The 143,485-nt window shown below is 47.1% G+C and overlaps 2 protein-coding genes across 6 annotated transcripts; one reads left to right on the top strand and one right to left on the bottom strand.

Annotated features, from left to right (window-relative positions):
- Positions 1–52,273: 52,273 nt before the first annotated feature.
- MRPS18A (mitochondrial ribosomal protein S18A) lies at positions 52,274–79,504 on the top strand. 2 transcript variants are annotated; one of them, XM_075925027.2, is made up of 6 exons: positions 52,275–52,432; positions 54,076–54,107; positions 57,217–57,321; positions 65,248–65,371; positions 68,264–68,330; positions 78,763–79,504. In XM_075925027.2, exons 1-6 carry the CDS (start codon positions 52,327–52,329, stop codon positions 78,905–78,907), a joined length of 579 nt encoding a protein of 192 aa, XP_075781142.2. In that variant the 5' UTR covers positions 52,275–52,326; the 3' UTR covers positions 78,908–79,504. The 2 variants fall into 2 exon arrangements, with proteins under 2 accessions (XP_075781143.2, XP_075781142.2); XM_075925028.2 differs by lacking the exon at positions 68,264–68,330 and having other exon boundaries at positions 52,274–52,432.
- A 2,167-nt stretch (positions 79,505–81,671) lies between these two features.
- On the bottom strand, positions 81,672–113,219 carry RSPH9 (radial spoke head component 9). Of its 4 annotated transcripts, XM_075925025.2 has the most exons (6): positions 112,935–113,219; positions 111,209–111,368; positions 109,753–109,882; positions 107,830–107,976; positions 96,446–96,580; positions 81,735–81,921 (listed from the first exon to the last, which is right to left on the bottom strand). In XM_075925025.2, exons 1-5 carry the CDS (start codon positions 113,159–113,161, stop codon positions 96,486–96,488), a joined length of 759 nt encoding a protein of 252 aa, XP_075781140.2. In that variant the 5' UTR covers positions 113,162–113,219; the 3' UTR covers positions 81,735–81,921; positions 96,446–96,485. The 4 variants fall into 4 exon arrangements, with proteins under 4 accessions (XP_075781138.1, XP_075781140.2, XP_075781141.1 ...); XM_075925023.1 differs by lacking the exon at positions 96,446–96,580 and having other exon boundaries at positions 81,672–81,921; XM_075925026.1 differs by lacking the exon at positions 96,446–96,580 and having other exon boundaries at positions 81,735–81,960.
- Between the last annotated feature and the right edge of the window lie 30,266 nt (positions 113,220–143,485).

The raw sequence follows: 143,485 nt of genomic DNA, 5'->3' as shown, positions 1-143,485 counted from the left end.
ACTTTCATGCCATGACAGGGGCCTGTGTGAGTTGCTCCAGCCCCTCTAGGAGAGCCCAGATAAGGATTTATGTGGGGAACAGAGAGATTGATGCCCTCTCCCCTCCAGACTGGGTCACCTTGCGGCAGGTGGGGGATGCTCAGGAGTGAGCAGACATGGAGATTACATCCCCCTTTCCCTCAGCTTTGCTGCGGGTCAGGTCATAAAGGAGAGGTTAATCCTATAGACCAGTGGTTCCCAAGCTCTGGTCCATGGCTCCCTGGTGGTCCGTGATGGTACTGTAGGGGGTCTGCAGAAAGTTTAAAAGTAAGAATCGGGCCCACTGTGGGACTGAGACTTTCCGCCAGGGAGTTCTCACCTGGGGCTCGCTGTTCGCAACCATCTGTCCTCCCACCACCAGCAGCTGTGCTGCTGTTTACACTCCAGCCCCCTCCCAATCCCACGGTGGGCCCGATCCTTACTTTTCTTTTCCTTTTCTTGTTTTTTTCTCCCCCAAGGCTCCATGCCCAGTTAAGGACAGAGTGCTGGGGCAGGAACTGCCTTTGGCCACAAGATCCCCCTCGCCATATCCTCTGGGGATGGGCAGGGGACAGAGAGGGTGGGAGCTGAGAAAGCAGCATGGGCCAAGGGCTGTGCTGGCTGCCTCTTCCCGCTGCTCCTCTTGACCCAAAACAGCAAAAGGCAGGGACTGGGAGCTGACAGGCTCTGTGCCTGCAGACACTCCACGTGGATAAAAAGTCCCAGTGCACCAGCGATTTGCCCTGCTGGGCTGGGAAGTGACCCTGGGAAGTGCTGCAGACTTTGCTGTACTCTACTGAGACATTTCTTTGCTTGCAGAGTCTTAGTTTGTTTGCTTGCAGGCACAGAGCCTCTCAGCGAACAGCAGCGAATGGGAGCCGAGAAGCTCCGTGCCCTGCAGTCTGTTCGTCCCTCAGCCCGCACTGACACTGACAAGCTACAACTGTGCTCTGGAGTCGGCTTACAAACGGGTCAGTCACTTTTTACCATTTTTTCTCCTTTTTGAAACGATCATGTTACATGAATATGTCCCCCGCGCTAACCGTACAAAAGCCATTGGAGTGTGGGAAGGGTTTAGATGGGCCGCTAGCAAGAATGCATTGGTGGATCCAATGAAATTTTATGCAATAAAAATATATGGCACCTGAAAGTTGCTATACTTCAATGTGGACACCCTGTATTATCTCTCAATACTACTATATTTGTTTAGATAACATGAACTATCCTACATTTCAAATGATTATCAAGTAATGCAATGTTTGAAAACAGCTCTATTGTTTGGGCGGTCTGTAAAATTGTAATAGATTGAAAAGGGTCTGCATGCTGGAAAAGGTTGAGAAACACTGCTATAGGCATCAGCATCAGCCTTAACCTGAAGGCTAAGCAGAGATTTGCAGCTGCCAGTAAGCATGTGAGCAAAGTTGCCATCCCCCTCCCCCCCCCCCCCCGCCCCGCTCTGTAAAAGGCACATGTTAAACTTTCATTTTGCCCATGCACTATGTGGGGACAGTGGCAGAGGCTGCCAGAGTATCTCTGGGCACAAGAGGCCATGAGGGCTGCCTCCCTGGGACAGCCTGATGGTCTGCTATTCTCTCTGTGCTCTGGGAGATGATTATCAGGAACATAGGACTCCAGGATTAACCCTCTGGTTACTCGTATCAGAGGGATAGCCATGTTAGTCGGAATCTGCAAAAACAACAAGAAGTCCTGTGGCACCGTATAGACTAACAGATTTATTGGAGCATAAACGTTCATGGGCAAAGACACACTTTGTCTGGTTACTGCTACCCAGCCGGGGCTCTCTCCGATTCCTGCTGAACCATCCCCTATCCACTACAAACCTCCTGCCTCATCTGGTGGGACACGCCTTTCCAGACTCTCCAACGAGTTTGTCAGGGGTTCTGGGATAGAATAGGGGGTGGTGAGAAATGTCTGATCCAAGGATTAGCCATGTCACAGGCAAAGAGTTCAGTGTTAACAGCTCCAGAAGGCTGATACAAAAGGTGTGTGGGAAGGAGCAGATAGGATGGGAACTACAGAAATACCCCAAATTACTCACTCTTCTACCAGGCAAGCTCAGCTCCAGGGTGGCCATGTTTCATAAAGCAGGTATCGTCCAGCAGCTAGGGCACTAACCTGGGAGGTGAGAGCCCCAATATTCAATTCCTTGCCCTTCCACAGACTTCCTGTGTGACCTTGGGAAAGTCACTTGTTTTCTCTGTGCATCAATTCCGTATCTGTAAAAACCGGGCTAGTAGCACTCCCCTCCTCACAGGGAAGTAGTGACAGTAGATACTTTGATGAGTCCAAGATGGTCAGATATTATAGCAATAGAAGCTAGATAAGTATTGATAAGTACAGGGGGATGCATTGGGCAGATGCAGATGGTTTGAGAATTGATGAAGACTTAGGGAGAGGAAGATCCCCCAACAGTTCCACTCAGATCATAAGCAGTCAAGTGCTGGGCTGTATCTGAACCTCTTTGGTCCCAAAAAGTAGCTTGAAATTCCAAGTACAAATTGTAGCCTGCTCTTTACAGTTCTGCAGGGAAATTCTGGGGTAGGTTTCCATCTCCAGTCCAGCGCACACAAATTTTACTTGAACTTGTTCAGACCTTCCTGGGGCTTCTGTCAGATTTGGACAAACGTGTCTGAGGGGAGGCTCAGGACCTTTTATTTGTGATGGTTACACATTCACTCATGCTTGCTCCCTCTCTCTGCGAGGGTCAGGATCAGACCCTCCAAGATCAGCCTCTGGCCTTAAAAGGGCTACAGGGGACACATGGAGATCCTGCCACCATCTGAGCATTCGCTGGGTTGCCAACAGCCTCAGGGCAGTGGATGTCAACTGCCCTTTCCAGATCACCCTCCCCCTTCCCTGTACCTAGAGATTTCCTCAGCGATGTCGTTAATTAGAATCTGCAACATGTGACTCCACATCTGGAGTGAGTTAATGGCGAGAGCCTTGCCAGCTGTGCTCTGCTAGGTTTATTCATTCTTGAAAGGGCCGTGTAGAATAAGCTGTAAAATAAAAAGTACCGTTGATTGACGTTTCCCTCTGGGATTTTCCCTACCCCCACAGTCTACAGCTAGGCAGTCAGCACTCCTACCCACTACCGTCTGATAATGCCAGGTAGTGGCTGTGTATGGCTGAGGATGCTGTGGAGAAAATTACTGGGCAGGAGTTAATGATCAACTTTCTTCCTGCTAGAACACAGCAAATTGGGATGGAATCATGTGGGGGGAAGTGAATTAATAAGAGGATTTAAGGAGCGAGAACAAGCAGCCCTGGAGACTGGCCTCCATTATTTATCCTCAGAGGAAGTACAGCGATGGCTTGCTACACGAGACCAGGGATGCTTCTCAGCGCTGATATAGAGGAGTTCTGGCTCCATGGTTCATTCTGTCCTCAGCCTGTGCTTATCTTGACCCCCCGGGGGCCAAACCCAAACATATGGGAACAACCTTTGCTCATACAGAAGTAAATGATGAGGGCAGATGAGAGGCCTGGGGGGCTCCAGACAAATAATCATTCTCTGATTCCTTCTCCTCCCTCGTCCCAGATCCCAACAGCTGCCCCACTGACCCATTTAGTCTGGCACCCAATTCCTGGTGGTACATCAGAGGAAGATGTCAAACTTCCCCCTCACACACACACACACAATTCCTGCGTGTTGAGTAGCCCTGAGCTACCGTGTCCAGGTCAAGAGAATGCATCTTTCATCCTTAAAGGGTGCTGCTCTCCTTTGTTTTCTAGCGCATGGATGCTTCAAATGTCTCTCCCCCCCATTACACAGAGTTTATTGTCTCTGTTTCCGGAGCCAAGAAGGCATCCTAGGGTACAGACTCCATCCCTTGATGTGACGTTAAACAGTCATCTCCCTCTCCTTGTTAGCCTGTTGCCTTTGTTTCCTCTTATCCATCAGTGTGCTTGTTGCCGTAAGCTGGTCAGACATGTAAATAAGCTTACCGCTTTCTAGGGCAGGCTGTGCATGATGCTCTGCCTGCCGCCCACATTTGTAACTGTTTGGACACACCCTGTACAGACACCAAGTGATGATTATCGGGACCAGCCTGTTACCAGTTTGCACAGGAGATTTTACCCAACACCTTTGAGATATAGATTGTGAAAGCAGTGAGCTGGGGCAATGAGTGTGTCAGGCTTCATGTGAGTAATGCTGCCAGTGGGTGTTAGGGGGCTTCCAAGATCACACCACCTCAGGCAGCGCATGTAAAGAGACAGAGAAGCACTGACGGGTGCTACCATCAGTCAGCCAGAGCGCCCAGGAGACCAGGGATTATAATGCTCACCTGAGATTTCACACAGGTGGGTAGCAGCCTTCCCGGTACACCAGCTCTAGCACTTGTCACAGCGCTCAGCTTTCCCGTCAGGTCCGTGACCCGCAGAGAACGGGCTCAGGGAGAGTGTCACTGGTACCTTGCCCGGGTTATAATGTGAGCTGTGGGACAAGTGATCTCCCAGCCAGGCCCGGGAGTGGGGCTCACGTTCACACAGACACGTGTTCTGCTAAAGCCCTTCGCCCAGGGTATTTTATTCTTACTTTTCTGGTTTGCTTGAACCCAGGGTGGAGCCATTTGTAAACAGACATGCCACAGGCACAGGAAACATTGGCCTTCTATGTGTTGCTCCGGCCAAAGTACTCCTTCCTCCACCCTCCTTCCATGGGGTTTGGTCCCTGCAGAGGGAAGGGAACCCATGTGAGGCTCACTGAGGTCAGCAGCTTACCTAGGACATGGCATCCTCATGGGACTGGGACCTGAGCTCAGGCAGATGTTCACAGTCTCCAGGTCTGGGCAGCACGAAGAAGCAGTACCCAGGCCACCTGTACACTGGGAGCTGCAGAGGCCAGAACACACTGAGAAGGGGATGAGTTCTTTCTGTGCATTTCCAGGAGGTGGTCCAGGGCTGGGCAGGATCCATGCAGGGGGAGGCCAGCTGTCACCCTCTGTGGGTGATGCAGCAGAGGCTGTCAGGAACTGCAGAGCTGAGGAGCGGACCCATGAACCTGTATCATACGCAGAGGGTAGATGATGTCCAGGAACACATTACCACAGCTACCACTAAAGCCAGCTGCTTCCCTTCCACAGTCATCTGCAGCACCAAGCAAAAGGGAAACTGAGGCTGGCTAGCACCACGCACAGCCTGTGTATGTGCTGTGCAAGCTTCTCCCACCCATCCTGCTTCACCCCATTCCTAGCCAGGGCTGGTCCTAAGTAGCATCCTCCTAGCATGGTGGTGTGTTGTGAGGGAGAAATGGAGCTCACTCCTCTCACTTACCACCTAGGCTAGGTCTGTGGCATGGATGCTGGAAGTCAGAGAGCTTCTGGGCCTGTGAGCCTGAGGCAAACACTCCCAGAGAGTAACTTTCTCGATGTCGCTCCCTGCATCCCTTGCTGCTGTCTCGGCAACAGGGCACAAAGCTCCATGAGCTCCTTCAGGGGGCAGTGCCCCCTCAGCACCCTACCAGGCCCCAGCAGAAGCTAGCAAACCCCTAAGGAACCAGGAAACCCAAGACCATCTGAGAAGCTGAGCTGAGGTTGCTAATTTGGGTTGGACGTATTCCTGGAGGGTCTGTCACATGACATAATCTTTCATTCAAGAGCAGTCTTTAATTCCTGGAGACGCCTTGCCATTCCTTCACGATTCGGGCAGTGGAGACGCTGCCTGCAGGGCTGAGTGAGCTGCACAACCTCCAGGAGGGATGCGACACTGAGATGGCTTTGCGCTGCACTTTGATTAAACCTTCCTATTGAAATCACATCCCCTCCCGCCCCGTCCCCAAAAGGGATGAGCCGGCAGCTGGGTCATGGTGTGATTCATTGGCAGGGACCCAGCTGAACCCCACACTGCTGGCTGCTGCGCCTAGTGAGCTCAGCGACACAGAGGAACAGAAAGGCAGAGAAAAGTGAGAGCGTGGAGGTCGCAGCTGCTCCCTCCCCACTGCCCAGAGGACGACTTGTTGCCTGTAGTTCACTCTCTAGTAGTGAGCCCAGGCCAGTTTGAAATGACTCATGCATGGGGCTTCCACCAGTCCCTTTGGAGGAGAGGGGCTTTTTCCCTGCCTCATAAGCCCCTCGTTACTGGAAAGTTCTAGACTATGTCTGATCTCAACCAGCACAGAGCGAGGACTCAAGGGAAGTGGTTCAAGTCAGTGCCTCATCCCAGCTGGCAGAGCAGGAAATGGAAAGATCTTTCCCAGAAGTCAAAGCACCATCCTCTGTCTGATCTCTCTCTCCATGTCTTTCCCACTGTCTATCTCTCTCTCAGGATTAGTACCCATCCCTCTGCATGGCTACACCGCGTGCGCATGGCGTACCCATCTCCTGCCCGGCGCTGGTTGCTGCGATGTCCAGGACTGATGTATGGGGCAGATCACATCCCATGGGGATTGGCACTGGTGTGCGCTAACAGGCCCTGTCTCACTACAGAGCCAGATTCCCCATGCCCATTATTTCTAGGGCCCAGCAACGTGCCAAGCGACTGAACTCCAGCAGAATCCTATGGGACAAGCAGCTTTTTTCTGGAGGCAACTGAAATCCGCTCCACTTCCAACAGACCCAACCCAGACAAGCCCCAGCCCTTCACCTCCTAGAGGCCCCACCTGAGCTGAGCCAGCAGAGTGGAAATCTGACAAGACGTTTGGAGCAGTTCCCAGAGGAGCATAGCCTTGGTGGCAGGCAGGGTGACGCCTTGCTCCCTGCTGTTGCCACACACCTCTAGGGCATGAATTTAACCCTGCGGCAGGAAACCAACTCCCCTCAAAGGCAGGCCATCTGGGGAGGGGGTGGGGGGCAATGCTGGGCACCTGCTGAGGAGCAGCAGCGGGGGAGGACTCAGATTTTCCATGTGTGACCATTTCACTGGCACAGAGACATTGACGTGTGAGGAGGAGAGGGATCCAGCTCAGCCATCCTTGGCCAATAGGTTGGCAGGTCGGGCTGAGATTTAATAGTCTCAGAGGAAAGTATTGAGGAGGGGAAATTAAATCAAGGGGGGATCCCCGAGCCTCCTCTCCTATCCCCGTCTCTCTCTTCCAAAACTGGATTTAGGCCAGCGGGGTCCCTAGACACCCCATGACACAGGGCCCCTCTCACTCCACTCTCCCTCCCCATTTGGAGGAGAGTTGACAGAGGCCCAGAAAGGCAGGGACGGCAGCATGAGTTACCCATCTCCCTCCAGGAGCAGCAGCTGAGCTCCAGAGGCAGCAGTGACAGTGGTACTCTTCTCTCTGCCGAGGATTGTACTCTTCTCTCTCTGCCACACACAGAGTCCCCTGTGGGAGAGGTGTTGGCAGCCCCTTCCCATCCCTCAGGGGGCTCTGGGGGTTAAATGCCCCATTGCAATGCACAGGGTAGTTCATCGCTCTGCTAGCTCATACTCCAGGCTTTCTGCCCACTCAGGCAAGCATCTCTGCATCCCCCAGGCCATCATATTTACAAACTGTTCTTCATAACCCAGGGCTAAGGGCTCCTGCTCCTGAAAGCTGAGATTCTGATTCAGTCCCGTGACTCCAGGAGCCGGAGCTCAAGGCTTCTATGCCTGTACCTTAATCCTTCTCTCCCTGGGGGTTACTTGCCAGGGTCTCCCAATAATGGTATTATTATCATGGCAGAGCTGCCAACTCCCCCATTTGGTGTGGGACTGCCCCAGATTTTGCACACCATGCCGGAGCTCACAGCCACTGGGACTGCAGTAGCAGTAACCTGAGGACTGTAGATTTGCAAAAGAGGGAGGTTCCTACAAAGATGACCTCCCTCTATAATGGCGGTTGTGCTGATAGATAAGCTGGGGGGTGCTTCCTCCTCCCTGTACCTCAGCAGCTGGTCTCCACACAGCAGGCAACAGCTGCCTCCTCTTCTTGCAGCTGCAGCACCCAGAATGAAGGGGGAGTGTGTTTATTTCTCTCCCTTGGTCCCTCCAGAATGTGTGTGGCAGACCGAATCTCCTGGGTAGATAGAAGCGGGTAAGCAAGGTAGAATCCAGACCAGCGTAATAGGGACCCTGCCAAGGGAAGAGAGAAAGTGGGGGAGATGCCCCCTGAAATTATCATGAGAGAAGGAAAGAAACCTGCTGTCTTCTAGATGCTAGAGAGGGATTGGGGGACAGACCAACTTAGGGTACAGAGGGAGAGCAGACCACTGGGCCCCCATTCGCCCAAGCAGACAAATACTGGGGTAGAGCCATGTTGGGAGACGCACAGGGGGACCTCCACTGGCTCACAACAGCACCCAGATGCTGTGGGTCCCCCCACCAATTAGCTTATAAATATGTTTACAGTATTGTCCAGAGGCGAGCTTGTGGAGGAAGGGAGCCGGCATCAAGGCCCTGATCATTTAAGCTTATTATTAAAAATACCTTACAATTCCCCTGGCTGCTGCCATCTCCCCACCTCCCATCCCAGGGGCTCCCAGGCCCCCTGCTTAGTGGGAGATGTACCCCATGGAATCACGCTCAACCTTTGGGAGCCAGGCTATTAATAGGTGCCGGGACGCATGGTGCTGCTCAGAGCAGAGAGGAAGTCACAGCCTCCACTCTCCCCTACGGCTCAACCTCTGTGATTCAGCCACAGAAGGCAGCAGGTAGGTGGCCAGCCAGCTGTTTTCCGTGTTGAGCTGGACGGAGGTTTCCCAGACTCGCCAGGAGCTCTGAGGAGAACTATACACATACCGTTTGAAATCGCCTGGCTGGAGGTTTCTGGACATTCCTGCCCTGACTCAGCCCAGCCTCACCAGTGAAAGCAACGTCAGGGCTGCTGCAGCAGCCGATGAGCGAGTGAGCCTATGTCACAGCAGCTGGAGTCAATCTCAGGGTGATTGGCCAAGTCTGACCTGGGGACCCCAAAGAACCATGAGCCCCATAGACACCCCCTGGAAAAAGGTTCCCTTGTGGCATTAGTTTAGTGCAGCCCCTTCTGGGGCACTGTAGAATTCAAAGAGCAAATATTACGAATTCCATCAAGCTGGAAAAGCAGCATCAGCAACACATTCATCCAAGCCCAGCAGTGTGGTCTAGAGATGAAAGGGTCTATTCCCAACTCCCCACTTCCTGAAGCTCGGTTAACTCAGAGTGGGGGGGTAGAAACGTCATTTCTCATTCCATCCATATGGGTCACTGTTCTCCAGAATTGCTTGGAGTAAATCCCTGCTATTATTCGCGGTGCTTTGTTTGACTAGGGTGGGTGTCAGTGTGAGCAAACTAAGTTTTGGGAAATCCAAGAGCTTCACCATGTCATTTTTTTCCATACAACTCGCAAAGGGTATGTCTACACTACAGTGTTATTTCAAAATATCTGATTTTGAAATAGTTATTTCGAAATAGCTTATTTCAAAATAACACGTCTACACACAAAATGCATTTCGAAATAGCATTTTGCTATTTCAAAATAGTGCATCCACACTGAGTGGACTCTGAATTGCATTTAAGGCTGGTCGGAACCAGTTCCGGCAGAGCACCAGGTCAGGACTTACTGTGTGGGGCTGCTGCCTGAGGCTATCTAAGGTCTGTGCTTAAAGGGACCCCCTGGACAGCCAGTTCTCAGGTTTTCCTGCTTGCTTGTCTACATCAATGAGGAACAGCAAAGCATTTTGTCTCTGTGTGCTCTGATTGCCCTCAGTTGGGACACCACAGCACTCTGCAACATGTAGCCAGAGCTGCCCCTGGGCACTCTGATGCTTCTCTTGGATGCGTTGCTGTGAGCCTGGCTGCACTTTCTGCAGGCTGCCATCCGGGAGGTCCATTGGGGGGCTGTCAGGATCCAGGAGGCCCTGCAGGGAGAGCTTCCACCCTGAGGAGCACTAAGAACCTCCCTGGTCTGTCCCAATGGGGGCTTGTGCCTCATTCCTCCCTCACGTCCTTCCACTTACCACTGAGTGGAGAAGGGATGCACCCAAGATCACAGAGTTAGACTTAGTGGTCTATTCATTTCTTATTCCCATGTCCATCATGATGGTATCTGAGCCACAGGAGACCCTGGTTTCCAGACATGCTCAGTCCGTATTGCAGAGTTATCCACCTTCACCTGGAAGCCTCTTTCCTAGAGGCCCCTCTTTACCCTCCAACTACTGCACACGGCTTCCGACAGAGCCAGTGGAGCAGGGTGTGAGTCACTGTGCAGCTCAGGAGGAGGGCAGGGGGACCTTGTGGAGAAACAGGGGAGGGGTAACAGGAGGCGGGTGGGTGAAGACAAGGGGTTGGCACTGGTTGAAGACTGAGGACTGGGCCTGACCCTGCATGCAGAGAGCCAGGAGCAGTGTTAACATGGTACGTCTCAGACAGAGCACTGCATTGCACCAGACTGCCTAGGAGGACAGCAAGCCACCCACTCGCACGCGAGGATTTGAATGGTTGCCACCCTGGCTGGGCTGGTAGGTATATTATTAAACAGGGCCTGGCAGCTGGGATGCAGGTGCAGCTGGGCTATTTAATAGGACTGGCTGGGAACCCTGCATACATCCCAGCTGGGCCATGGCTCAAGCTGCAGCTGTCAAGCTGTCCAGTGTGGGGGTGAAGGAGACAGGGAGGAACATACGTGCGAACTGGGCTCAGTTCTGGACAGAGAGGTCTCCAGCCAGCAGCTAGCGAGACAGCCTCTAGCTCCCATAGGATGGAGGAGTCAGTGAGGACTCATCCCTGCATCAGGCAGCTCAGACTGCTTCCCCCTGAGATGATGGCCCAACCACAGAGCCCTGGTGAAAGGCAAAAGGGATTGGTCAGGGAGAAGAGAGTGCTGTAATGGCACCGTCTAGAATACATCCCCATGACCACCTGAAAGTACTCCAGGACCTCACTGATCCCCTCCTTGAAACATTGCTCCTTCCTACTTCTGCATCACATCTTCTCCTGTGAAAGGGAGCAGATGGGATCCCCCTTGGACACGCCACTGATGCTTGTTCACCTCTGCAGCACTCCCTGCCCCTTGCAGCAATAGTTAAGAGGCCAAACTCTCCCTCTCTGTTAGGGGAACTGGGCTAATTGTGCCCTTCGTTGAATTGCACACCAGAACTTAAATGCCACAAAACAGCCAATTTCTTCTCGGTGCTGTGGATTCTCTCGGGACCCTTTCTCTGTCCAGCTAGAAAAGAAAGGCGAATGCAGGATATGGACACAGCTGTGGATAGCGCAGAAAGAATCACGGCTCTTTCTAAATGCTCCACATAGATATGCCTCTCCCCCCGCCGTGCGCTCCACCCACCTTCCACTCTGCATTAGTATCTGATTCTCGCCCATGCCTTTGGGGCAGAAGATGGGTGATCTTCTATGCTGGAAGCCCCATGCCTTTATACAAGCTCTTTGTTTCTGTGTGGCTCCACTCCATGACTAGGACTCCCTGTAGTGTGTTTAGTGTAGCAGAGGGAGGAAGACAGAGGCAGGGCCTTGCTGGTTGCCCAATCACACCACAATGTGGCTGTGTGGTATGAGACCATAGTGGCAGTGGTCAGAGCAGAGACAGAGGAAGGAGAGCGGCACAATGATGTGTCCCTCTAAGGATGTGTCACTGACGACACTCTGGAACCCCGGGAGCCTGTAGGAATGAGATTCAGTGAAGAATTCATGGTAGCAGGACCTGCAGCGAAGCAAGTGGAAGCAGGCCCGGTAGGTGAAGGAACATGGGAGTGAGCTTCATACACGGAGCCATGGGTCTGCACCTGACTGGAGGGCCCACAGGAAGGGACTTCACATGCAAAGCCCATGTGACTGGACTGCATCTGTGGAGCAAACACCACAGGCAGAATCTGTGGGACTGAGCCTCACTCAGGAGCCTAGAGGAATGGTCCTGAGATATGGCACCCGTGGCAGCAGGCCCTGTAGCTAGAGCCCAGGTGAACAGCCCCACAGACAAAGCCCAAGGGAGCAGCAGCATGACCTGTCCTAGAACGTCAGCTCTTTGGGGCAGTGTCCATACTGCATCTCGTACAGTGGGGTCCAGGACCAGGGTTGGGGCTCCTAGGCCAGGCCAAAATACAAACACCGATCACGAGTGATAGTGACGGCAGGGCACACGAGAACGGGCCCTGAACAGGGCAAGGTGAAACATGAGGTTGATAGCAGTCTGCCACTGTAGCAACATCCTTCTTGCAAGAGCCACCACTGTCATGATGCTCCGCCCACAGAAAGATGCCTCGAGTGACAATACGGGGCTCAGTGGGAGGCCCCAGCAGCCTTGCCTGAAAGTCTAAGTGCAGCCTGCTAAAAAAAAAATTAAGCTCCCCCACAGCAACATTAAAACAAAATGCTTGTCACGGTTACAAGGCCATCTCCTGCACAGGCCCCTTCCTGGACTCTGAGAGTACCCACTCACACCTCGGGCCTTCTGCCTTTCCTTCTCCTAAAGCACAATCATGCAACTCTCCCACTGTTCAGTTGGGCCTGGGGCTATCGTACCCAGTGCCTCAACTGTGCTTGCCCAGCAGGTCCAGCTGAGGTCCTCCCTGTAGAGGTCTGCAAGCCGTGATGAATAGAGACCAGACAGCTTTCCTGAAACCAAAGTGTTGTTCAGTCTTAGCCGTAGGAACAACATGTAAGAGAAAAAGACGTTAAAACTGCAGAGTCTCCATGGGTATGTCTACACTACCCCGCTAGTACGAACTAGCGGGGTAATGTATGCATACCGAACGTGCAAATGAAGCCCGGGATTTGAATTTCCCGGGCTTTATTTGCATAAGCCGGCCGGCGCCATTTTTAAATGCCGGCTTGTTCGAACCCCGTGCCGCGCGGCTACACGCGGCACGGGGTTCGAACAAGCCGGCATTTAAAAATGGCGCCGGCCAGCTTATGCAAATAAAGCCCGGGAAATTCAAATCCCGGGCTTCATTTGCACGTTCGGTATGCATACATTACCCCGCTAGTTCGCACTAGCGGGGTAGTGTAGACATACCCTATGTGCATGGCTCTTACCGATAGCCCGACCACCCTGTGAGAGCAACCCAGTGAGCCCCAACCACCAGCCCCAACAATCCAGTGATCCCAACAGTAACTGCCGCTTCAATGGACCCAGCTAGAGTTCTTTCTTGTCACACTTCCCTGGCTGGCCCCGCTGTCCAAAACTAGTTTGGTGGGCTCAGAGGGAGATCAGGCCAGTCTCCGCGAGGCCAGCGGCGGCTCTACCATCGGGCTGCTGTGATAACTCTCGACTGTTCGCTGAGGAGCATCTGCTCTCGAGGAGCTGTTTCACCTTCCTGCTCATTTTGCAAGCACCCTGCTGATTTCGCCCGGCAGAGTCATGCCGTGAACTTTCCAAGCACGGGGTCACACATGGCACTCACAGATCATTCAGAGCAGCCCACGTCCCCCACTCTTCCAGAAGGGGATTGTTATTTTCCACTATCCTGTGAGTCACTGGTGAGTAAAACATGTGGCCTCTCTTTGGTGACTACATGTCTGTGCATATACATGTCCGTGGAGAGATTAGACAGAGGCTCAAGCTGTAACCTCAGACCCCCTTGTCTTGATTGGCTCACCAGTTCATCCTCACTACAACTAGGAGCTCAGCCCCCACGTGGCAGAGTGTGGGCTCACTGGACTCATGTGCCGGATAGGCTCCAGACTGGGAACATAGAGGAACACTGGTGTCAGCTAGGCCACTAAGGCTTCATCTACACTGCAGGGTTTTTGCAGAAGAAGCCTTTTGCGCAAAAGGTTTTGCGCAAAAACTTCTTCTGCAAAAACGCGTCCACACCTCAAAGCACATCGCTTTTGCTCAAGAGAGTGTCCACACTGCATGGACACTCTTGTGCAAGAAAGCTCTGAATGGCCATCAGAGCACCTGTGCTTTTCCCAATAGGGTTTCTTGCACAAGAAACCCCTGCGGAGCATCCATACTTGCCTTTTTGCACAAGAGCTGTAGCGCAAAAAGGAATTATTCCTTGTGGGGAGAGGAATAACTCTACTGGCAAAAGCCCTCTCTTCTGCTGATTTACTTGCGCAAAAGCTTGAGGTGCAGACACTCCGCCGGTTTTTGCGCAAAAACCTTATAGTGTAGACGTAGCCTAATTGTGTGCTGTCCTATGGATGGAACTAACAACGGAAGAGAGATTAGATGGAGGAAAGAATTTGGGACGGCACTATTGAGGCTCTGTGTCTACACTGTGCTGCTCAGAATTCCAGATCATGAACAACCAGCAACAACTCCAGGAGACCTGGCTATCCCAGCTACCTGACCCCAAGTCATTCCCACCTGGCCATCTGTAATCTCAGGCCAGTCTCCTGGAGACTTTGGTATCAAGGGTCTCTGAAACCCAAAGCAACCAACAAGCGCCATGGGCATCTTCACTTATTGGAAACCAAGTCTGATCCGCAGGAGTCCAGGAAGACAGTGCCAGCAAAACAGTGTAGGAATGACGCAGCAATAGACACAAAAAGCTATTGTCCTTCATTCTTCAGAATCTATCTTCCCTTTACTTTTCCATGCCATCCTCCTCCGCTATCTCGCCTCACCCAAAAACCCTCCTGTCTGACACTCCTTGCCCCATACCAGTGGGAAGGAGAATACAAAATTGATAACCAAAGAACTGGATGAGATCACTTGTCCGACGCTCAGGAGATCTTGGATACATTTCCTAAGAGCTGTCTCCAAGGTAAACAGAAGCAGCAGCAGTGACCAGGAGCCCTTAAGCCCCTTAGAATTGCCAGACGCCGGGGCAATTGCCCTCTTTGCCTACCCCTGCTCCCCCACCCCTCCGTTGGTGGGCCTGCCTGGCCTGCGAATGAACTGTATTGGTGAGACTGGGCTTTGCTCTGCGGTGAACTGGTGTGCGGAGTGCTGGGGAGGGGATTGTAAGGGGAATCTTCCCCAAAGAAGAAATGTGTCTTTTGAAAGGCCTCCACTTACAGCTGAATGTCTGGAGATGGAGTCCTCCCAGCTTTGACTGGACCTGCATGTTCTACCCCGCCTCAGCAGTGATGCTATTTCAGGTCTCTTGGAACACCGTCCCCAGTTCTTTCCCCCCATCTATTCGCTCTTCCGCTATTAGTTCCATTTATAGGACAGCACTTTACAAGATCCTGACATGGCTAGCCCAGGGAGATTCTGGCTGTGGGTCCATGTCCAGTCACAGACTCTCTCCAGGAGAAACTGTTGTTTGGGGCCAAAGAATGGCAGGCAGCGAATCTTACGATTGCTGCCGTCTTCTCAGAGGAAGGCAAGACGGGCACTGTCGGCTCCAACAGGCAGCTCAGACAAAGCTAAGGGCCACAACAAAATCTTCCCCACCCCCACTCTTTTCTAATGTTCCTGCCTGAGTGACACAGAGTACTGAGGAAGGTCTGCTGGCAGTAAGGATGTGCTGCCTGCTTCTGGCTGGGGCTGAGGGCCTTTGACAGGGGCTGCCACTGCCAAGCTGACCCTGGTCTGGGAATAACTAACGCCCTACAGTCAGCCAATACCTTTTACCAGCACTGAACACGCCTCGGGAAACAGAAAGCAAAAAAGAAATCCCACACCTTATTCCCCTATTCCCAGGAAACGGGAACAAGTTTTTGCAGGCTGCTTTCAGCAGCCAGCCCTTCGTGATCCTGTCCTTGTCCTTTCTCTGCAGTCATAGCCACGGAGATAGTCCTCGGAGCCAGCTGTTCCCTGCACCAACCACCTGGCCAAATGCAGAACATTAACAAGGACAAGCACAGATTAGGGCTGGGCTACACATAGTCCATATCCCGTTAACAATATCTGTTCAGAAGCCCCTACAGCTAAATCAGTGTCCCCCCTTCCCACCTCCAAAAAATTACAGGATACTTGTATGGGTACAGCTGCTCCTTTATATGCATAATTTGATAATGCAATCAATGCAAACACTGCGTGTAGAGCAAGCCTTAGTCATGTTTGTCTAAGTAGTAACACATCTGCTCCCTTGTTCCAGTGCCAGAAAGCAGGGCCTCTTCCCCTTCACACACGCACACACTTGGGCCTTCGTGCCCTCCCTGCTTTGCTCAGCCCTGACGCCGCCTGCCTGGATTCTGTGGAGAGAGTAAACTGAAGGGTTCCCTCTGTTCATTGGTAGACTCCCTGAGCCCTCTGGGTCCTGGGAACTCAGACACTGATGCACGTCCGGCACTGAGTTGGTTTTCTTTGCTCCATTATCTGGACTTTTCTCCATACTTTCTCTTTCCATTTTTCCTTTCTCTCTTTGTTTAGCTTGGAGCATGACTTCTGAAAAATCACTTTCTGATTCACCGGCCACAGGCCCTGACCAATACCGGGGATGAAGCGAGATCCGTTTACTCAAGCAGGCAATGAGGCCATTTCTTCCCCTGCTATCAGTAATAGGAAATGATTTCAAATGGGGGGGAAGAATGGGTACAAAAATTGTCTCGGGCTAAGAGCAGACTGAGTTCAATCAGGTCAAGTCAGGGCTTCTCCTTGATAACGGCGCCTTCGCAGCACGGTATCTCTCTTTCCAGCAGTCCTGAGTCCTAGTGCTCTTTTCTAGCCATTAACCCCCACTCAGTGCAAGAGATGGAACGGGGCTGTCCTGAGGGAGGTGCGGAGCCTGGGACAACCCCCCCACCTATACCACAGGAGTTGGGTCCAGGGCAACCCCCCCGCTACAGGCCCTGCCCTGTCCCTTCCCCCAGCCCTCTCCTGCTCTGCCGCCACCCTTCCTCTCCTGAGCAACGCAGTCCAGGGGATTACAGAGGGCCTGGCGAGGTGGCAACAGCAGGGGTTGCTTCCCTCACCATATGGGTGGCAAGAGCCGGAGCAGCCCGGCAACCTGCTCCACCCCTCTCCTGGCCCACTGTGCCCTGCTTCTCCATAGCTACAGGAAGTGGAGCACCCTGGGGCTGGAGCGCTCTGCTTCCTGCTACTGCTGAGAAGCTGCGTTCAGTGTCCCGGCAGTGGGCAGCACCCTAGCCGGGCAGCTGCCTGGGGTGCCAACCTATGGAGGGTGCCTGATGGCAGCTGTAAGGGGCGCACAGCACCTCTTATAGCTGCTATCACGTGCCGCGCGCCCAGCTCCCAGATTATGGGCTGCAGCAGCTCCCAGCGGCCACCCTGCAGCGGCCGCCCGGAGCAGGGGCCACGTTAACCCCCGCAGTGCCAGCCAGCAGCGCCCTTCCCCCTGCGGCCCTTCACAGCCAGGCTCTGCCCGCCCCGGGCAGCCTCGGGTTGCGCACCAGCAGCGGTAGCCGGGCCAGGCCATGCACATGCATCCTGCTGCTACCAGCTCCGCTCACCCTCCCCCACGCACTGGGCGGGGGCGGAGCCATGCATGCACACTCCCTCACATGCCATCGCAGGGGCGAGGCCATGCATGCGCCCTCCCCCAACCCCGAACGCAATTAAATTGTCTGCCCGGAGCGCCGGAATGGCTTGTGCCGTCCCTGGGCAGCATGACAGGGTTGGTGGAGTAGAGCAGGCTGTCAGACTGCTCCAGCTCCTGCCACCCAGGTGATGAGTGGGGAGAGGCCCTGCTGCCTCCACGCCAGGCCCCCTGTAATCTCTCAGGGTATGTCTACACTACCCTACTAATTCGAACTAGGAGGGTAATGTAGGCATACCGCACTTGCAAATGAAGCCCGGGATTTGAATTTCCCGGGCTTCATTTGCATAAGACGGGCGCTGCCAATTTTAAATCCCAGCTAGTTCGAACCCCGTGCCGCGTGGCTACACGCGGCATGGGGTTCGAACTAGCTGGGATTTAAAAATGGCGGTGCCCGGCTTATGCAAATGAAGCCCGGGAAATTCAAATCCCGGGCTTCATTTGCAAGTGCGGTATGCCTACATTACCCCGCTAGTTCGAACTAGCGGGGTAGTGTAGACATACCCTCAGGGCCCTCCCTGAGCTGGAAACAGAACACAGAAGTCTTGCTCTAGCTATTAGGCAACACTACTTGGAGATGCAAGAGCTCTTGCTCCACTGTTTGAAATAAAGGGAGTTGCCAAGGTTTTTGAGGGACCCAGCAAGATACAGAGCTAGTCTCGTGCATACATTGCCATAAAGCATATGGGACTCGGGGACTTCCCAGACCATGTGCATGCCCAGTTCAACACCGGTCTGGCTTTGTATGTGGTTCCTCCTCGATGGAAGTATGGAGGAGCAGTGCTGAAAAAAGGGCTTTCAGGTAAACTGGATCCACTCCAATATCTTTGCCCTCCAGTGGTTTTCCCCTATTACTGGTATTCTCCAGTGTCCCTCTGTCATTAGTGTGCTCCAGCACCCTGTTCTGTGTCTGTCCTTGTACAGCCAGGCCTAGGCAGAAGTCTGCTCTTTTGGCTTCTGTCCCATCACAGCCTGCTCTCAACTGCCCTCTACAACCCCAGCCCTCAAACAGCCAGAGCCCATCTGGAGGCAGGGGAATCTGGATGCATGGAGCTGAGGGTCACCAGGCCCAAAGGCCCTGAGAAGTGCCTTTGCTAGTGTCACACATTCAATAAACCCTTCTGTTTTACTCTGACTGAGAATCACTCTGGCCTAGAAATCACAACTGCATTCTTCCCTCTGGGTGTGGAGGCCCCGGGGTCAACAGCAAGTGGAGTCCCTGAGAGGGCCTCAAGGAGAGACAGGTCTGCAGAAAGCAATGTGGTGCAGTCCTAGGAGGTGGCACGGCTAGAGACCCTAACCCTGGCAAGAAAATATAACGTTCACAGGAGGCTGTCACGCTAAAGGGCGTCTCCTTTGCATGCCGTGAGGACAGGGGACTGGATTCGATACCCTCTCAAGGTCTCTTCCAGTTCTAGTGTTCTATGATTCTACCAGGGCACGTCCCAAACACAAAACAAACTGCAGCATCACTCTCCCCTTTTGCTGTCTGCAGGAACAGTTGAAAAGGAGGAAGGTTTCATGCTTGCGCATGCGTGAGCATTGGGGGATGAGCTTACAAAGAGTCACAGAAATGAGCTCAGTCCGGATCATGCGTGGTCTCTTCTCTCTGTTGTGAGGGAATTCCATTTTCCAGAGCCAAAGCTGCCTCCTGCACTATTGAGTGGCAGCTTCCTTGTGCCAGTGGGACGGAGCTATCAGAGTCACAGAGGGAGATACGGTTCGCAGGTATCTTGGTCCTTTCTCAAGGATGGATTGGAACACAACGTCAGAGACCCCACACAGACCACTGTATTCAGTAAAGGAGACAACAGAAAGTAAAACATGAGGATGATGTATTCCCAGCAACCTGTGTTGCTAAGCAAAACAGGCAGACACCATTATTTGATGTGATTTCTCAATTCTTTGGCATCATTCCCAGCTCTAATGAGTGGTAATAATCCAGCCCGGAGGTCAGGATTGCATGGATCACTGTTGCCAGATCTACGTCGGACCCCAGTCATGGGGCGATCTTTGATATGTCAGCTCCAGGCAGGTCCGAAAACGTCATCACTGATTTTATCTGTGTGTGTGTGTGTCACTGCTCTCCAAAATCTCCTGACTGCATCTTCTCTGCCGGACTTGGCAGAGGCCTGGAGCAGCTGGTAAGCCGTGGACAGTCTGAATTTAGAAAACTCAAGGGTTTCCATATGTTGTTTGCTCACTGGACTCCATTGCCACTGTGCAAAAAGCCTCAACTGCACCAGTTTGCTTACCGGAGTAATAGCTGTCCTAGCCGTCCCACGTGCTCCACAAAATGTAACATGTTCTGAAGCACTCTGGGATGACCAACTCAAAATTCGTTGGCAGCTTCAGCTCTGTGAAAAGGAGGTGATGTGTACTGAATGAAACAAGCAATATCCTCAGTCCCGTGTGCCTGTGCTGTTCTTCAGTGGGACATTAGAGTCCATGTGTTTTTGCGGCCGTGACACTTTCAATGTGCTGCAGGATGTTGACTTGAAAATACAACATTGCTTCACTAACGGGACCAGGAAAGAGAGGAAGCTGGTGGTCTGGGCCACTGGTGGGGAACATTGGCAGGGAGAGAGGTTGGCACCTGTGGAGGCTGGTTGGGATTGTGGGAGAAGCACCAATTCCATTCCAGCAACTCTGAGCCACATGGAGCTGACAGTGACTGCAGGGCTCAGAGCAGGACTTTTTAGCAGCAAAACCTCAACTTCTCCCAACAATAAGTCAGCCCAGCCCAGATTTTACCATCACTGGAGTGAAACACAAACCCACCTCTGGGCAAGAGTCTGCCATCGAAACAGCCCAAAAGAAAGGATCAGCACCTCAGCCCTGCAGAGACAGAAATGCACTGATGCTACAACTAGCCTCAAAAGCATCTACTCCTGGTTCACTCTAATGGTAGAGAGAGAATGCCCTCCTTGAGAAAATCAGTGGACACATGGACATTTTGTATGTGCTTAGGTACCGCAGAGAGGGATGCACCTGAAGTTACATAAATAGACCAGTTTGGGGAAAGACGTGAAGAAGAAGCCCCACTGCTCAGTTGAAACTGCAGGGAACAGCACCATGGAAGACGGAATTTGATCCGAACCCTGCAGATATTTCTTCAGCTCCCATGAATAATTCTCCAAGATCTTTAACAGCCCATGATCAGGCCCATGGATATATATCTCATGCGAAAGATGATGCCTTCTTGCCCCCTGCTTAGTGGCCTGGGATTCATTATAGGAAAGTGTCAGTTACTGAACAATCAGTGTCCTGTAAAACATTTCCTAGCTCAGTAGTTACTCAAAAGGAAAATGTATTTCCTATGAAAAAACACCTATGCCACTTCTTGCAACATTGGGCTTTCCCCTGGACCAAGTCCAGCCATACTTGTTTTATAGGCTTTGATGGGATCAGGTATACTCCCTGGCTTATTTACTGCTCACTCATTTGCATAGATCCAGCAAGGGGGAACCCTTAATGCCCCTCCTCGGTGACACATTTACTCCAAGAGACTCAGCTGCTGCTGGGGGATTTGCTGCCCGAGGGGAGAAAACTGACAGGTCTGCTCCCCATCAGCTACACCAAAAGAGACCGAACAAGGGGTAGCTGTGAAAGCTCGTGGAGAGCTCACTGCACGACTGAGTAGCTTCCACAGCCTGCTGAGGGGATGGACAGCCCAAGGCCTCATGACAGAACTACTGGGGGAGGGGATAATTCATCACTGGGCTGTGGTCACTTTATGTCGACTCCACCAGCAAAGGTAGCTGCAAAACAGCCCCAGGTGCCCCCTTGTGAATTGCCCCAGCACAGGTCAGGTGCAGAGACAACTATTCTAGCTCTGTCCCCACTGTCCGGGGATGTGTCAAGACACACCGGAGCTGGGCAAGAGGAGACCTGATTGGGGCTTCTCTATGTCCCAGTGATTCCCTGCTGCCACAGTGCTTCTCGGGATTATGGTGTGAGGAGACACAAGGCAGCCCTTAGTCTTCCCTAAGCTGCCCCATGAGCCAGGGGGTGCCCACTAGCGCCAGCCCATCAGAGGAGCCCCCCCTTTGTTCGCGCTGGGCACCAATGCAAAGGTGCCTCCCCCCTTGATACACACACATGACCCATGGGCCAGGTTTAGACATGCCAGGGTGCTCTGTGCTGCATCACCTACCATGCTTTGGGCTTGCCACTCTGTCCCAAACTAATGTCACTATGCTGCACTGGCAGCCCTTGCGGCTCGAACTCCAGAATGCTAAGGGATGAGCAACCAGGTTTGGGTGAGATAAGAGCTCTTGCCCCACCCCAAGATGAAAACCCTGAGCCAATAGGTTTGAAACAACGGGTTAAGGACCCAGGGCTGGCCTTACCATGAGGTGAACTGAGGCAGCCGCCTCAGGTGCCAAATGGTGGGGGGGCGCCACGAGGACCCAGAGTGTAGAAAATTGTGTATCTAGTGTATATGTGTTCTCTCTGCTCTAGATGCCCAGAGACGGTGGAGGGCTGTGCTGGAGGAAGGAGGACACAAGAGACATAACAGGCAGGCAAGAGAAAAGGTGGCATGGGGGCATCATTTGAGCTCCCTGCCCCAGGTGCCAAAATGTTGTGGGCCGGCCCTGTAAGGATCCCAGCAAAGAGCTGCCAGGTCTCCAGTGGAGGGTTGCTGATTCCCAGTACACAAGGCCAGAGGGAAGGGCAACAGGCAGGCTAGCTGGCTGGTTCTCTCTAGAGGAGCCTGGCCGCAAAGAACCAGGAGGAGACTGAGGTGCCCACATCCAAAGGAGAGAGGGGAGCTGGGCACTGTGACAGGAAGGGAGAGAGCCAGGCCTCACAAGGAACACTTTTTGAGTTCCCATCTGCGCCAAGCCATCCCTGCAAAGCTCTCCGAACAGCTTCTCCCGCCAGCTGCTAAGTTGGCCGCTTGTGCTTCCTCACTCGTCTCCAACCAAGCACACGAAAGACCAGGCTGTTCTGCATCATTAGGGCAATTCTGCTGGACCTGTCCTATCCGTCTCCATACCCAGAACAGTGCCTGTATGGAGCTCATGGTATCACGCCCCTCTCCTTCGTGGCGTGTTGCTTTCCAGCCCCTAAACAGCCCATGTTAGTAGTGCCCAGGCAGGCTGAGGCAGTGGGCTCACACACGAATCCCTCTTCTCTGCACCACTCTGCTCCTGTTGGGCCTGGTCAGACAGGGTTGCATTTGGAGAGTTATTATTGCCTACTGGACTGACTGAGGTGTAAAACTTGCTCCGTATGTGTGTGTCGATACACCCAGACCTGTGTCCAACCTGCTACCCCCAGGCAACCGGGAAACAAGGCTGAATGAATCAAAGAAGAGTCACGTGCCAGGAGCTTTCGTTGGGAAGAAGCACATGGAGTTGTTCCACAAGCCACATCCTGGTATTTCACTCCTTGCCGTCTAAACACTCCTCATCAGGAGGCTGGTTGCTGTGCTGTTTGCATTCCAAACCACGCTCTGTGGTAATGCTGCGAGCACAGCCATGACTCTCCGCCAGCCACAGCAGCACAACTAGCCACAAGCTGAATAATCCTCTGGGACTATTTGAACGGGTGGGTGGATACACCCATGGCAAGATAAAACCGTAACCGCTGGTAATTTACACTAGGGCAAAGTGGGTGTGGAAGAGGCTAATTGTCTGATCTGGGATAATTTGACATCCACTTCACGATGGTGAGAATCAAGGCCTTAGTACTCTCACCTCAGTGGAGCCAATGTTGTGAGACACTCTGCTGGTCTGGGAGCTCCCAACTGGCCCCTGGAAAGCAGTGTTCAAAGGAGGAAGGAACACTAAATCTCCACCTTGCGGTTCAATTCTCAGGGGGTGCATATGCACTGGGAATTTCCAGCACGTCTCACTACTGCTCTACAGTCTATGCCAGCAAAAGTGTAAGTGACAGTGTACACTGGGCGATGATCAAGCCACGAGTGGAATTAGACATTCTCACATCCTAACCTGTGCACTTGGCCCTGAGCTGCAGGGCTGGCTGTGTCACCGTGCCCTAGCCGGATGGTCATTCTGCGCCAAGACAATCTGGCCCTTCTGACTACAGAGACAGAAGGAAAGCAGAAGACAGTCAAGCAAGGATTCAAGGGAGGCAGCTCTCCCCTATCTGACCTTCTTAGCCAGCTTGGATCCAGTTCTAAACACTCCTCCGGCAAAGTGCCTCTTGGCTCTTGAGAAACTCTCCTCTTCAGGGCTGTCCCTCATCGGTGTTTTCCTCCCCTCATCATTACATTTCTTCGTCTTTTTCCCTGGTTCCTGGTTTACAAGCCTGGTTTTAATGACCCCTGTGGCTGCCAGCCCTGCCCATATCTTCCAAGCGCCCATGGTGTGGAAAGGAATATTTACCCTGTGACCCGGGCTTGGCAGCAGCTCAGTGGCTGGAATCAGGCCCTCTGGACAGGAAGCAGTGTCCAGATTCCAGGCACTCAAATAACAGGGAGGTGTAAGGGTGTTCAGCTACCATAGTGGTGAGTTGGGTTGCCAGCAGTCCTTTATTAGGAGGGATGGCCATTATATTTTTCATCTCTGTACAGCTAAATTTGTAGTTGCTGAGTGCTGCAAAAAGCAGTAAGAAATATCACTGGCAAATGTGAGTGCAGATTATTAATTATTATTATAAATAATAATAATAATAATAATGATAATAATAATAGGAAGTGGGTGGGGTGCTAATAAAACAGACCCTTATTTTTGAATTAGGATGTTGACAGGTTCAGTACAGGATGTAAGCAAAAAGGGTGGTGGATGGGTGGATGTTTTAGCTCTCTCCCTCACCTCCCACCCCTGGATTTTAACCCAAAGGAGGTAGCTCAGGAGATTACTTCCAGCTATCCTTCTACAAGAGCTGTGGCATAATGTATGTGATACAAAGGTGTGTCTGTTGTAGTCTGTGACCATCAACAGCATGAATGACCCTTTCCTTCCCATCTCCTTTGCTTCCCTTCTTTGAGCTGAGAGCGCCAAGTGTTCAGGGCACAGGTGGGGCAGTGATGGGAACTGGGATGACAGAAGAACCTGAAAATAACAATGCTCAAAACACTTAAGCACCACAGTCTGACACAGGAACCTAGGGGCTTGTGGGCATAGCGAGTTCCAGTCTTGCATCCTTGGCTGTTTTTCTGTCCTGTCCATGCCCTAAGAACCTGTCTATCCTTTCGGTGAAAGCCCTGATAATGTTCTTGCTAAGACATCCTTGCTTCTCTCACATGGTCAACAGGAGCTTTGGGGGAGATTTCAGACAGCAGAGCTGGCAAATCCAGCTCAATTCCATACCACACTGGCATGAATCTAGCCCCCAGTGTCATGCGTTTGCCTTCTCTCTGAGGCTCCTGGTTTGCCCAGGACAGTCACTGCTGTGGGTGCCTCAGGACTGACACTCCAGGTGAGCTTCAGTGGATCTGACATGGCCAAACCCCACACGCGGAAGGCAGGGATCCAGGCAGATGGCGGCTGTGGCAGCTGATCTGGATTCCTGGTTAACCAAAGCCACAGAGCACTTCTGTTAGAAGAAGCACTGAATTAGCTTTGCGGAGGAGGCTGCCCTCTCAGTCGCTAGCAAGATGTGGTGAGACAGAAGCTGCAGTCCGACACAGACTGATATGTAAGGCCTTTCTGGGGCCTCCACCCTTCCACAGGTCCTACTTCATTACCAGTTGCTCACCTCTGAGTCCTCACCATCACCTGCAGCTAGGCGAGTCATTAGAGCCACCCTTCTTTTTGTTTGGGGAGCACACCCGTAAACAGATCCTGGAGCCCCCCCCCCCCACCCTCACTTGAAATGCTTCTTGGCTGTGAGAAGCCCCCCTGCAGTTTGAATATTGTCCCAGGTGTTGCATCTGCACCCACTGGAGGATCAGCAGACGTGTCCCACACTATGTGAATTGGGGGTATCAAACATCACAAGCAACCTTCCATCTGGAAGGTCAATTCAATGGGGCGTTATGGGCACGACAGACTACAGCAAGTGCTTCCAAAGTGTAAAAAGAGAGAGCCTCGCGGGTGCCTGAGGAGGGGCCCTCCACAGGCTACAATTACCTAGGCAGGCGGTTGTTGGGGTTGGATCCCGAGTTCATGTGTCCACTCCTGAGCTGGTGGCAGGTTGCTCTTTAGTGCACAGCCTGGTGGGGATACTCAGGCTTTCTAGTTTGGATTTTTGATCCTTTTATCCTATTTGGCTGCAATTGCCCCTAGCAATCAGGAACAAATGAGGGAAACAGAGGCAGGAATGATTCCGGGGAGAGTGGTTTGCACTACCTTTCCCCAGGATGAACCAGGAGCTGTAGGTCTCTTCTGAGTCACTGGACCCTTGTGTCTGGGGCCAAGCTGCCTGGAAAGGATTGTTAACTCAAAGCCTGAAGCACCCTGTGAGAGCGACTCTGTTAGCTGCATCTTGGGGGGCGGGGTTCTGTAAGTGTCATTATTATGTTTCACTGTTTGTAGAACAGTAGCATCAAAGTTCCGGCCCACAAAACCTACAGACAAAAGGGATAAAGGCAGAGAATTGAGTTGCTGAAGATCACACGGCAGATCAGTGGCAGAGTTGGGAGCAGAGCCCACGTCTGAACCCCTCTAGGGCCCTTGCCTCTATACCCCACAGCCACTCAAATAGACATTCCACAGAGAGGAAAAGAAAGGAGTTGGGAAAGAAACTAGCTGAGTCAGGCAATCGACTATTCCGGTGGGAATTTCATGAAAGCCCAATAAATTCACAACCACTTAGGGCAGGTTGACACTTAAATGCTGCAGCTGCAATGCTGTTGCGCCTCAGTGAAGACGCTGCCTACAACAGGCAGATTTCTCCCAGTGGGAGAGGTAGCAGTTACGGAAGAAGTCTCCCATTGACTTACTACTATCTGCACTGGGGTGTAGATTGGTTTAACTGTGTTACTCAAGGGCATGTGTTTTTTACATCCCTGGGCAACAGTTATACCAACCTGGCCTTACAAAGGAGACAAACCAGAGGGGGGTTGATAAAGGTATATAATCAAATAGCATGAATGGTCTAGAGAAGGAAGATTGAGAGCTTCTGTTCTCCTTATCTCAGAATAAAAGAGCAAAGGAAAATTAAAAGATGACCCAATCAAAACTGATGCAAGTAAATGCTTTTTCATACAGTGCATCCTGCAGGATGTCAACTGGGGCTAATAACTTGGCAAGATTTAAAAAGGGACTGCACGTTTACATGGATGAGAAGAAAGGCCAGATTTGCAATAGCCAGTGCTAACAAACATTTGGGAAAGGATAGTACACATGGGCTGTGTCTAGACTGGCCAGTTTTTCCGGAAAAGAGGCCGCTTTGCCAGAAAAACTTGCCAGCTGTCTACACTGGCCGCTTGAATTTCCGCAAAAGCACTGACGATCTCATGTAAGATTGTCAGTGCTTTTGCGGAAATACTGTGCTGCTCCCGTTCGGGCAAAAATCTTTTTCCGAAAAACTTTTGCGCAAAAGGGCCAGTGTAGACAGCAGAGATTTGTTTTCCGCAAAAAAGCCCCGATCGCGAAAATGGTGATCAGGGCTTTTTTGTGGAAAAGCGCGTCTAGATTGGCCACGGATGCTTTTCTGCAAAAAGTGCTTTTGCGGAAAAGCGTCCGTGCCAATCTAGACGAGCTTTTCGGAAAATGCTTTTAACGGAAAACTTTTCCGTTAAAAGCATTTCCGGAAAATCATGCCAGTGCAGACATAGCCACAGTGATTTGGGGCTTAAGACAACGAGTAGTGATGGAAGAGCAGGATGAGGCCCGTGGAGTAGGTGATCCTATATCTACCTGCTGTCAGGTTCCTCCACCTTCATTTGAAGCACCTGGTGCTGGCCACGGTGCCTAGATTCCCAAGGTGCCAGGGGCAGGGAGAGATTTTGTTTGTTCGTTTGCATTTACAGTCCCTGCCAGCTCCAAAGAAGCGAAGCTCTGATGAGTGCTTTGGCTAACTCTTGTGACTCACAATTGGTGGTGTTTTTCTGAAAGCCCCAGGTCTTGAAGGGAAGCAAGTAGATGAGAACTTCATTCCCCATTTTTAAAGGGAGTCAGTGGTTAGTCCTTGTGAGAACAGCTAGAAAATATGACCCAAACAATAGCCTATCAGCTCGCAGAGCAGTCAGCAAAGAAGGAGAACTCAAACATGTATTATGATGTAAAGCTTTGTGATTTTTAAACCAATCTTGCAATTTACTTGAGGCTTGATTCACCATGTTTGAACTCCTGGAGGTGCCAAGTGTCCTCTCTCTGGTCCAGCTTTGAATCCCCCCCCCTCCCCTACACACACACACACACACACACACACACAGGGCTCACCGAACTGCAGCGAGCCCCGCTCACCAGCTCTTCCGGGTTGCAATCTACTTGCCACGGGCAAGTAGATTGTGTTATTTGTTGAGCCCTCCACATACTGCTCCCACTCCCTCAAGGCCCTGCTTCCTGGCGCTCTTTCTGCTCTCTGGAGAAGACTGAACTGGAGTCCCCACAAGTGTTGCTCCTGCTTCCGCTAGACCAGCAGATGCAGAGCCCACCTGGGGCTGTGGCTGGCACTCCACAGGGCTCCTGCCTGGTAGGGAGTGTGGAGTTTCTCACTGACAGCTAGTCCCTGGGCCCAGCAGACCCAGTGCAGAATATAAGAAGTGTGTCTTTGTCCTTGCAGTCAGGCAAGACTCTCAGCAGCCAGACCCAGTCTTAGGGGCGGGCGAGCCGGGGGGTTGCCCAGGGCCGCCATTTTCAAGGGCTGCCGACAGAGCCAGTCTTGGCGGGGTCTGTGACCGCATTTCAGCCTAACCTCCCGAATCCTCCCCCCAGGTTTCCTTGGTTACTTCCCAACCCCTCCCCCTATTTTTTTATTCTTTTTAAATTTTTGCTTGAAAAAATTTTGGTTTTTTTGCTCAACAAATTTTTGTCCGGTATTAAACCATCTGGTAACCCTACGGGTGAGCTGGGCAGTCGCCCAGGGCCGTCAATTGGTTAGGACTGGCCCTGTCCATAGCAGAGGGTTAGGTTTCCTCTCATGAGCGGCAGCTCAGCATGGTCCTAGGGCCAACTGCAATAACAGCCCCTGGGAAGTGGGAGCGCACATCCACTCTGAGGCAAATGTCATCTTACCTCGGCTGTCTTGTCTAGGGATCGCTAATGTGCCCCTCCCCACAGTATGGCGACTGTAAGGCTGCCATGGCTGCAAAGATGTACTGACTCTGTGAAGAACGGGCCTTTCCAACCTTTTCCTAGTGCAGCATTATCTCCAGCTGAAGTGTTGCTGGTGGCCGAGATGTACTCAGGGCTCATGCCAGTCCCTGCATCCCAACCCCTCTGCCTTTTTCCTCAGCTTAGAAGCCCACTCACCTCGTTCTGCTGAATCTGGAAGAAGAGCCAGGGCATGACTCCTGACAGTGAACCTCCAGGCTGCCAGCCAGCTGCTGTGGGTTACACTGTCACACATGTGAATAGTTACAGACCTGGCTCTTAGAAGGCCTGAATCTTACACCAATGATGTTATGGGGGTCTGCAGATATGTGGGCAAAAGGACATCCGCCCTCTCAGTACACACACAGGGATAGGAGCTGTCACCTGTGCTATGCTCTGAATGATACTGCACCTTGTGGGCTGGGGGCTCCAACGCTGCTTGATTTAGAGTGATTATATGCAGTCATGTGTTTGTGCACAAAGGGATCCACTGGGCGTGTGAGCCAGCAGACAGGAGGGACATGGGTGTGTATTATGATGATGGGTGGGAGTGGTCAGGGAAGAGTGAAAAAGAGCTTTCATGGTTCAGGTGTGTTTTCATATTCTCCCTGCATGTGTAAATGCAATGGGGGAGAAACAGAGGGCATGTGAGTTGCCATGTGTCTAATCAGACCTTTGTTTAACCAGAGGAGAAGCAAGAGGAAATCAGCTGCATGTTTGGAATCCATTTACGGGATGGAGTTCCCAGGAGAGGGGCAGGAGAGCAGGATTTATGGAAAGCACCAGGCTACTGCGAGGAGGGGGACACCAGTCTGGTTTTGATTTTCACTCTGAAGTGGAGGCAACCACACAAGCCAAGGCCTTATAAATACCCCGCCGAGGAAAGTGGCCTATTGGGGTAGGGCTGTCAGGCTCTGTCCTGGCCATTATGTATTGAGCAGCCCCAATTCTCTAAGTCCAGCCCTGCTGTACAGTCTTCCTGCACTGTTTCCCCAAGAAGCAGCGATTCAAAGGGGCCTCGCCTGCCAGTGAGTCTGAGAAGCTTCAAGGGGAGTGGGGAGAGGAGAACAGAGAAGCTAAGCTGCAGTAGGCTGGGGACTGAAGCCCTTTAAGGGTGTGTTTAAACTACGCCCCTCTGCCGACAGAGGGATGTAGATTAGGCATATCGCTATTGCAAATGAAGCGGGGACTTAAATATCCCATGCTTCATTAGAATAGAAATGGCCGCCGCTTTTTGCCGACACAGCGCTTTGCTGGCAAAAAGCGGCAGTCTAGACGGGGATTGATTGACAAGGAAAGCCTTTTCCAACTGATCCATTATGCCTTGTGCAATGAGGTTTACAGAATCAGTCGGAAAAGGCTTTCCTTTTTGACCGATTCGCGGCTAGACTGCCGCTTTTTGCCAGCAAAGTGCCGTGGAAGCAAAAAGCGGCGTCCATTTCTATTCAAATGAAGTGCAGGATATTTAAATCCCTGCTTCATTTGCAATAGCGATGTGCCTAATCTACATCCCTCTGTCGGCAGAGGGGTGTATTTAGACACATCCTAACTGACGGGCCACGTGCTGCCGATGGAGGATGAGCAGTGTGCAGTGAACGATGGGGTTGTAGCTTCGCTTTGTGCACGTCTGCCTGACGGATCTTGCTTCATCTGGGCCACGAAAGCATGGCTGATTCACACGGAAGCTTCAATGCTTTCTCCTTAAAGCCCATTTGTGAGACTTTATGGCCCTGCCCATCCCTCTACTCTTCAGCCTTTGGAGTGGGAAGCTCTTTCTAAGGGAATGTCTCCTCAGCCGGTATCAGTGAGTCTCAGAGCCTGGGTCAACAGACTCAAGCTCACAGAGCTCCTGCAATGGTGCTGAAAGGAACTGTGTAGACAGCCTGAGTCCCTGCCGCTGCACAGTAATTCTGAGTGCTGCAGGGCAAGCCCCAGGAGCTCAAATCTGTAGGTCCAGGCTCTGAGACTTGCTGCCATGAGATGCTGCTTGCTGGGGAGATGTACCCCAAGGCTCCTCTAGAAGAAGCTGTGCTAGAGAGGTGAAGGACTAGTTGACTATCCGAAAAGCAAATGCCTATTGGACAGTCAACAGGATAGTCGACTAGTCACTCCCCCCCCTTTGCTGCCTCTATTAGATAGAGGCAGCAAGTGGGGGGAAGATGAGGTGGGTACTTCAAAGCAGCAGCACTGCTTGAAGCCTGGGACCAAACTCTGGGTTGCACGTAGCACTGCCACTTTGAAAAGTCGCATGCAGCCTGGGGCCAGCTAGCGTGTCCCCAGGCTCCTCGCGATGTTTCAAAGTGTCAGCGCCGCACAGAGCCCAGGGTCAGCGGGGGAGTCCCCAGCTGAACCTGGGATCCATGCCGCACTTTTGCCTTTGAAGTGTAGCAACAGCCCTAGGGCCCTATCGACTAATTGAATAGTCGATGCAAAATCCATCAACTATTTGACTAGTCAATTACCTGAGACTTAACATCCTTAAGCTGTGCCTCTTGCTAGAGGCCTGCAAGCTTAATCCAGAATATGCTGGTTCAGCAGCATGTACTGCCACATTCTGCCTCATGAGGAATGGGCCATAGTGTCCTCCCACTAGCATCAGGGATGCCTGGTAGCACACGCCCGATCCCCAGATTTCATATATTTCTGGCCTGGGGCTTTCAGTTCAGCCGTTTTCTTGTTCCAGCAATTCAGAACAAAGTGGTGCAGGCCTCCTTGGAGTCAGGGCCCTGCTGCCCTCTGAACTCTGGTTGCAAAAGACGCCATTAGAAAGCTGTGAAGAAATGGCTAACAAAGGTGGCATTTGGACAGAGGCCATTTCTCTGCTGCAACCAAAACACTGAACCAGCTAAGCAAAGAAGACCTGCCTGGATGAAAGTGCTCAGCATGACCCAATGACTTCCCCTCACTGCCCTGCCAATAAACCCTCCTCTGACCCTGTGAGAACCTTGCTCCACACTCCTGCACTCCTGAGCCAATGAAAAGCGGTAGCCTACCTGGGGGCAAGAAACTCAGTCAGGAAATGACTCTCCAATCTGTGGGAGGGGAAATTAGAAAATCCAGAATGGGGCCTGTCAAATTCCACTATGATATCTGAGCCCCTCAGGGATAATGCCCCTGAATCCTCTCTTGGGTGTTTAAGGCATTGCACGTCTGTGAGGTGAGAGACAAGTGCAGTGCTCTGGGGCAGAGTTCTGCCTCACTTCAGAACAGCCTGCACCTGCTCTCATGCCCTCCTGCTTGGAAGGCAATGTAACCATGCTATCCTGCTTGTCCCAGAACACCTTCCTCACGCTCCTGACATCACACTGTGTGTGGAAGGGCCAGGGGGAGATAAGACCTGAGGGGATTTTCCATCCCCTTTTGCACAAATGTGACAAGGGGCAGGAGAGACTTTGGTCCCTTGTGTTGGCTGCTGTGGTTTTAGGTCTCACCTGAACGATGTGTTGTGGACTTTAAAGAACCAGACCCCACCTAACGTCTCCCCCTGCATCCCAGCTGCCAGGCCCTGTTTAATAATTTACCTACCAACCCAGCCAGGGTGGCAGCCGTTCAAATCCTCCCGTGCAAGTGGGCGGCTTGCTGTCCCCCTAGGCAATTTGATTCGATGCAGTGCTGACTGAGATATACCATGTTAACCCTGCTCCTGGCTTTCTCTGCTCAGGCTCAGTCCCAGCCATCAGTCTTCAACCAGTGCCAACCCCCTGTCTTCACCCACCCCCCTCCTGCCACCTCTCTCCTGTTTCTCCACATGGTCTCCTTGATCTCCTCTTGACCTGCACAATGACTCACATCCTGCTGCCTGCCCCACCGGCTTAGTCTTGGAACTGTCCGCAGCTGTGTGCAGCGGTTGGAAAGTGAAGAGGCACCCCTAGGAAAGAGGCTTTCAGATGAAGGTGGATGACTGGGTCTCCTGAGCTGTCCAGGAATGACACTTTGATACCCACAGCTGTTGGCTTGTGCCAGAATATCCTGGCATCCACAGGTGTACTGGGGGGAGTGAGTGGGAGGTAAGAAGTCCATGCACCTTGGACTTGGCCATGACAGGATTTCTCCGACAGGGAACACAAAACAGGCACCAACAAAGCCAGTGTGAATTTCTGTAAAAATTCAATAGAATAGTCACAGAAAACTTCCTCTTCCCTCCCGCCCCTCCGCCACTTCCCCCCCACCCCCCACCCAGCACAAACATCAGCCACCTGGCTTGGGCTACCAGCCAAGAGCAAGTTGACTGACTTCCCAGGCCTCACAGACACATGCTTCCACAACTTCTCAGCCACTCATCCTCCCCAGAATATCGACTGCCCCTTGCCTGCCCTGAGCCCAGCTATCAGCGCCCTGTGGTGCTGGAGACACTTGGAGAGAGAGAGAGAGAGAGAGAGAGAGAGAGAGAGAATCCCTTCTTCAAGAGGTTTTTGTCACTTCACCGCTCAGTCACACTCCCAGAGAGGGACACTTAAGAGTGCCCTGTATCCTAGAGATGAGCCCAGTCCTCCAGCACCTCTCTCAAACTCAGCAGGCACTTTCCTTGCTCCCTTGACAGAACTGGGAATCAAAAGCATTGCTCTGATTAGACACTTAACTGGCACTTGATCGTTAGACTTGCATCCATGGCCTGTACCGCAAACGCTACTACACTGCCCCCTAACATAGACCAGTCACCTACCACTAACTGACTGTGTGGGCTGCTTTGCCTCAGGACCAAGGAGCCTGCTGCATTCCCCACCAGCTGCGTCTGTCGTCAGCATCATGCTGGCAGATTCAAGTTATGAAGAAAGGGGTTATTTATCTAACCTATCCTCCTTTTAGAAAACTTTCCCATGCTTGTTCTTCTCCACTACAGTCAGGATCATCCGCTGCTCCCAGATTTCAGATCTTGAAAGGAAAATTTCTGAACACAGAAAGGGTTTTCAAATCTCTGCATCTAAAAAAGAAAGAGGAAAAAAATCACCTCAGCACTAACCTGAAGCAACCCTTGCTACTTCAAGTCCTAAGCTCCAGTCTCCCTAAACAACTCTATTGATACACCTCACTTTGACCCACAACCCTACCCTCTGCTATTCCAGCCTTGGGCTCCCCACATACAGCTCTGCCAGTGCCCCTCCCCCTGCCCTGCAGCCCCCCGCTATCCCAGCCCTTGGCTCCCCACACACAGCTCTGCCGATGCTCCTCAGTCCTGACCTGCAGCCCCGCCATGCTGTTCTACTCATGAACCCCAATTCAACTCTAGCAATACATCTCAGACTTGATTGATGACATCCTCTGCTACTGCAGTCCTGGGTCTCATACCACAAGCCTTCCAATGCACCTCAGTCCTGACTTGTATCACCTCCTACTCCATATTATGTCTTCCTAAACAAAACTGTCAGCTGTGGAACACAGGAACTGCTTCACCGGTTTAGACCTGAGGTCCCTCCAGCCCAGTTTCTGTCTCTGACACTAGCCAGCACCAAGCACTTCAGAGGAAGATGTAAGAACCCTGCAATTGGACAAATATGGGCTAATATAGCTAACACAATTCTAACCTCTACTAGGCTATGTCTACACAACAGTGTTATTTTGGAATAACTGATGTTATTCCAAAATAACATAGTCCACATCCACACAGCAAGCAGTTATTTTGACATAATGTTGAAATAATGTCGAGCTGGAGGATTTCTTACTCTGATTCCTGTAACTCTCATTTTATGAGGAGTAAGGGAAGTCGGAGGAAGAGTGCTCTAACTCGGATTTCCTGCTGTGCAGACAACCTCAAAGCCAAAGTAAGCTATTTTGACTTAAGCTACACATAGAGATAGCGTTCCAACCCTAATTCATGAAGTTTAACATCCCTTCCAACATTTTTATGAGCAGTAACTATTATAACTCTAAATATTGGTCATCCATATAAATGTCCAAGGCCTTTCTGAATCTTGCTGAATTCTCAATCTCAACAAATTCCTGTGCCTCGAGTTCCACAATCTAATCCATATTGTGTGAAAACGGATTTCCTTTAATCAGCTTTGAATTTGACACTTTTTAATATCCTTGAATGTCCCCTTATTCTTGTGTTATGAAGCAAGGAGAACAGAAGCTTCCAATTTCTCTTCTCTAGACCACTCATCGTTTCCTTATCACTTTTCAAAAACAATCTCAGTCTTTTCAATCTCCCAGCAATGAGAGTTTTTTTCCATTATCATTTGTGTGTCTCTTCTCTAATTTTGCAGTATCTTTTTTGAGAGAGTTGACCAGAAATACACCTACTATTCCAGAAGATACTGCACCTTTGATTTATATGATGGCATTATATTTTCTATTTTATTGTTCATTTCATTCCTCATGCCTTCAAATATCTTGTTTGCTTTTTTTATTGCATTATATTGAGCAAAGGTTTTCCTTGAGGTGTTCTGCTCCCTTTCATGCTTTTCTACAGTTAATTTAGGACTCTGTAAGGTGTATAAGTAGTTTTTTTCCTCCAGTGTGCACTGCTTTACCTTCGCCAACACTGAACATTATTTGCTATTGGGTTGCCCATTCACCTCATTTGGTTAGATTCCTATGAACTTCCTCAAAAGACCTTCTTGGTCCTGACTTAACCCACATTTGGTTAGTTTCAGCATGAGGTATCAAAAGCTCCTCCACTGTGAGTTAAAAAATGTGCCATTATATAATACCAAGCATCACCATTTGTTGTGTTTGGAAATTATTTTTGTTGAACTGCAGGCTGTTAAATTCACAGCCCTGGAAAAGGAAGGCCTCTCTTTTCACAGAAGGAACAGCGCCAGCTTCCCCAGTCAGAGATCCTACCTCTAGGTTCCCTAAGGAGTTAAAGCTCTGTGGTAAGTTCAATCCCTGATCTCTCTGATGAAACTGTCAAGGAGAACAGTGACAGCCAATTGCTAGGTTGCTTTGGTGATGCATACACGTGCCTGCTAGGAATTCAACTAACTAACTAACACACACACACACACACACATACACACACACAAATCATTTCACATGTAGGCTTCCAAATAGCCATCAGATGGAAATGGGTTGTTGTGCAATGGGTCTGTCATGAGACTGAATATCTACTTAAGAATAATCCACAACCATCAAGCCCCTCTTCTCAGGAAAATTCCTTCTAGCTGAGACATTCCACAGCATTCTCTCCCCACCATGTGGTTTTCAATTCTGGGGATGTGCAGAGTTCAGGAACTACTGCCTAGGAGTGCAGGGGATGAGGTCCTACCCAGGTGTGGACCAGGTATGACAAGCAGGAGGTTAACATGCCCCATCCATCACTGGTCAACAAGTCTGCAAAAAAAAAAAATAAATAAATATGAACGCGAGTCAAAATCTTATATGAAGATGAGTGGACATCTCCCCAATAGCAACCAAAAATATGATGGGCGTAGGGAGTTGCAGCTGAGCTGATCTAGTGCTGACTTGTGCTTGCTTGTGATTCTTCAAAATAGACGTATTCCCTCTCCCCTGCATCTCCTCTGCTCTGTCTCTGAGACACGGAGTTGGAGGACTGCTCAGAATATCATCCTGATTCTTCTTCCCATCGCAAAGTTTTAAAGCTTTGTTGTCTTGCCAGACTTATAAAAAGAGGCCATCTCAGTCTGGCCAAAATGAAAAGAACTGTGTTTTAGGAAAACCCAATTAAATGCTCTCATCCACAGAATCTTGCTTTCATCTCTGCTGAGTATCAGCTTTCTCCTCTCCTAGTAGCCTCATCACCCTCTCTCATTCACTCAGTAAGATTATAACCCAGCGCTCCCTAGCTCAGAGTACCTGACTTGCCGTGAATACCTGCAGAGCATTATGCACAAGAGTGTCTCCTATATAAATAATGATAGTGCATCCCTATCTTGATGTCTCATGCACAAGGCCATATCCTCAAACTCTTGTAAACTGCCCTCTCCAACACACAGATCGATATATACTTCATCCTACTGTCATCACTGGTGCTTTGGCAGTCATGCCTGGTGGTCATAACAGAGGCCAGGAACAGTGCAAAGGTCAGAGCTGGAGTCAGGAACCAGGAGTCAGGACTAGGAGTCAAAGTCAGGATCAGGAAAGAGGAGTCAGAGTTGGGAGCCCAAGAGCAAGCCAAGAGGCAAGGCTTTCACCATGACTGGCAGTAGAGTCCATTTCCTTGCCCTGACACTTCTTGGAGCAACTTGTGGGCTTACATAGGTCAGCCTTCCAAAATGGCGCTTCCTGGAGTGTGTATTTCCATGGGGTGTGTGTGATCATGCATATGGCCCTATTGTGGAAGCTGGGTCGTGGCACTGAGGTGTTGGACAGCAATGTGGGTTTGAGTCCCCAGAAAACCTCACTGCTATTCTCAGAGAGAAGTGAGAGAAAGGCCAGGGGGAGAAAAGGCCAGGCTGAAATCCAATGCACTCTAGTGAGCCTGGCCAGTGGAGTTGCCCCTGAAGGGCCACACAGCTGCTCTACATTGTGTCAGAGGCCAGCATAATCCCCAGCATCAATAGAGAAGTGTCATAAAGCCACCCATGGTCCCTCCTCCCCAGGTACACCAAGTGCATCCCAGTCCTTCTCTTGTGACTCCCCCACACAGAAGGAATCCACCCACCTGGTATACACCCATTCCCTCAGGAGCTGCACATTAACGTATAGGTTCAGATAAACATGCTTTGTCCATTCCAGACTTGTCTCAGGATTCAGCTTGGTGCATAACAGCATCAAGCCCACGTGGCACTGACAGCGCCCGGGTCCTAGACACCTAATCATCAGGAAAACAGTTACAAAAAGAAACAACCTCTGGGCCAGTGTTTCTCAAACTGTGCTCCGCCAGAGCCCCAGGGCTCCGCGAGACATCTCCAGGCGCTCTGCAATGCTGACAAACTGGAAACATCGATAGGTACAACACATACAATCAGTGGACTGCTGGGGCTCCGCATAAATTTTTACGCATGTAAAGGGCTCCGGAGCCCAAAAAGTTTGAGAACTGCTGCTCTGGGCAGTTACAACATCCATCAGGTGACTGATCCGAAGCATGCATTGCTCTAAGAAACACTATCAGGGCTTTGACGCCTGAGCTCTCCAGAACTGAAGAGCTTTGGGATAGACATGATGGGGATAAACCTGTTATAAGGCATCAGCATAATGTTTCAAAGTTCCTAAAAAGGAGGGAGAAGCATGCAAAGGGTCAGTGTATTTGGGGAGCAGAGAACAGGGAAGCTGTGTTTAAGCCAATTGAGAGCCCAAAGAAGCAGCTGCCTATGGTGCATGGTGTCTTTTCAAGCATATTTTTCAGTTGAAAACATGGCCAGTGACTCACTGTTCCTCCTGGTTCCCCTTAGTTACAAAACCTGGCTCTGCTGCTGGGGCAAGATGAAGGGAAAAGGCAAGACAAGCTGAGAACAAACTCCATGTAAGTTGCATACAGACCTCACACAAAGCTCAGAGAATTGGTCAGTCGATTGAAGCCATCTGGCTGAAGCAGCCGTAAGAGGAAAATCTTGCAGGAGGTCTCTCCATCATACCCCATGCTCCAATATCAGAGCACAATATACACTTCCTCCATCCCAAAGAAGTGCAACTAAAGGGTGAGAGGACAGAAAATAAGGCTCTCTATAGTTTGTCTTTCTGATGTCCTCCCGGTGTGTGAGTGCTGACATGTTCCTACGCCTAGTTATGCAGACCCTGCTGCACTTAGAGGCTGAGTCTGTGATGCACTCAGAAAATGGAGCGCAAACCTGAGCACTAGTGCAGCGTGTGGTGTCCTGCTGTGTTCAATGGAGGAGAGAGATGGAACTTTTTGTCCTCGGAACCTGGGCCTGTAGAAACTCTTGTGCTCAGAGGGTGGGAATATGGAGCCTAGAGGTGTCCAAATTAAATACTCAATGCAGCAGTTTCTGCACTGGTAAAAGGAGCCTGCCAAAAGAAAGCTTAGGTTAGGGGATGATTGGCTTTGCTCACATTGCCCTGGCATATTATATATTTGATCATAGCAGGAGAGAAGAATAATCTACAGTCAATTCACTCCAGCCGATAGCATCAGAGCAATAAGGGAGTCTACGGGCGTCGCCACAATAAAAGACACCCCTTCATCTCTATCCATCTGGAATCACTGATGAAATTCACTGATGAGCAGAGGTGGAAGGCTGAGGGATTCCTGCTTATTTCCTGAGTTCATCCCTACAAATCACAAGCCCACCCATTGCTGAGCTTCAGCTGGACATTCATCACAACCCAGCTCTCTTAGGTTCAGGCCTTCCCTGAAATAGTCATCAGCAAACATTTTGAAGACGTTACAGATGCGTCATGGTGAAAAGGACAAGGGACTTGTAAATGTCCTACATTACGAAGTGATGTAGTACAGGCCTTGTTTTAGATCCCAAGTAATCTTTATGTTTGCACTAGAAGATTTACCCAGGATTGCTTGGGTGCTTAACTCAAATAAGTTTTGTTTTCATTCATTTAAATCATTGTTCTGTGGTGGGGCTGGGGCTGAGGGGTGAGGATGAGTTTGGGGCCAGGTGAGAAGTGCCCATCTATGGCTGCTGTAGCTACAGCAGGCATATCTGAGGGAGGGGTGCATGTCCCCAGCTGGGGGACAGACAAAGACATATACAAGCTGTCCCTTTCTCCACCCATCCCCTTCTGGTACAATGGGGTTATAGCTGACTCAGTCCCCAACTTTGGTCCTTTGCTGCCCCCTGTGGTTATTCTACAGTATAACTGTCCCTCCTACTAGACCCCTCTCTTTCTATTTTATAAGAAACAATCTAATTTAAAAAAAAAAACCCTAATCTACCTGAAAATACCATCCTGGCCACCATGGACGTAGAAGCTCTTTACACCAACATTCTACATGAAGACAGATTACAGGCTATCAGGAACACCATCCCCAATGACAGCACTGCACATGTGATTACAGAGCTCTGCAACTTTATCCTCACCCACAACTACTTCCAATTCAGAGACAATTTGTATCTTCAAGTCAGCGGCACAGCCATGGGCATCCACACAGCACCACAATATGCCAACGTCTTTATGGCTGACCGTGAACATTTCCTCAGCTCTCACCCCCTAACACCTTTACTCTACTTACGCTACATCGATGACATCTTCATCATAGGGACCCATGAGAAAGAGACCCTTGAAGAATTTCACAGGGATTTCAACAACTTCCACCCCACCATCAACCTCAGCCTGGATCAGTCCACATGAGAAATCTACTTCCTGGACACTGCAGTACAATTAAATGATGGACAAATTTCCACCATCCTATACCAGAAACCTATCGAGCTCTACACTTACCTTCATGCCTCTAGCTTCCATCCCAGACACATTTTTCAATCTATTGTTTACAGCCAAGCCCTAAGATACAACTGGATTTACTTCACGGACAGAGACATGAGATTTACAGGATCTTTCGAAAAAGGCTTCTATTTTCAAAAGAACTGCATCTAGACTGAAGTTTCACTTTCAAAATAGCGCTTTTTTGAAAGAGCGCCATGATGCAATTATGCAAATGAAGCATGAGAAATTCAAATCCCAGCTTCATTTGCAATTTCGAAGTGTCTAATTTACATCCCTCTCTCGAAAGAGGGATGTAGTCTAGACACACCCCTACAGTCTACAACTTAAACCCCTCCATCGCATTATCAACAATCTACAACCTATCCTGGAAAATGACCCTTCACTCTCACAGGGAAAGACCAATTTTCACCTACAGACAATCCCCTAACTTCAAACAAATTCTTTCCAGTAATCACACAACACACCTCCATCAGCCCTGGTGCCAACTCTGCCCACACATCTACACCAGAGATTTCATCGCTGGACCCAATCACATCAGCCATCAAATCAGAGGCTCATTTAACTGCACTTCCACTAATGCAGTGGTCTCCAACCTTTTTACACCCAAGATCACTTTTTAAATGACAAAACAAGCCAAGTTCTACCGCCCCTTCCTTGAAGCCCCGCCCCTTCCTTGAAGCCCCGCCCCTTCCTCTCTATTCTCCTCCTCTCCATCACTTGCTATCCCCAACCCGTTTACTGCTGCTTTTTTTCCCATTTTTTCTGTAGGAAGAGGTTTTTCCAACATTTGGCTTTCTAGACGGGACCAAATGTCAGAAAAAACCCTTCTTTTGGAAGCCCCCTTATTCCTCGTGGAAAGAGGAATATAGGGGTGACTGAAAGAGTATGTTTACTCTTCCATTAAAAAAAGTTGAAGAACAAACGCATCCCTGGATGCAGAAGAGTTTTTCTGGGATATCTCCAGAATCCTGAAAAACTCCTGGGCTACGTCTACATTGGCCCCTTTTCCGGAAGGGGCATGGTAATTTTTGAAATCGCAATAGGGAAATGCGCGGGGGATTTAAATATCCCCCGCGGCATTTAAATAAAAATGTCCGCCGCTTTTTTCCGGCTTTTAGAAAAGCCAGAAAAGAGCGTCTACACTGGCCCCGATCCTCCGGAAAAAGCGCCCTTTTCCGGAGGATCTTATTCCTACTTCAAAGTACTTCAAAGTAGGAATAAGATCCTCCGGAAAAGGGCGCTTTTTCCGGAGGATCGGGGCCAGTGTAGACGCTCTTTTCCGGCTTTTCTAAAAGCCGGAAAAAAGCGGCGGACATTTTTATTTAAATGCCGCGGGGGATATTTAAATCCCCCGCGCATTTCCCTATTGCGATTTCAAAAATTACCATGCCCCTTCCGGAAAAGGGGCCAATGTAGACGTAGCCCCTGCAGTCTAGCAGTACCCTCGCTGGGTTGAGACAGGATGTGTAGGCTCTAAGGTGGGAATGAGGGATTTGGATGTGGGAAGGGGTAAGAGGTGCAAGATCTGGGAGGAAATCTGGATGCAGGAGGAGGTGGAGAAGGGGATGCTGGCTGGGGAAGGGGGCTGTAGGCCGGGCAGTGTTGGGGTCAGATGTAGGGTTGGGATACTAAACAAGCCACAGGCTTGTGGATATGAGGGTGCAGGAATTTGGGTTGGGGTATGTGAGGGGCTTCCAGTGTATGATAGGCTCAGATCTGGGGTCTGTGGGAAGGGGGAGTGCAGGAATGTTCTGATGCTGTGGCCAGATGGGGGCTTGGCCCCAATTGGGGATGTGTTGGCCAGGCTTCATTTTTAAATAAAATACTATGTCAAACACAAAAAGTTTCTGCATTGTCTTTATTTCTGAGAAGGGCAGGGAACCTGTTTTGAGTCAGGGGTCATTAACCCACAGAAAAGTCAGTTGGGGCCACACAAGTGAGATGAAAAAAAAACCTCCTCCAAACCCCCTCCCCCCCAAGCCTCATTAATGTGGCCCCAACTGTGCTGGTGGGAGCAGGGGACATGGTACTGGGGAAGGGTGCTAGTGGGTGCTGGGGCAGGGGACAGGGTGCCAGTGTGAGCAGGGTTCTGCAGCTGGGGGTGCCAGGGTGCCAGGAGGGCAGGGGACAGGTTTCTGCAACAGGGGACAGGGTGCCAGTGGGGGCAGAGAGTCCCCTGCACCAGCCTCCTCCCAGGATTCTCCCCTCCCCCCCAGAGGAGGGAAGCCCTGTCGCATGCCTCCTCCAGGCCCGACTCCCCCTCCCACGGAGCAGGGAAGCCCGCCCATGCACCCGACCCACCCTCCCACAGAGGAAGGAAGCCCCATCGCATACCTCCCCCCGGGACTCCTCTCTGCCCCCCCCCCCCAGAGAAGGGAAACCCCAGTGTGCGCCTCTCACTGGGACTCCTCCTCCCTCCCCCGCACGCCCCAGCGCGGGTCTTCCCCCGGGACTCCTACCTCCTCCCCCCGTGCAGCAAGTCCCCGGTGTGCCACAGACCTGGAGGAGGGGAGCAGGCAGCACACTTCTGGAAACCCTGGAAGTGGCATGCAGCTGCCAGACTTCCCTCCACCCCGCGGGAAGCTGGCACTACCTCCATTGTCGCTGGAGGTAGGTAGAGGGGCTTCTTGGGAGTAGGGAGAATAGGAGGGGCCCTGAACGCCTTGCGATCGACTGGTCGAGCCCTCCCGATCGACCAGTCAATCAGGATCGACAGGTTGGTGACCACAGCACTAATGTGATCTATGCCATCAAATGCCAACAATGCCTCACTGCCATGTATATTGGCCAAACTGGACAGTCTCCACGAGAAAGAATTAATGGACACAAATCAGATATACAAAAAGGCAATACAAAAAAACCTGTTGGAAAACAATTTAATCTGCCTGGACACTCATTAATGGATCTCCAAGTCACCATTTTGTTTCAGACCAATTCCACAATCTAAATACAGAGAGAAGGGTTGGAACGTAACTACATTCACAAGTTTAATTCTTATGCAAATTGTATGAACTGGATATCAATTGGCTAGCACACTATCTTCCACCTTTTAATGACTTAAACAACCAAACAAACAATGAAGGTGCTAATGGTTCTTATCAGCCTCTTGTAAATATTTAGTCTTTAAGGTGCTACTCGACTATTTGTTGTTTTTTAAGTTTTTCCTGTTACAGACTAACTCGGCCACCCCTCTGAAGCTTATCTACTCACTGTCCCTCTTTTTTTTTTTCTTCCTCCTATCCTTTTTTTCTCTCTCTCTTTTTCCTCCTCCTCCCCTTCCCTGCACCCTCCTTCCCTTATTTATTCTTGGATCTGGACTTCTAACACTCCTGTCATCTGAAGAAGTGGGTTGTGCCCACGAAAGCACATGATACCATCTACATGTTTTGTTAGTCTTTAAAATGCTACTAGACTATTTGTTGTTTTTTAAGTTTTTCCTGTTACAGACTAACTTGGCTACCCCTCTGAAGCTTTTGAATACAATTCCAGGAGCATTCCATAATCCTGGGAAAACCAAACACTTACCTTGTTTTAAGTTATGATTTGAGGAAACTGCATGCCAAATTTGGTGATCCTAGTTCTTACAGTTTAGGAGGCTCTCTTGAACAGACTCATAGATGGACAAAGCTTCTAAAATATATAGTAGGATATTTATCTTTTGGTAACAGTGAACAAAGCTGAACATACTCCAGAATAGCAGCTGATGTTCTCAAGCAGGCCTTTATTCAAAAACTTTCTTCATTGTTTGTTTAAATTCCTTCATCTAGGTTGGAGAAGGGTGAAACTTCATCAATTCGGGTGATATTAAAGAGCCTGCTGTGAGTTCCTTGGCCTGATTGCTGCGGAGTTGTTGCTAAGTTTCTGTTGTCTCCGATCCTCCCATGCAGCCAACAGGCTTGTCTGCACAGAGACATCCAGGACAACTCACATGGATTAATTAAAGATGTGATTTTAAAGCAGATTAGCTAAACCACATTAAACCTGTGTATGAAAACCAGTACTCAGAATTAAAGTGCCCTTACTTCTATTTATCTTAATTCACCTCCGAAGTTAAACTAACCCAAAGTAAAACCACTTTAATTCTGAATAGCAGTGTCCACACATTAAATCAATGTGGTTTAACTAATCCACTTTAAAAAGTTATTTTGGATTCATTTTCCTGAATGCCCCTTTGTAGACAAGCCGTAGGCTTTAACTTGGCAGAACACAAGATTTTCAGTGTAAGAGGTTCAATTGTAACTGTCATGTCCACTTGCCATACATAAAAGTCCTAAAATGTCAAAAGCCAGGATGTATACATAGCAATTTTAAAAAATCCACCTGAACAATATTTCTCTGAGACATTTCAGCTGGTGACAGCAGTGCCACCAATAGTAAGGCTAGGGACAGCAGCTGCTGGAATATATAGTAGGGGGAAAAAGCTTATGAGGCTAAAGTCCTATTGCAAAAAGAAGTTGGATTGATTTCCACTCTGGATTTTATTTGTTTACACTTTGCCTGAAATCTTGGAAGGCAATGTAATTAAATTATTACTTTGTTGTTTTAGTTTGAAAAATAACCAAATCCACTGGGAAAAGCAGGAAACTTTGGAAATATAAACAAGTTGTTTTCAAGTGAGTTGTTCAGTTTTCTATCACAGTGCCGCCTTCTACTGCCTTTCCCCTACTCTTTCCCCAGCATGCCCCTTCTTGTCTTTTTCTTCACCTTTTCTTCCCTCCATAATGTCCTTATTTCTGTCTTAGAAATCTTCTCCTCTAGTCTCTTAGCTCCATTTCATAAAAGACAAGTTAGTTGCCAGTTGTGCACAAGTCTGGACATACAGGGAGGTTGGCAGTTCATGGAGTAGACCAGACTCACCTGCTAAGATGCACCCTTCTAACTATATCTGAGGTGAGATGAGGTATGAGTGTGGTTGCTTGTTGTTGCTTTCAGTGAAAATGTTTCACATATATGGGTATATCTACACTACAGAGGGTTTTTTTTTCCGGAAAACAGCCATTTTTCCGGAAAAAAAAACCTTCAACTATGTCCACCCTGCAATTGCGTTGTTCCAAAAGAAAAGAAAAAAAAAACAGACATTGGTAATCCTCATTCTACGAGAAAGAAGCCTTTTTCTGAAAGAACTCTTTCTGAAAAAGCTGTATGTGGATGGGGAAGAGGGAGTTCTTTCAGAAGAAGAGGAAAGAGGAAAAAGCACAGGTGCCCTGGTAGCCATTCCATCCATAGTAATCACAGCTGGAATGCGAGATAGCATTCACACCATTCAGTGTGGACGCTATCTTTTGAAAAAGCAGATCGCTTTTTCGATGCGCTTTTGCAGTGTGGACGCTCTCTTTCGGAAGTTTTTCCAGAAGATGTCTTCCGGAAAAGCTTCTTCCAAAAGAAGCCTGCAGTCTATACATAGCCATAGTGTCCCACCTGCAGGGCATGACAACCAAATAAAAACCTTTCTTGTGTACCTAACTGTGGATGAGCAGTAGTTTGTTGTGAGCTCAGAAGCAATCCTATCATGGCTTCTCTTAAGGGATTGTGACCTTAATAGTCATAAGAACCTTGTATTTTGTTAACATATTACTTCAACAGACTTAGTTTCCTAGTTTTAAAACCTAGAAAATCAGATGTCAAACTTAATCACATTTCTTCTGACCCTAAGTATCCCTCACTGTAGCATCACATTATTAGTCATGATAAACATTGTTAACAGTAGAAACACAAGTTGAGTGAATTAATATCTTTCATTGGACCAACTTCTACACAGAGCTCTTCTGCAGGTCCTGATCTTTCTAATAGCAAAGGGCGGACACAGCTATCATAACACTTTTAATTCTTCACAGTAGTATTTTGGAACTAATTTGTTGCTGAGTTCTAACGGTTTCCTGACTTTTGCAGGAGCTTTCTGGATACAAACTATGAATACTGACCTGCAGTGACCTCTTATGGAAAGCAACAGAAAATGTCCCACAGGGAACAAACCTACACTGGCCATGGTAGCATGTGGGAACTACATGGCCTTGTAAGTTTTTCCAGCTTAACTTATATATTTCATTGATCAAGGTTAGTTGGAAGTGCCTCAACCTTCCTAGCAATAGGTCCTGCCATTTACATGGAGGTATTGCTGCAGGGGAGACACATGCCATCCATTAGCAATGGCAGTCCAGGGGACCAGAACAGATTATCTTTTACTGGAAGCAGAAAGCAGTAATATAGTACAATCAACACAAAAATATTAAAATAGATTAAATACCCCAGATGGAGAAAAATAATGGAACAGAAGCCAATTAAGAACAGGTATACAAAGCCTCGCATATTTTATTTTTGCAAAATATAATATTTCCCCCATGAAGTACAATGCAAAGAGAAATATCTTTCCTTGAGAAAGTGTGATGAAATCTTTAATGATTATACTCGGGAACTTGGTTTTATGTTTCCTACAAAAAATGCCACCTCTCTGCCTCTATTCCTGATCTGCCCTTCCAAAAACAGAATAGGCTACATCTAAACTGGCATGATTTTCTGCATCTGCTTTTGCGGAAAAACTTGCCAGTCTAGACGCAGCCTAAATAGTGTACAGGCAGTCCCCGGGTTACGTACAAGATAGGGACTGTAGGTTTGTTCTTAAGTTGAATTTGTATGTAAGTCGGAACTGGTACATATTTTGGGGGGGGGACGGGGAGCTGGAGTTAGGTGGAAAAGACCCTGATTCTCATACAACTTCCTTATTCTAAGAAAAACACATACTGTTTTGATATGAAGGTTTTTTTGGTTGATATTTTAATTAAAAATTGATCATAAGTTTCAGTGTTTCATGCTATATCCAAATCTTCCTTTTGGGGTACCTGAAAGATCCCAGTTATTCATTTAATAGTCAGAATCTTTGTTTTTTATAACTAAAAAAAGTTTATTCAATGCATATTACTGTTCCAAATAGAATTTGCTACGGATGGTTCAGTGAAATGGGTATTAAGTGTAATTAATAGTCATTGGAGAGCACAGTGAAATATTGATACAATCAAAGCTGTTGTTGTATTCTGCTGAGCAGAAAATTGAAATCCCTTCCTGTGAAGTGTGTGTGTGAATTTATCCACAGGATTAATTTTAAAGAAAAATTCTGTGTTGGGAACAGGAGTTTAGCCACAGGTGGGTCCTCATTGTCCACTCACTCACTTTGCAACCAGACCCATCCCCTCAGGGCTTACCCTGCCCCGCTCCAGCCAGGGTGCGGGGTTGGGGCTTATCCCCTCTTCCGTTCTGCCCTGCTCCTCCCCATTCTTGCCCACCCACACCACTGGGTAATTTTTCAGCTTCATCTCTGCCAGGCTGGAAGGAACTTGTTAATTTCACATGACACTAACAAGATACTTGCAGCTCTAGTGCTGAAGAGGAAAAGAGCTGTTGCTCCCAAGGTGGGGACAGTAACACAATGGGTCTCACTGCCTGCTGCTCCTGCTGTTCCCTAGGAAATTAATTTTTCCGCTCTGGGGTGCCCCCTTTTGGCTGGTGTCTTGTTCCCCCCAGCAGACCCGCATCCTCCGTGGCGAGAAAAGCCGCTCCGCGTCTCCCTGGTCTGCTGGGGGGGAGGCACTAGCTCTGCGTCTCCCTGGTCTGCTGGGGGGAAGCGCCCCCTGCGCCACCGGAGGCGGGCGACAGTGGGGGAGGCACTCCGCACTAGCTGTGCCCCCCACCCCCCACCCCGTTTGTAACTAGGGATCCGTCGTAAGTTGGATTGATGTAACCCGGGGACTGCCTGTATTGATTCAGTCTTAAGTAAGAAAGAGGGACATTCTCTATTGAATTATCCCTGTCATCTGCAACATCCTAAATTTTCCTCAGAGGTCTCTCATCCAAGTACTGATCTGACCTAACTCTACTTAGTGATGATAAGATCATAGTCCAAGAGTATATAGCTGTTGGCTTTAAGAGAAGTATGTTAGGAGAACTTCTTTCAATTCTCCTTTTGTGACACATAAACATTATTTCTCTATCCAACATTATTTCTCTTTTCCCCTGAGTACCAGGGCTTGATGAAACAAATTTGGTAACTGCTTCAAATTCAAAATTAACACTGTGAAATCAGAAATATGACAAACTTCCAAACTCAGAGAGATAAAATAGGCTTCTACCCAAATTGGCAGGCACTTTGTATCCTTGGGACTGTATGATCTATACTGTTAACAGTTATTGTCAAAAATGCTCTCTGATCAGCTAGAGTAAACATAAGTAGACTGCCCAAAAGTTTCTCTTTGTTATGAAGATGGATAATCTTCTTTCTTGCATAGAATTCTGTGCCAGTTAAATTTCTCTTTTTTAAAGGTGGAGCTGGATGAACAGTCAAGTAAAACAAACGGAGTATTGGGTCTAAATCACCATGTTAGCCTCATTCTGTAAGACCAACCACTTCTACATCGTGCTGTAACATCCCTATCCCAGGTCAAAAGATACTGCAAAGCTCCTGAAAAGCTGATTTGCCTCCTTGTCTTCATTATTCATTAACTATTGTCGTGCTTCCCAACTGTAGTTTCCATCCTATTTGAAACCTAAGTCTGCCTTCTCCACCATCTTTGGCAATCCAGCTAGAAGGAAAGTTGAAAGTACTGGATTTAATTGAGGAGAGTTTATTCAATAACCTATTAGGTGCCTACAGCTAAACTACTTTCACCAGCATAAAGTTCACTTTACAAAGTAAAAAAACCAAACCCACAAAAGTGTGACATCACTGTGTCCAATACTGATGAAAATATCCCTGGAATGGAAATCAGGCTGTGTCTACACAGCAACATTATTTCAAAATAACTTAGTCCACATCTACACAGCAGGCAGTTATTTTGAAATAATGTCAAAGTACTGTCAAGCTAGAGAACTTCTTACTCCGACTCCTGGAACCCTCATTGTACGAGTAAGGGAAGTCAGAGGAAGAGTGCTCTATTTCAAAATAAGTGCTGTGTAGACGCTCCCAATTTTGCAATAAGCTACACAATTGACAAAGCTCAATTTGCGTAGCTTATTTTGAGTTAAGCCCTGCTGCGTAGACGCACCCTCAGTGTCTCTTATGCTCTTAGGTATAAACTTAGAGCAGTTAAAGATTACTGCTTCTAGAGATGGCCATATTGCATAGCAAAACAAAAGAGAACAATTTAAAGCTATAAGCAGGGCTCCAAGAATCACATTAAAAAGTGGGGATGGAAGAATATTTAGAAGAGGCCTCCCCAGGGGAGGGGTATATTGTTGTTCTCATGTCCTTCCACCACAGTCATAGGGGAGGTTTTAGGGGGAGGGGGTTTCAGTATTAGGCCCACATGCTAAATCTGTAGCACTGGCATGATCTTCCATGATGCATGGTTCTGAGTCTAGGAGGTGGGAGACCAACACATGTTCCATGGTTTGTGTTTCACTGCAGCCAAGTGGGTCTGAATTGTTGGAATAGGTCCACTTTTACACATTGACTTTTGACCTACCTACTCTTGTACAGAAATTATTGCAACCTCTCCAGATTGAGTAATCCCTCCCTGCACCCATGGAAAAACATTCAGCAATGTCAATGTGCATTTTCATGTCCTAATGGAATATTTCAAACTGTCTGTGCCACGTCACCAGTCATGCAGCTATCACTCATTCAAGGTTCCACCTAGGAAGTTTTTCCGTGATTTCAGATGGTTGACTGCTGCAATATTGCCATGGAGCATATGTCTAGTATCTTGAGGCATACTGGGGAGAGTTTATCAGAGGTAGGAGAAATAGCATGGACGGAGTGTCCTATGGCTAGTGTTCTCTCTGGTCCATTTTGTATGTAACATAAAGGACCTGGATACTATCACTGCCTTAGTTTCTTGTTCTCTGGAAAGAGTCGTCACGACTTATACAAAATATCACCTATGTTGGGTATAACGTATGTCACTCAGAGGTTTAAATAAGCCACCTCCCTGAGTGACGTAAGTTACACCATACCCAGCACCAGTTTTGACGGTGTTATGACAGTGGGAGAGCTTTCTTGTGTCAACACAGAGCACTTATAGTGTAGACTAGCTACACCTACCATACGTCACAGATTTTCCAGGACAGTACCAATTTCAAATATTCTGTGCTGTTGTCCCCATAAACCATCAAAATGTCCCAGAAATTCCAATAGTTCAGCAAATATTTTTTGGGGGGATGAGAAAAAGCCCCAAGGATCCCTACCAAATCCAGCATGTGGGGAAGAAGCACAGCTAGAAGCGGCTGCGCATGCTGCCACTCCCACTCTGCTTTCCCCTGGGGGAACAGCAGCACAGGGATGCACTTCCTGGAGGCATTTACTGCTGCTCCTGAATCCAGCTAATCAGTGCAGCAGGAGGCGGTGCCTGGGGCACGGTGTTGGGAGCCACACAAAAGCAAGTAAGTGCCCCCCCCTTTCCTTCACATCCAGACCCTGCACCCCCAGCCCACTCACTCACCACCTCTACCAAGACCCCGCACTCTCAGCCTGCTCACTCACCACCCTGCCTACTCCACTCACTCACTGCCCTGTTATTTAATTATTATACTTTTGTGAGATTTTTCATATAAGTATATTCGCAAATAAAAAATATCCTTTGTCGGTTGATGTGTCCCAATTTTGGGTGCGGAAAATAAGGTCACCGTAAGACTAGCCCGGAGCTAGTGCTCTGTATCACCATGGGAACCAGGTTCAGTTCCTGGTCTGCTCTCTTATAATCCAATTTAACATAAGGTGCTACAGATGAACAAATAATAAGGGTGGGAATGCAATAATAAGAATAGAGTTGTAGTTTAGCTAGAAATAAGTTATCTTGCACGTGCTTATGGACTCCTGATGCTCAATGTAACTGAATAGCTGGACATTAGGAAAAACTTCTTAACTGTCAGGGTAGGAAAGCATTGGAACAAATCGCTTAGGCATCTCAATCACTGATGGTTTTTCAGAACAGCTTAGCCAAACACCTGTCATGGACTGTCTAGGTTTACCTTCTCCTGCCCTGAGGGCAGAGGTCTTCTGTAGCCCAGCCAATCCTACATGACTCTGCCAGTGCACTCCATACAGTGCAACTGTAACAAAAAAGCCTCTACTATTATTGATACTAGCATTACCCATCCGCTTGTGAAGGTTGGCCTCGGCAGGCGGGAAGAGCCTCGCGCAGCTTGCGACACCACCATCTTGGAGTGAGGCCTGGGCACCTCATCCCGGGTGTGGGGACGGCCCCAGAGTCACCAGGGGTGCCTCAGTCTCAATCCCCTGTGGGGCCCTGCCAGGGCTGGGTTTCCAGCTACTTGCACCTGCCCAGTGCCCTCTTCTTGCCAGCAGCTGCACCTGCCAGCCGGCCCGTACGGCCAGGGTGTGCCTCCCTCCCCGCTGTTCCCACTGGCAAGGAGGCTTGGGATGGCTTAGCCATGTGGCCACCCTCCCCCCCCCATGCTGCTCAGGGGCCAGGGAGACTGGAGCCATGTGGCCTCCCTCCTTGCTGCTCCTGGGGCGGGGAGGCTCAGGCCTTGTGGCCTCTTCCCTTGGCACTGCTCCCCCGGGGGTGGGCTTGGGGCCAAGTGTTCTCTTCCCTCCCCTCTGCTCCCAGTATACTGGGATGCGTGTGTGCTCTTCCCCTCCCACTAGTGGTGCAGTGGGTGAGGGGCACCTCTGCCTCCCTGCTGCCCTCCCCCCCAGGGCCAGGAACACTTGGGCCTGCTCTAGCCACAGGGCCTCCTCCCTCCCCACTGCTCCCAGGGGCAGGAAGGCTCAGACGATGCACCCTCTTCCCTCCCCGCTGCTACAGGGATGATGGGGCGCATGCTCTTCCCTAACCCGTGAGGGCGTCAGCAGAGGGGATAGAGCTGTAAGTGGGGCTGGGGGCATGCCTCCCCCTAGAAACTTCTCAAGTGTTCTCTGTGACGGATGGACAGACACCTCTCCTTTTATAACAGTACATATATAGATCATCACAGCTTCTGGGGAGCCCCAATGAAGCACCCAGACTCAGTGGGGCCAGGCACTCAGCAGAGAGGGGAGCCAAGCTCCGTGACCACAGCCAGGGCTCCTTGCAGCAGGCGAGAGCCCCATGTCAGCAGCCAGCCGAGACAGGCTGTGGCTAACCCCCTGCAAGATAAGGATGTTAAATATCAACTAATTGACCAATCGAATAGTTGATGCATTTTGTATGGAGCTTTCAATTAGCTGAGATAGGGCGATGCCACCTTCAAAGTGTAGCAACAGCCCCAGGGGCCTCCAGTTGATTCTGGGATCCAGGGACTTGCCACTCTGAAGCACAACCCCTCCCCCGCCTCTTTCTGGTAGAGGCAGCAAGTGGGGGGTCGGGAGCGACTAGTCGCTTATGGGACAGTCGACTCGTCCTTCACCCCCCGGCAGGCGCAGCTGCTGGCAAGAGGAGGGCACTGGGCAGGTGCAAGGAGCTGGGGACCCAGCCCTGGCGGGGCCCCACGAGAGGGGGTTGAGCTAGAGGCGCCCTTGGCGACTCTGGGGCCGTCCCCACACCGGAAACGAGGCACCCAGGCCTCGCTCCAAGATGGCGGCGTCGCAAGCTGCGCGAGGCTCTTCCCGCCTGCCGAGGCCAAGCGCCCCGGAAGCGGAAGTGGCGCGCGGGTCGAGGTCTATTCTCAAGATGGCGGCCCCCGGCCTGCTGCGCGGCGGCTGGAGCCGGCTGGTCTCTGGCTTCCTGGGGCTGGGCGGCGGCTGGGCCCGACCTCCGGCCCGCGCGCTACGGCAGGGTGAGTGTGGGGGGCGGCGCGAGCCGGGGGCTCCCCTGGCTGCCCGGCGGGGTAACATCTACTCGTGCGGCTGGCACCGCCTCTGGGCGCCCTTCGGCCCGCGGCGCCGGCCCGCGCTGGGATCCTTGGCCCCGGAGGCTGCTGCCCCTAGTGCCCCGCTGCCTGGCACAGCTCGGCGGGGCGCGGGTAGCGCCGGGGCTGCTTTGACATCCGCTTCCTGCCTGGCGTTGGGCTAGGAGCTTTCTCCCTTGCCTGTCAAAGGGGGGTCGTGCTCCCTTTCCCCAACGGGGGGCCGGGCGCGCATGCTCCGTGGCCGTTGTCCCCACTTCTCCTGCCCCCCCCCCCCCCCCCGAGTTGCTGCAATGAGAGAGACGCGTCAGTAGCTTAAAATAAATAGAAATAATTGTGGTGTTAGAGTTGCACTAATTAGGATTCAGGTTTAATTTCCCATGGTTATGAATGAGCGAACTTCCCAAATCCCAGTTCTTTCATAGATAATAATTAGGGTTGCCAGGTGTCCAGTTTTGAACTGGACAGTCCAGTATTTGAGTTTTCTGTTGGGAAACAAATTGAGAAAATGTCCAGTATTTTCTAAGTAAGATATAATGTATATTGTGATGTCATGTCAAGTGTGTCCAGTATTTTTGTTGAAACCATCTGGTAACCCTAAGATTCAAAGCAAGTATTTGTTCTCTGACTGGAATAGGGATGTAACTGGCTAGTAGACTATCCAGTAAGCATATATTTATCAAATACTTGACTAGTGATTCAAATAGTCACTTCCCCTGGCCCCTTGCTGCCTTTATAAGAGAGAGGCAGTGAGGGGGGGCACAAGCCAGTGCTGGGGGGGAGCTAGCAAAAGCCAGTTCCCCCAGCACCATCTCCACAGGGAGCAGGGGAGGCAGCTGATTCCTGTTTGGCATCCAGTCCTCCCTCCTTTCCCCTCCCTCCAGCTGTGCTTGTGCTTTTTAATATATTAAGAGCCAACATGTTCTTAATACATTTAAAAGGCTAAAAGTGCAGCAATGGGGACCAGGAGCAAGCCAAGACAACTGATTCCTAGCTCATACTGGTCCCCCCCCCCTCCATTAATACATTTAAAAGGCAGAGCTGCATTTCCCCCTCTCGACTAGTTGATGGAAATTCCATCGACTAGTTGATTACCGATTAAACGCCATTTATCATCCCTAGTCTGAAGATTGTCACAAGGACAAGGAAGTTTCTTTCCTCCCTAAACGGGATTTAACCATGGAGGAACTAGAAACTGTGGAGGCAGTCTAATTTCTTTAATCAGAATTAGCCAGAAATAAGGAAATAATAATAATAAAAAGCCTTTAACACCATACAGATATACTCAAAATGACAGTTAATCAATGAGAGGTCCCCAGTTTGAAAGGCCTGCCCTTTGCCCATTGCTCTCCTGTTGGTTACTGTGCCTGCAACAGTCCACAAGGAAAGCATTACTTTTGACAGTCTTCTTACCTCATGTTTGTTTTCTTGGGGAGTCATACTTTTCTCTTGCATCTCTGACTTCTGTCCCCTACATGTCTTTTTGTACAGAATCTCAGTTTATTGGTTAAAAGAAAATCACTTGTTCTAGGCTGAATATGTCTGACCTTGTTTTTCATCTTTTATTTCTGCAGTTGTGGAAGTTACTGAAGGAAGTACAACTATTGTAAGTTACTACTTTTTTCCCAACTCACACTACATACTACTTCTGAAGCCACAGCTTTTTCTTATGTAGGGAGAAATACATTTTCTTCAGAAACTTCAGGGATGGAGTTGTTTGGAGCATTTTGGCCACACTGACTTATTTTGTCTGGAGGTGTAACATATGTATATTTCCTTTCTGCTTAGTTCAGTTCACTCTCTTAGTAAATGTTCTGTGGCTTGACTACAAAGCTAATGTAATCGTGTTAGGAATTCAGGCAACCTAAGTGAGTAATTAAGTTGTCAAACTTTTGGGGCTTCCCTTCTTGCTTGGATGAAAGCAGCATGAGATCTTAAACTCTGATAGTCAGAATCAAATGTACTGCAAAAGCTCCCATATTATGTTCCATCAGTGCAACCAGTAAAATTGGCTCGAGGGAGATGGGTAGAGGGCAGGTTTGTAGATGGAAGGGGGTTAGAATCCTTCATATTCAATATTTTCAAAATTGAGAGACACGTGATATCACCTGTAGGCCCCTCAGCAAGAATGCCTCTCTAGGCTTTTGGTTCCCAGTCCCCTTCTTTTGAGTGTAGACCTGCATCTCTCTCCTTTACGACTAAGGTATTTCCAAGCTGGACAAGTTTACACACTAATATCTCCAGCAGAAATCAAGCTTTTGTATTTCTCTTCAGAGATGGTTGTTCATATCATTACTACAGTTAATATACTACGCAGCTCTTTCTAAGCAACCACATTTTATTCTTAAGGTAAAAGCAATGCAGTAAAAACATTTAAAATGTCCCACCCCAGGAGTACTATTTTAAACAAAAACAGTAGCAGAACCTACACGCGTGGTATGAAGCTTACCCGAAATTGTCCGAATTCCAAAATAGACTCAGGCAAATGATCAGCCCCACACAGTGATTTTTTCATTAGTTTCAAATTAATAAGATCCTTTTCTCAGAACAAGAACACAGACTTATGGGGTTTTCAAAGGTCCAAGTCATTCCAGCCCTTCCTTAAAGTTCTGGGCCTTCAATGGATCAGAGATCCTGTCCATTTCCTAGATCAGGAGGAAGGCAAATGCCAAAGTAATCTGGGGTACTACCAGCAGGTATAATTAGGTGTGACAGGAGGAAATTGAAAGTGGCCTACAAGTGTCCCTTTTTACTTGCTGGTAATGTAGAGACAAGATTTGGCAAGGCCGCACTTACCAAAACATGTGTTCCCTAAAAAACTTGGGTATTTTTTTTCAGCTACATTAAATATCATGTCTTGACTGAAATCTGAGCATCTTGATGGGAGCAGAAGTTGGTGTTTTTTTATTTTAGATTGATTTCATTATATAACCTAAAAGAGCTATCCAGGTCTCTGTCTCCTTGATTAAGAAACTTAATTGTATTTTTAACATACTTTTGCCAACAAAACTAAAACCAACCAGCAGCCCTGGGAATTGGGAGAGGGATGACAATATCTCTCTTTCCTATCCTCAAGTCCATATGCACTAGCTATCAGCATGCCTTTCTAAAGGAAAATATAAACTAGTACCATGCCCAGAGGATCAAAATATTGATATTTCAGCCTAAATGAAGAAATGAATTCTAATGTTGGAAGCACTTCAGGGAGAACACCCTGCTTAAAACATTTCCTTTCAAAACAAGGGACTTAAATGAAAGTCGATTACTGAAATCAGCTCAGTCTTCAACTTCCAAGCTCCATCCAGAGCACTTCTCAATAAATTAGACTTGAGGTAATAAAAGCATAGCTTGCAGTAGCAAGGTCCTTATTTGAAATAAATGGCCATAAACTCCTGGCCAGATGTAGATGGGGGTTAGGGGGAAGAGATGCTGATAATATCTGTTACATAATCTGAACAGCAACTAGAGATCCATCAATATCCACAGAGAAGAAACTGAATAAATGGTGGTCAAACAGCATCAATTAAGGGGCCAGACATAGACTTCATTGTATCTTGTACTTGCTCCACTCATCCTACCAACCTCAGTCACGTCTACATTTTGCCTCGGACAACTAGCCCGTATTGTATTGCAATCTTTATCAAATATTGAGGAAGGTATTTACCGTGTATCAGTTGAGAGAGAGCTGTGTCTCATCAGCCCATGAAAAGATGAAGTCCTGCCTCCTCATTAGCTTTTCTGCAGGACCAGTATACATAGTGGCTGTGTCTGGACTGGCCAGTTTTTCCGGAAAATCAGCTGCTTTTCCAGAAAAACTTGCCAGCTGTCTACACTGGCCACTTGAATTTCCGCAAAAGCACTGACTTCCTACTGTAAGAAATCAGTGCTTTTTGCGGAAATACTATGCTGCTCCCGTTCGGGCAAAAGTCCCTTTTGCGCAAAAGTTTTGCGCAAAAGGGACAGTGTTGACAGCTGAGATTTGTTTTGCGCAAAAAAGCCCCAATAGTGAAAATGGCGATCGGGGCTTTTTTGCGCAAAAGTGCGTCTAGAATGGCCACGGACTCTTTTCCGCAAAAAGTGCTTTTGCGGAAAAGCATCCGTGCCAATCTAGATGCTCTTTTCCAAAAATGCTTTTAACTGAAAACTTTTCTGTTAAAAGCATTTCCGGAAAATCATGCCAGTGTAGACGTAGCCAGTGAGTACATGAGATGACAACACACAACCCACATGGGAGTAATCGGGTGTAGAGGAGCACTTGCCAAAAAATACATCCTGAAATTTCTCCAAGAGATGAGACTGAAGCCACTGAAGGGCATGTGGCTCTTTGTCTAGGGTTCGAAGACAATTCACCTTCACCTTGTCAGCCATATCAAAAGCAGCTGATAGATGAAATATTATCAGCCTGGATGCTGGATTTTTATCTAGTGCCAGAGTGGAATCATTTATCAGAGCAGCTTTTATTATCATCAGGTCTGTAGCTAGACTGACAAAGAATGGAATACTAGCTGCTGACTTATATTTGGCTAGATTGTTAATCTCAAACCATTATTTTTGGGAGAGAGCTATACAGCAGTTTCCTTAATTAAAGTTGAGGGTACTGTTTATATAGTGCTGAGTAAGCTGTTGGAACTTGAGTGATAAGCCTTCAGACCCCTGAATGTGTACATAGACCTAAAATATGGGCTTTTCACCTGATCGTCTCACTTGTTTCCCAGATTGAGGGCAAAGTTATAGAAGATGACAAAGCCCCAACTCCTCCTAACCCTGCTGGTCAGTGTCCCATTTGTCGCTGGAACCTGAAGTACAAATACAATTATGAGGTAAGTGTCAGGATACCTAGCTAGCTGAGTGTTATTTTCAAAGCTGTGCCTATTGTGCTGCTACTAAACTGCATTGCCTGACGTTCGTTTAGCTTCCTGAGCGCAATAAAGATTCACCGCTCGATCTGCCCTTCCTTGAGATTTAATGAGACCCTCCCATGGGAGAGCAGTTCCAATGAAGCCACAGTTAACCTTGATGAACAGCATCTAAGCACAGCAGGCTAGTTCTGTGCAAACTACTCTCCTATTACCAATGTGCCCTCTAAATTTTCATTGTACTGAGCAACTTATGTACTTCACAGAGTTCCTCATGGTGAGCCTGCCTCTTCGGGGAAACAGATTGGAGGCAGAAACCAGGAGCAGCTGGACTAAGGATGTTAAATCAAGTTGATGGAATTTCCACTGACTACTCGATTAGTCAATAAGGGAGGAAACTGGCCCTGGGAGAGAACCCCTGCTGCTGCTCTGCCTTTTAAATGTAGTAAGAGCCCCCTGCTGTGTCTCTGCCTCCTCTTTCCCCTCTGCCTTCCCCCGTGGAGATTGTGCTGTGGGGAACTGGCTTTTAAGCCAGCTCCTCCAGCACTGCCTCCTGCTCTCTCCTTCCCCCCCCCCCATCTCTGATAGAGGCAGCTGGGGGGGAGGAAGAAATGACTAGTTGAGTAGTGACTTGACCACCCAATGAGCCTAGGCTTTTAGGGTAGTCGACTATTCCACTAGTCACTTACATCCCTAAGCTGGACCCTATGGCATAAAGTCTCAACACCATTCAGATTTGGCAGGCTGCTCCTCCATTATGCCAACAGTGAAGGGGCTCAACCATTACACTCTCCAGCTCTGTTAACTGCTTCCCCATTGGGAGGGGCGTGACCTGACCTGTAGGCCAGGGGTTAACTGCAGTCAGATAAGCTCCAAGGTGACACAGCCAATGGTAAAGCAGTAATCAGAGCCAGGTGGCATAGGACATAGCCCATGACCTGCATGAGTGACAGAGCAATGTTGCACCAGATAGTGGTGGTGTGTCCTGTGGAGCTCCAGATCCCAGTCATAGGCTTTGTTCCAATCCCGTCGACACAGGCTCTGGCTCCATCGTATACCACTCAGCTCTATTTCCTTCTTTCCTCCCCATTGGTGGAGGTGTGTCCTTCCCGCTACTGGGGTGCTTTGGCCAGACCCTGATGGCTGTCAGCTCCCAAACAATCAGCCAATGGGAGGCAGTAACTGGACTGGATGGCAGAGGGCAGAGTTAAAGCTGTGAGTTGCATGGTTTGAGATACATGGTACCTGCAGGATTGCTATGTGACTATGCACGTGCACAGTTTAGAGGGAACATTGTCTCCTTCACAACCCTCCTTTGGATTGTTCATATCTGGTCTGGAGTAGTTTGAATGTAATGCAAAGAAAGGAATAGGACATATTAGAACTTTGGAAGCGTGTACATCCCTTGCCACCCAGCATATGAGCTGGGCTGGATTTATCTGTCTAATGAGCCCCAGTATCTAACATTGAATCAGTCCTCCTAGTGCTCCTGCCGTTTAGTCAGCTTGTTCAAGCCTATTCCTGACTCCAGATAGCTCAGAAAACTTGTGTCTTTGTTTCCAAGGAGGAATTAGATATGATGTATCCAAACACCGCAAGCTTCTCATTACCATCAGTTACCATCATAACTGGATGACAGAGAATGGGAACAGGGTGGGGAAGATGTTTGGAAACTTGAGAAAATGGCCAATAAATGTTTTATGGAAATGGCCACAAAAAGAGGTTTTCTGTGCTTGAAACCCCTTTGCAGTCAGTAAAAGGAGATGGATTTCTGGCAAGTATTTTTCAGTGGGGAGGAGGAAATCCAATGAGAGTGAGTTAGAACTTTGTAAAATGCACTGGGGCAAGGTCATAGAGAATCCTATAATAAAGTCCTAAAAGCACCTTTGAAAAGGCAGAATATGGAAAATAAGACTTGGAGAACAGAGTATTGACTGTTCAAAAACTGCATTTAAAAAGCCAAAAAACACACAACCAAACAAAAAAATGTTACTGGAAATGAGGAGGAAGGGAACCAGACAAGAATGCACAGCTAAAAGATAAGGCAACCAAAAATGCAGAATAAGTTAATGCCAGTGGGATTAGGGGGATATAGTACAAATACATCTGGAGGAAAATAAAGACTTGTGAGAAAGTAAGCCCACTGATGATGAGGGAGTTGAAAGCCAGGATGATTCTAAAATGGCCAAGCTACTCACGTGTATCCATAACAAGAAAAATAAGGAAAAGAAGTTTGAATAATTGAGCAGTGATGACAATCCTGGGAATAAGCTATTGCAAAAAATCAGGTAAAGCAACTCTTGGAGACATTGACCTGTACGTACATCAGCAGGTCAGGATCACATGCAGCTTTCCAGGCCCTTGAGGGAATTAGCTAACAAACCAACTGTTCCATTAGCAATTATTTGAGAAGGCATAGAAAACTGGGGATGTACCAAAGGATTTGAAAATAGTAAATGAGATACTAAACATCTGAGAGAGGGAAGTATGATCCCGGCAATTGCTCTTTGGGAAATCTAACTTCTCTTCTTAATTATATAACACACACAAGAGGAGAACCTCATTAAGCACTCGTAGGATAATGGAACTAAGAGCAAAGAGTAATGTTGATAACTTATGAAGAATCATGCCGAACAAAAACAATCCATGCAGATGACATGTGAGGGATGTAGCCTTCAGTGAAATATTGTAGAAATTAAATTGGCTAGGATGTGAGTTTGAACACAGACTGTCAAGTGTTATCTAAAAGCAGAGTGCAATAATAAATGATTGGGGGAACTGTCAAATTGCTGGTCTGGTCTTCGTAATTATCCAGAAGAGTCCAGAAATAGAATGATAAATTTGCAGATGATGCTTACAGGAGGCCCCCAACTTGCGATGCAATTGGTTCCTGGGGAAGCATCGCAAGTCGGGGGCGCCGTAACTCAAACCCTCATTTACAATAGGCACCGTGTGCCTGTCATAAATGCGAGCCAAGGACACAAGTCGGGTTTTCAGCCCCTTCCGCACTTACAACAATGGTTATAAACGGGGAGGGAGGTCGGAACTCGGGCGGTCGCAAGTTGGAGGCTTCCTGTATTTGAGAGGAGTTGCAAACACTGAGGGATATACAAATACTCTAAAACCAGAGATCAGATTTTTTTCATAGTGCTGCCCACACTTTAATGCGAAGATTGTCTTGCGGGAATATCTTTTCCAGCTAATTTGTGCAGAGTATATTTGTGGTAACGAAAGCAGTTGCTTACACAGAAAAGTAATATCAGGAAAGAATGTGGTTTTAGGTTTGTTTAGTTTTTATGTGATTCTGAGCAACTGGAAACAGAGCCATCACCATCTACCTTTCATTAGATCATCAGCAAGTATTTCATGGATCAAAGTATAAGAGTTTCTGAAAAATAAATTCTTGTCTCCTATGCAGCCCAGGCCATCCTTACCCCTAGCACCCACGCACTAACCAAAGCCTGAGTAGGTAGTAATCCAAAACACTCAGATCACCAAAGGCAGGGGGACAAACCTTTGTATTGTCAACAGTGGGTAGAACAAGGAGCTTAGAGACCTCATTAAGCAGAGGGAAATTGCAAGTGAATCACTTTCTAGAGCTCTCTGTGGTAGAAGGTTCTGCCACTCATAAGGCTAAGAGTGCTGCTTGAAAGCACAGAGGTAGTTGTAAGTCAGTCCCTTGTTCTGTTTGGCTTTAGAGCCTGAGAACAGAATTCTAATATCAAAGTTGACTGTAGGTCCCTTGACTGGATGAAAGGTATGGTCATCTTTTAAGATTAGAGCTGCTATTCAGCTAGGCTGGTCAGCATGGTTGTAGTTAGGGATGTTGAGAGGCGGGTTTGCTAATCATGTAGTCAGTAGAATTTGTATCGACTACAAGAGCTAACCCCCACTGCCGCTTTGCAGTTTAAACGTAGTAAGGGGCGGGCGGGTAGCCCAGCTCCTACTACATTTAAACTGCAGAGCTGCAGCGGGAGTAGGTCCCAGACCCGGTGCAATTTGGGACTGAGCCGGGATAGCCCAGTTCTGGCTTGCACTGGGTCCAGCAGCCCATGTCTGCTGGGGTTCCCAGTGGGGAGCAGCCTCTGTTGGCTGGGACTCTCTGCGGGCTGCAAAGCAGACTCTTCTCCTCCCTGCCTCCCCCTCCATTCTGCTGTCTCTGATAGAGGCAGCAGCAGGGGGAGGAAAAAGGGGGTCAGGTGGCACTGTGGACATGGTGCTGGGGGGAACTGTCTTTTAAGATGGCTCCTGTTCCCCTAGGGCTGTGGTTCTCAACTGGTAGTCCATGGACCACTGGGGGTCCATGGTGACTTATTCAGTGGTCCACAGGAACATTGTCCAAAGTCAATTTGGCGTGGGCAGGCACCAAAAATCTGTTAGTAAGAAATAAATTTCAAACCAAAATGTTTGTTGTCTGCTCTTTTTTATTGTGCCTCAAAAAGAAGGTGGTCCACGAAAATTTTTGATTGGTCTGGTGGTCCGTGGACTGAAATGAGTTGAGAACCACTGCCCTAGGGGTCACCAAATGAAATTAATAGGCAGCAGGTTTAAAACAAACAAAGGAACTTTTTCTTCACTCAGTGGACAGTCAGCCTATGGAACTCCCTGCCAGAGGATGTTGTGATGACTAGGACTTTAACAGGGTTCAAAAAAGAGCTAGATAGATTAATGGAGGTTAGGTCCATCAATGACTGTTAGCCAAGATGGGAAAGAATGGTGTCCCTAGCTTCTGTTTGTCTGGAAATGACTGACAGGAGAGGGATCACGTGATGATTCCCTATTGTGTTCCCTCCCTCTGGTGCATTTGTATTGGCCACCATTGGCAGACGGGATACTGGGCTAGATGGACCTTTGGTCTGACCCAATATGGCCGTTCTTATGTTCCCCCCGCCCCTTGCTGCCTCTGTTATAAGAGGGGAAATGCGAGTAGTCAACTCAACTAAGTATGCTTATCTGTTAGTCGACTACTCGCTTACCTCCCTAGTTGTAGTTGGACTATGCCAATACTCAGGGCTCTCCGAGTGGTGGCAAGCCCTGCTCGCCAACCGCGCGGTTCTGCGCATGTGCAGATCGTTCTGCGCTGGCTTTTCCGGGGGTGTAATCTACCTGCCACAGGTGAGTAGATTACATTGTTTGTCGAGCCCTGCCAATACTGATAGCGGCAGCAAGTGGGGGGGAGCAAGAGCCAGTGCTGAGGGAGCCGGCTTAAAAGCCAGTTTTCCTCAGCACTGTCTGTGCCGGGGGGCAGGGGAGGCAGAGGTGTAGAAGGAAAACAGGCATGACCTGGGAATCAGCTGATTCCTGGCTAGCACCTGGTCCCAGGCACTGTCTCTCTGTTTTTTAAATATATTAACAGCCAGCAGTCTCTTAATACATTTAAAAGGCTGAAGCACAGTGGGGGGGGAGAACCAGACTGAGCTGGGAATCAGCTGTCCCAGCTCGTGCCTGTTTCTCCCCCTCCCCCCCACCCCACTGTGCTTCATACTGTTCAGACTTGGTTTTATATTTATCCAGTTTATCCACTCTTTGTAGGGAAGGGTAAACTTATTTTTTCCTTTTCCCCTTCTCAGCTTTGAACATCATTAGTCTAAGCAGGCAGGAAATATGTCATTGTACTTTGGCAGCACACAGGGGAGAGCAAACTGCAGCCTTTGCCTATTAGCCCCAGATTAGTGCAGTCCAAATTGTTTTCATCAGATGCTACAGATTACAGGGGTGGGAATCTGGGTCCAACCTCTCCCGGGAGCTGTCCAGTGATTAAAGCAAATCTGTGGTTATAGTCTTGGCTGCCCACTAGCACAGAAAGTTAATTTCATGGAACATGACGGCAACATGTAACTTTGCCAGACTTCTTTTCTTCTTTAACCCCTTTGCATTTTTGTTCAGTTTTCCTCCCCCTCCTCTCAAAGTTGGCTGTCACTGTCTACCCTCTCCCTAGGGGTGAGACGCATCTGAGTAAGGATTCTGGCAGAGGCACCTCGCATGCTACACTTGGGACCCTCCTGAACTGATTGTACAATTCTCACCCATGTGCAGCACTTCAAGCCAAATGACCTTGAGCATAATTTGTAAGGCAGAAATTGGTGGGATGTAGGTGATTTTAGTGATGAAATAATCATCACAAGTGAGAAGCTGATTGTTACTGACAGAATTGGGCAGGATTAACACTGGAGCATGAGCTCTCCTGATTGGCAGCACAAATAGATACAGAGCATCCAGTCTTCCCCCTCCTTTTTTTTTTCTATCTTTGCATGGAAACATTTGGTATCAACCCTGTGACACCACAGGGTGTGGCAGTAAGATGAGAACTCTTGGACCAAACATACCCTAGGTACAGCGCTGTCTTGTACTTATACCATGCCACGTAGGTATGTAGGGCTGTGGCCTACTTAGGGTATTCACTGCTGCAAATGCTGCAACAACCTATAAATTACCATTAACTTCCTTCCCTCTCCTTGGCCCTTCCCCCTACCTCTTTGTTGTGCATGCACCAAGGAACAAGAAAACAGACTACTTAAAGCAGTTAGGAAAGTTTTTGCACCTTGGGCATTTGGAGCTGAATCCCCTTTAGGGAAATTAACTCTATCAGCTGGCTTTTGCATTGGCTCAGCCCATAACTGAGGTCTAGTTTGTCTGCATCAGCAGGTATGGGGATGTGTTTTTCTTCCACCTGACCCTGATTTTTCTCATGCTTAGCATGGGGAATGCCTGCTGACAGGTCTCTTCCAGAGTGTGAGCCATATGCCATGCTTCTTCCACCCAAAATATGGAAATGTTTACAGCAGCAACAGAGAAATAAACTCCCAGCTAACTTGGTGAGTCTGACATTGGGGAAACTGTCAGCAGATTAGGAAAAACAAGCCCATCATCCCTAGTGGACCCAGGGGATAACATATGATATCAGCATGTCACGGGGGTGTGTTGGTCTGAGGGGCGTGCTGGCATTTGTTGTTCTGTGTGTGGAAATGGAAAGCATATATGTGAATGCTAGGCCATGCCCTTTGCACACATTAAGGACCCCAGTGCGGCAGCTGCTGCTGTGTCTAAAACTCCGTCATCCCTGTTATGTGGTGTCTTCTGATCTTGGCAATATTATAAATAATGCGATGTACTTCAATCTGAAAGGTCAACTGCAGGGAAATCTACAAAAATCTCTGAACCCTGACTGAACACACAATCTGCTCTCGGGACTCCCCAGAAATAAGACTTCCCTTGTCACTATTCTGACAAGCCCTTCTAATTCGTGTGCAGCCAAAGGGCTGAAAGTTTGTTCTATTAGGTCTTCCACAATTACAGTACAGTTCTCTTACTGTTGACAAGATTTTGGGCTAATCCTCCTTTGCTTCCCCCAAAGGGTCATGACAGAATCTCCATCTTGGGAAGTTGGATAAAAACTTGAGGAATAGACAGTAAAGGACAATCCTGCACTCAGTTTACAGGAGACAACCCAGATGTGGCCTAATATGTGAACCCTGACATCTGTGATCTGTAAGAACACAGCTCTGGATGAGCTAAAAATCAGCTCTCCGCTCAATCAAAAACATTGTGTAAAATATCATCTTCCTGCATGTTTTGTAAAGGTGTGTGTGTATATATAGGTGTTCTACAGATTGTATTCAGTACTTAGTCGGAAAACAGCAACAAATAGATGGCAAAAATGGAAGATGATATAATGGTTTACACCTATAAAAGTTTCTGAACTTCATGGACCTAACAAAACAAAGCCAACAGGCAACACAATGGCAAGTGAAGTTCACTGTTGATTAAAAAAAAAAAAGCAAGGTAGCACTGGAAGGCATCATTTTGAACCTTGCACAAGAGCAGCGTTAGCATTTAAGAATAGTAGCCACTGGCACTGATCATTCTGCCCTTCTCTCCTTTCATCTTTAGGATGTCTTATTGCTGAGTCAGTTCATCCGTTCTGATGGAGGGATGCTGTCCCGTAAGATCACAGGTCTTTGTCTGGAGGAGCATAAGAAGGTTGCGGTGTGTGTACAAATGGCTCACCGAGCAGGTAACAAGTCCTGTCTGGGAACAAACCTAGACCAGTTTATTTAGTAGTAACCACTTTGGGGAGAGAATACACCTTCCTCCTTCTCCAATACCACAGTCATCAGATCAGTTGAGCTGCCATTGAGATCTTCTACTTTTGGGAACCTTTACCAACAAATGCCCACAGTCCTTTGGTAATAGCTGGTCACCATTCAGCCACCCTCCAAAAGGGTGATGAAACATCCACCTAAACTGTGACTCACAACTGTATCTGAAAATTCCAGGTCAGTGAGAGGAACTCCTGATGTCAAAAAGCCCAAAACATTGGATCTGATCAGGCAAAAAGCCTACTGTTGGCTTCCCTGCAATGACATATGGCAAATTACCAGGCATAATTGGCCAAATACAATTTCCTGACTTGGAAGAGGGTGACTTAATTTTTGCCCAGATTGCTTTAAGACACTAAGAAGGAGCTGAAAAAATTATATAGGAAGGCCAGACGGTAGGTCTGGGACATAGTCACAAGGTGGATAGCCTCATTTGTGACCATGAGACTAACCTCGTGGCCATTATCCTGGAAGCTACCAAGCGAGGTATAGGATAATGTTTGCAATCTTCCATTTGAGGAAATGAAGCTGTTCAATTGAGAATCAGGAGCTCCCTACCTAAAGAAATCAGGCCCCCCTGGGATCATAGGGGTTTTTATACACCATTCAGTTGCAGGATTCCTACAGATATCAGCCTCAACATAGGCAGTGGGCTCATCTTTACTCCCAGAGCCTTCCAATAATAAAAATGTTCACAGTACCAGTGGAGGTGCCTTTCATCTGTCTCCTCCATCACCCGCTCCTCTTCATCCGTCAGATAGCAAATTTGCTGGGAATGTCCTGGGCCACATCAGAATCCATCAGGTACTGACCACTGCCTTCAGGAGCCACCTTGCCCCCACTTCATTGCTCTTGGAGTGATATCACCTTGGACATATAAGCATTGGGAATCGTGTCCCTGGCTATTCTGCTCCCTTGCCCATCTGCTTCAGCAACCCATTTCATGAGACCCTGTCACAGAAAGAAGCGATGTTGTTTCTTTGTCCAGAAGCCATAGAAGAAGTTCTGCAGGATTATCGGCAGAGGCTTCCACTTGTATTTTTACCCTGAAGAGGGAAGGGGATGCCTGATCTTTGTTCTGAAGAAACTGAACAAATGCATGTTATCTCCGATTCAGGATGGTAACGCCTCTATCATTCCATTCATCTCAGAGAAGCTCAAAATGGATCACATAGTGTCTCTCTTTTTGTTACCAACTGGCTATTGCACCTTTCCCATTGAACAGCAAGTCTCACTGCACCAGAGCTTAAATGACTTGCTTCTGTGCCAGTGTCAGAGTTCTCATGTAGAGTAACCCACTGACCTCGGTCAAGTGCTGTTGTATCATGCAAACAAGGTAGTAACAAACTTCAACAGGTCTTTATTTAACAAAGGTGAAAACTCTTTACCAAGCTGCTGCTGCTGCTCCCCTCTGTAGCTCTCACTCAGGCCTGGCCCATCTCCTCCCCCCTTCTTCCTGTTTCCTGTGCTCCCAGTTCTAATAATTACAAGCAGCATCTAAAACACCACAAGTGCTATGCTTTGGACTTAGTGACTCAGTCTGATGCCAGGTTCAGAAGAGCAGCATGAAAGTCATTGTGGCAGCTGGCTCTCTGCTGAGGCAGTGTTGCCTCGTGGACAGAGTAACGAACTAGGATTCACGAAGTCTGGGTTCTGTTCTCATTGGCCTGGTGAGTGACTTGGAGAAGTCATGTCATTCTCTGCTTCAGTTTCCCCTTCTGTAAAATGGGAAAAGCCCTTTTGTAAAACACTGTGAAATCTACTGATGAAATATCAGATACATTTTATTCCCACCATCCCCAGGAGTTACTTGCCTTCAGTGGATTCTACACTGGCATATACCCAAAAAGATAGTGGTTATTTACCCAATAGTAACTGTAGTTCTTTGAGATGTGAGACTCACACTGGCTACAACAACTGCCTCTCCAAACCAATTCATAGGAGCTATCTGCTACTGTAGACTTTGAATTGCTATCCTGCCCTTTAGGCTCGGATGTACCCTGCAGGTCAAAAAAATTCTGGTGCGCATGTAGTCAGTGGGATCCAGTACGTAACTGTCTTTTCACGTCTCAGTGATGGAACAACACACCAATTTGTACATAGCAGCACCCACTCATCCGAGGATTTCAAATTATTTTACAGAGAGAGGGGGAGGTGACTTGCTCAAGATGACCTAGCAAGATGTCAATAAGAAATGGATCCCAGGCAGTGTTCCCTGTAAGCTGTGTGTTTGGGCGCCCACCCATGAGAGATTCAAATGCTGCCCAGCTTATTAGGAGAGCGCAAGTGTTTCTACTGGTGGTGCACATCCACACATGACTCAGTGCACATAACATTTATTCTGCACATGGAAAAAATTAGAGGGAACATTAATACCAAGTCCTCTTAGTGCTTCCTTACTCTAGCCATTGTGCCTGATCACCCATGCTTATACCCAAACTAAAATGCAGAGAGAATTCAAAGAGGCAGATTGTAATTCTTGAGTTGGAATTTGGCTATATGTTGATGCCCCTTAATCTGATCAAAAGCATCGTGGGAGCTTTAGTGACCACAAGTGGTCAACTCTTTGATTATACATTTCATCTCAAATACAGCACCTCCAGCAGCACTGTGCCCCACTTGTGTTCAGGTATTAATTGGTTCAGTACTGACTGGTGGGAAGAATGCTCTTTCCATTATAGCCCTTTGGCTCTCTCTAGAGATCTCCCATCAAAATACTGTAGCTTAGAAGTTGTAATGGCATCTCAGCAGGAAAGCTCTTAGCAAGGGAACTGTGCAATATCTCACATCTTTCTTTCCCATCTCAGGTTTGCTGCCAAACCACAGGCCTCTGCATTCTCAAGGACGTGTTTCCACGAAACCCAAATTCAACAGGTGAATTGTTTTGTGCTGACTTTTCTAAGGGGATTGGAGGGGAGAGGGCATTTTTGCCTCCAAACAGGCCTCAGGCAGTGAAGTCAGCCTGGATTGGGGACCACTAACAAGTGTTGATAATGCTCCTGGTAGTGAGTTTCTGTCATTATGCTGTGGCTTGCCACCACTTCATGTCACTCCATAACTAACCATACTTGATGCAAACGAGCCACACTGAGTTAAGAAACTGCTGTGAACATTAGATACATTCTCCTTCTCTCAAACCCACCAGCATCCCCAGAACTGGCAATAGTCCAGGGAGGATACTATAGTGCGGATTGCTTTTACAAATCCCTGAGCTCGAGAGGATGCCCAGAAGCCCATGGTGGGCAGTAGTCCGGGGTGGCAGGAGCAGGCAGAAGGCGCTTGTTAAGGCATGTCACACTCTTTGCTCTTTCCCTGTTTTCCCCTTTTGGCTGTGGTTTCATTCACCTTCAGCTTGCCCTTCCTGTGTTACACGCTCTTACCCTCCCCCCCAGTGCTGCCTGGCCCCCTGGCCTTTGATGGGAGAACTGAAACCCCCTGTCACCTCCTGTGCCTTGTTCGCTGTGGAGAGGTGCTAATCCTCTGTTTATGACCTCACACTCTGTTTCCATGGAGATGTCAGAGCGGTTTATGAACCTTCATTAGAGTTGTGGGGTTACCAGAGGCCATGGTCTGTTGCTTGGAGAGCTTAGACTCCAAAGCTCAGGGTGGCTGGAGACTCCTGGGGTTTGGGCCTAGCTCTCTAGCTGAGACTTGATGAGCAGCTCTTCGGAGTTTGCCAGGCTGCTGGGCGGTGCCTATACTGCAGTTAAAAAAAACCCAGCCGGCCCCTTGACAGCTACCTTGGGCTAAGGGGCTGTTTCATTGCAGTGGAGACATTGTGGTGCTTAGGCTGGCATCTGGGGGCTTAGGACCCTGTGAGGTGGGAGGGTCTCAGAGCTCAGGCTGCTGCCTAAGCCCATATGTCTGTACCGCAATTAAACATCCTTACATCCCAACTCCCACAAGCCTGAATCAGCTGGCATGGGCCAGCTGTGGGTATATAATTGCTGTGTAGACATACCCACACTGTGCTGTCAGTAGGGATTGGATTGTGTACAGACAGTAAGGGTCTCCTGTGTGGGAGACTGGGTCAGATATGACCCCAGGCTTCTCATATATTGGGCTATGGAAATGCAGGTGTTTCAGATTTTAAAAGCCTTTGAGATTATTTCGTAGATGTGCATATCCAGTACATCTAGGGTGGGAGGGCAGCAATTGTTTATCTCACACAGCAACTGCCCAGCTGGTTAAGATAAGAAATAGCAAATCCCAGATCCCACTGGGTAAACCAGAGCTCCCAGGCTAGCACTGACTTCTGACTATGCTTTGGGCTCTTTAATGAGCACTTAAGATGGGTACCTCCATGTGCATCTGACAGCACAGCGCCCCTTAGACCCAAGCTTGGGGATTGGTATCTGAATGTTCCCTGCTGGGTCGCCATAGTCTCTCTCTGCAGTACCGTTTGTTCGCTCTCAGTGGGAGGAGAACGGTAGCAGAGCTGGGGTCTGGATTAAGTTAGGGAAGGGAAGGCAGGGATGTGGCTGGGGGAGGCAAGGAATGGAGCTGGGCGCAGCAGGCTGGCAGCTGAGCAGGAGCTGGCAACTTGTGAAAGGCAGCAGGGTTGGGGTGGAGAGATCAGGCCAGGGACTGGGCAAGATAAGGGTGAAGTTGAAAGAGGCAGGCCAGGAGTACAGCAATAAGGGCATTTCAGGAATGCTGCTGAGATAGTGTCTCCCCTAACTGCTGGAGGTAGAGAGTTCTGCATTTTTGGAGCCTTGCCATGTCTCGGCTGCTGCAGCACTGAGAAAGTTTTGGCCACTTGCCTACCCCCACCTGTGCCTCCCACATGGCTCTCTGGAACAGCAGCCAGCAATGAACAGGGCAGAGAGACTTTTAACTACTTCCTTCCTCCAGCCGTGGGGCTGGGGTCGTTTTGTGCTGGCCAGACTGCTGCCTCCCTTTCTCTTCATAGTGCGCAGCTGTGTCAGAATAGACACTGGACTGGGACATGAGGCCTGGGTTCAGTTGGCTTGACCACAGACTGCCTGCGTGATTTTAGATTAATCATTTTATCTCTGCCTTGGTTTCCCCCATTTGCAACATCACTCCAACACCTACAAGTATGTGAGTGGTGCGCAGATCCTATGGAGATAAGAGCCTATCTGTATTGTGTTAAGTGGCTGAGACTTTGGAGCGAACTCAGCCACCTCCATTCAGTGCAGTGAGAGCTGAGGACCTTTTACCAGTTTCCCCACAAAACCTTTGAGGTGCAACCTTAGGACCCCTCGGGGCATCTGACTCTGTCAGTTTGCTGCCTTTGAATCTATTGGATTTCAAGAGTACCAGCTGTGGGGAGAGGGGCCTGAGACTGGGTAGTGGGGGGGGGGGTCTCCACGGTGAAAGGCGCAGCAGAAGGCTCTGGCCTGTCCCAGCAGACACTGTCTCGCACAGCTCAGTGGTGTATTTACCAGCACCCCAAGAGCACTAGCCCCTACTTCCATCTACCCCTGTAGGCGCTGCTGTGTTGAGTGCTCTGGCCTTTGCTAGCACAGCCTCCTGGCCTCTCCACATGAGTGAGACCCTCTAGTTCCCTTTGCCATTACTGCTGGAGACCTGTGGGGATTTGCTGGCGGGTGAAAAGTTTCTACAGAGACTCCGACAAGAGCCACAGTGATACCAAACAACTTTTCTGCCCCTTTATTAAAGCTCCTGCCATTCCTCTTCCAAGGCAGGGGAAGAAGTTACTGTGTTGTAAGGATCTTTAAACCAGCCTGTGTAGCTACTGAAACTCTCCAGCTCTTCCTGTCGAGCTGGCTGGATCCTCTTCCCAGGAGACTGCTGTGTGAATGGTGTTAAAAACAACACAGGCAACACTGTTCCTGCTTGTTGCTGCAGCAGCAGCATATTGAGCCTTGCACCATCCCACGGGTGAGCCTTGCATAGCACCAGGCATTACTGTGCAGTGACTTCTCTCCTTGGCTAAAGGAGCATCACGTGCTGGGTTGGCTAGAGAGTCTTTATCTGAATGAAGGGAGCAGATGAGTGGGACCTGGAAGACATAAGGAAGTAAAGCCAAGAGGTAACGAAGTGAGGAATGATGTGGAGCCTAATTCCTCGATGGCACCAGGGCTGCAGACTATTGGAGAAAAGCAGCTTGCTCAGATGCCTAGCAGTGTCCAGCCCTCCCTGATTCCCATCCCCTTCCTGCCATATGGTTGCTCTGTTACAGGTCATTTCCCTTTGTGCCCCTGAACCATACATCTCTAGTTTCAGGAACTTGCATTGGCCTCAGCTTCTCACCTGGTATGAGAGTAATTCCTCCTGGGAGGTCTCCTGAACAGGAGGCAGGGTGATAAGGATGCAGAGCGTTGTGGTTCTGTGGGGAGTGATGTTAGAGGTTTGCCCTGAGCTGAAGGACAGAGTGTCTGTGTTAGCATCTTATCTTCAGTTATATGTGCTTGCCCTCCCCGCCCCCCTTTTGCTCCTGAAATTCCTCTCTCCACTCTTCTGTGCTGCGAGATAAGCAGCCCCTTCAGCCTCCTCTTGTCCTGTCTGGCTCTTTGCCCTTACTGTTGAAATGTCTCTCTCTCTCTCTCTCTCTCTCTCTCTCTCTTTGGAGCAGGGAGAGAGCTGGGAAAAGACTGTAGCACTGGGCATAACCACCAGAGAGCTCTATAAGAAGCCCAGCTCATCAGGCCTGATGCCATATGTGTGAGGAGGGGAAATGTTACCTTGAACTGGATGTGAAGGTATTTGGTGCTTTGAATTGCTTCTCAAACAGGCAGTGTGGATGGTCTGGAGGCTGAGGGTATGTCTACACTTCATTCCTCTTTTGAGAGAGGAATGCAAATGCAGCCGAGCAAAATCGCAAATGAAGCACAGATTTGAATTTCCTGCGCTTCATTTGCATAATCACAGCCAGCTGCTTTTTCGAAATACCCTATTTTGAGATAAAAATGCTGTTTAGACGCGGTTATTTCGAGGAAAAAACCCTTCTTTCGAAATGGGAGTAAGGATTATTTAAAAAAGGGGGGGGGGAGTTTTCCTCAAAAAAACCGCATCTAAACAGCATTTATTATCTCAAAATAGGGTATTTCGAAAAAGCAGCCGGCTGCAATTATGCAAATGAAGCACGGGAAATTCAAATCCGCGCTTCATTTGTGATTTTGCTTGGCTGCACTTGCATTCCTCTCTCGAAAGAGGAATGCAGTGTAGACATACCCTTAGGCTGAATAGGTGTTCTCACTGGCTGCTAGAGTAGGAGAAGGTTAACAAGTGTTAGATTCCCACCCCCTCTTGGGTCAGAAGAGAGTCACTCTTGCTAGTAGGCCTACCCCTAGCAGTCATTAAGTCAAAAACAGGCAACCTTGCTGATCAGTGAAGCAGTGGTTTCATTCCATCCCTGTAGACCTTTCTGCTCCTCGTGTAGGAGTAACAGCTAACGGTGCAGCCTGAGAGTCTAAAAAGTCTAAATCCTGTTTCCTAGAGTTGAACTTGAGCTTCCGTGTGCGACTGGCAGGAATTGGGCACATGGCTTCATTTGAGGGGAGCGGAGGAGGTTTAACTCTGGCTCCTTCCAGAGTTCCATCAGAGCTGCTCAGAGCAGCATCAGATGGAGGGAGTCTCTGCATACTAGACCCATGGAAAGACTCACTTGTGTCTCCTGCTTCTTCCTGTAAAGTGACCTACCACACTGAAGCCCCAGGCAAGTGGTCTCTGGAGCTTCTCAAAGGACATTCTCTTGAAGAGTCAGCTGCTTCGTTCATGAGGCATCTGTAGCTCCTTCCTCACTTACCTGCTGAGGTGGAGTGGAGACCAGCTCTTGGGAGGGGCTGTAGGTTTCCTGGGGCAAGGAGCCAAGGACAGTACATTGCCCAATGTTGAGTTGTCCGGCTCTGTCTTCTCACACACTAACTTTGGGGACACCGTAGCAGCAGCTCCTGAACTCTTCCTCCTCCTCTTCTCACATCTCACAAAGTATGTGCATCTCCCAGCATGCTGTGCCAGATTACTTTCCCTGACCACTGAAATGACCCTGTTTCATAGCACAGGATCTGCCTTCTCATCTCATTTGGGTGATTGCTCTGTGCTCGCCGAATGCCACTGTAAGGAATGCCGCCAAGCAAAATGACGGCCTCTGTTCTAGGGCCCGCGGGAGTTGCTGTCTAGCCACTGGTCCCTTGGCCCAGTGAGACTAATTTGTGTGTTTAGCACCCAGCCTTTCTGCCCTGTCCCCTTGTTCCTCCATGAAATGCGTCACTGCCGAGTACACTGCCAGTATGAACATGGTGCCTTCCTACCTGGTGTGTTTCATGGAAACAAAAGTCCTGTTTCCTCTTGACTGTCAAGTGATCCCATTGTGTTCCCTGATGTGTGACCCTCACCTCACCAGTCACTTCCCTGCAGTGTGATGTGTTCCTCCCTGAGCTCTTCCTTGCATCAGGTCACATGACAGCATCCCCTTGCCTACTCAGAGTATTCCCACCACTGCGGTGCTGATGGCACTAACTTGCCATTCTTGCTGCCCACATAGTTTGCATGGTAGGGGCAAGCACTGAGAACTGGATCACTGGGAAATGGTTACCCACGCACCCTGATTTGTTTTCAGTTACACAAGCTGTCCTGCACAGGAAGGAGTCTGCATTCAGGACGGGGAGAGCCCCCTCTGCTTTAACACCAATGCGATATATGAGACAGAACAGAAGTTGAAGCAGGTCTATTATAAGAGTGTGAGTTTCCCGCTCAGTCTATGGCAGCTTGTGGTTAGTTGCTGAGCCAAAGAGAGGGGTTCCAGGCCTAAGCAGCTATTTGTGATTTTGTGAAATCTCCTCCCTGTTGTCAGGATACTTCCCAAGTGAGAGACTTTTCCTTGTATTTTTCATATTCTCTTTGCTTCCTGTTTGGGAACTTCTTGACAGTAATAGCTTGTTAATGTCATCTGTTAGCTGCTTTACCAGCTGATGGCTCATTGTAGAAATACTGTTGTTGGGTATCCGCATTTTGGTGGTCAGCCTGTAATAGGGTTTGTTAGCTGTTGTGCCCTTTGCCCCTCCTCTTGCACACTGAAGAATGATGCCCATGGTATCGTGTTTGTAGAAACTGGAGGTAGAAAAATCTCCGTCCCCATCTCCTGTCAATGCAGAATTGCTCTCTACAAGGCACTTTCTAGTGCTTTGCCCAGATTAGGGCTTCCACTGCTTTCTTCGGATGATTCTATAGGCTGGTGTATTGCACTGTCAGGGGCTGTTCCCTGATCATCAGCCTGCATTTTTCTTTTCTTAATTTCATCACATTATTCCTACTCATGCCTCCGTTTTACTCTGCTGTGCTTCTACTTGGCATGTCCAGATCAGTTTGGTGCTCCGGCAACAAAATTGTTCAGTGGCCAGCTTGTGGGAGTGGGGGGGTTGTAAGGCTTTTCCAGCACCATGCGCAACTGCAGTCTGTATTTAGAAATGCCAAAGCCATATGTGTGCAGGCCACATGCACCAGAACAGTCTGGGAAGCTGTCACAAGCAGCTGCAGGTCAAATCTCCCTCCTTGCTTTCAAGAGTCAAAACCTCACTAATTTGGCAGTCTCCTTTCCAGTATATAGGTGGTTAGAGGCCACGTATGGGAGACTGGTGTTCTGAGCTCAGAAGCCATCCTAGAGGCAGTCTGGAGCCACTTTTATGTGGATGCTGTATTGGCTGCTCATTTGGTTGAGACCAAAATATTGGTTAAAGCAAAACTCCATGAAATCATCCCTTCCATAAACTATCACAGGGCTTACAATTGTGCATGTAGGTCGCATCTTCTTAGGGCCTGCTCTCTGCCAGCAGAAGGTGCTGCGGATTATGGGGTAGAAGTGCTGGATTTGGAGAGCTCATAACTCCATTTCCACCTTCCTGCCAGAAGGATGCATAATTCTGACTCCAGGCCTTATTGGGTGTGAATAGCTCCCAGTTTATTCTTCCCTAGTCTTTATTCCTTTATCTCTTGGAGAAAAGAGAAGTTGCCATATGGTGGGTAAGAAGGAGATTTTTAGTAGCAATTGGCTGCTACACTAGCAGGAAACTTTCCCTGGGATTAGCGTGTCTCATTCAGGTACCCCTCTCCACTCTGGAGCTGACTCCAGCTTCTTATTGTTATCAGCACTTAAGCAGCATGTGACTTCTCCCTGCATTGAAAACCTGAAGCCTTGTTTCCTAGGTACTGTGAATTGAAAAGCAAAGATCCAGAGTAGCTTCAGGTATGTGGAAGGCAGAGGGGTTGCAGGAAGAGGACCTGGCAAGGAAGAGGCAGCCCTGCCAGCACTTTGATAGAGTGCTTCCTGCACAGGTTAAAGCCCTCTGCCTTCTGCTCTTAATCCAAATAAGAGCCATGTTGAAAAAAGTTCAGTTAGGGTTCAGAAGTTCAGCTTTGAGTTACATCGGGATGGCTCTTGCTTGAGCTGCATATAGGGTCGCTGCTGCCCCACGTGCAAGTCATTTCCTTTAACCTAGCACATGAATGTCCTGGCTGTTAAGCAGCAGTGTCTGACTAATGGGACCTGTAGGCTCCTTCCCCAGGTGAACCCCACAACCCAGCTTCTATTTGCCACAGCAATTTGGGGTGGCCTCGGGTGTTCCAAGGACCACAGGTGACCAACTGCAGCTGTTTTCATACTTCTCATTCTTGCCAGCCCTCCCAGCAGGGTTGAAAATAGCTTTGTATGCTGCTCGCTCCCACTCCATATTGTTACATAGTGGTGATTATGACATGGGGCTGCCAGCTCCTTTTTCTCCAGGACAGGTAACCATGTCCTCCTTTGGTACCTGTGGCTAAAAGATTGTGATTAACTCTGTAGCAGAATGCTTTGCTCATCCACACTCCAAGGCACATCAACCGCTAAACTCTTCTCTGGCAGCACAGACATGGTTAAGAAAATGCAACCATGTATAGTGTAGGGGAAAGGAAAGACTGCTCTACAAGGGACCCTACTGCTTTGATACAATGGTAATGGGAAATATGGAAACTTGATTGGAATGAGATGCACAGATTAGCAGCACAGTGCTTGGAATCCTGAATTAGCCTGAAAACTCCAGGTGCCAAACAAGTTCTGAGGCCCTCCCCTCTGTGTACCTTCCTGATAGACAATGAGTGCATTATAGCATCAAACAGTAGGAAAAGGGGGTCAGGCAGAGAGCAGGAAAGGGACCCTTGCAGTAGAGTAGCTGCTCTCAAGCCTCAGGGTAATGCTTGCTTTTTACCATTGTGGGATCATCAAAGTAAAAGGCAGCAAGCAAAAGAGGACAAAATTGAATTTTGGACAAAGCAAGCATTAGAAACAGTAAAAGCAAACTGCTCCAGGAAGGGAGAGCGTCCAAATGTCTGTTTCAACTAACAATGAAAAGCCCCAGCCTGCAGTCCCCAAAGGAAGCCAAAGAGCTGGAGCGGAGGACTGGATTAGACCTGCTCAAAGAGAAACAACAAAAGCTCTAAAATCAGGCCATTACTAAATCCTTTTTTCCTATGCAGATTTGGGGTGTGTGCTTCCAGTACCCACATGGAAACAGATTTCTTAAAGCCACTGGCTGTCTAAATGTACACACAGTATTGATGTGTATCTCTGACATTCACTATACATCCCTCGTCCAATGAGATCATTTGTTAACGCGGGAGCTCTTTCCCGTAAGTAGATGGTCACATGACCAAAACTGCACTTGGCACATTGCAATGTACTGAAACAATTTTGGATTTTCATTCTCTTTCCCTAAAACTGAAGTTCCACTCAGAGCACAGTGTAGGTAGATGGCTGCAGTTCAGATGAAATGTAAAAATAAGGACCTGTCCCATTGTGCTCATTAAAGGTCCCGTAGAACTTATCCCAAAAGAAATAGCATTAACCCCAGTTTCTGGCTCAATTCCAAACTGGTAATTGCTTTTGGTCCTGCCTGCATTTTCAGTTGAATATGGGAGTCTCCTAACAGCTGCACTAATGCACCCATATAAGATCAACCATAATAAAGGACTAACCCAGCGAATGAAAATAAACAACTTGATTCTATGATGTGCAACTCTCTCTCCCATTCTCACCCCCGTTCTGTTGTCACCTCCGTACATGTTTGTGTCTGATCTGGTTGTAAGCTCCTTGACAAAAAGCCTAAATCTCTTTATTTGCCTGTATAGGAGCTGAAAGGCAACTTTGTTTCAGTAGCAGGACTCTTTGGACACAATTTGTTTGTAAAATTCTTTGAGGTCCTTGAGGAAGTAAAGTGCTGGCAAAATGTATGCTGTTTTTATATAGTCCCCAAGCATGTAGTAAATGCTTTGCTATACATATAAATTGCACATGGTGTCTGCCCAAAGCACTTTACATTTACATTCACACGTGATGCACGAAAGAGGCAACAAAACCTTGGGGGTGGGGTAACAGATTGGGGTCACACTATTATTCAGCAGAAATGTACAAACAACATTGTTGGGCAAAAAATTTACCAGTCTTTCACATTTTAATTTGTCCAAGTATGGTTTACATCAGAGTTTTGGTTCAGATTTTGCCTGACAAAACTTATTTCTTCAAGGACTTCTATTCACTCCTGACCAGCAGCAAAAGATTTGAAGGGCGGCAAGACTCCAGGCCTCCCAGACCTGGAATTACAGCTCCATTAGCTGACGTTGGGCATGAAATTCCATCTTGCATACAAGGCCAGATGTGAAGTTCAAATTGTAAAAGGATTAAACTGGATTTTTAAGTTGCTAGTCGTGCTTGCAATATATTTGCAGTTGTTGTCATTCCACTCCCAGCACTTTTTGCACTTTGGGTTTTGGTTTTCCTTCCCTAGCAAGTTGGAACACAGAGTTACCCAAGAACATCACAACAAGCAGGGGGAGGGGATGAGAGAGAGAGAACAAATAAATAATTGGTCAGAATCCCAGGAGCAATAGCTGCCTACCTAATGAAAATAGACTGACACTTTTGGAGACTTTCAGTTTGCATTGAGCCTGCCTTATTCAGGCTGGCCATCCTAATAAGATGGAAAGGGGGTGAGTATGACTTTAGAGTTAGCTTTTGATACAGTAAAGGAACAGGATGCTCAAATGTAGCCCAGCAGATCAGATAGACATTTTGCCAGAAGCCTGCACCTAATTTACACAGAAGGGAGCTTGTTGCAATTGCCATTGTCTTCCATACAGAGGTACAGCCTACAAGTCACGGGATGCAGTGCCGCCTTTCAGTGTTCCTCCTTGATGCTAAGGGGACCTTTGCATACTGGGCCCTTTGGTGTTCATGGCCCTTGGCTCTGTATTAAAAAGGTGGCAGTTGCCACCTCTGCATTAGCCAAAGCCTTTTCTCAGTTATCAGTCTCAAATCTGACGTGCTTTTCTGCTTCTGTTTTTACAGGTACCTTACTCGCTGGTCAGTCAGATCTGCTAAGCCCATCTGGAAGAGAGGCCCTAAGTGGTGTAGAATCCCCTTCCGTGTTGGACACCCCTTGCTGATGGATAATATCAGCTATGGGCAGAAACCTGTTTATTTAAATCACTGAAGCACAATGGAACTTGCATAGCCCATGGATCACTTCAGGCCACTCTGCCCTTCTTCAGAGTTTCTCAAGCCCCAACAATACCCTGATTCCAAACATCTCTCCTTTTAGCATTCTTCACTGCCTCCAGTGAGCAAGCAGCCATCTGCTCCTCTGGCTGCATGCAGGATTCATCATCATTGCCTTCTGTGCAGGTAGAATGAGGGCCAATGTTTGTCAAAGGATTGAACCTTTGCTTCGTGATGGCCCAAGAGGTGTGTGTGGTTTTTTTTTGTTGTTGTTGTTTTGCAGCAGGAAGCTTTAGAAGTGGAGTATTTCTCAGATCTGATCTGTCACTGGTCCAAGCTCTAATACCTTTGACGCTGAAGAAAAGTCATGTGCTCCCTCCTACCTCATCAGAAGTGATGGAAATTACGTTAATCAGTGCTGAAGTGGAATATTTTTGTATCTGTAATTACTTTAGTTTGAGACACAAATTACATGGCAGTGGCCGGCAGGTGTTTGGCACGATGACTGTGTTGCTATGTGCCCATTAGGATTACTTACTGGCTCAATGTTACACCTGTTCCTGACAAATACAAAACACACTGGCATCCTTAATCACTTAGTCTGTTTTCTTCTCCTTCCATGTAAACTTGCTGAGAGCTACTCTTGTCAAGGTTGCAGCTGCTGCATGGAACAGTGTGCAGTTAGGGCTTGTGCATCATTGTCTGTCCCATGGTGTTCCTGTACAGTTCACACAGCACAGCCAGCTTTCACCTTAGCCTTCTGGAAGCAGAATTACTCCCTGAGTATGGGCCTGATGCACAAGAAAGATTAAATTTATTAGGTTTCAGTGCTGCTATGCCTCCTCCTGTCATGCCTCTAAGGCTACAGGCTCTGTGGCCCTTTTTAATTACATGTTGCACTGGTGAGTCATGTGTTAATTTTAGACAGGTCTGTGTCTTACTATCTACCAGTGAAATGGTAGAAAAGGTACAAAATAAACGGGGTAGGTTTGATGGCCTGTGTTATGTAAGAAGTCAGACTAGCTGACCATGATCATCCATTTTGGTTTTATTCTATGAAGAGGAAGCTCTAGGTTCAGGTCAGGTGGAGTGCAAGATGCCTGGATACTTGGCTTTATGGTAAATGTAAGTAGTGACTCGGGGGCTATGTCTACACTGCAGGCTTCTTGCGCAAGAACTTTTTGCGAAAGAGATCTGCCGCAAAAAGTTCTTGCACAAGAGCACATTCACGCTATCATGTGCTTTTGTGCAAGATAGCATCCACACTGCCAGCCACAGGCTTCTTGCGCAAGAAAGCGCTGATGGCCATTCACAGAATGGCCGTCGGAGCACCTGTGCTTTTTCCAATAGGGGTTTCTTGTGTAAAAAAAAAAAAAAACAACCCCCTGGGCTGCATCTAGACTGGCATGATTTTGCGGAAATACTTTTAACAGAAAAGAGCATCTAGATTGGCACGGATGCTTTTGCGCAAAAAGTGCTTTTACACAAAAGCATCTGTGCCCAGAATAGACGCACTTTTGCGCAAGAAAGCTCCGATGGCCATTTTAGCCATTGGGCTTTCTTGTGCAAAAAATTAATGTGCCTGTCTATACTGGCCCTCTTGCGCAAGTATTCTTGTGCAAGAGGGCTTATCCCTGAGCGGGAGCGTCAAACTGTTTGCACAAGAAACACTGAATTCTTACATTAGAACGTCAGTGCTCTTACACAAATTCAAGCGGCCAGTGTAGACAGCTGGCAAGTTTTTGCGCAAAAGCAGATGCTTTTGCGCAAAATCTTGCCAGTCTAGATGCACCCCTGGTTTCTGTCCACACATGCCTTTTTGCACAAGAGCTCTTGCGCAAAAAGGTTTATTCCTCATAGAGGAATAACTCTTGTGCAAAAAGCCCTGTCTTCTGACAATCTACTGTACTTTTTCTTGCACAAAAATGCTCTTGTAGTGTGGATGCTCCATGGGTTTTTGCACAAAAACTCTTCCGTGTAGACATAGCCTAAGTGTGTTGAATACTGTAGGTAAAATCTGTAGCTGCGCCTCTTGGAAAATGGAGGCAAGAAATTCTGTTGCCCTATTCTATCTCTTTCCCCTCTCTTTGAAGGATCACTACTCCTGTTGCATCTACAACAAACTTACTTCTGAGACATCTTTTCTATTGCAGGCAACCCAAATCAGCTATCCATTTAACAGTGGGAGAACAGTGACTAAGTGAAACAAGCGCAGTGGTACTCCATGTGGCACCCTGAGTGTGACAACCTAAGAGCACAGCATTTACCAACATAGCAGACTGACTTTTGCACAGTTGGGTCTTTCACTTCTGCCAGCTGTGAGCAGATAGGACCTCTACTTTTAGCAAATCAGACTCCCTTCTCTCCCCAGTACCCCCCACTGAGCACAGGGTATAGAGAGGAAACTTGAGTTATGGGCCAAGCCCACAATGCAGCAGCTTTTCCTTCTGATATTAGAACAGAAGCCTTATTTTCTATTTACATTCACCTGCTACAATCAACCTTCACTCATGCTGCCTAGGAATAAGATCTGGAACACAATGCCTGAGTGGTTGGGGTGGGGGACTAGGTTTAATTCCTGGAGTGAAACCTTGGCTTTCCTGGAAGATGATGGTATGCACTATGGGCTAATCTAAGATTTGCAGTGCCAGGCTCAGAAAGGAACTCAGGCCAGAGTTTGGGGAAAAAATACACACAGTGAGGTATTAAGGAACTCCTCGAGGCTCTTTCTGGGCCACAGAAAACTGCTGGCAAGTGCAGAGGTTTCACACAGGTTTATTATAACAAACTACTACAAATCCTCAAATATATAATCTCTCTCATTGAATCTTCAGCTTGGGTGGGCAATTCACAGCATGAAGGGCAGGTCAATGTTCTTCTCACCAGTGCCAAGGTAGATATAGCCGTACTGTTTAGTCCTGGGGATGTGGTAGAATGTCAGTCCTGGCCACAGCAAGCTCCTCAGAATCACCAGGCTTCCTCCCCTCTCCAGCTGGATGCTCCAGGATCCTATAGACCAACATCAGCGCTAATGAGAAGACATCCTTCCTGCAGTGAAATGTGCTACGGTCAAGGAATGAACCCAATGGGATGCTGTGTGGCTAGAACAGGAAGGTGAATTAATGGTACACAAGGCAGAGTTAGCACAGTAGGGACTCTGCTACCTTATGTGTGTTGGGGGCTGCCATATTAGAAGGACAAAGAACTCTGGACCCTTTCACATGATTCACCCTAGCACTGTGAACTGCCTTTTTAATTTCCAAGAATGCCTGTCTAGTTTTACTCCGCATTTTCCCTGTGGTGAGAGGTACCGGTGTGTGGTCTGGATCTAGGAGTTAGCAAATGCTATTATTGGCTATACCTCCTAAGAGGCAACAGATATTCTTAAGGAGGGCTCTTTAGCCTGTTTGGCCTGTGTACCCACTAACCCTCCCCCCCCCCCAAAAAGTTAATGTAGAGTTGAGATTGCATGCTGTTGTGCCCTTCCAGAATGTAAAGTTCTGAAACCCAGGAAATACAGACATAAGGTACACTGCTATGCCAATTTAAACCCACATCACACACCTCCCAATCCCTGCCTCTGCCCCCTGACCTTAAACATCCTCCCCTACCACTCATTCCCGTTTTCCCCTTGGCTGTGTCTACACTGGGCCACTTATTCCGGAAAATCAGCCGCTTTTCCAGAATAAGCTGCGAGCTGTCTACACTGGCCCTTGAATTTCCGGAAAAGCAATGATGCTCTACTGTACAAAATCAGCCGCTATTCCGGAAAAGCTACGCTGCTCCCGCTCGGGCATAAGTCCTTATTCCAGAACACTGTTCCGGAAAAGGGCCAGTGTAGACAGCCCAGTAGTCTTTTCCGGAAAAAAGCCCCGATCGCGAAAATGATGATCGGGGCTCTTTTCCGGAAAAGCGCGTCTACATTGGCCACAGATGCTTTTCCAGAAAAAGGGCTTTTCCGGAAAAGCAGCCTGCCAATGTAGACGCTCTTTTTCTGGAAATACTTATAACAAAAACTATTCTGTTTTAAGCATTTCCGGAAATTCATGCCAGTGTAGACACAGCCCTTCTGTTTTTGCAGTCTGCTTTCCCACCCTTTTGCAAACATTTCCCTGTATAATTTTTATTTTCAACAATAATTTGAATGACTTCTGAGTTTTCTGCTGTATGTGGATTACATTTCCCCAAACTAAAAAAAAAAATTCCTTTGACAGGCAAATTTGTTCAGGTTTTTGGCAAGTGTCAGATTTGAATTTGCCTCGTGCAAGACGTCCACTTGAGTCTCACAGGTCTGATGCGCTATGGCTGGCTAGCAGTTGTCTTGGGCTGTCTGTCTTCAAAGTGTAATCTGTTTGGCTCACGAGTGTTACATATATGCATATCAAGAAGCCAAACTCTTTCAAATATTTTCAGTTGTGTCCCCCCCAAAGGGTTTAATGGGTACCTTGCACTTGTCAGGATAGATAATGACTGACACCATTTTGGGCATAAATAGAGGCAAGGTTTAATCCTAGGTCTGCACACACCAAAAAAAAGTTGTTAGAATCTGACAACTTTAAAAATAGCTTTCCTTCCTCCCCTCCCGCCCCCCAGTAGGTTATTTCTTGAGACCCCCTTATGCAAATGACCACAAATGTGGATAACTGACTCTGTTCCATGACTCCGTGTAGCACATCAGATTTCAAGGTAATTCAATTAAGCCAGTCTTTAAACAGAAAGCAGTTCTCAACCTTTATACAAAGCAGCACTGGCATTCTGCGATTATTATATGGTACCTGAGCTAGCTTTATAGCTGATCTAAGGAGCCTAACTGGGAGTGGAATACTAAGCCTTGGAGTAACTTGCTTTGCCTCATCTCAGTCCCTCAAATCCAAGCCTCTAGCAGCCTTGGGAACAGGAATCCACAACTGGTAAAGAGCTAGAATCTCTTCTGAGAATGCTGTGTGGCATTAACATCGGGAAGGCAAAGAAAAACTTTCCCACTCCAAGATGGAGGATTTGCCCTGTTGTAGGTCCTGGGGGAGAGGAAAGAAGAGAAAAGTAAAAGACAAGGACACTTTTCAGAGCTGCCTCCAATCTCTGAGTGATTTATGGAAAAGGTTAATTTTCTTGTGCCCTTCTTGGCTCCACTTTTAGAGTGGGGGTGGGAGTAGGGATTAGTTTCAGTATTAATTGTGTGTTGGCTCTGCTGAGGAGGTTAGGAGCCAGTGTGAAAATGCGGTTTCTCCTGGAAGTGAGAAGCTCAGAGCCACTATTTGTTTTATATTTGACAGGATAATCTGGGAACAACCTACCAGAGAAGAGATGGCAGGAGTGCTAAATAGGATTCAGTGCTAGCGGGCAGGAACTGTCTGGAGAAGAAAATGCGGGCTGCAACACCAAATCTGCAAATACAGGCAGTCCCCGACTTACGGCGGATCCGACTTACGGCGGATCCGCACTTACAAACGGGGCTGTTCTCGCCCCGGAGCTCACAGGCGGCGGGTCGCTGCCTGTGTCCTCCGGGGCAAGAAAAGCTTCTCCCGGTCTCCCTGGTCTGCTGGGGGGGTCCCCCCCAGCAGACCAGGGACACCCGAGCAAAGCCGCTGCCTGGGCGGCTTTGCTCGTTTGCCCGGGAGCAAAGCCGCCCAGGCAACGGGACCCCCGCCTCCTGGGCGGCTTTGCTCCTGTCCCCCTGGTCTGCTGGGGGGGTCCAGCGGCTTTGCTGGACCCCCCCAGCAGACCAGGGGGACAGAGCAAAGCCGCCCAGGCGGCGGGGGTCCCACCGCCTGGGCGGCTTTGCTCGGGGGCAAAGGAGCAAAGCCACACGAGCGGCGGGGTCCCTCCGCCTGTGCGGCTTTACTCGGGTCTCCCTGGGGCACTGGGGGGGACTCCCCCCAGCACCCCAGGGAGACAGGAGCAAAGCCGCATGGGCAGCGGGGTCCCTCCGCATGTGCGGCTTTGCTCGGGTCTCCCTGGTCTGCTGGGGGGGGGGAGGGGGCGCAGCTAGTGCACCCCCCCCCAGCAGACCAGGCTTTTGTTGCGGGACGCCTCGGGTAGAGCAGCTGGGGTGCTGCCGGGTTGGTCCTGTGGGAACCTACCGGGCAGCGCCCCAGCTGTTCTGTCCCAGGCTCCAGATTCAGCAGCTGTTGAAACTGATCAGGCTGATTCCAGGAAGCTGGGGGCAGAGCAACTCTGCCTCCGGCTTCCTATAGTCAGCCCCTGGTCAGTTTCAGTGGCAGCAGCTGAATCTGGAGCTAGTTCCGACTTACATACAAATTCAACTTAAGAACAAACCTATAGTCCCTATCTTGTACGTAACCCGGGGACTGCCTGTATGGTAAAATGTGTGGGGAGAAGGACTGCAGGTAAATCTCTCCAGTCCAAACAAGAAACAGCTATAAGGCATCAGGCCAAAATCAGAAAGACAGCAGCTGGAACTGTCAGGTTCCTACTGGCCCATAATTCAGCTAGACTGAGAGCCTATGAGGAACTGTTACTTGCAGGACAAGCCAGAAGCTCCAGACTGTACCAAATGGGTGGCCCAGTTCACTTTTTTCTGCTAGATCCCAGAGGCTATGTCTACACTGCAGGGATTTGTCAGCATAGGCAATGCAAATGAAGCACTCACTAGCATTTCACACTCTCATTTGCATAGTCTCTTCCGATCCTTTTTGCAGAAGAGGTTTTTGCACAAAAAAAGCAGTGTAGATGGGGCTATTTTGCTCAAAAAAACACTTTTGTGCAAGATCCCTTATGCCTCAAAAAAGGAGGAAAACAGGATCTTGCACAAAAGGGGTTTTTTTGCGCCAAATGGCCCCAACTATACTGCTTTTTTTTTTTTTTTTTTTTTTTGCACAAAAACCTTTTCCGCTAAAAGGATCGGAAGAGACTATGCAAATTAGAGTGTGAGAAATGCTAATGAGTGCTTTATTTGCATTGCTTCTGCCGAAGCCTGAGGGTGGTGATAGGCAGCTGCTCCTCCTTCTTGAGGGTCCTCAGATCTGTAAGGTGAGGCCCATGGAGGAACTGAGCTGCTGTACTCTTCCATCTCATCGCTGTGCAGCTGATTCCCCCAACTTTGCCTGCTTCTTGACAAACAGACAAATCAGTGCCCCTAATGATTCAGTCCCCTCTGAAGTGAGACTCAGGACAAAAAGTAGATCTGAGGTCAAAGCTAATTAGACAGAGGAGATGTTGGTTGGTAGGAGAATGCATTTGCTGGGGTTGTGGACTCACCATCCACTAAGATAGTCTCTTCACCCATGCTCAAAGTGGTGAGCAGATTTATCATTATGTGTTGTAGATGCCAAAATAGCGAGAAATGCTCTCTTTGTCTTCTGATGGCCAGACAGCTATAGCCATTTTTCTTTTATACAGCCCAAGCCAGTACATTATGCATATGTCGTCCTAACTGTATTGCTGCAAGGCGCTGTACTTATGGCTGATGTAAAGGCCATTCAGAAAATGAAATGGGTGTAGCTAGCTGCCTTTTAAGGAGAAGACATTGAAACAGAACTCTGCATTCTACACTACCTGCTAGTCAAACTTCAGATTATACTGACATCTTGATACTTACCGTTCGTGGATTTAGGACCCTATCTTGGAGCCTAACTCTTTCCATAGCCCACTGTCTTAGGTGCATTCAAAAAAGATGCTTCCAGTGAGAGAAATCAGATTTGAACTAATAAAGTGCAGGGTCAGAGTGTTCTCGCTGGAGGATTTGTAACTATGGAGCTCTCATTCACCAGAGCCCAGGCTGAGCTCAGATCTCACTATCTTGATACAACAATGCAAAACCCACCTTTTCATGCAGGAGTTTTCCAAATAAGCGTGTCAGAAATCACCCTAAGCCTGCTCTTTTGGAAGTCAATCACCAGCATGTGAGCCTGATAAGCAGCCGAACTGGAAGAATATCCCTTTCCTTCTCCTTTCAGAGAACACATTACAACAGCGCCCAAGAACTGAGAAAATTAAATGCTTCATTCACACCATGCTGGGTCTTTCCTGGTGCTGTGAATAGGCCCTCCGCTGAGGTCACATCTGGGAGGAAGGATGGTCTTATGTTAAAGAATAGGATGAAGAAGAAGGTAAAACGCCTTGGTTCTACTCCTGCCTCTGCCATTGACTCAGAACAAGCCAATGTTAGTTATTCCCCTCAATATTTTATTCAGTTTCCGCCTCTGTAAATCAGAGCTAATGCCTACCTCATGGGACGATTGTGAGGTTTAATTCATTAGTCTGATAAGTGTTTTGAAATTCTCAGATGGAAGGTACTAGGGAAAGATACAAAAATAATTTGCACTGCAGGGGCAATGTAAATAGGATTTGTATCTTGTAGGTAAAAAGTGGCTTTTACTAGCATTAAATACTTCTGTTTTAAGGCGCAGTTGTATGTCAGATGTGGCTTGTGCTGTACTAAATTACATATACACCTGGGGTTGACCCCTCAGTTTGGCAGTTACTGGGCAATGGTTTCCCAAGTAGCTGAGCTTGTGGCAGAAGCTCCCCACAATAATGCTGCTCTGTTTAAGTTTCTGGTATTTAAAAATGAAAAAGAAAAAGGACCATTTACTTTTTAAGTTGCACCCACCAAAGATAAATAAGCCAAGTGCTGTCTGTGCTGAAACTCTTGCATGTCCCAGCTCCAGAAGAGAAGGGAGGGAGCTGCTGTGTGGGAGGAAAGAGCATGGGAAAAATATCCTCTGGACAAAGATCTGGAGCTCCCTATTCCCTCTTTGGAGCAGGCTGCAGCCTCCACCCCTCCAAACACAGGCAGGAATGCTGAAGAGTTCCTTACATCTTTCCAAACAATAACATGTTTTGCAGCTCAAACAACCAGTGTTAAAACCACTGCCTCTTTTATGGCCCTTTAACAGCTGCCAGGATACCTGGGCTGCATTTCAAAAGTCAACCTCCCTTTCAGCCTCTTCATTTCCAATCAGAGATAGAAATCCTTGTCTCATCCTCCATGTCTGTCTCAGCTCTGGGCTGAACCTTGTTCACAGAGCAACCGGGTATGTGCCAGGCTAATTGTAGAGGGAGAGGCTTTTTAAACAATGCTGTTTGCAGAAGAGCTTCCTCTGGTGTAGGGGCCACTTTCAAGCTAACCTCCAATAGCACTGCTGCTTTGGAAGTGGTTCAGGGCTCCTCATTTAGGGGTGAGGCTGAGAGAAGGCAGCTTTATAAGTAACAATGTCCTGATGGAAAGGCTTCATGTCCTAAAAAGTTCCCACACAGTAATAAAAGTGACATCAGCTGCCTTAACAAAGGACCTGTGGTTAGAGTAGCAAGAGCATGGCTGTGATGAACACTAACAGCACACGTAAGATCTTACCCCACTATAATTCTTCCAGTAAACAAAACTGAGCACCTGGTCAACAGGTGCTAATGTTAATATCCATATACTGTATATGACAGCATAGCCCGGTTCCCTTTCTAAACACATCCTTCGTGACTACAAGCACTTAGCTCTGGTTGTGCTTCACCCACACCTACATTACCCAATATCCTTAGCTTCCACTTTTACCAGTGACAAAAACCTAAATAGGGAGAGTTTCACCCTGTCACTAATAAACAAAGAATACTGCAAAGGAGGGGGCATAAGGAAAGAGCTCCCCATTCTAACTGGATGGAATTCTATGCCCATGAGCATTCTCTCACTGCGTACTAGCTGTAGAGTAAATCCTTACTACCCCTGGTGGGGCTCAGCCCCATCACGCCACTCACTGGCTGCAAACTGAATCTCTCATTTGCCCAGCATGCCACCTGCATCATACATGTTCAGCTACAGTTAAAGATTTAAAATTCCTTGTTTAAATTTCTTAATAAAAACTAAAACAAACACTGGCCATAGATTCAATGTTATTAAAATCTCACCTGAGCCAGGAAAGTGGAGCCTACAAAGAGTAAGGGGGGGGCGAGGAGGCGGGAAGGTTCTTTCATGTTCCTAATGCCTGCCACATCCCTGTTACCTAAATACAATTACACGCAAAGTCCTAGGGCAAGAGTTTTCACTTCACAAATGTTTTTCTACATTTTTCTGTCCCATTACAAATTATTTTTCAATTCAGAAGATAAAACATTTCAGTTAAAAACAAAGCATCTGCTTTCACATGGCAAGCAAGAAGGAGCCCCTGCTGTCCCAGATTCACACTGCTCAGGTGCTTGAGGACACAGCGTGAAATGTGCACCCACCCCAGCTAGGCTTACTCATCTTAAACCACCTGATCTTCACCTGAACAAACTGGAGAAATGGTTAGAGCCCTGCACAGATACAAAATTTGTATCCATATCTGAAAAAATGAGCCGCAGATATCCACATTTGCAAATGCAGATACCTGCAGACAAAGTGGATATCTGCAGATTTCCAGGGCTTTAGAAATGGTTTGAGGTAAACACAATTAAATTCAATAAGGACAAATGCAAAGTACTCCTCTTAGGAAGGAACAATCAGTTTCACATACACAAAATGAGAAATGACTGTCTAAGAAGGAGTACTTAACATGAAAGGGTATGTCAACACTACCACCCTAGTTCGAACTAGGGTGGCTAATGTAGGCAACCGGAGTTGCAAATGAAGCCCGGGATTTGAATTTCCCAGGCTTCATTTGCATATTGCCGGGCGCCGCCATTTTTAAATGTCCGCTAGTTCGGACTCCGTGCCCGCGGCTACACGCGGCACGAACTAGGTAGTTCGGATTAGGCTTTCTATTCCGAACTACCGGTACACCTCGTTCCATGAGGAGTAATGGTAGTTCGGAATAGGAAGCCTAATCCGAACTACCTAGTTCGTGCCGTGTGTAGGCGTGGGCACGGAGTCCAAACTAGCGGACATTTAAAAATGGCGGCGCCCGGCAATATGCAAATGAAGCCCGGGAAATTCAAATCCCGGGCTTCATTTGCAACTCCGGTTGCCTACATTAACCACCCTAGTTCGAACTAGGGTGGTAGTGTAGACATACCCAAAGGGAAAAAGGGATCTAGGGGTCATAGCGTACCACAAGATAAATCTGAGTCAACAGTGTGACTGTTGCAAAAACAAACAAACAAAATATCATTTTGGGATGTATTAATAGGAGTGTTGTAAGCAAGAAACTAGAAGTAATTCTGTTCTACTCTGAGCTTATTATTATTTCAGGAAAGATGTGGACAAATTGGAGATGGTCCAGAGAAGAGCAACAAAAATGATTAAAAGTCTAGAAAACATGACCTATGAGAGAAGATTGAAAGAACTGGGTTAGTTTAGTCTGGGAAAGAAAAGACACATTTCTTGTACTTACCACCAAATGACCAAACCCAATTCTAAAAGGTTGTTACAAAGAGGAGTGAGATAAATTATTCTCCTTAACCTCTGAGGATAGCACAAGAAGCAGCAAGGGAGGTTTAAATTGAAAATTAGGAAAAACTTCCCGCACTAGCTGCATTTCTGCCGAACAGAAGGATGCAGACTTTGCACAGAAAGGAACAGGGATCTGGAATGGAGCCTTGCACTGGAAAACAGCTATAAAATGCAGAATTAAAGTCGAGGGGGTGGGGATGGTTACAATGCCAGTCTCTTCCTAGCTGCTGTGATTCTGATGACAACCCCAGTCATTTAATCGTGGGCCCCATATGGTGGGTTCAGTAATCTCTTGAAGTTGCAAAGCACCCTCCTCCTCCTCCTCCTCCTCCTCCTCCTCAAGTGCAAGTTTCCGTTGGATTCCGTCACACTCCATATTTCTTGCTTAGCTGGTCGCTGTGGAAACGTTTTTGGAGCGTGCCAGAAGTCACGTAGCATCTACCTGGGGAGCCCCTGCATTAATCCGTCACCTTCCCAGATTCCTGTGATCCCATTGGTTACAGGAAAGAAAAAGGAGTCTCTTGCCCCTCCTTGCTCTGAATGAAAGCCATTTCCTTCTTGCTGCTGGATTTCAGGCTCAATTCAGCTTCTTTTATGCTTTTGTCTCTGAACAAATGTGACGATTTTGAAGGAAAGATTTAACAGTTCGATGAAAGGATGCAATGGGCAGCTTTGTTCCAGCCTTAGGAGCCTTCCCCTCAGAGTTTTCAGTCCCCATTTCTTTCTTAACCAATGGAGAATATGTGTCTGACTCTCGAGGAGATTGTGGCTGCCTTATAAGTCTCTACCTCGCTTGATCAAGATGTGTTGGCCATTTTTAGGATGTAGTAAGGCCAAGTAGGAGATGGCTTAGGGGTAAATGTGTTGGAAATTATCCTACAGTAATGGGCTGTGCATTGGATTCTATGCTAGCACACACCAGCACGAATTGTGATTCAGACTTGGTGCACTCATTGCATATATTGTTGAAGAACCTGTAGGATGTACAGAGTCAATCTCTGTACATCCTACAGGTTTATTCAGTTTTCAACTCATCCTGTTAGCAGGTCAAGAGGAGGAACTCTGGACTTCTCTCTCACATACATGCAGACTATTCCTTCCCGTTCGTAGTTGGATAGAGGCCATGGGTCAGAGTCTGAGGGAGTTTTTATGCTAGCAAGCTCAGTATTAACTTTCATTGGAAATTTCCCGATAGATTTGCCAGGTTTCCAGGGCACCGTGTCACAAAGTGACTGTCCCTAAGCTTCTCCTCTCTCCATATGGCCATATATCCCATAAGCCCCCAATGTCCCCAACCCACATGATATAGAGGTGTTTCCAAGATATAAAGGGACAGTTCAGTGTCATGTTGACTCCCCTTCTACCACAAACACTACAGCCAAAAGAGGAGAATTTCTGTTACTTCCATCTGTTCTGCATCATGCCACAGAGGGGAAGGATATGGCCCATTGCTTCCAAATTATGTATGCATGATAAATCTTCATCTATTCTTCCACAGTCTGTGGCATTAACGATCACCAATTATGGGAGTTGCAGGGAAGGTGTAAGGGACAACAGTGGGTATCAAACTAATGAAAGATAGATTATTCTCTAGGTCAGGGATGGGAAGAGAGAATGTTTCTGTGCAAGAGCAGGCTGCAGAGCATGCGGCACAGCTCTGCTAACCTGAGCAGCCATTCAAACAATAGCTAGGAGACGATCTAAATGCAGCTGACGTCAATGCCAACCTGTGAGCAGGCACAGTTTGCCACATGTCACATGAAGCAGCCGCGTCAAATGCAGATTGTTCCTAGCAAAAACTGACTTAGTTAAGCTTTCTCTGGCTTCCAGTACCACAGTTTCTGCCCTACAGCTTCACCTTCTCATGTAATGGCTCATCATTCCCCAGAATAAAGTTTATTTGCTACTGATTTATGTGGCGATAAGCCAGAACACATGGTTCTATCTAAGAGACTATTCCTGCATTTCCTGTCAGATTGACAAAAAGGCATTAGCAAAAGTGGAATGAACAAGAGACCAGAACCAAAATGGAGACTCAAAATAGGATTTTTTCTGAGAGAGAGAGAACTTTAAACACAATCCCTGAAAAGCTGTTGCAAAGATTTTTTGTCTATAGCCTCATCATCTCCTTGGCGTAATCAGGATGGTGAGAGCCTCCACCACAGCCAAGGGGTTGATGGGCAACCCTGCTCCAGTATAAACTCCACCAAGGCCTTTGGCTAAACAAACCCCCTGAAGTGATATAGAGTTGGGACCCAAAGACAGTAAATACTCTGCTTTATTTTGCATAGAAACCAAGCCCAAGGAAAACAGCCTTCATTCCAGAAATCAGAGCAGACTATGGACAGACAGCAAGTCCAAAACTGTAATACTAGCTGGCTCTGGAGTTCTCCGCTGCCACATGAGGGATTCCAGTCCAGTCCAGAACTCCTCAGCAGGCAGTGCCCAGCTCCAAGAGGAGGAAACATCCTGAGACACTCTTGAGCAGCTCCCTTGGATCATTGAAGGAGTGGCACTGACAAGCTCTGAAGTTACTTCCAACTTCTCTCCACTTGGCAAGAAAATGGATAGGTCGGGGAGTCTTTGAAGGGGAACATTATGGAGGAACTGACCATATGCATGCTCTCACTCACATGTGCACATTAGTATGCAACTGAAGATGTCAGGAAAACTTTTGAAAAGCCCAACAGTCCTTCTTGGAAGTTTTCTAAATTGTAGGGGGATAGAGAAATCTCTTCTCTGAGATACTAGTATGTCACACACAGTCTGTCCCCACCTTCTGCACAAATAGTCTGACATGCTTTCCAAAAGTAGACTTGCTCATTTTACTTTTCAATGGTTTCCTTTTCCATACTCGGCACTGGTAATATTGATGCCATATTGTCCCCTGCTGGAAGATGCAAGGTATAGCAGTTGTAAATTTGCCCAGTGGATGGTTGAGTTTTGTTAAACACCGAGGAAACCAGGTACAGCCAAAATTAGTGTCTGGGTTAAGTCCTGTCATCCACCCACCCTAGCTGTTTGGATCTGATTCCCTGCTCTGGAGGCTCCCAAAAGGACACACTCATCAGCTGCAGTGCTATTACTTGTTTACCAAAGTAGCCTTCTTACTGGCAAATCACCCCATGGGATACGGTATCTCAGACTGTCAGACACATTTCCATTCTGGGGATGAGGATGGCTGTGGGCCACACTGAAGAACGTGGGCTATATTTTGGCCACCTCTGCTTTAAAGCATTCATTTCATTCTAGCACTGTGTTGCCTCTTCATTCATTATGGGCCTTTTAGTTTGCATTTCATTTCAGTAAAACAGCTTGAAAAGCCTTGTCCCTGTGTGGCTCTTGGCAGGCTGAGAAGTAAAGTGCGCTCACTCTCAGCTTTCACAGGGCTAGGGTGGTGCTGCTTATTGTTAAGCAATGAAAGGGGAGGGCTCAGGTCACATCTGTGAAACGTTAGCAGAGAGAGGAGGCTGGGTGAAAGGGGGTGGCCAGCACAGCATAGCACTTTGCTGGATTTTGCAAGGCCACTGGGGAGATAGGCAGCCATTTGTCTTAGAGCCCCGATAACAGGCTGTCTTGCACACTGCTGGCTAGCTGGGGGCCGTAAATGCCTCTGCAGACACACTCTTTGAATGGTTGGAGACAAAGGCTGATAGGGGATTAATCACCCCAGGGGGGCCCTTGAAAGGGAGTTAATTAGCTGTGTTAATGCCTGGAGATAAAGCAGGTTCATGTCTCTTGGCTCTGTCCCTCTGGGCACCTGGGGCTTTTCAGGCCCTCATGAAAGCACTATCAAAATGGTGTTATGAGTGTGGCCAAGCAAACACACTGAAGGGCTCTATCTCCCGCTCAAGAAGGAAGTCTCTCTGTGTGCAAAGGCCCATTAAGCACTGGCTTTCAGTGAACAGATAAAGTGTGTGCAAGCCAAGTTTGAAGCAAATATATTACTGTTTTTACTAGGCTATTGTCAGAAAGAGTGTTTAAGGATAGGCTAACATGTAAGCCCAGGGCCAAATGGTGGTCAGAAATCACTCCAGTGATGCATCAGGAATACTGTGGGGCAGCAACACTTCCTTATGAAGAGGTGGTGCCTGAGGATAAGGGGCTGCCATCTCTCCACACACTTACTTTGGAAAGGAGCTGGGACACTTCGGCTGTGTCTACACTGGGCCACTTATTCCGGAAAGTCAGCCGCTTTTCCGGAATAAGCTGCGAGCTGTCTACACTGGCCCTTGAATTTCCGGAAAAGCAACAACGCTCTACTGTACAAAATCAGCCGCTATTCCGGAATAAGCTGCGAGCTGTCTACACTGGCCTTTGAATTTCCGGAAAAGCAACGACGCTGTACTGTACAAAATCAGCCGCTATTCCGGAAAAACTATTCTGCTCCCGCTCGGGCATAAGTCCTTATTCCGGAACACTGTTCTGGAAAAGGGCCAGTGTAGACAGCCCAGTAGTCTTTTCCGGAAAAAAGCCCCGATCGCGAAAATGGCAATCGGAGCTCTTTTCCGGAAAAGCGCGTCTACATTGGCCACAGACGCTTTTCCGGAAAAAGGGCTTTTCCGGAAAAGCAGCCTGCCAATGTAGACGCTCCTTTTCCGGAAAAACTGAAAACGGAATAGTATTCCATTTTAAGCAGTTCCGGAAATTCATGCCAGTGTAGACACAGCCTATCTGTTTATGTGGATCCCATTAAGTAATATCTTCCTTCACATCCCCCTTGTGAATCTTGAAATAGAAAGAGGCCACGGAGCACCTTCTTGGTCCACCCTGCCTGTATAGAGTTAGCAAGGAGCCTTGCCAAAAACCTCTCTCTAATATACAGCCTGAAGGTAAACCATAGGAAGTCATATCTCAATTCATCTCCACACATGCTGAGACAGCAGTGATACCCCACAAAGCTCCCCCAGATTCCTCATAGGTGCAGAGTTGGGTACTATAGTTCAGGCAGCCCTTAAGCAAAGTTGGTTATACTCAATATTGAGGCAAGAGTCACAGAGCAGGGAAACCATATCATCATGACCCCTGATCATCTGCAGTGACAATGAGGGTGTTCCAATTCACACTCACCTCACCAGCACTATGAGAAGATAAATACCCCTAGGCTACGTCTAGACTGGCATGAATATCTGCAAATATTTTTAACGGAAAAGTTTTCCGTGAAAAGCATTTGCGAAAAAGAGCATCTAGATTGGCACGGACGCTTTTCCGCAAAAGCACTTTTTGCAGAAAAGCGTCCGTGCCAATCTAGACGCGCTTTTGCGCAAAACAAATCTGAGCTGTCTACACAGCTGACTTTTGCCCGAACGGGAGCAGCATAGTATGTCCGCAAGAAGCACTGATTTCTTACATGAGATCGTCAGTGTTCTTGCGGAAATTCAAGCGGCCAGTGTAGACAGCTGGCAAGTTTTTCCGCAAAAACAGCTGCTTTTGCAGAAAAACGTGCCATTCTAGACACAGCCCTATAGTTTAAGGCAAGACAAGATCATTACATCACTATTCTGATCTCCTGTATGTTGCAGGTCATTGAATGTCACTCTGTATTGGGCCCAATAATTTATGTTTGGTTAAACCATGTTTTCCAGAAAGGCACTCAGTCTTGGTGTGAGAACATTAAGAAATGGACAGAATCCATCACTTCTCTTGGTAGTTTGTTCCAGCAGTTAATCACTCTCATTGTTTAAAATTATGTCTAATATGAATTTGTCTGGCCTCAGCTTCCAGACAGTTGTTCTTGTTATGACTGTCTCTGCTAAAAAACCCTTTTGTATCCAATATGTTATCTTCATGAATGTTCTTGTACATTGTAATTCAGTCACCTTTCAATCTTCTTTCTGATATAGTGAACTCTTAAATCTCTTACTATAAAGGCATTTTCTCCAGTTTGTCAATAATTTATCTGGTTCTTTTCAGCGCTGTTCTTCCTTACCTTTTTGAAAATGCAGACACCAGAACTATATACTGTATCCCTATATCATTATTGCCAATGTGGTATTCAGCAATAAAATCACTTCACTACTTCTGCTTACAACAGGGGTGGGGAACCTTTTTTGTGTTGGGGACCACTGACCCACATTAAAAATCAGTCTGGGACTACACACAAGAAAGAAAAGAAAAGAAGAAGAAGAAGAAGAAAACAACCCTCACTGAGGTGGCCCCCAACTGAGAAGGAGAAAGACACTCTCCACATTCCCCTGGCACAGCACTACTTACAGCATGGGTCAACAACCTTTCCAAAGTGGCGTGCCAAGATTTAACCCTCTTGCCCTTTGCCACACCACTCTCCCAGGAAGCAAGAACGAGCTCTTTCCACCATGCTCTCTGCTTGGTCTCCTGCCCTGGCTTTTCCTGTGGGGAGGGGAGAAGTAGTGTGTGAGCTTCCCTGCACTTGGGTGAAGAATCTGGATGGGAGCTGGGGTGCAGAAGCAAGCTGAGAATAGAGTGTCTGACCACAGGGAGGGGGCAGGAGTGGACTGTGGGTGCGGGAGTGGGCAGGAACAGAGAGTGGGTGGGTGTCTGGCTAGGGGGAGGGGGCAGGAGCAGGATGGGGGCACAGGCTCCCGGTACGGAGAAGGGGGTGTGATTCAGGGTCTGGACAGCACCTTTTTTTTTCCAGTGTTTGTAACAGGGTTTATGTATTGTAACAGTCACTCCCACATGGCAGCCAGACGCTGCTCCATACACAGAATAAGTTAGCAGCCCATGGGCCAAGTGTGGAATGAAGGTCGTGCCTCTCCAGGAGCACAGGGAGTCTGGCTGGCGGGTCCAGATAAACTGGCCAGGATCCAGTGTGCCGACACCTGGATGACAGACTCCAGCAACCCCATGAGGCTCTCTGACAGGTGCGAGTGCACAGTGAGGTGGAGCAGTACACAGAGCAGCAGGGACACAACCATGGCAGCAATGGGTCCTTCATGGAAAAGATGGTGGCCAGGTCTGCTTTTGCCCCACACCCTGCTCTCAGGCTCCCTGTCCCAGGCATGGCTTCCCACTGCTCCACTGGCTGGATTCTGGCCAATGGAACAGCGGGAAAAGCCTGCAGACGGTGTGCCAGTTCATTGCTTTGTTCCTCTGGGAGGGACAGAGAAAGGGGGAGCGTGCATGCATACAGAGCCGTTCGTGGCTCTGGCTTTTTCCTCAACAGCACAGCGAGGCTCAGGGCTTTCTCCATTCTCCCACCCCTGCATGCCACTGAAAATCACCTGGCGTTGCCAACCCCAGCCTGGGGAGCCCAGACTAGTAGATTTTGTGTGCTCCAACCCTGCGGGGGAATGGCAGTGTAGATTTGGGCAGGGGAGGGGGACTAGAGCACCAGCACAGGCTCCCCAGTGCTGGTGGGGGGGGGGGGGGGAGTCCTGATCCTCAGGGACCAGATCCAGGCAAGCCAGGCATCCAGCCTCTGGGCCTTAATTTCCCCACCCCTGGCTTACAATCTGTTTATACAAACAAGGACTAAAATAGCCCTTTTTGCTACAGCATCACACAGAGAGCTCAGTTGCCTGTCTACAATGACCTAAATTCTTTACAGAATCACCACTTTCCAGGATACAGTTCTGGCCTACATTCTTTGTTCCTATTAGGAATGATAAAGGAGAAGTTGGCTATACCATTAACTGATGAGCATAGGCTTATCGGTTAATCTTCTCGACTACTCACAGGAAGCAGGAGCCAGTGCTGGGGAAACCGGCTTAAAAGCCAGTTCCCTCAGCACTGTTTTCACAGTGCATTCCTCTCCCCAAACAAGGAGAGCGCCAGCGGAGGCTGCTACAAAGCAACCTCTGCCCATGGCAAGCCTGGGCCTGCTGCGGTCAGAGGCTACTTCATAGCAGCAGTCCCTGTGCATGGAAGGTTCAAACTCCCCGCTGTCCATGGTGAGCTTCAGCCCACCGCAGACAGAGGCTGGGCTCTGGCAGCAGCCACTGTCTGCTGGGGGGCCCAGCTGCCCAGCTGCTAGGCATCTCCATGGAAGGTGGAGCAGCCTGTGTCTGCAGGGAGCTCAGACCCCCACAGACAGTGCTGCTGCCTCTGTATCAAAAGCAGCAACACAGGGTGGCAGGCAGCTGGTCTGCATGAGAGAGCTAGTTTTTAAACTGATTCCCCTCACAGACCAGCTCCTGCTTGCCACCCCACACTCCTCCTTCTGATATAGGGGCAGCAGATGGAGCATCAGGGGGCTCCCCGGGAGTGGGGTTGGGAGTGCACTGGCTGTTGGCCCCACCTCCAGGAGCTATCAAATAGTCATGTAACCAACAATATTTAGTGCAGTTACACAACTATTCAATTACCCGACATCTAACATCCTTAGTTCCTATTTGTAGACCTTACAGTTGACTGTATTAAAATGAATTTTGTTTTAATATGCCCAGTTTAACCAAATTACTCCGATAACAACAAAGGCTGCTCTGTAAAATTGCTATTTACCACTCCACTAATTTTTTATCCTAAAACTTTATCAGCAGTGATTTTATATTTACGTCCAGATCATTGATGAAAATCTCGAATAACACCAGGCTTAAAACTGCACTAACAATACTCTCATTTAGTTACTCCCCAGGAACAACTACTTTTTGAGATCTATCAGCTAGCCAGTTGTTAACCTCTTTAACATGTACTCTATTGTTATTGAATAATGCTAATTTTTCAATCAAAATGTTCTACAGTACTAAGTCAAAGGCCTTTCAAAATTCCAGATATATTACATTTACATGACGAGTAGTCCTGTAGCACCTTAGGGTACGTCTACACTGCTCAGCTATTTTGGGATACTAGAAGTATCCCAAAATAGCTACCCCATGTCTTTTAAAATATTTTTCAAAATAATGGGCATGCTATTTTGGCACCCCGGTATCTCTCATTCCACAAGAGTTAAGGGATGTCTTGAAATAATCTATTTCAAAATTCAATCAAAATAAGATATGCAATTTGCATAGCGCAAATTGCGTATCTTATTTCAAGTTTAGTGTGCTGTGTACACGCACCCTTAGCGACTGACAAAAACATGTAGGATCATGAGATTTTGTGAGTAAAACCCATTTCATCAGATGATGTGAGTTTTACTCATGAACACTCGTGGCCCTATATGTTTTTGTTGGTCTCTAAGGGTACGTCTACACTACAGGACAAAGTTGAATTAAGATACGCACCTTCAGCTACGTTAATTGCGTAGCTGAAGTCCAAGTATTTTAACTCGGCTTTTAGCACTGTCTACACAGCAGCAAGTCGAAGGAAGAACACTCTTCCTTCAACTTCCCTTACTCCTCATGAACGCAGGGTTACTGGCATCGACTGGAGTGCCCCTCTCTCTTCAAATTAACTGTCTTAACTAGACTGCTAATTCGGACCCTGGAAGATCGAGTGCAGCAGCTTCCATCTTCTTCTGCAGTGTAGATGTATCCGAAGCTGCCATAGGAGTACTCATTATTTTTAAGGTTACAGACTAACACAGCTACCCTTCAGCGTTTTTACCATGCATACAGTTACTCTCTGTTACCACTGTGATTGTAACCAAATCTGTAGTCTAATTAAAGAACAAAACAATTTGTTTGACAATTTGTTTAATTCTTTATCAGTTGAATCCTACATAGGCTCTTCTATTTTGTCCAAGGACTTATGTCAGGCTAATCAGCCTATAGTTATCCAAGTCATCCCATTTGCCCTTTTATTAATATTGACACATTAGTACTCTTCCAGTTTTCTGGAATTTCCATTTTATTCCAATATGTATTAAAAATGAAGGACAGTAGGCCAGAGATCTTCCCAGCCAACCTGCTTTAGAACTTTTGGGTACAAATTATCTAGGCCTGCTAATTTAAAACTATTTATCTCTAGGGCTAGTCTACACCACAGGTGAAAGTCGTCTTCAGATACGCAACTACAGCTACATTAATTACGTAGCTGGAGACGAAGTATCTTAAATCCTGTTTTGGTGCCATCCACACAGCAGGAGGCTGATGGGAGCACATGCTCCTATTGACTTCCCTTACTCCTCATGAGGAGCAGAACTACTGGAGTCAATTGGAGCACCCTTTCAGTTCGAATTAGCGTGTCTTCACTAGACATGCTAATTCAAACCCTGGAAAATTGACTGCAGCAACTTCAATCATCTTTGTAGTGTAGACAAGCACTAGGACATGTTTTCTAAAATCCTCCTCCATTACTAATCAACTGGAAAGTACTTTGTCACCTCATGTGAAACAAGTACATCATCTTACTTCTGTCCATAGATATTACAAAAATATTTATTGGCCACTTCTACTTTTTCTGCATCGTTATTAACAATTTTACCATCTCAACCCATTAGTAGGCCTCCACCATTGCTAGGATTTCTTTTGTTCCTGCTATATATATTTTTTTAATTTCTTCTTGTCCTTAGCCCTGAATTAGCCCATGGCTGTATCCCTGATATTCTTAACATTCCTCATCAATTTTCTAAAATTCATCACTTATAATTTATAAAAATTACTGCCTCTTTTACCTTCTTTCCATTCACTATATCTTGCTCTTTTATTTCTTATCACTTCACTCACTTAGAGTGTGTCTAAACTACATGGCTCCGTCGACGGATCTGCCAACAAAGGGTTCTGGGGTCGGACGATTCCCGTCTAGACTGCCGCGCTGTGCCAACAATCAGCTGATCGGCACAGCATGGGCGGCCATTTTGATTTAAATGAAGCAGCGATTATTTAAATTGCTGCTTCATTTCTCTTTGCCGAGTAAACTAATCTACATGGCTCCGTCAATGGAGCCATGTAGTTTAGATGTACCCTTAGTCTCTCAGTGAGGATGGGGTTTAGCCACAGTAGATATTTTCTTGATTGTAGAATTATGGAATTTTGGGTCATCTAATAAAATTCCTTTTAAAGATCTCCCCGTTTTCTATTTGACAATTTCCTCACAATCAATTTTTCTCATATTTTTCTTCTACTCTGAGAAATTAGCCCTTTTGAAGCAACATATATTTCTGAGTGGAACTGTCCACTGTTTGCCCATATTGACTGTAATCATGATCCCTGGTCCCTCTGCAACCACCAATTTCCAGTTCAGTGATGTTTATGCATCATAATGAGGTCTAAGACTAGTTACCTGACAATATTTTTATCTAAGCTTTACAACTTGTTTATACCACTTGTTCCTGTTCTTGTACTAGGCAGTGTTTTGCATCTTACTGCCTGGGCATTCCTGTCTGCTCCTTACTCTTGTATTTGACTCTTACTTTATGCATTAAGTGGTATCTTTCTTCTCAATTAAATTAAGAAATATGTACATCTCAATAGAGGTCTGCTCAGTCCTAACTGTAAATGCTGACCTAGACTCAAACCCTATCCAATCACAGCTGACCAAAAAGTGACATGAGAATATTAAATCTTTTTCACACCTGGCCCAAATTTGACACTTCCCCCGAAACTGTCAGTACTACTGCCTCATCCATGGAGCTTAGGCTGATAAGTGCTTCCTACACCTCATATTCAAGGCTCATGATCTGTCTCTGGCCACCTCTTTCTCATGGGGTTAGCAATGGCAGCTTTGTGCCCTGCATCCACTGGCAGTTACTGCCTTGCTGCTCTGTATGTGGTACAGCGTAGGGGTCACTGCGACTCATTGGCACACACAAAGCACAGCCAGCAGCTGGGTGGATCAAGGCTTGTAACTCCTGTCTCACTGATCACTAGGACAGAAGGAGGTGATCAAAGACAACCGGAGCCCAACATGTTTGGATTGTTTTCAGATGTGTCCCGATGTCCCAATGTGTTTTCAGAAGTGCAAATAGCTATGTTAAGAATCATCATCATTCTCTTTCCAAACTTTTCTCTGCCAACTCTTTCCTTTGCCAGCTGATATGTGAAAAACTGTTCCTGAAATGCTCTGACCCAGGATACTCAAACTTTGCCCAGCATTGACATCTTGCCAGAATCTCAAAGGCTACACCTAGTGTGCATAAAATTTAGCAGATCGTCTGCTTAGACTGCACCAAATAACCTCATCCTTTAATATAGAGATATGGCAGCAAAAATTACAGATCCCTCATAGCAGCCTAGCCAGTTGGATCTAAATGGAGGATTGCATGATCAGATACTATGGTGACTATCAGTATCATCAACCCCACATGTTCAAAAATCATGAGAGAGGCCTCCAAAATTCAAGAGATTGATTTAAATAAATTAAGCTTGAGGGTATAATTTATCTTCTGTTTTTTGAGACTGTGGGTTCACATTTTCAGACTTTTCCCTATGATCACTAAGGCCAGAAACTTACTTTTTTTAAAGGCAAGATGAGATTCTCACATAATCGCTTGCTTGTAGCTGGTTGGGCTTTGAGAAAAGCATCCAATATCACAATATAATGAGAATTGGCAACTCTCGCTGAGCTATGGAAATATATATATAACTAAATTGATATATATTACAGCATGCTGGAACTTATAGTCTCCTTAGGCATCACCTTTATACTAAAGAGGGCAGCAAGAGAATCATTACAGAACTCTGTTTGCTGTACTCTCCAATTGTTCCCTGCTATTTCCACTGTGTGTTTTATTAATCTAGTTTTAGCTGCCTTTCTTTCCAATTCCCAGACTTCAAAGAGGAACCTCACTATACCTCCAAATTTCCAGTTTCCCATATCTATCTAGCATTTTGGCCACTATGGAAATTCTCAAAACATTTAATGAATGGAAGCCATCATAAATTCTCAGCATCCAATGAAATATAAACCTGCTCCAATTACAGTTGTTTCTTGATAACTATTAGACGTGGACATTTGTACTTTAATCCCCTGATCTAATTCCTTTTTCTGTAAGCAGCTCCTACAGTTTCTCGAGTCAATGCAGGCTGGGGGCACTACTCATACAGCTCCCATTCAGCTGATCTACTTTGCAAAGTTCCTGACTGAGGCAGAGCATGAAGCCAAATACCACATGGTGTGCACCTTGTTCTGCTTCAGGCGGAATAAAGAAAGACAATCTGAAGCACTAGAAAACAGATTGGTTATATAAGAGCTGCGTGAGGATGTGCCAGAGAAACAAAAGAAACCAAACATAGAAACCAAACATACAAACCTTAGCTAATACAAGTTTTGTTCCATCTTGGAAGGGGAAAGTCATGGTATGCAGTAAGATGGAAGATAGGCAAAGCAAGGGTGGAGTTTTATTTAGTTTCAAAACAAGAGAAAGAGGGTAACCTTAACTCCAATCACAATTTTTAAAGCAACAAAAACATATTTTGGGGGTTACCCATGTCTGAGCTTTGACAGTCTCTGCTTAAAGGAGGCCCAGCCTTGAAAAGATAGGGATGTTTCAGGTCAGGACTGAAAGGATTGCCTGAGCGCATAGGAATGGCCCTGGTTGCTGTGGGTCAGGACGGAAGTGCATTGGCAGAGCTGAGTGGGGAAGGAGAACACAAAACTTCAACAGGAGTGGGACTGCAGCCAGGACTGAAGGACTTTAGTTGATCTGTGCAGAGGAAAGATGCACAATTCCTACCTGCTCTATGCCTGGCTCTGCCCTGCGCTGTCCCCTCATTTTCATAAGCACCCATTCCAAGTCTGCAAGGGGTGATCTGGTCTCTTATCTTTCAAAGCTCCTATTTGGGACTGGTCTGCATGCTATGGGAATCTTTTAAAGAGACTACACGCCTTGCTAACCCCAATATGAACAATGTTCACCTTGTTCCCATATCCTGATGGGCTCACCCTATAAGAATTGTCTCTATAGTCCACACCATAGCAGGGGAACGTGGCTGGATTTATACAAGCAACAGATGATGGATTTGTACAGAAACCATGAAAAATCCTCCAATGTCTACTCTTCTGCTAAGAAGTGCACAGCTGCACCTGGTCTGGAATTACCTTTGAGAATCACCTCCACTAAAGAGATTTAAGAATTGCAACAACAACCTTCCCAGAACAGATAGCAACCACTCACATTTACAGTAACCTCAGGTAGCTACAGTTATTGAAATGTACTATTTTTCCTTTTCCCTACTTTGACCCCCCCAGTCGGCCCAGGGCTGGCTAAAATGTAGCCTGTGGTCAAATGTAGCTACCAGAGCTCTACAAATCAAACAACTTCATGTGTAATGCACAGGTGTGACCAACAAATGGCCTACTCTTTTAGAACCAGAAGGGGAATTGCATGTTGGGACCTGTAGTGTCTTCAGGCTACCCATGCATATTACAGATGAGGACAGCTGCAATCAGCTATATGTTATCCAAATTAGCCCACAGGCTCTCAGCCAACTGCCAATGCCCTTGGCTGCCTCTGTTCTAGTGGAAGCATGGAAGGCTCTGAGGATGCACAACCTCCTGCATTGTGTCTATACTTTCAGCTCGAGCATGAGTAAAGAATTCTGTTCTGTTTTGTCTTGGACCTGATTCCTATTATATTGGATTTCTTGGTTTTCACAGAACAACTGTAATTGTAGACCTGGATACATTTTCAAGCAGTGCACCGGATGGAAGCTTTCTCTCCTTCAGTCAGTTCCTTCAGTTCGATCTCTGTCCTTGCAAACTCTGCTGCTGATAGTGATGATAAGCTGAATTGCATGTGAGCTTCTTTGTTATTTCTGCAAAGAGTGTTTTCTCCTGGAGTGTTAGCAAAAACATATCAGAGAAGCATGAAGACTGAGTTCTCAAAACCTGCAATGACAGACTCTGGAGTGCTGGGGGAAAGTGCCACCTTCATTGACAGCATGGCATTTAAAGGCCTGTGTTCACTGAACAGGGTCAGCAACCTCAATGCAAGAGAGGTATATTATAATGGTGTTAACACTGTACTGTGAATCTGAATTATAATGCCCACATTATCATTAAGGAACTCCAAATGGTGCACTAGAGAGGAAAGTAGAATATTATATGGTAGAAAAGTCTCTGTTCATATAACTTTTACTTGAAAATCGTAGAATACTAGGACTGGAAGGGACCTTGAGAGGTCATCGAGTCCAGTCCCCTGCCCTCATGGCAGGACCCAGTACTGTCTAGACCATCCCTGATAGACATTTATCTAACCTTCTCTTAAATATCTCCAGAGATTAAGATTCCACAGAATTTATTCCAGTGTTTAACCACCCTGACAGGAAGTTTTTCCTAATGTCCAACCTAAACCTCCCTTGCTGCAGTTTAAGCCCATTGCTTCTTGTTCTATCCTCAGGTTACTGTCAGGTTACAAAACTTGTACCCTAGGATTCAGCAAGAGCTGGAATATGAACCCCAGAAGAGAAGAGTCTACAAGAAAAACCCAGACAGAACCTGAATTACAGCACAATATTGCTGCAATCATATTAGGATAATATTAATATCTTTCTTTAGAAGAATCTAGGAACCAAGCTTTGTAAACATGCAACCATGAAGCTCAATGGAAAATGGATGTAGGAGAGAACTATGTAAGAGAAATAGATACATTAGTAAAAACCTGAGACAGATGGGCAAATAACGCAGTGCAGCCAACACCAGGCCATTTAAGATGCTCTGAGGTCCAGCCTTAGGAGGTAGACACTTTAAATTACAACACATCAGGGAAAGAGATTACTAATGGGAAAGACACAGGGAAAGCAAGGGATTGTGGCTCTCAAGCATTGTTCAGAATGGTGCTCCACAGCATTCCTGATCTTAACATGAATGTGCATGGACACTGCAGATTGGGACAGGGAAACTTTTCCAGGTCAGGGGCCGCTGACCCACAGGAAAATCAGTTGGGGGCCACACACAAGTGAGAAGCAAAGTGAGAAGCCCCTGACAGAGAAGGAGAAAGACACTCCCCACATTCCCCCTGCATACCAGAGCCTGGGGGGCCTAGGCCAGTAGATTTTGTGTGCTCCAGCCCTGTGGGTGAGTGGCAGGGAGGCTGAAGTGCCAGCACGGGTTCCCCAACATGGAGCCTCGGGGGCTGCCCCCATGCCTGAGGTTCCCCACCCCTGCTGTAGATCCATATGTGTACTGCTCCTTTTCATTTGATAGGATAGCTTGGTCAATGGATCACTGCATGCAGAGATATAAGGCTTGTCTACCTGGCACTAGCAAAGTGCACTAGTGGGGTTTGATTTGTAAGCTGCTCTAACATGTTACAGTTGGCTGGTGCACTCTGAAAGGTACCTAGTTTGTGTTCTGTTTCAAACAGGAGTACATTAATGCAAACAAGGTATCTTTTAGAACCAGCAAGATCAACATGAGGCAGACAGAATGTAGCACATAGGTGCACTTTACAGATCACAGCCCTCTGGTGTGCTTTGCTGGGCCATGTAGACAAGCTCTTGCAGTCTCTTTAGGCTATACCTCTGAATCATGGCACAAGTAGCAGCACTCTCAATATGGCTGAATAACAGTTTACTCCTGTTTATACTTATTCAGAACTTCTGCTGCTTACAGAATTTGAGTTGAAATGGCCTCATTCTCTGCTCAAAAGTTAATTTTTGGCAGAGACAGTTTGAGCAAAAACTACATGTATTTGGGCAAAGGCTGAGAAACTATTACAGTCTTAGCAGTTCTCATGCCAGTCATGGAGGGAGACTTATAAAGATAACTACTCCAGAAGGGAGATAAAATGGAAAGCCAAAATCCAGGCTTTGGGGCAAGAACTTCTTATATAAGGACAAGGGAATACCCCATACTGGAATCCTTTGACCCAGACAGAAGCATTTAACAGATCATGAATACACAAACAGAAATAAAAAGCAAGAAACAAAGCAGTTAATGTTTTATAAGGATTACAGTGTAAGTTTATAGATCTAGGTGAACTTCCAATCCTAATGTAGTACCAAAGAATGTATCTGGAGAGCATGTGGGACTTATAAAGACACACGGTCCTGCTAAGCTATGAACTAGATCCTGGCCAGTTTCAGAGACAGAAAAGTTTCATAAATCCAACCTGCTGGCATCTATTTAGAGGATGATTCTGCCAAAGGAGTCTTATGGGGGACATTAAAGAAAAACAATCAAGACTAGACTAGACTGGTAGGATCTGAATTATACCTACACTGTAACAAGCACATGTGCATACTCCCTTTTTCTCCTTTCAGTTTGTTTTATCCTGACAATGTAACAGATTATTACACACTGCCATTTATCAAAGAAAAGTTTGAACCCAGCCTCTCAAAGATATGAGTTTAGAGTTAATGAGAGCCCATTTAGATAAGGAGAGCAATATAGTGTGGGATAGGAGGTGTGAAATACTTCAAACCCCATAAACTGCCCTCTATCACTAGCAGTGTTATCTGGCCCAGTGGGGCACCAGTGCTACAGACCCCTTCCTAATCAGAAGAAAATGCAGAGCTCTAGCAGAGGAGAGTGCTGGCATGGGGTCAGGAGAAGTTACACATCGTAAGGATGTGACAGTCCTACTTTAGTTTGTATTTGTCAGGATAATTGTGGCACTGTAAAATGTCTAAAATTTCTTAAGTGAGGGTCCAAGAATAATATTCCTGGACATTGCTCCTATGGATCACAGTGTGGTTCAACAAAGACCATCATTACGGACAAAAGGCTGCTTCTGAGTATGCCAGCTTCACAGAACTCTAGGGCTTAGTCCACTCTGGATCTGGATGGCCACTAGCAGGCTATCCCTCTCCTCGTTTCCATCCTTTGACTCTAATCTCTTAAGATAGTCTGTTTACCTTTTGGGATGTCATGCTCCAAAGAGTCCAGGAAGTCAATGGATGGGTCCAGGTCAGCCTTCTCCAGGAGTGTTCTGTTCTTCAGGTTAACAGGCTCAGTGAAGTGGAAATAGGAGTTTAATTTTTTTGCCTCGGTCAAAGACAGACCTATAGTACAAATAGTTAGCACAATACCTGATCAACTACTCATTATATCAAGATTTCTCTGCTCACTCATAGTCCAGAGACCCAAGCAGAACCACAGTCCTCCCTCCTCCTCTTCCCCTTTCTCCCCCCCCCTCCCCCGCTCCTCTTTTTTTTTTTGGTCCCATGATATCCACCAAAAAAATCAAACACTTGCTGGAAATGGACAACTTCACAGTGTGAAGGGAAATTTTGCAGACAGAGCAAATTGCAGTCCCAGATTAGCAATGGGTGCTGAATAAAACAAATGTCTTTGTGAACCCTGCATTCAGAGAGAGAATTTCTCTAGTACTGACAGCTATCAAACGCTGCTAGAAACTGCATGGACCATAGCATTAAGGAAACTGCTCAATAAGTTTACAGACACGGAGTCAAATCAAATCCATTGGTAATTTGGAGTTTTTCTCCTCCCATCTCTCAGATTTATGCACTCTATTAGGGTATATCTATACAGTAGGGCTAAACTTGAAATAAGCTACGCAACTTGAGCTATGCTAATTGCGTAGCTTAAGTCAAAATAGGTTATTTTGAATTTGGGAATGTCTACACAACACTTACTTCAAAATAGAGCACTTGTCCTCCAACTTCCCTTACTCCTTCTACAATGAGGGTTACAGGAGTCAGAGAAAGCAGTCTTCCAGCACAACCTTATTTAACATTATGTTGAAATAACTGATTGTGTGTAGATGCGGACTATGTTATTTTGAAATAATGTCTGTTATTCTGAAATAATGCTGCTGTGTAGATGTACTCTTAGGCTATGTCTAGACTGCAAGCCTCTTTCGAAAGAGGCTCTTTCGAAGATACTTTCGAAAGAGCCTCTTTCGAAAGAGAGCGTCTAGACTGCACGTTGAACTTTCGAAAAAGCGGCTTGCTTTTTCGAAAGAAAGCATCCAGTGAGTCTGGATGCTCTCTTTCGAAGAAGCCCTATTAACATTGAAGAACGCCTTCTTTCGAAAGAGGAACTTTCGAAAGAAGGCGTTCTTCCTCGTGAAATGAGGTTTACCGCCATCGAAAGAAAAGCCGCGTTCTTTCGATTTAATTTCGAAAGAACGCGGCTGCAGTCTAGACGCAGGTAAGGTTTTTTCGAAAAAAGGCTACTTTTTTCGAAAAAACCCCTGAGTCTGGACACAGCCTTAGTGATTCTGTTAGCAGTTCCATGAGCTGAAACAAAATCAAAGCAGCAGCAGCAGAAGAATCCCTATTCTCTGTTCAGCAAATGGGGGAGGGGAGATGGGGAAAAAACAAGTCAGGAACCATAATACTACCTAGATCAGCGATGGGCAACCAAGAATACTGAGTGGTCCGCATGAGTGGCCCTCCTTCATCTCAGTGGACCGCAGCAGCCTGCAGCCCATTCAAATTCCACCTGTGGCTCTGTGAACCCTTTGTCTGCCCCCCTCCCCATATGCCTCTCGCGCTCTGGGGGGCAGAGCCCCACACTACCTAGTTTTCTCCCTGCCTCCCAGCACTTTTGAAGCACTGAAAATTGTCTGATTTGTGCTCTGTCCCTGACCCTCCCACGCCCTTCCACAGCTTGAACAACTACAACTCAAGTAGGAAGTGCAAGGCTCCGGTGTAGGGGAGGGAGGTACACAGGTGGTCTGCAGGCAGCAGGTGGAGCCCCAGTAGGCTGCATGCAGGCTGCAGGTTGCCCACCACTGAGCTGGATTGCACACTGCTTTTGTATTCAAAGTGTAGACATGTATCTGAATCTTGATATAGATTATGTGGATTTACCTTCAAAGTTCCTGTTTTCATGGACAGGTCCAATGGGGGTCTTGATAAATGCACCCCGAGGGATCATTCCCACCGCCTTATCTATCTGATCTATTGTAGTTACAAGACGGATTTCCTCCTTGATCATGGGCTTTAAAGAAAAATAAGCAAATGTTAAATCTCAGCTTTCATTGTTTATGATCACACCTAAGAATATAAATCAGCATTGTTAAGAGCAGACATGTCAAACCCACGGGGGCAGTAGCTGTTATTCCCTTCCTCTGGATAATCCAGGCATAACTGAGATCAGAATTTGGCCATTTGAGTTCAAGCAATTGCATATTCAGTTCCTAGATAAGTGTCAGGCACAGATACGAGGCTACTGGCAAATGTTAAATAATATACTATATATTTCAGAGAGTTTGTTTGTCTGCATGTGAGCAAGCAAGTTTGTCTGTCCATCCGTCCATTTCTTCAGGAACTCCTCCTAAATGGTAAAATTTAGGACCACCAAATTTGGTATGCAATTTTCTCTTAATCATAACTTAAAGCAAGGTCAGGATTTGGTTGGGGGGATGGGGCTGAAGCTTCTCCCTATCCATGCATATGGGGATACATAAAACCATACAGAAAAGAGAAAGAATCACCAGGCAGGTGAAAGGGCTGGTTCCCCCCATCCTGGACTCCCTTGTCTGCCTGCTGAAGCTGCAGCAGCCATGGAGAAGCACTTCTCACCTGGCCCCAAGCAGCTGTGATGAGAGAGGGTTGGGGTAGTCTTCTCTCCCTGGGGAAGCCTACATACTGCTCCCCTCATCCCCAGCCCCACCCCAGAGCAATGATTTAAATGAAGAAAAACAAAAATGAATTGAGTTAAGGACCAAAGCAATACCGGGTAAATCTTGTAGTGATATATAAAAATATCTGAAATTAATCAACTAATTAATATAAATAGGAAGGAGAAATTAGGGTGTTTCTGAGCTATTTATAACTACAAGATTAGAAGAACAGGCCAATGAAAGTTGCTGCTGTTCCATAGAGACAGAAATCAGGGAATTACATGTTCATCCCAATGTGAAAAGGGATTTTCTTAGGGAGATGTGAGCTATGTTGAACCCAAGTTGAGACTGAAATACTATTATTCCTCTTCTTCTAAGGTAATAGTTCCCAAAATTTTGGGGCAGCAGTCAGCACTGCCTGCTTCTCTACAATTTCTCCCATGTAGTGGTGCCCACTCAAACATACATTGGTAATGAATGATGGGAGCCTCACAAGTGTAATACTTTGTACAGGAGCAACCTGAACTCCATTGATGGTTAAAACATTCACAGCTGGTTGGGAAGAGCAGCAAACTGGGAACCGGTATAGGTTTATTACCAGAAAGAAGCATCAAATCTAAGTTTGTTCAGTTCAGGCTGGGAACAACTGGCGTTACAGGATAGTTAGAAGACAGATATAAAAAATGGCCTGTTGTACTTACACCTTCTTCTTCATATATTCTCTCATTCTCTTCTCCCTTCTTCTCAGGGGGTTCATATTCATAAGATGGATCCCCTTGGAAACGTCCCTTTAATCCCGCAGTCTGTGTGATCATTTCCTCAGTAGCTGGTGGCAGAAGGCTCCACTCCACACAGTTCAAGCTGTCAACCACATAAACACATAAGAACGGCCATACTAGGTGAGACCAAAGGTCCACTTAGCCCAGTATTCTGTCTGCCGACAGTGGCCAATACCAGATGCCCCAGAGGGAGTAAACAGAACAGGTAATCATTAAGTGATCCCTCTCCTGTCATCCCTTTCCAGCCTCTGACAAACAGAAGCTAGGGACACCATTCCTACCTATCCTGACTAATAGCCATTGATGGACCTAACCTCAATGAATTTATCTAATTCTTTTTTGAATCCTATTAAAGTCCTGGTCTTTACAACAGCCTCTGGCAAGGAGTTCCACGGGCTGACTGTGTGCTGCATAAAGAAAAACTTCGTTTTGTTTTAAACCTGTTACCTATTAATTTCATTTGGTGACCTTTAGTTCTTATGTTATGGGAACAAGTAAAGAACTTTTCCTTATTCACTTTTTCCACACCAGCCATGATTTTATAGAGCTCTATCATATTCCCCTCCTTAGTCTCCTCTTTTCCAAGATGAAAAGTCCCAGTCTTTTTAATCTGTCTTCATATGGGACCCGTTCCAAACCCCTAATCAATTTTGGTGGCCTTTTCTGAACCTTTTCCAATGCAAATATATCTTTTTTGAGATGGGGCAACCACATCTGTATGCAATATTCAAGAGGTGGACATACCATGGTTTAATTTAGAGGCAGTAAGATGTTCTCTGTCTTATTCGCTATCCCTTTTTTAATGATTCCTAACTTTGTTTGCTTTTTTTACTGTCGCTATACATTGAGAAGATGTTTTCAGAGAACTATCCACAAAGACTCCAAGATCTTTTTCTTGAGTAGTTATAGCTAAATTAGTCCTTGTTACTTGATATGTATAGTTGGGATTATTTTTTCTAAAGTGCATTAATTTGCATTTATCAACATTAAATTTCATTTGCCATTTTGTTGCTCAATCACTAAGGGTATGTCTACACTGCCCCCCTAGTTCGAACTACGGGGGTAATGTATGCATACCAAACTTGCTAATGAAGCCCGGGATTGGAATTTCCCGGGCTTCATTAGCATAAAGCCGGCGCCGCCATTTTTAAAAGCCGGCTAGTGCGAACTCCGTGCCGCGCGGGTACACGCGGCACGGACTAGATAGTTCAGATTAGGCTTCTAATCCGAACTATCTGTACGCCTCGTGGAACAGCTACTGCCTCCCTCCCCCACACACACACAACTCCTGCCCCACAAGCACATGTTCAAATATCTCCTAGATTGGGCCTACAGCACATATACACCTGTAGAGATGGCTCCTGCTCCCCCTCCTACATCTGTACAAGAGATCGTGCACGTGCACACACCTGTAGAGACAGCTCCTTCCCACCCCCACCCTCCCCCACACACACCCTATAAAGTCAGCTTCTCAAATATATACACCTGTAGAGGTGGCTCCTCTCACACACAATCTCACACCTGTAGAAACAGCTCCTGGCGACACACACAACTGAAGGGACAGATCCTAATACACACACCTGTGCGCAGAGCTCCTGTCCCCCCCCCCCCGCCCGCCACACACACACACACACACACACACACACACCTGTAAAGGCGGCTCCTGGGCCCGGCGCGGTCCGCCCCCAGCCCCTCGGCGATGTAATAGGCCCCACGGATGCCCTGAATGCGGCCCCAGAGCCGGACCTGCTCGAAGCGATAGTCCCGGCGCAGCAGCAGCAGCGAGGTCCGCAGCGCCGCCCGCTTCTCCGCGCTCAGGCCCCCGCCGCCCCCGGCCACCAGGTCCAGCGTGTAGGGCAGCGACTCGGCGTCCATGGCGGGGCTCCCGGCCGGGGGGGGATGCGCGGCCGCGGCGCTGCAGGCAGCCGCGTCCCGTTACCTGGCAACAGCCTCCACGGAGACGCATCGCTCGGAGGAGGCGGGGTCGAGCCATTCCCGTCCAATGGAGGTCAGAGGTCACAAGGTGTTGGGGTCAGAGGTTAAGGGAGGGTAAAAATTTAACTCTTCTCCTCCACCTCCCCCCATAAGCCTTTACTTCAGTGGTTAGAGGGTGTCTCAATTTTTGGTCAAAACTGAAAATTAATCAAATTCAGTCCCATGGAAACAGTGCAGAGGCAGATGTGGCACCATGGCAACAGCAAAGCTCATGATGCCATGGCAACAGCAACAACCATGGGACTAAGGGACACCTGGACAATGGCAACACCCCATCACAGCCCCATTTCCTCTCCAAAATAGCTGACTTGAAGACACATACATACAGGATATATTGTGGCTTCCTGCCTTCATCTCAGCCAGGGGCAGCCCACACCTCACCCACAAGAGACTGTTATACCTAGTCCTGACACCCCTCCACTCTAGCCTTCTGACTTGGAGCATTCATAGTGTGGAAATGGGCATTTCTATGTAGTGTGAAATGCTCTAGGGACAGCCTCTGTCATCCTACAATAAGGGACAAAATGGCCAATTTGCTTAATAGCACTAACAAGCATAACTAGCCTGGGGATTCACAGGTCCACATGCAAGAGCTAGGGTCCAAGACCCAAAGGATGGCAGGGAGGTTGGGAAAACTCAGAGGCTGTGTCTAGACTGGCCAGTTTTTCTGGAAAATCAGCCGCTTTTCCGGAAAAACTTGCCAACTGTCTACGCTGGCCACTTGAATTTCCGCAAAAGCACTGACTTCTTACTGTAAGAAATCAGTGCTTCTTGCGGAAATACTATTCTTCTCCTGTTCGGGCAAAAGTCCCTTTTGCGCAAAGCTTTTGCACAAAAGGGCCAGTGTAGACAGCTCAGATTTGTTTTCTGCAAAAAAGCCCCAATCGCGAAAATCGCAATTGGGGCTTTTTTGCGGAAAAGCGCATCTAGATTGGCCACAGACACTTTTCAACAAAAGCACTTTTTGTGGAAAAGCGTCTGTGCCAATCTAGACACGCTTTTTCACAAAAAAGCCCTGATCGCCATTTTCGCGATCGGGCTTTTTTGCGGAAAACATATCTGAGCTGTCTACACTGGCCCTTTTGCGCAAAAGCTTTGCGCAAAAGGGACTTTTGCCCGAACAGGAGAAGAATAGTATTTCCGAAGAAGCATTGATTTCTTACAGTAAGAAGTCAGTGCTTTTGCGGAAATTCAAGTGGCCAGTGTAGACAGCTGGCAAGTTTTTCCGGAAAAGCGGCTGATTTTCCAGAAAAACTGGCCAGTCTAGACACAGCCCTGTAGTAAAGGCTCCCAAGTACTGGCTATACTAGCACCTTCTTGTCTTGTGTGGGTGAGTCCTTCATTCCACTGGCAGGACTGGAATTCTCTCCAGCCTCAACTCCCACTCCCATTATCAGGCAGGGAATGAAATCCAGACATCACTTAATCATCTGTAATCATAGCAGGGAGTTGCATAGAGACCTGTTAATAGGCAGCCCTGTGATTCTCCTGTAGCTCCACCTTTTGATGAAGGAGACAGCAAGGATTGTGAGATAGTCTACAGATGGCAGCCTGGCAGACCTCTGTGTGCTGTTCCTGTGTAAAGTGGCGCACTCCCTGAGCCATGGGGGGCAAACAGTCTCAAGAATGTGGTTGGAGCAGATTGCCTTGCATGGATATACAAGATCTCCTCCTCAGACAGTTGTACACCTACCTACAAGGTAAGTCTGCAAACATGCAAGATAGCTAACTCTACAGTCAGAATGATAAACCTGGAGTCTAACAGCCTCTGTTTACCTTCAGAGCACTAACACTAGCAACTCAAGTTTTTCATATGTGTTGTGTGTCTTGTTTGGGGTACTACTAAGGACACCTACCTTCCCATTTCATAAGAACAGCTATATTGGGTCAGATCAAAGGTCCCTGTAGCTCAGTATCTTGTCTTCTGATAGTAGCCAATGCCAGGTGCACCAGGGGGAATGAACAGAACAGGTACTCATCAAGTGGCCCCGTTGCTCATTCCAGCTTTTGGCAAACAGAGGCTAGGTAACACTATCGATATCCATCCTGGCTAACAGCCATTGATGGACCCTATCCTCCATGAATTTGTCTAGTCTCTTTTAAGCCCTGTTATAGACTTGGCCTTCACAACATCCTCTGGCAAAAAGTTTCACAGGTTGACTAAGTATTGTGTGAAGAAATACTTCCTTTTGTGTTTTTTTTAAACATGCTTTCTGCCTTTTCATTTGGTATTTTTAGTTTTTAATGTTATGAGAAGGCTTAAATAGCACTTTCTTATTTACTTTCTCCACACCAGTCATGATTTCAGAGACCTCAGTCATAACCTCCTCTTAGTCATCTCTTTTCCAAGCTGAAAAGTCACAGTCTCCCCTTGTATGGAAGCCATTCCATACCATAAATCATCCCCTATATAAACCAATAAAACCCTGTGAATCCCACCCACTGTGGTGTAATTTTTATTGATTTTGTTATTTATCTTGGCTAGTAGGGGAACATTTGAGTGAAGCAGTCAAGTTTGGATGCCCATTGTATTGGACACTCTACAGACAGAAGATGCCCATTAAGCTTACATTGTAGTTTTAAGACAAGAAGCAATAAGTGAGTGAAAGATGAGAGTAAAGGTAATGAGATCCTGTGCTGCATATGGATTTATATCCACAGACTGACAACTCAAAATTACTTAGAGAATTTTTAATTATATGTAAAAATTCCTTACCAAATATAACTTCCTGGATTCCCTGCACATGTCCTCTCCCACTCATGCCTGGGTAAAAAATGAACCTGGGATTGCTGCCTATCACTGTTATATTTGGTTGGTCTGTCCCTTCTATACAAATAAACTATTCTCAATTGTCCCTCTACCAAGCATTATTAAATGTAGCATTAGCCCTGGGATGCACTGTCTGGTGAAAGGAATCAGATTGATAACCCTGGACACTAACAGCCTCTACTTAACTTGAGATCATCACAGGCAGTAGCAACTCACATTTTTCATATGCATTGTCATCTCATTCTGAGCTTACCTGTAGGAGTAAGAGAGACATTCAATAGCCATAGTACATTTAGTCTTTGGTTTCTCTGCTGAGACTGCTAGCTACACCAATTGTTATGGTGATTTTTATTATGTGGCCACCTGTCCACTGGGAATTGGACTGAGACCTCCAACTCAATTCACAAGTCAGTCACCCGAACGTGGTAATGACATTCTGTCTCTATCCTCCACAACTGGATTCAAACCAGATGCCAAAAGCTGAAAGACTCTTTAGCCTATTACTGATCCTCTAAGTTACCTAGTCTCCCATCGCGGCCTGTCTTGACTGAAGATTATCGAAAAGGAAATCTATAGCTTAAGAAAATTCTTCCAAGTTCAATAAAGCCTGATGGGTAACTGTACTCTGCCTTCCTTTGTCCTGACCCCAATTACTAAACACTGATAAGGATCAGGAAGTAAGTGGCTGTATTATTTAACAAATGAAAGGTCAAAAGCACTGCCATTCAGCAAGGCCAAAGGTTACCATCACTGTTATTAAACAATTTGAAAGCATCAGTTGCTGTTCCAGGATAAAGCAGCTGAGCAGCCAGGCAGGCTGGGGGAAAGCATGGACATCCAACATAGTTCAGTCCAACACTTGATTGCAGGCTTAATTTCTAATACTTCTTCAAAGAGGGGAAGTTAAGTGTTCCAGGAACACACACACATCTGTTATCAGTGCAGCTAGCTCTCTTAGCTCTACCCCAAATGAGATTTCAGATCCTACCACAGGTTAACAGGATGGCTATCCTGTTAGAGTTACCGTTCATTGTCTGGTAAGATATTAAACTGAGGTCTCTTCTATCCATCTCTGGTGGGATATTAAATATCCTATGGAGGTTTTCAATAAAAAGTGCAAGGAAGATGTCAGTGTCAGGTCAAACATTTCCTCTTTGATTAGCTCAGTTCTAATGCTGAAGACTGTGTGCGGGCTATTGATGGATGCAGAATAGGCACTGCAAGCTTTACACTGCCAGTATCACTTGACTGTATAAAGTGCTTTAAGATACCTTAAATGTTAAAGGTGTTAGAGAAAAAGGGTTTCACTTGTATGGTGTTTACTTAGGGCATCACAACTCAAGAGGAAAGAATAGATGTTGACCTCATGGGAACCAGCTGGAGAGATCATTTTCATGGTGGCCAGGTCAATGTCTCCTCACCTCCTGGAATAACTTTGACCGCATCTTATGCCTCCTCTGCCCTTTGCTGAGGTGACAGATATAAACCCCCTGCTCAAGGAAAATCCCACTCAGGTTGGGTGGCCAAGAAGAGAGTCTGAGTCTTTCAGAGCTCTAGAAAGGCCAGGAGGAAATACTGGCAAATCTAGAAACAGCGGGCCAGTTAAAAAAAGGCAGAGCTGAGTAAGAGTGGGACAGACTAGAGGTTCCCCAGGCAGAACCCTGAGACCTTATATTTTGAAGATTTTTTTTCTCTTTGTTTAAAGGTACAACCAAATCTTGAGTTGCTATTTTGCTACCTGACTGATAAAAGACTGATGTCAAACTTATGTCACAGGCTATCCTGCCCCATGCTGGTGGCCAGTTGACAGACAAAAGCAGGGAGTGGCTTCAGTACCATGCATGGCCAGGAAGGGGGCACTGCAGAGCAGGCAAAGCTATCACAGTTGCCTATGGAGGCCTGCTCTAAAATGGACTATGGGGGACATTTCAGCCCAGTCCAGTGTGTCTAGTAGGCCATCATTACTCTCAGATTATACAATTAACAGAGGCAGGATCCGAATAATTGGCATGCCATGGGTTATTTCCTGGAGATGAGACTGAAGCTGGACTTAGTGGAGTGAGATGCAGGCTGAAGTTACTCATCCCAGAGTATAATGCCAGGCCTTCCTCTTGGCTGTCTCAGGAACCTAGGATTGTCATGGAAGTTTAACAAACATCCATGACTTTTAGGAATGTTTATGCATAAGTAAGCATTGGAAAGGATGAATGGGGCTGTGCATGTTAGTAAGCAGGAGAGAAGGGTACATGGCATTCTAATTAACTGGTGGTGGATGGATGAATAAGGGGGTTCATGATTGGATGGACTAATGTGGGAGGTCTATGTGAATGATGAACAATTGCACATCATCAAGAGCTTCAAAGCCAGATCCTGAGCTATGCTGAAGATGAACAGGGAACTGACAGCATAGTAATGACAGCAACAAGTGGAGATGATCCTTCTTATCACAACACAGAAGTTCTGCTCTGGCCTGGAGTTTGAATTAAATACAGGAAAACACAAGTTACTTTGTGTGCAGAGTGAGTATTGCCAGAGATTGGCTGTTTCTTTTAACTCTTTGCATGACTGTTGCCTGTATGGCTGTGAAAATTCCGCACACCTTCCAGCCATTTAAGTTTCCTCATAGATGAGACTGGAGCCTGTTCACTGATCTGTTTCTAGAATTGGAAAAGAAGGGGAGAGAAATTAAAAGTGTTCCAGAGTCTGGTATTCATTTCACATGTTTCACATCTGGAATCCTGTAGTAGCATTTTCTGTAACAAGATAGGAAAAAAACCAGGCCAGTAGGTCATGATAGGAACAGCTGTGCTGAAATAGAGGAAATCTGTGGGATAACTGTGGTCATCTTTCCCTGGAGACTCTCTTTGGCATGATATTGATAACTAATGTGCCAAGACAGCATGGTTCTCCTGGCCCAATCAGGAAGAAGACAGGCACCAGGGCCAAAGAGCTGTTTTCGTTATATCACTTAGTTACATATAGTTTTCTGTCTTTTGGCTTCATTCCACATTTTTCAGCACTTCTGTAGTGGTGTCCTTCTTCCTGCCTCCTGCTGGATCAGAGGGATGGTGAAGAATTTGCGAAAGAAGTGCCAGTGTGTTGTTTGTATTGTCCTGAAGAGGGCATCACATGAACAGGGCAGTCTCCATTACCCTGAGAACAGACCCATTGCCAGCCAGTGTCCTCTGTAAGCTGTGTGCTTATGCAGCTGCTCAGGAGAGATTCAAATGCTGCCCCGCTGATTAGCAGAGCGCCCACAGTTAGGTTTTTTGTTTCTACTGGTGGTGCATATCCCCGCGTGTCTTGTAACATATAACATTTTATTCTACACATGGATGGAAAGATTAGAGGGAACATTGGTGCAGACTCCTTCCCCTGTGCTCTCCATGCGCCCAGAGCAAGAAACATAGGCTTCTGTGGGATGCACTACCCATCACACTGCCAACCAAGCTTCCCACAGTATGTGAGAGAGTGTATTTGTTAAAGTGCTTCAGGGTGGGTAAATATCAAAAAGAAAGTCTTTTGTGGAATCACAGTCAGGATTCCCAAATTAAGCTTGTGGGAGGACTCAACATCTGTATTTATTTATCTGACACATTTCTAAGGAGCCCATCACCCTGGTATCTTGGGACTTTTAATACATATAATTTGAGAAAATACATTTTTTTTCTTGAATTAGGAAATAATATTCTGCTTTTCCTCATGTCACCCAATGCTACTTTCTTAAAGGATACTACAATCAAAAGAGAAGCAGCCAGGGGGAATCTGTTGTTAAGCTTTATCTTACACAAGGAGATGCGTCTCCCATCATGTCCTAACAGTGGCAAGATGTGAATTTCAGAAGATTTCTGTGTGGCGGCGCGAATTCCTGATTGAAGAACCTGCTGCCAGTAATGTGTGACCCTCCCTCGCTCGCGCCAACGACCAAAAAATCAACCCTAGGAACTGAACAACAGCCAAATCATTTCTGTGGGCTGCAACTGCTGCAGTGGGATGCAGAAAGATAAGTACTCTCTTAAGATTGTCAGCGTACTGGACAAATTAGGGCTTTAAATATCATGATCAATTGCATCCAGAAGTGAACGGGCAGCCAATGGAAAGCATAGCACTGCTCTGACGTGTCTCATCAGCCTGTCCTAGAGAAAGCAGGCCAACACATTCTGTATCTTCCAGTTGGCTCCAGGTAGAATACATTGTAATAGCTTAGCATGGAAGACAGAAGTCTGGAGGACTGTTGCTATCCACACAGCTGAAAGGAAAGCACACGATCATTTGGCCAGTTGAAGAGGATAAGGGTATTTCTGGCCTACCTTTGGAGAATCCTGAGGAGAAATGAGTCTACAAAAATGCTGGGGATCACAGGGCAAATTCCATTAACTCAAAGTGATGTGATGCTTTCTCAGAATGCTTCTTCTAGCTAACTGTTTTGACACCCTTCATCTTTCTCAGGAAAACTCTTTCTAACCTGCTCAGTCTCTGATATCTGGTGATAAAAGTTTAGGCGACACTGGAACTAAGAGTTAAAGGGAGCTCTGATACATCAGTCTGCACTGCCCTTCTAATTATGTGTTTGTTTCTGTCACTGAGGGAGCACTGACAGACTGACAATGTGTTTCACCCCCAATTGTGGTACACCCCGCCCTCCCCCAGTAACCATGCCAGGTTTGTGTGGTTTCATCATTGTCACCAAATGCCTCATAACAACATGTTCAACCAACCCAGTTATCTTGTATTGTGTGGCTTCTTCTTCTGTCTGTCTTCCAATGGTACAGTCAGTTCAGGTAAATGATTGCAAGACAGGAATGGATAGATTGATAGATAAGAATATTCATTGTTCTCTGAACATCTGCTGCTGAGCAGAACCCTGCAAATCCACAAATATCCACTTTATATTCATGGCTATATGCATCCATGGATGTGGTTGTGGATATCCATGGCTCATTTGTGAGGATACAAATGAGTATCTTGCAGGACTCTACTGATGAGCCCATTCCTTCTTGTTTCTCTCATATATTTACAAATATACTGCACAGGCCTTCGTCAGTGTAGCCTTAAATTTGCATTAACGGAAGGGTTATCTTTGTTGTTGCTATGGCTATGTCTAGACTACATCCCTCTTTCGAAAGAGGGATGTAAATTAGACATATTGAAATTGCAAACGAAGTTGGGATTTGAATTTCCTGTGCTTAATTTGCATAATGGTGGCCACACATTCTTTCAAAAACAGGTATTTCAAAAGTGAAACTGCCGTCTAGACGGGGTTCTTTCGGGGGAAAAAACTTTTTCAAAAGATCCTGTAAACCTCATTTTTTGAGGAGTACAGGATCTTTTGAAAAAGGGGGTTGTTTTCGAAAGAACCCCATCTAGACAGCGGTTTCACTTTCAAAATACGCATTTTTGAAAGAATGTGTAGCCGCCATTATGCAAATGAAGCACGAAAAATTAAAATCCCGGCTTCGTTTGCAATTTCAATATGTCTAATTTACATCCCTCTTTTGAAAAAGGGATGTAGTTTAGATATGCCCTGTGGAATTGGGGGAAGTGCTTTCTCTGGTTCTAGAGAAAGTTTTGCCCTTCTGAAATCCTCAGTCTCTCTTCTCTGCCTCCATTCAGAGCTGAGCTGTGACTGAAGAAACCTGAGATGGCCCAGGAGAGATCAGCAGTCTGCCTAATCTGTTTGAAGAGTTAATACTCTTTCCAAATGCTGGCACCTGGGAATCCTTTAATGACGCCTTAGGTACTTTGAGCAGACTGAATATCTCCTTTCAGCAACAAAGGCCTTCAAAATATTATTTATTTATCTGACTTAAATACTTAAAGTATTCCTTTGTAGTGTCCCACCTCCTGCCTTTCTTCAGGACATCATGAGACCAAATTCTGGTCTCAGTGATACTAGTTTTATACCTGGGTAATTTATGTTGATTGACTTTAATAGAGATAGTTTTATATCTGCTTCTGAGAGCAGAATTTATCCCAGGATGCATCCTATATCATGAAAGTTTAAACAATCATGCTCTCTGCTGAGGAGGAGGGTATTCTATATGAAATATTTAAAATATTTAATGGATTTCTACCCCCAGCATAGCTATTGAAAATATAAGTAGACACTTGTAGCTGGGACAGAGGTGTCACATAGAGGGGTGATGAACCACCATGCTGTGTTTCACATCTTGTGTAGGGAAACTGTGTTAATCAAGTGAGCTTTTATTAACAGGGCTCTGTTAGGTTGCATTTTTGTTTCCTCTCATTATCAGTATCCCACTGGTCCCAGACAGGGATATAGGCTGAGATTTCATGAGTGTAAGAGAAGCCTCACACCACCTTTTTAATCCCCAGATCTAGACTTATACTCCTCTGAAAATTATTTTCATCTCTCTCCTTCCCTCCTCAACTTGTCTGTCCTCTCTCTGAATCTCTCCCAAGTCTATGTTAACCCTATAAAGCACTGATCCATAGGAAACCCCTAAGCCACCCTTTCCTGGTTTGATACATTTTCCTATGCCAGTTTCTAAAAGACTGAAAAAATTACAGCCCCCCCCCCCAAAAAAAGGCAAGCAAATGCTGCCCCTTCAGAAATCTCAGCCCCAGGGAACCCAGTTTAATCTGTTTCATTGTATGACTAGTCTCTCGCTGTGAGTTTGTACAGCATCTAGCACAAAGGGGCCCCAATCTCAGTGGGAACCTCTGGGCACTGCTGAAATACAAATAATAAATCATATATTATAATTAATGAATGAATACAGATTTGCTTCTGGAGACTCCTCTGTGGTGCACCTCGCTTCTTCCCCTCTGCCTGCTCCACCCTCAAAGTCACTTGAATTGCAATAACAATAAAGACCTCTGTGGCACCTTAAAGACTAACAAATTTATTAGGGCATAAGTAACAGACTCCCCTTTCCCAAAACCTCAAATTCAGATGGTCTCTGCAGCAGAACAAAATGCTTACACTAGACAGCTGGCTAGGCCCTATATACAGCACTCTTATGGCTTTGCATAGCAGCTTCAGGGCTTTTAAATTTTGTCATATACATTTTTGGGACATAGACCGGTCATGATAGATTACAAGCATATAGTGCCATAGACTTACCCTACGATCAGCTGTGGCATCTATGACAAGTAACTCATGTTGCCAGCATATGAAAACATGAAGCATCAGGGCTTAGTCTGGTACAATGCTCTTGAATGGAGGTACAGGTTGGACCTCCCTGGTCCAGCATTGTTGGGACCTGACCTGTCCTAAACAAGAGAATTTGCCAAACCAGTGGAGGTTCCCTGCCATCAGCATACAATCTCATTGTCTGCTGCTGGCAGGCTGCCCCAGCAGGCACCCTGCCTCATTTCACCCCTTTCCTCCAACATGGCTAGACATCTTGTCCAGCTGCTGCCAACTCTCTGGATGGTCCAGGCTCTGGTTCCTACTGCAGGGCTCTGGCCCTACACTCCTGGGGGCTACCAGCTGGACCACAGATATTGCTGGACCAAAGAGTGCCAGTTTTCGGAGGTGCAACCTGGACTGCTCTCACAGTCACCATTGTCTTTCAGAGACATAAGTGTGACATTTCATTGGTATGAGCCATACTTCTGGTTGTATGGGGAGCCTGTCTCAGCACAGAACTCCAGTAAGATTTCTGGCGCTGCTGAGCTGATTGACCTGGAGCTTCCATAGCTATGTGCTTGCAAAAAAACAGACACTTTGATTTCAAAATGTGGAACCATTTAGAGTTTCCTTTTCATTTGACCCTAGCTTCACTTCTGCCCTAATGAACCCATTATGACATCTTGCAGCATGAGTCTATGTATCTTTGGAGTAATCAGATGCTGGTCACTGCTTTATGAACTTCACTGGAGATAAGCCAAAGCTGCAGCATTGCGCAAAACATTATCCATTTGGTATCTGCATCTTACCAGAAACAGGAGCTCAAGAGCCTGTTTATATGCGGTAAAATCCTGGTGCTACTGAAATCTATGGCAATACCCCTCCCATTGACTTCAGTGGAGCCAGAATTTCATCCATGGAGTGGGAACATTAAGTGGTAATGAAACTATTTAACAGGCATGTGCCAGTCATGAATTGACTAATACAGTTGTGCATTGCTGTCTCTACATTACCTTAGTTTAAAATTCGCTTTAAATATTTCATTAGTTTGTTGCTGAAGATTATAAAATCACATCTCTAAAATATTCTTGCATGCTTTGGGCTCTTGCAGGGGTAAGAGGTATAGAAGAGGGGGGCACAAAGGGAGAGGTTGAGGGCTAAGCCTCCCTGGGTGGCCAGGTTACTGGCCAGCCATGCGCTATGGTAACTCTAATAGTACCATCCTTGCACTGAGACTCTAAAGGAAGCTGTCTGCCAGGTTACTTCCTGTGAGAGCACAGAACGGTGCAGGGCACGTGTAGTTACAATTATACAACTATGCTATTGTCTATTGCTCAAGCAAGTGGTAATCTTAGCTGATGACTAGATACCTTTATGTCCTTTAATTCCTGGCTTGTCAACATTTCTAGATTTTCTACTCCACTGAGCAGCTGTCTCATCTATGTAAGAATGTCAAGCAGGAAATTCCTGCCAGTCATTAGGAATCTGATTTTGGAAACGGTGTTTTGCAAGAGATATTAGCTTTTGATATAATGCAGTATTAAAAAGCACCTCTCGGGTGCTATAAACCAAACCTAATGTTTTCATTTCTCCTCTCCTCTCGCCCCACATTGCTTTTAGACTGTGTGATTCAATCCAGTACAACCCTCAAGGAAGGAGGGGCTGTTACTAGAATAAGAATAAGCTTGCTTTATAAAAAAAAAAAAAAAAGCTGTCTTTTCTTGAAAGTTCATTATATTTTGTAGGGTTTTGACCTTCTAGAACACATCTGGGCTGGACAGAGAGTTTTCTTGCTCATTCTCAGTCACTGGGGATGGTGAACAGCTGTGTACTGTGTATGAGGGACAATTTATGTGCACTGAATGTTTCATTGTTATGGAGGCTGGATCATAATTTAAGGGACTGGTGGAGGGAGATGAAGGAGGCAAAAGTCCTGTGAACCAAGAGAGGAAGATTTCTGAGCGGTCTCAAATTGGGAAAACTTGGTAAACACTGCCCTCTTTGTACCACAAACAAGATTGCAGCTTCTGTACCCTCACCACTGCTAATCTCACCTGACAAGAGATGCTGAGCAGATTCCAGCAATTCAGCATTGACTCTTCTAGCTAATCTTTGTGCATGTGGAAGTCCTGTGCAAGTCAGAGATCTTAACAGCCACAAAACAAAGGATAGCAAATATTAATTCAGGGGTATTTGTTTATTTGAGGGCATTTGTGCTCATACTGGAAAGCCCTGCAAACATGAGCACAGGAGGATCCCTTGTGTCTCTGAAAACATCAGTGCAGGATCCTCTCACCTTCCACAAGTCTATTAGAATTACATCCACTTTAAGCTCTACCTCCTTTGAGGCAGGTAGCCAAGGGGAGCACCTCTGGTTATAGCAGAGTATGGAAGGCACTGAACATGTAAATTCGGTCACACAGACCCCCATTCAGTCACCCTGTTCCTTCATAAACATTTCAGTGCACACATGAACTTTGTCACTGGAAGCACTATCACAGGATTCCACATTCCTCCTCAAAGAGCCACTCTTTGGAGCGGCATTGGAGCATCCTCTGAAATCCCTCTGAATCCCAGAGAGGGGGCAATAAGGACACAGTTGCCTGTCAGCACATTTCTTGCAGAGTTGCCTCAGTAATGAAATTACCAATGGGAATAGAGAGAACAATGGTGTCGGATGTTGACAGGAGAGTTTTCATATGTAGCAGAAGACACTGAGATGGGTTCCGTGCTTGGAAATGAACATGGCTGAAGCAGAGCTTAATGAGACACCTGTTTGCATGCTGGAGCCTGGAGACAAGTATGGCTGATGGAACACATTCAACAATGGGGAATCATGCAGCTGCTCTGCCTGGCTTACGCACATAGGTGCCTCAAAGGTCCAGAGACCTTCTCAGTTCCAGGAATAAGGCACAGAGGCAGCCAAATAGGAGCAATGAACATACAAATTAAATAATCAGGGAAAGAAATAAACTGTTCTGAGTGGCAGCTGGTCTTCAACGGGTGAGCTGTGTAAATATCACAGGGGTCTTGTGAATAGGCCCTGGGAATCCAGTCCCTGGAGAGGGACTCACTTGTGTCAGAATATTGTCCTCACAGGAGGTATGTTTACTGCTGCACAGTACTGGGTGTCTGCTGTGAAAACATTCCACTGCTGATCTCCAGTACACTCTGACCACTCAGCCAAGAGACGTTTCCTCCCTGTGTCTGAGCACATCTGTCTGTGCAAATTTCTCTGTGCCAGAGAAAAAACCTGCATTGGAAATACGCAGCTCAGACCCCAGACAGGAGTGCACTCCAGCCCCACTCTTGTCATGGAATGACCCAGAACCAAATATGGATATTTTCCATTTTGTCACTATTCCATCTGTTTGGTACTTGTATGGTACTGCCTTTGTACCTGCATGCTGGAAGTTCTTTGAGGCAAAAGCCCATTATTTGTTTGGCACAGTTCTCCTACTGTGCAGCATCAAGTACACTGAAAATACCCTAAAGAGATACCATCATATCCCATATAGAAGGACCTGCCAGAGTGGATGACCTCCTCTGCAGAAGATTCCAAGAGCTTGCCAGCCCCATGAGGTCTCCATTGCTAGTGCTATTGAAACCCAGGCACCTAGCATGAGTCACTGTCTCATGTAGTGGCACTTAGCCCACTTACAGCAAGTGATAAGAACAAGGGAGCTCTTCAGCCTAAGCTGCGAGTCAGCTGGTTTTTATCTCAAGCAGTAGAGGCTCCTGCACTAAGCTCCAGAGGTCCCATGTTCAAATCCACCGGTTACATTATGACTGCTCTAGAGTGATGCTGTATGAACAGTCATTCAGTAAGTAACCAACCAACCAAAGGTGTTATCAGTCAGTCCGTCTCATTAGTGTTCTTCCTTTCTGCCCTTCTACTTTCTATCTATACCCTTTGTCTTCCTCTTTTTCTTCTTTCCTTGTCTCTCTTATGTCTACACTACAAAGTTAATTCGAACTAACAAACGTTAGTTCGAATTAACTTTGATAGGCACAATACATACAAACCGCTAATTCGAACTTAATTCGAACTAGCGGAGCGCTTAATTCGAACTAGGTAAACCTCATTCTACGAGGACTAACGCCTAGTTCGAATTAGGCAGTTCGAATTAAGGGCTGTGTAGCCACTTAATTCGAACTAGTGGGAGGCTAGCCCTCTCCAGCTTTCCCTGGTGGCCACTCTGGGCACCACCAGGGAAACTCGTCTGCCCCCCTCCCGGCCCCGGAGCCCTTAAAGGGGCACGGGCTGGCTATGGTGCCCATGCCAGGTGCAAGCCTGCCAGCACCCAGCCAGCAGACCCTGCACCTGGCACAGCACGAACCAGATACCCGCTGCCACCAAGCCCTCCGCCTCTTCCCGGGACCAGGCTGGCGGCTCCCGGGAGCCTGCCCGGGTCCGCAAGAGGCAGGCGCCCACCTGGTCTAGTGCGGAGATCGTGGACCTCATCCACGACGTCCGCACTAGGCACAGGAAAGTGGCCGTCTAGGGCAGGATAGCTGCCAGCCTGGCCACCCAGGAGCAGGTTTGCATGAAAATCAGGGTGGTCCAGTGAGACCCCCAACCCTGAGCCCTGAGCTTAGAATGGCCGTACTGGGTCAGACCAAAGGTCCCTCTAGCCCAGTAGCCTGTCTGCCAACAGTAGCCAACACTAGGGACCCTGGAGGGGATGGAACGAAACAATGACCAAGCCATTTGTCTCGTGCCATCCATCTCCAGCCTTCCACAAACAGAGGCCAGGGACACCATTTCTACCACCTGGCTAATACCACTCCATGGACCCAACCTCCATGACTTTATCTAATTTCTCTTTAAACTCTGTTATAGTTCTAGCCGTCACAGCCTCCTGCAGCAAGGAGTTCCACAGGTTGACTATTTGCTTTGTGAAGAAGAACTTTCGCTTATTAGTTTGAAGCCTGCTACCCATTCCTTTCCTTTGGTGTCCTCTAGTCCTTCAATTATGGGAACTAATGAAGAACTTTTCTTTATGCACCCTCTCCACACTACTCATGCTTTTATAGACCTCTATCATATCCCCCCTCAGTCTCCTCTTTTCTAAGCTGAAAAGTCCCAGTCTCTTTAGCCTCTCTTCATATGGGACCTGTTCCAAATCCCTGATCATTTTAGTTGCCCTCCCCTCTCCCACCCTCTCTCTTCCCATCTCCCATCTCCTTTTCCCAGTCTCCCCCAGTTTTGTTCAATAAAGAGAGTTTCTATTTTTGAACACGTGTCCTTTATTTTGTACACCAGGAAGGGGGACTAGGGAGGGGTAAGTGGATGGAGGTGAGGGAGGAATGGGGTACGAGCCCCCGATGGGGAGGACTGGGTGGCTCTGCGGGCTCCTCGGGGTGGAAGCTCTCCTGCAGCCTCCCGATTGATCCCCCCCCCTCCCCCCGTATGGCAGCCTGGGGCAAGTGCAGCTGGGCTGATGGCCAAGTGCTGTGATGTGTCGAGTGTGGGCACTCAGGGCACTCTACGCCAGGACTGCTTTGCAAGCGGGGAACCCCTGAGAACTGTCTGTCCGGGGTGGGGGTCGGGTCCCTTTAAGCACAGCCCTCGGCTAGCCTGAGACAGCAGCTCCACGCTCTAAGTCCTAATCTGATGCCCTGCCGGCACTGCTTCCAGCCAGCCTTAACCTCGTTTCAGGGTCCACTCAATGTGGACATGCTAGTTCGAATTAGCAAAATGCTAATTCGAACTAGTTTTTAGGTCTAGATGCACTAATTCGAATTAAGTTAGTTCGAATCAGTGCTGTAGTGTAGACATACCCTCTCTGGCCCCTCCCACTCTTCAGTTCTGTGGCAATGTGCCTCGTTATTCTTATTCTCTGTAACTCTGTTGGGATGGCAGATGTATCTTAGCAGGAGGCCCACAGCCACTTTGGCACTGGTTCCTATGCAGGATCCAATAATCCTAGCAGAAGAATTGGTGTGAGCCTAGAACCACTGGAAGGTGCCAGAGGTTTCTATTATAGGGTCCTGGAGAGATGCCGCAATGCAGACAGAACAGAGAGAGAAGCAACTGAGATGTTTTAGGGTTAATCAGGTTTCCTTGTAGAAACTCAGGTTTAAGTCAGAAAACTAATATTTTTTAACAATGGGCACTTTGGTGGCTTCCAGTTCTGCTCCCTGTATCTTGTAGCTGTAGTAGCATTGTGACATTTGACATTGTAACACTGGCCAAGGCATTGTGCCTCGCCACACCTATAGCGGCTCTATATCCTGTCCCCATGCTATGGCTCTGCTGTTATTCACAATTTGCAAAGTCTGGGGTGGCAGGGTGGAGGACTTTCAGCCCTCATTTTAAAAATTAAGCAGCTTGTAAGGGTAGCCTAACTGGGGGGCAGGGAAAGCTAACACCCCTGTAATGGAAGCATCATTGGAACTGAAATATGTTTCTACCTGGTATATCAAGGCCACTCAGGTTGGCTGTGGCCCTGTGGCTGCTGAGGGCAGAGGTAAGAGTGAGACCCAAAGAAGGGGCTGGAGCAGCCACCACAGTGCCCTCAGCAGGTGATCAGGACAGGAGCAGCTATTCCTAGTGAGAGGCTCCACACTCCATCCCACCCCCATTTCAAGTGAGCGTCTGCCAACTCTGGTGGTGTGTTTCCTGTGAGTAAGGATACAGCATTGGGCAGGGGCCACACACCATTACTATTGCTGTTATAGTGCTGTAAGTGTGCATGGAGCTATGGAAGACGTCACCAACACCGCCCCAGGGAACTGATAGTCTGAATTTGAGTGATAACTCTGAAAAAAGGACAACAGAGCACAGAGATGTAAGGGGACCATCTGGCTTCAGGGTAGGGAGCTGCTCTCAGGAGAGCTGTCTTTGCAAAGTGCTTGCAACAGTCAGTGTGTTTGTTTCCTTCATACATGGGGTAGGGAACAGGTAGCTTTGTCTTTATCTGCAGAGAGCGAGGGAAGCGGGCAGTGGGCCAAACTGAAGGGTGGGAAGCTGTTTGGAAGAAGGAATTTTGAGGACATTAAAGAAGGAAAAGGAGGCAGGCTGCCATGAGCCACCCCCCAAGTTGGTAGCTCTGCTTCTTGCCCTTTCATCTGAGATCACTTTAGCATCTGATCCATGCTCTTACCATTCTTTATTGTTTGGTGGCAGTGCATGGGGCCTCAACCAAGAACAGGTTATGATTTATTATTTGTATGTCCATAGTACCTAGGAATCCCATTCATGAACCAGGACCCCACCATGCTGGCTGCCGCACAGACATAGAACAAAACCTAAGTAAGCAAGACAGACAAAGCGCAGGAAAAAGGAAGTATTTTTGTCCCTGTTTTATAAATATAGAACTGGAGCACCAAGAGAGCTAGTAATTTATTTACATCGCCTCAGTCCTGATCCAATATCTCAACCATAATTCCATCTGGTCCTCAGTGGGAGAGTCTGTGCAGTCTTTGCAGAGGAGTGGGGTTCCTTATCAAACCGGAAATAGTCTGAAAAACCCTCCTGCTCTAGGTCATAAGTCAACCTCTATTTGCCAGGGATTAGGAAAACGCTTCCCCTACGTGCACATTATTCCATAATGGTTCACATTAGAATTTCTGAAGTAACTGATATTGGCTACTTACAGAGACAGGATACTGAACAGGATGGACCACGGGGCTGAATCAGTCTGACTTTTCATATGGCCTTACACACTTCCTTTGGTAACCTGGGACAGGGAACCTGGAAGTCAAGATTGCTGGTGACTGAGGGTGAGACTCAAAGCTGCGCAGGGTATTTGCTGGGGCAATTGTATATTGCACATACTCTTCCAACAAGGCCTAACCTCTGTCAGTGGTTGGAAATAGCCGTTTGATGGACTCAGCTGGGAGAGACAGAAACACAGTTTGTTTTTCCAGAGGCTGAAGTGGTTGCAGCCACTTGTTGTGCTGCAGGTGGGCAATGGGCACCCAACTGGTGACTCACATGAACCCATCAATTTGCTGTTGTCATCACAGCTGCTGGAAACCCATTCCTCCATCCATCCACTCTGTAAACAGAGGCTCATCACCACAAAGCAAGAAGCTTCCCCCGCCCCACATCAGCCTAGGGAGCCCGAAAGCTGCTTGCTGAAAGCTGCCTTCTCTTTGCTTTCAGACTTGTCAATATTTACTTTTGCCCAGTTGGAGCGTGACAGCTTTGCCACTCTTGCACTCAGGGCCTGGACAGTGCAGCATTAGCATTAGGAGGTGATGAGTGACTGGACTGGCATGATAAATGAGAATAGATCTGCAAACAGAGAACAGCAAACACTTCCTGGGGGGGCTCAGGACACCTGCTGGGAAAGATGTTCCTTTTGCTGGAATCAGGTGGCATATGAGGCTGTATTAAATCTCCAAGAACTTGCAGTCCTGGAACTGCCTAATGGGGAAGGTACAGACTCAGATGGGGGAAAACAGTGAAGTGATAAGGTGGCACTGAGAGGAAAGGTGGGTGGCCCTGAGGCTGAGGTAACAGGAAGGTTGCAGTACAATCCTGTGGGTGTGCTGACATGGAAAATACTTTGGCATGACTCCCAGGATGCTACAGTGACACTACAGTAAAGCTAGATGGAGTGGATTAGACAGAATTTGGCCTAGCTGCTCTGACCCATGAAAACCCATTTATGTTCATTGATTCCAATGGCAGAATGGGAGAGTGAAGGAACAAGTGAGAAGTGAGTAAGTTGTTCGGTTTGGGCTCAGTTTTGTAGTTTTGCTTTTTAATTTCCACCACCTCCAATAATTTCTACTTCTTTCAGTGGGAGGTTCCAACTGAAAGGAGGGGTTTTCAAAAGCCTCTCCATGACTTAGAGGCACAGGTCCCATTAAAAGTCACTTCAGTGCTTTTGAAAAGCCCACCTGCAATGCACACATGGGAGGCAGCATTATCAGGAGGAATTAGAGGGAGGAGAAAGTGGGTGACAGGCATATGAGGGGAAGGAGTTTTTCTTTTGTACAGGCAAGGGGCAGCATGGAGCACACCTGAAGCTGCGAGTGGGAGAAGGGTAGAGGGAAAATGAAGAGGGAAGGCCTGAGTGAAGTAGAAGAGGGGGAGGGAAGAACAGGCAGAACGCATGCAGAAGATGAGACGAAGCCAGGACAGGGATTTGACTAAAGGACTGACAGGGCCGGGCAATGAGGGAGGAGACCAATTTTGGCAGTTGAACTCTGCATAGCATGAAATGAGGTGAGACTTGGGGAGACCAGATCAGTCAGGAGGCTGTTTCAACAAGATCCAGGAGAAACATGGGCAAGGCTTGGACAAGGGTTTGGGCAGTCAGCATGCAGAAGGGAAGGTTATTTTAGAGAGCTGGTAAAGGAGGACACCGCAGAAACATTTTGCAGATCAACTGGCTTTAGGGCTATTTCATTTTGTACCAGTAACCAGGCTCTAGGAACCCAATAGAAAAGTCTACTTCAATTCACTACAAATCCAAATGTCAAACAAGTCGGAGGGCCGAGGCATTAAGAAGTGTAAAGGCTGCTGGTCCACTTTCTCTAGAGTTATTGTGTGCCTGGCTTTTGGTGGAGGAAGGCTCGAACCTCTCAGTCATAGTACCAAAATCCCTTTCTTCTCTCGCCACCTCTCTACAATGAGGAAATGTTCCCTTGCCTGGTTGCAGAGGTTTCTCATGTGGGACAAGTGGCAGCTATACGTTCAAGATCATTGTCAGGTTATTGTAAACCAAAAATACCTGCCAGCTAATAAAACTCCACTGGTGATGACCAGATAACTCAAACATCCAGACTGTCTACAGGGTGATCAGCAGGAACTAAATCTGCTGATTTACGGGCTAGAGCAGTGTTTCTTAAACTGTGTTCCGGGGCACACCGGTGTGCCACGAGGCAATTGGAGGTGTGCCGCAGAGAACAACAGAGTTCAAAATGGCGTCCCTTAAAGGTGTAGGCAACCTTTATTTTTGCTCAATAACTTTCCCCCCCCAAAAAAATGCTTGGTGTTCCTCATAAAAAAAAATTGTTTGGTGTTCCTTGGTCTTAAAAAATTTAAGAAACACTTGGCTAGAGACAGATGCCTACAGGCCACCAAATGGCTTCCTGATGGCAACAGGTTTCAGCCACATTTGCCCTAGGCTGGATTGGAGCCGGTGATGTGGTCATACAAGGCCCCTCTCCTGGAACAGATCAGAAGGCTTCTCATCAGTGGGAGTCTATGTCCTGGTTTTCAGTGTGTCAGCAGGAGGCCAGGGTTCTACAGCACATATCTTATGGTTGGAGATTATTTAAATGTAATGTTGATAAAATGAGTCCTCAGAAAACAAGCTACCAAAGGAAGGAAACCCTTTAACCAAGGGCCCCAAACAGCAAAGCTCTCTGGAAGAACAGACTGTCTGAGAAGGTCCCACCCCGGCTGGCCTGAGCTGACAGAGCCCCAGGCGGACACCAGCTGCAAAGAGCTGCCTCCCAGGAGCAGAATGGGGAGGCTCAGCCAACATCTGTTCCCCTTTAATCTCTTGTTCCTTTGTGTTTTGATTTGGAGCTCTTCTACATAATGAGCTACACTCCCTGGCTCACCCACAACCATCACCCTGAACTGCAGCTCTCTGGGACTCTGCTAGGACAGAAGAGCTCTTCCAGCACTCACCGTCAGACCTGGGATGCTTTCAGAGGCTTCCTGGGGTACCCTGCTGCAGGTGCACTTCTGCTGGTCGTACCTCTTCCTATCCTACCAGAATTCAGCAGTGTTCCCTGGCCATTTCAAAATTGCTCACATGCAAGAGACTGGAGAGTTGTTTCCATTTCACTTCTCTGACCTCACCGTTTCCAGTTCTGTTTATAAGAGACTCATGTCAGGACAACCTCCTGGGCTTCCTTTTATTCACACCCACTTACGCAGTCTATGTCTGCTACTCCCACATCTGCAAGGCCCCTGCCTTCAGGACACTGGTTCTTTTAACTTCTTGTGCGTGCTGTTTAGTATACTCCTTTACTATATCTGACAGGGAGCAGTACATTGAGTATAATGAATCCTAAAGATCAACAAAGGCCGTGTGCTTGCTCATCTTCTCTCCTGGCTGTGGGAGCTCAGTGAGGCACTGGGAGACTAATCAAGGATGATGTTCCGCTGAGAGGAGACAGTTAATTTGTCACATCTAGTCCTTCCCCATTCAATTCCCCACCAAGGTGGCTCACAAAGGAGCGCACAAGGCTAGGATTTGAAAAATGAAGGTCTCCCAGTGATGCTGAGACTTTCTACAGGACCTAGAGGGGGCCTGGGAGAGGGTCTCTTCCCCAGATAATATGAGAAACCTCAGCTAATACTATCATTTCCTACTTGGCACTTCATGCTGTCCCTTCTGATCCTCTGGGATCAGGAAGCAGAGAAGGATGAAATAGCTCTGCCTTCCACCTCCGGTCCTTCCCCAGAGTGATGCACTAGCATCATTGCTAACCCTCAGCAGTACCCCAGGAGCTAAAGTATGCAGGGACACTGAACTCTGCAATGATGCAACGAAGTGCCTTCCTCATGCACAACGCCATACTGCAGTCAGAAGCAGTAACACCTGGCAAAACCCTGGATGGGGAAACCATTTCAGATGGGAAGGGAATGTGAGCAATACACAGTGGGATGGATTTCAGAGGCCAGTGAACCCAGAGCAGCTCCAAAGAATTGTGAAATTACCTCTTCCCATCCAGCTGTACAACAAAGCTGTCAGGATTCAGAGTCCCAAGTCCCAGAGCAGGGGAGGAGGAACAAAATATGGGGCCCCACCCAGAGCAGGGGTTCTAATCTCTAGATGCACCACAACAACACCATCTCTTGTGGACCTGGTTCTCCGCTTTGGTGAATGTACTCTCCTCCTCCCTAAGAAGAGAAGGAAAAGGAGAAGGGCAGCTTGCAGCTTGACAGGGTTGTGGAGAGATCTAATGGAAAGCTAGGCTGCTGTCCTGAGAAGCAGAGATTTCCTTCTGGTAGGGTGGCAGCATTTCCTCAACCTGGACTAGCTAGGGATGTTCAGTTAAGAACTAGCAGATACTTCTGACAACTTTCTCTGCCTAACCAGAGGACACTGCTTCTGCAGAGCTCTTTGTTACCCAGCAGAAGCTACTCCCTCAGAGCCTCCAAAACTCAAAGGAGGCTGGTGCTGCTGTTGAGTGAATATGTGAGAATTTTTCCCTTTTTCTCTCACACTCTCAATAGCTTAATTTTTAAGAGGCCGGTAAAAACAGGATGTGTTGAGTTCAAGTGATTTTTTTTAACTGCTTTCTCCCAAGAAAACGGCCTGTGAGCAGAGACCCTGCACAGCTAGGAAAAATAAACAGGCACCCAGCTGTGGCTGCCCCTTCTGCATCTCTCTCCTCTCCAGTTGTGCATCACCTCTGTACTCCTGAAGCAAAATGCAGGACAATGTAGCACTTTAAAGACTAACAAGATGGTTTATTAGATGATGAGCTTTCGTGGGCCAGATCCACTTCCTCTGTACTCCTGTGATCTCTATTCAGGTTGGGTAGATGAGTCTCACTAGGCATAGCTCTGTAGCAGTAGAATGGGGAGGGGCGCGCGAAGTGCTGGAACCCTATACAAAGCTGTGAAGAACCTCTTCCTCAGCCCAGTTCCCTTCAGTTCCTTTCCTCCCCTTGCTTGTCTCTGTAATACCTACTGCTGAAGAGCCTGGAACCAATGGAAATAGAGATGCTAGTAAATAACAACCAGAATCATTCCAAACACATTAGAAAGGCAGAGGCTTGTGAGAGGGGTTATGTCACATCTGTTTGTGTGTAGCAGCTCCCTCTTTCTGGGCTGAAAGAACTGCTATTAAGCTTGGATGCTAGAAACCCGAATTGTGGGATTAAAGGCTTGGATTCCATCTATGTAAGGGCCAGAAGACCTTGAGGCTCATACCTGCCACACAAACCATCCAGAAGCTGAAAGGAGAGAGGGGTTTGTTTCCTTTGCTCAGAACCAGCAGTTCCCACAAAGAAAAGTGCCCCTACTTGTTTTGTTCTTGCTCAAACATGTATCCAGGCTAGAATTAGTCTTAAAACAAAGCCTTCTGAATTTTACTTAGTAACCTACTCTGTTAATTCTGGGCAGTGGATCTTACTCTTAATGTACTTATGGTATGGATCCTGCTGCATTCAGAGACTGAGATGGATTAATACCCTTAGCATGGATCTGACTTGTCCTCACTATGAAGAAATGTGGCAGCAAACAGAATGAGGGGTTAGAGTTAAACCCATATGCACCTGGCATAGGGGTAGGTCTTAGTGCTCAACCTGTCCCCTCTTCCTATCTCTATTCTGATCATCTCTGTTGCTTCTTTCAGACTGGTGACTCTTCCCCTGAAGTGGATCTGCTAACTTAAAAGTGAAAAGCCTTCCAGCTTGCTACATCTAGTTTCATAACTTTGGACCTGTGAATGAGCCATTAAGTGGTAATGAAACCATTTAACAGGCACATGCCAACCCTGAATTTATTGACAAAAACAATTGTGCATTACTATCTCTACAGGATCTTAGTTTAAACTTTGCTTTAAATGTTTCACTAGTTTGTTGCTGAAGATTATAAAATCACATCTCTAAAAATCCTTGCATAGATATTTCAATGTGCAATCTGATTAGTCAGCTTTAGCCTTAAATGCTTAGATCTTCAGATATAATTTTTTTAATAAATTCTTCAAAAGTCCACCCTTCTCTAAAACATGCATTTTAATATTAATTACTATAGTATAAAAACTCGCTTTCGAAATCTTCCTGTCCTTTTTATCTATGCCAGTGTTTCTCAAAGTGGTCCACAGACCCACTCTGAGAAAGCTGCTACCAGGCTGCTCCAGTTTGTTTACTTACCGGCTCTGCAGCCACGGAGCCTCATGGCTCACATTGGCTGCAGTTCGCCATTTGCACCCAAGGGGAGCCGTGAGACTGTGAGCCATTGGTGAACTGCAACCAATGGGAGCCACAAGGCTCCATGGCTATAGAGCGGATAAGTAAACAAACCAGAGTGGCCTGGTAGCAGCTTTCTCAGAGTGGGTCTGCGGACCACTTTGAGAAACACTGATCTATGCCTACTCCCCTTTCACCTCCTGTTGAAGACAGCCCTTAATGCATGGATTCCCAAACTGGGGGGCGTGAAGAAATTCCAGGGGGTGCGAGGTGGCCCAACACCCCTCTCCCCACCCCGGTCAATCCCCTCCCCTTAAGTTTTGCTGCTATTTTTGTTTTTCAGTCCCAGTCAGTTCCTTTTTTTTTTTTTGCTCAACAAGTTTTGCTGCTATTGGGGAGGTGGGGAGGGAGAGGGTTTCTCAAAAATAAAAAAGGGGGCATGATGCCAAAAAGTTTGGGAACCCCAGCCTTAGTGGGACAACATTCCTTTTCTTCCAGGTTGCTGGACAAATGAGTTTCCCTTTTACTTCTGACTATTTGATGAATTAGTTGTAAGAGAACCCTTCACCAATAAAATCCTTTATTATGCCTAAAATCTTTGGAAAAATTTTTAACGTAAACACATAGAGAAATTTCATTCACGTTTTGTTATGAAAATCAAACAAAATAAGTTAATGTTCCCTTTTTCTAAAAGCAATGAATTTTGTTATGAACACACTAAACCGCTCTGACTGATTAATTTAAAATAATGTCTTTGTTTCTTTGAGTTTTAATATATAGTAATCAGGAATGATTGTTTTATGAAGGCTTAAGTGTATATTTAAAATATAAAATCAGCTTAGAAATACTGGTGAAGGAAATGTAAAACAGAAAAGGGCTGCACCATGAATGCCATAATATTGAATGTTGTATTCAGCAGGACAACTCACTTGCCTTTACTACAAAGTTTTTGAAAATAAATCTTTGACAAACTTCAGGGTATATCAAAAAACCTGTGACTGGTATTTTTTAATTCCCAAATTTAGTGCTTTTAATTAGCAAATTAAACAAAACAAATACATTGTAGATTTTTTTAAACAAAATAATGTTCAGCTTTTCAAATAACCTTCATCCAACATCCCCGGACGCCTCGCCTCCAGCTTTCCCCGCCTCCCTGCAAAGCAGCCGAGGGTTCTCCACTCATCACACCATTCCCCACCGACCCCTCCCCCCCATCGCAGGACGCAGCGCAGGTCCTGGCAGACCCGTCACAGTCGCCTTATAGTACCTTCCAGTACACCGGATTATCAGAAGTCTACTGTATTACTGCTGTTTTCACAATTTATACTGCCACACAAAGTAGTCCACCACTTGATTTTTTTCGTGTTATTTCGGGGATGGTCATTTTATTCAAAAAAACGTTCCCTAAAAATAATAGTGCTATCGCTCACTTCTCCCCAAAACACTGACCAAAATGTCATTCTGAATCTAGCTGCCATCCATGGCCCACTGCCACCTATAAACCTGTACAAGGCTCAGTTGAACCAGATTCTCCTATATGCTCTGAGGGAGAGAAGGTGGAAGGGAGGGAGGCAAGTCACCTTGTCAGTATTGGGGGAAGAGGTTACCATTCTGAGGGACAGCTGTGAAAGTAACTTACAATGTCTTACAGGTACTGTCCTATTGCAACCCAGGTCCCTGCCAGCTCTTTAAATAGCTCCCTGCTGGCTTTTGCCACAGCTCAGCCAGTTCTTGCAGGAGCTGTGCACCAGGGTGCACCCTCTTACTCTCATCTCTGCTGGGGGAGGAAAGGTGCTAACTGGGTGAAAGTGTCACAGCTTTAGCCGTGCAGCTTAGGTCAGCCTTCAGTGCTGATGAGGTATAATCCTGCCAACTATGTGAGTTCCTAAGCTACTGAATCCACTCTTTGTCTCAAGGACTCAACTGTGAGGCTAAGGTTTAGTTAGCCAGGGCTAATATTCTGGGCTTCTGAGACACTGCCATGCTAGCCTGACCCCACACAGCACATTAGCCTCTGAGCCTTCCCATCCTATCTCATCTTCCACATCTGCATGGGCTCTGGGGTTCAAGGTGAATGCCAGAGAGGCAGGGAGATCATCAAGGCAGATGATATTCAGATTTAGATCAGAAGTTTAAGAGTTAAACAGGGCAGCAAAACTATAGTGTAACATAGCACGAGGTGGGGTGTCTACATGTAAGAATGGAGTTTTAGCATGATGCTAGACACCAAGCTTAGGGGAAGAATGAGAGGGCAACACAAGAGCTTACTGTGATCAGCAGGGTGTGTAGGTCCTGGTGCATTCAGAAGCTGGGAGTGTGAATTATGGTGCTAGTCTCCTGAGCTAAGGATCCCATCATGTTTAGAGGGTGGAAGAATTGATGTTGGCACTAGTGCCCTGGGCTGTGGACCATGCAACCCTGGAGCCGTTGCTTATGTGCTCAGAGGATGGAGGATTTAGCACAGTGTTTCTTAAACTGTGTTCAGGGGCACACTGGTGTGCTACGAGGCAGTTGGAGGTGTGCCGCAGAGAACAACAAAGTTCAAAATGGCTGCCCTTAAAGGGGTAGGCAACCTTTATTTTTGCTCAATAACTTTTCCCCAAAAAAATCCTTGGTGTTCCTCATAGAAAAAAATTATTGTTTGGTGTTCCTCGGTCTTAAAAAGTTTAAGAAACACTGATCTAGCACTTGTACCACACAAATTAGAGTGGAAGACTCCTATTATGTCATGCAGGCCAATGCTGAGAGAAATTTTCCTTTGTTTTGTCCAATCTTTGAAATGTCCCAGGTGACAGGGCTTCTGTCATGTTCCTTGGGAACGCGGATGACTTCTGCTTTTCTCTAAACTCTTCGTTTTATCATTCCCTCCTCCTGCTCCCTCCCTCCCACTACATTTCATGCACATTCTGCATCTTATCTGTCATGCAGATTGGGAGATCTCACTCTCTCTCAGGCTGGGCTGTTGGTCACTGGTCTGTAGCATGCTTCCCACACTGGAGCCTTGTTCTTTGACTGGGGTTCCTAGTTAAATAATATTAAAACTCAACATGAAGAGGAGGAACATTTTCCTGTCTTATTTCCTCTAATTACTCATAGCTGTACTCCTTTCATTACACAAAATAATCTCCCTCCAGAAGGGCTATTTGCACATTACAGCTATCTGGGGACTGTTATTGTGTCATTCCTAGGAAACTAGACAGATTTTGATACTTTTAATGTTTTCCTCATCAGTTCCTCCAGCCTTATGGTCATTTTTGGAGCTGTTCTTTGAACCCCTTCCTATTTATCAATACTTTTCTGGTTATCGGGATGCCTGGAACTAAATGCAATTCCAGTCATGTGGGCATTGTGTGCATGACCCTGAGTACGTGAAATTGCCATCAAGTGGGTAGTACAAAGAGTATGTGAGTTAGGTAAGAATTATAATACATCTGTAGCATATAGATTTACTGGTGTGCCAGAGCTGTGGTGAGAATGATGATTACTATTTATTATTTGTATTACCATAATGCCTAGGTATCCAGGACTCCACTGTGGTATGTGCTGTACAAACACCAAAAAAGCGGGGGGGCAGCTCCTGCCTCTCTGCCTTTTTGTATGAAACCCAGTTCTTGCTGTCTATTCTGATCTCCAAGTCTGTGCATTGTGCCTTTTCAGTTTCTTCTTCCTACTGAATAATTTGTGAAACCTGTTTTACTTAGATGGTAGGAGAGTGAATCTTGTTTCTAGTGCCCCTAGTGTATGTTATCATGGTGGCGTCAGAGACTGAGTTTATGAATCCTAGACTAGCAACATTGGAATTACCAGACTAGAACAGACCAACAATGGTTGGTTGCACAAAAAATAAAGCCTAGCAAGGGAGGTGCTGCATGGAGGTGCTATGAAGGCAGGAAATGAGGAGCAGATGGGGTTGAGGTAGGAACTATGTAGTTACTTGTTTGTCTGTAAAGTATGGAGACACCTGTGGGGAACTGGAAGGCTCTTTCAGGCTAGGATGGTGCCAGGGGAGGGAATATATTTTAGACACAGTATTTAAGCAAACTTCTGTGGCTGATCCTGAGACAAGGAGTAGAAACTAAATCTTTGGGCAGAAGCCCTGGCAGGTGAGGCTCATTACAAAGAGCCCAGCAAGGGTCTGGGGAAAAGGACTGAGGAAAGGAGTCCAGAAAGCAGTGGCTATGTGTCTGACCAAGCAGACCAGGGCTGCTTATCCTACAGTCCCTGGACAGGTACCTGGAGTAGAAGTTTGGACCTGAGTTCTTTTCTCAACCAGTTGGGAAAGTAGTTGAAAGCCCCCCTGACCTGAAGAGATGAGGGTGATTTTTAAAAGAGTGAAAAAGGGTCATAAGGATCACTGAGCTCAGAGTCTGAACCTGGAAATCTGAAACAAAGCCTTGAAATGATTTGTTGGACTTTCTGGCACCCTGGAAAGGGTGGGACTAAAAAGCTGAAGTGCTGAGTTATGAGATGAGGCAGACCACCAGAGCAACTGCTGGCAGGGAGCGTTAGACAGGAAGGAACTGCTACAGTACACCCAGCCACCTGCAGTGAGTCAGCCCTTCTAGCCAATTGTTAAATGTTTTCTTGTTATTAACCAAGTGCCCCCTAGTTCCTGCATTATATTTCTAGCAGATGGTGCAGCACCTGGCCCCCTGGCAGCAGTGCTGGCTGCCCCACTGCATATTCATGTTTTGCCCATGTCCCGTCTGTCATGATGGGACCAAAACTGAGTGAGCAGGGTTGCATCCTGGTACTGGTGAGTTGCAGTGCAGCTGAGACTTGGCCCTGTGCCGCTGCCCCCCATCAAAACAGGAGCTGTGGGGCTAAATGTGCATGGGGCTGTGACAACCCCATGCACCATTCACTCAATTGTGGCCCCATCCCCCTCCAGTCATGATGTAAGGGCCACAAGGCCAAACCTAAATAGACAGTGGGGTGGCTCCTTGTCACTGCCATTGGGAGGGCCTCGTGCTGCTGACTTGGCATCTCCCTGCCAATGGTACACGTAGTGCTTAGTGAGCACACAGCTGTGTATATAACTGCTTTCAGCATGCTTTAACTTGAATTGGGCCGTGTAGAATTTCATCTGCTATCATGTTATCCAAACACCTAGCTCTATGCTCAGTACTGCTCTCATTGAAGAAAATGCCAAAATACCCATTGACTTCAGTAGGAACAGAAGTCAAAAGTCTTATTAGGACCTTTGGAAATTCTTCATGACCCTCCTCCATCTTGAATAACTTAATAACGTTCTGCCATAAACAAATCAGGCTACCTCACTAATCTCTCGCTCTTCTGGATCATTCATAGGAAGCCAAATCTTCATCCCACTGAAGTCCTGGTCAGCTGTGCCATTGAATTCAAAGGGGCTGTATTTGACTTATCTTGTGGTGATTCTTGGGAACACCACACAATTAACCTCTTCTTTTTGTTGAGAATTGATAATTTATTCTCATTCTTTCCCTCTCTCTCATTCCTCCAGCAAGATGGCAGTTGCACTAGTGTGATGTACAATGTTCTTCTATCCAGCCCATCACTGTAGTATCTGAAGGCAAGATCAGGAGTGAGGATTAAGTGAAAGGAGCTTGGGATCTGATGCGTGTTAGCTGTTGTTGTTTTTATTATTATTTTATTAGAGGTTTAGTCGCAGAGACTGAGGATGCTGTCCAGAGACGGTTTCTTTGCTGTGGTCATTGTTACTGAGAATGATTGAGAGGGTGGAGGGGGGAGATTTCCTGCCATTTCACTTTGGCTCTGCAGGCCTCACACTTGATGGCTGGGTTTTTTGTTTGTTGTTTTGTTTTTTATAGTTTGGCCTGAATGTTGGCTTGCCCATTAGCCATATTAATTTATACTGAACTCTGTTCTTACCTCTGACTCTTCTACAGGGTGACTCCACAACACCCTCAAGAATTGAGTCATCCAAAGCACTCTATTCCAGGAGACATTTGTTTGTTTGTTTATTTATTTATATCTATATAGTTTTGCAAATAACCCCACCACCACCTTCTTCCATCCTATGCCCCCAGCCTTCGGCCAATTGTGTAGGGAAGGTTCCTTTGCTCTGGTCATTGTTCCTGAGCACGATGGGAGATCCCCTCTTATTTCTACCCCACTGTTGTGTTGATTCTCATGCGTCGGTGAAATGATATTGTAAGAGCTTTGGGGCAGGGGCCATGTGAGATGCCCAGTAAGTTTTGGAGGCTGAGAAACAATAAACACAGTAAGTGAGAAGAAGCTACTGCAAAAACCTTATTGAAATTCTAAAACCATTCTTTAGAAAAGCCCTTTCAGTGTGGTGCCCAGCTGTGATGTTCTCTCTCACTGAAGGTGAGTGCAGAGTTTACCCATGTCTAGGTGCCGGGGTACAGATCCCTGTATTAGCCTATTCTGCCTGCCTCAGCCACTCTCACTTCCTGACTCTGAGCTGATGTCTTACAGTGCAGTAGCATCTAGTCTCGTGTTCCCAGCATCTGAGAACAGGACTCCAGAATGCTAG

The sequence above is a fragment of the Pelodiscus sinensis genome, chromosome 3 (assembly GCF_052426305.1).
Source record: "Pelodiscus sinensis isolate ZL-2025 chromosome 3, ASM5242630v1, whole genome shotgun sequence".
In the NCBI taxonomy this organism is placed as follows: Eukaryota; Metazoa; Chordata; order Testudines; family Trionychidae; genus Pelodiscus; species Pelodiscus sinensis.
The sequence above is the reverse complement of the archived record's forward strand: the minus strand, read 5'-3'. Positions and strand labels throughout refer to the sequence as shown.

Excerpts from the sequence above, each read along its gene's own strand:
- MRPS18A (XM_075925027.2), top strand. The coding sequence starts at position 52,327 with ATGGCGGCCCCCGGCCTGCTGCGCGGCGGCTGGAGCCGGCTGGTCTCT. Across the intron at positions 52,433-54,075 it reads GGCCCGCGCGCTACGGCAGG|TTGTGGAAGTTACTGAAGGA; the intron begins GTGAGTGTGGGG and ends TTATTTCTGCAG. Across the intron at positions 57,322-65,247 it reads AGTACAAATACAATTATGAG|GATGTCTTATTGCTGAGTCA; the intron begins GTAAGTGTCAGG and ends TTTCATCTTTAG.
- RSPH9 (XM_075925023.1), bottom strand. The coding sequence starts at position 113,161 with ATGGACGCCGAGTCGCTGCCCTACACGCTGGACCTGGTGGCCGGGGGC. Across the intron at positions 111,369-112,934 it reads CCCAGGAGCCGCCTTTACAG|CTTGAACTGTGTGGAGTGGA; the intron begins GTGTGTGTGTGT and ends TGTGGTTGACAG. Across the intron at positions 107,977-109,752 it reads TGAAAACAGGAACTTTGAAG|GTCTGTCTTTGACCGAGGCA; the intron begins GTAAATCCACAT and ends TTTGTACTATAG.